Source organism: Pelobates fuscus, chromosome 5 (assembly GCF_036172605.1).
Source record: "Pelobates fuscus isolate aPelFus1 chromosome 5, aPelFus1.pri, whole genome shotgun sequence".
In the NCBI taxonomy this organism is placed as follows: Eukaryota; Metazoa; Chordata; class Amphibia; order Anura; family Pelobatidae; genus Pelobates; species Pelobates fuscus.
In genome coordinates this window covers 56,697,651-56,841,829 of record NC_086321.1, presented here as the reverse complement: position 1 = coordinate 56,841,829, position 144,179 = coordinate 56,697,651, and the positions used below count along the sequence as shown (strand labels likewise).

At 38.9% G+C, this 144,179-nt stretch overlaps 1 protein-coding gene across 1 annotated transcript; it reads right to left on the bottom strand.

The window, feature by feature from the left end:
* Positions 1–57,323: 57,323 nt before the first annotated feature.
* Positions 57,324–102,364, bottom strand: SKOR2 (SKI family transcriptional corepressor 2). The gene is made up of 9 exons (XM_063456807.1): positions 101,787–102,364; positions 83,640–85,439; positions 81,531–81,588; positions 79,155–79,229; positions 72,041–72,106; positions 69,556–69,654; positions 64,497–64,564; positions 60,000–60,065; positions 57,324–57,811 (listed from the first exon to the last, which is right to left on the bottom strand). Exons 2-8 carry the CDS (start codon positions 85,392–85,394, stop codon positions 60,003–60,005), a joined length of 2,184 nt encoding a protein of 727 aa, XP_063312877.1. The 5' UTR covers positions 85,395–85,439; positions 101,787–102,364; the 3' UTR covers positions 57,324–57,811; positions 60,000–60,002.
* Between the last annotated feature and the right edge of the window lie 41,815 nt (positions 102,365–144,179).

Below are 144,179 nucleotides of genomic sequence, written 5' to 3'. Positions count from 1 at the left end.
CTGTTACTAAACCAATGATTTCCTTTGTAATCCAACAACGTCTGTACTGCATGTGGGACTCGTACATAAAGTTCTTGACCCAGAGTGAGTTTATCGGCTTCAGCTACTAGCAGGGCGGCTGCAGCTACGGCTCTTAGACAAGGTGGAAGTCCGCTGGCCACTGCATCCAGTTGCTTAGACATGTAGGCAACAGGTCTTTGCCATGATCCCAAGTACTGTGTCAATACTCCCACAGCCATTCTTCTTTGCTCGTGTACATATAAGTAGAATGGTCGTGTGTGATCAGGTAGACCTAATGCTGGGGCACTCATCAAAGCCTTCTTCACATCTTCAAATGCCGTTTGCTGTTCTTGGGTCCATAAGAAGGGGTCGTGCTCTGTACCTTTGATGGCTGCGTACAGAGGTTTTGCCAGTATCGCATAGCTGGGAATCCATATCCTACAGAAGCCTGCTGCCCCCAAGAATTCTCGCACTTGTCTTCTATTCTTGGGTATTGGTATTTGGCAGACAGCTTCTTTTCTCTCTGGCCCCATAATCCTTTGACCTTCAGAGATATGGAATCCCAGATACTTGACAGTTGGCAAACACAACTGAGCCTTCTTCCTGGACACCTTGTATCCTGCCTTCCAGAGAATATGTAGTAGATCGTGCGTTGCTTGCTGACATTTTTCTTTTGTAACTGCTGCTATCAACAAGTCATCTACATATTGTAACAATACACATTCTCCTGGGATAGACTCGAAATCCAGTAGATCTTGACTTAGAGCTGAACCAAATAGGGTAGGTGAATTTTTAAACCCTTGGGGCAGTCTTGTCCAAGTCATTTGGCGTTTTGAGCCCGTTACAGCGTTCTCCCATTGGAAAGCGAAAATACATTGGCTTTCTGTGGCAATTCGGAGGCAAAAGAAGGCATCTTTGAGATCTAAGACTGTGAAGTAAGTAGCCCCGCCCGGAATTAAAGCAAGCAGGTTATATGGATTGGGTACAACTGGATGTATGCTAACAACCGCATCATTGACTGCTCTTAAGTCCTGTACAGGTCGATACTCATCTGTACCGGGCTTTTGAACAGGCAGCAATGGGGTGTTCCAGGGGGAAGTACAGAATTTTAGGATACCATACCGTATGAACTTATCCAGATAGGATTGGATGTTCTTCTTAGCCTTCTGCGGAATGTGATATTGTCTTAGGCTCACTGGATAAACCCCATGTTTCAGTTCAATTTTTATTGGTGGAATATTGCGGGCCAGTCCTGGTGGGTTGTTCTCTGCCCAAACTCCTGGTATGTTAAACAATGTCTCATCACTCCTAGGGTTTTGGCTAGTCAACACTGTATAAAGTCGCCACTCTTCTTCCTTTGGTACGGATAAAGTCATAATACCTGAAGGTCCATTAAACTTTAAGGATGTTGTTCCATTTGGTAGGAACGTAATCTGCGCTTGTAATTTTGATAGCATATCACGTCCCAGCAATTGGACTGGACATTCAGGCATATAAAGGAATTGGTGTTTTACTACGTGGCCTCCCAATGTACAGAGCCGACTTTTAAGAACCGGTTTTTTCAGCACTTCTTCCAGTTGCTCCTATCACAGTAATAGTCCTTCCAGATGGAGGAGCAACTAGATTAGTCACCACTGAATGTTCAGCACCAGTGTCGATCATGAACGCACTCCTTTTCCCCCCTATTGATACATCGACCATAGGCTCCGCTCGACCAAGGGGGATGGAGCCCGGTCGGTATCAATAGTCCTCCATAACAGTGTCAGCCAATCCTACAAAGTCCCTACCTTCTCTATCGCGGGACCTTTGCGCTGCTGGAATATACCTGTCTTCCCTAACACTTCCTCTGTTCCCATTACTCCCTCTATAACCATTACTCCCTCCGGGGCCTCCTCTACCTCTCGCTCTACCTCTAAAGTTTCCGTAGCCTGCCCTGGGTTGGTCTCTCTCGTACTGCTCTCTTTGCGGACATTCGTTCCTCCAATGCCCTTCTTCCTTGCAATACGCGCATTGATCCCTACTCAAAGGCTCCCTACTCCATCTATTATTGCCTCTATCTGGGCCCCGTTTATCTACGCCTGCGATCGCTACCGCTAGCATATCAGCCTTTTTACGCATCTTGCGCTCTTCCTCTTTCTTACTTTCTGTATCCCTGTTCATATAGACCTTATTTGCTACCTCCATTAGTTGGGTGATGGACATACCTGCAAACCCTTCTAACTTTTGTAGCTTGCGCTTAATATCTCCGTATGCTTGGCTGACAAAGGCGGAGTTAACCATTCGGGAATTGTCTGCGTCTTCCGGATTAAAGGGGGTATACAAGCGGTATGCCTCCAATAATCGGTCATAAAAGACACTGGGCGCTTCATCGCTTTTCTGGATCACCTCAACTGTCTTCGACATGTTAATGGCTTTCTTTCCTCCGGCTTTCATGCCAGCAATTATAGCGTCTCTATAGGCTCTGAGTTGAACCATATCAGCACCATTTACGTTCCAATCGGGATCGGTGTTGGGATAGTGTGTCGCGGCCCATGCTGCTGGATTGGCTTGGTTCAAAGCACGGGCTCTATCCTCTAATGCTTTAATGGCTGCTTGATTTATTCTTGTCCTTTCCTCATTGTTAAATAAAGTCATTAGTAACTGCTGGCAATCAGCCCATGTCGGATTATGCGTCTGTACTATTGAGGTGAACAGATCAGTCATAGCTTGTGGTTTCTCAGTATACGAGGAATTATGGGTCTTCCAGTTTAAAAGATCGGTTGTGGTAAATGGGACATATACGAAGACTGGGTCAGCGTGTGCCATTTGACCTGCGGCATCGATATAAGCTGACCCGGGATTCAGACGAAGAGGCATCTGATAGTGCTTTAATTGTTGGGCACCAGTCAACTGTCGGGTTTGGATGGGGCTACGTAGAGAGGCGTCAGTCATGGGTTCCGGTCGGGGAGAGATAGGGTATGGGGATGTGGGAGGTCGGTTTTGGGAAAAGGTCGTAAATAAAACACTTCGAGCCGAGCTAGATGAAGCTTGACCGGAAGTCTGAAGTGGCGCCAAATCAGGATATTCGTTTCTAATGGGGGTGGATTCTGGTTCCGGAAGGGGAGATTTAGTACGAGGGGGGGTGGATCCTGTACTGGAGGAGGAAGCGGAAGTGGATGAGGGTAATGAGGGGAGGGGTGCAGGACTTCCTGCGTTTGCGTCACTTCTTCTTAACGGAAAGTAAGGGGGCGGCAAAGGGATCTCGGACTCAGGGGGCGTGTCCAAAATGGGCCTAACACCAGTCCTAGTGGACGAGCAAGTCCTAGCTACCATGAGGCGACACTGCTCCTCGTGGCATGTCTGGAGCCATTTTGGCGAGTCATTTACGGCCTGTCTCCAACAGTCAATATAAGGAAACTGGCCGTAAAGTTCAGGCCTACCCGATACAGCCACGTGTAAGCGCTGTACCAGAGTTGGATCCAAACTGCCACGTGGCGGCCATGCCGCAACCAAAGTAGGCCACTCCCTAGTACACAAAGTGACCAAACGTACAGGAGACATCTTTACCCCAAAATCACAAACTTTGAATCCCTTTTTAAAATTCTTAACCATACATCCTAAGGGATCCGGAATCGTTGACTGCGACGCACCCATACTTAACAATGGAACGTCGTCGACAACGAATACTATACACGCGTACTATTCAACAGTCACACCCGTTTCCTCTGGCAACAGCACCACGTGGTACGGTTACCAAGTGAAACGTACACAATAACAATAAACACTCAGGGAATTCCCGTACACACACAGCTGTTACACCAGTCACTATATAATCAATATTATGCCCTTTGGCGTAACTATACAGTCACCCACGCTATAATTCTCTATATACGAATTACCCGTCTATAACACACCCCAGTAACATCGTCTTTTACAAATAGCGGTTACAGTACGGTTAGCATAGGTCAAAGCACAAGTTAAGGTCACAATACAATTATTAGTGGTTATGGTGTTAAACATGCAATGGACGACAATGATTAGTACTTATTATATAATGTCAGTAAATATACAGGGTTATGGTACCGTGCACTATAATACAGCAACACACTATTAACACTCTCGCTAGACGGCTGAGCTCGCGCTATCTAACAAGATATACACTTTACTAAAACAATCGTTAACACATTTACAATTCCCAACTAAACTATTGGCCAGTACCTTGAATGGACTACCTAAAACTATATACACCCGTTTTGGTTAGCCACACTGCCCAATCACCACATATATAGCGAGCTAGAGAACCGAATTTACACAGGCGCCTCTTAGTCGCACTATCAAAAGTCTAGTGGGTTCCAAATTTACACGCCTTCCCACTTAGCCCAGATAGGATGAGAACTAGCGAACCGAATTTACACAGGCGCCGCTTAGTCTCCCGGTCCCTCCGACCTAGCGAACGTAATATACACCCTAGAACGCTAGTCTAGACAAGACACCGGTGTCCGGCTAGGGCTATTTACACCAGGACCCCGCCTGACTAACCAAATCAAACGGTCTGACTAAAGAGCGTTCGATCGAGCGGTGCGCCTTCGCTCCTTCCCTCCGACAGAGGGGGCAGATACACAGATTCAAAACCCCTTTGGGCCTACCGCACAATCGGTATACCCCTAGTGGGTCCTGCCGTCTAAAACAGCAGTTGTCTTACCTCCTCGTTCCTGAACCTGAGTTCACACTCATCGACGGGGACACCCCAGCACTTCTCACGTAGAGGCCGATGATCTCCTGGACAACAGACCAGTGGCGCCGAGACGAAGGGAGGTCCACGCAGAAGTTCAGGGGTGCAGCCGTAGAGAACGTGGGCAAAGATAGACCGTCTCACGCCTCTGCCTCTCAGCTACCGTTGAACGATGAGCTTCCCGGCCAATGCACCAAATGATACCGGAGAAACTGACGGAAGCCAAGCACAGAGAGATGGACACAGGTTTCTTCAGGAAGGAAGAGATTCTTTATTGGATCACCGATCGGGACTCAGAGGGACTAGCGTCACCAAAATACAGCAAAGTCTGAGTACTGAATACATAGAGTACATTCCTTATATAGCACTGTAGCTCCTCCCACAATTAACTACACCCACACATACCCTTAACCTATTTAATAAATAGAGTCTAAACTCATCCATCCGGTCTAACCACGTGGCTCATCTGATACAAAGGAGAGGGACGCGTAATTCCAGTTCTTACATTCCTGCACCTGGTCAGTACAGTGATAACAGTATCTTAGCTACGTGTAATTAACTAACTGATACTACAAACACATATACATACATATGCCTTGTGGCAATCTTAGCCTGCTAAACTTGTATTTTACTGGAATTACATCACACTTCTATACCCCCATGAGTCGATAGTTGCAGGGCATGAATAAAATTTTGGATAGATCGTGAGGAAGTGAACTTCTTCATTAGGATATCCTAGATAGAGCAGTCTGACTTTGTGTAAATCCCGTGAAACGTTTGTTTTTTTATGTCAGTCCACTAAACAATGATTTGGCAGAAACAAGAGAGATGGCTTCCAGAGCCTCCAAGTAATGGTACTTGGAGTGCCCCTGTAATTTAAGATAACGTCCTCTATGCATTTATAAGCAATATATCCTGCCCAATGTGTGGTTGAAATTGTATCCTTTATAGAGGCCATTCTGATTTTCCTTGAATCCTATGCTAAATGAACCTATTAATAATTGTATTCTAACTGATCACTAATCTAAATAAATTAGGCCTCTAGCAAGCCTACGAAAGTCTCCCACATGTGTTTAAACAGAAAATATTTTACTCCAGTGGGATCTTACCTCACATCTATTGTTGATTTCCAGCAATATTTTTTTTTTAAAGAATCTGGAGTTAATGTGTTTGCACTCCTAACAATATAGATCTATTCCATACAATTTCTTAAAGGACCACTCTAGGCACCCAGACCACTTCAGCTCAATGAGGTGGTCTGGGTGCCAGGTCCTTCTAGGGTTAACCCATTTTTTCATAAACATAGCAGTTTCAGAGAAACTGCTATGTTTTTGAATGGGTTAAGCCTTCCCCTATTTCCTCTAGTGGCTGTCTCATTGACAGCCGCTAGAGGCGCTTGCGTGCTTCTCACTGTGATTTTCACAGTGAGAGCACGCCAGCGTCCATAGGAAAGCATTATGAATGCTTTCCTATGTGACCGGCTGAATGCGCGCGCAGCTCTTGCCGCGCGTGCGCATTCAGCCGACGGGGAGGAGAAGAGGCGGATCGGAGGAGGAGAGCAGGAGGAGAGCTCTCCGCCCAGCGCTGGAAAAAGGTAAGATTTAACCCCTTTCCCCTTTCCAGAGCCGGGCGGGAGGGGGTCCCTGAGGGTGGGGGCACCCTCAGGGCACTCTAGTGCCAGGAAAACGAGTATGCTTTCCTGGCACTAGAGTGGTCCTTTAACCCCTTAAGGACACATGACGTGTGTGACACGTCATTATTCCATTTTATTCCAGAAGTTTGGTCCTTAAGGGGTTAAACATGTGAACCTGTCTATCATTACGATAATTTTTTTTTTTTTTTTTAAATACACTTTTCTGTCCTTTATTTATTCCATTGTAATGTTTATAAATGAGAAAATGTCACTGAGGTTGGGGTGTGCTTTGAGGCCACGGAACATATTGTCAATAAACATTTTCATGCAAGAGCAATAAAGTACATGCAGTGTATCTCAGGTTTCTAAACCTCCTGGGAAGTTTACCCTTTAGAACATAAAAAATAGATATACAGAAGCAGTTTCTTTTTACATTATTTCCTTTTTATATGCTCTCTTATGTGCAGTACGGAATGGACCTAACACAAAAGTGTAAATAACTGCCTTGGGTATAAATGCATATAGTCAAAATTACCCAGAATTCCCTACGGTATAGCTGCAATATTTCCCGTGAGCAAAGAGATCCATTAATGAATTTGAGCATTTTTTTTTGTTTCATTTATAAAGTGCAAAGTTTTGCCTGTGTTACAAGGTCATTTGCTAATATCTACTTTCATTTACAATTTCTCTGAGAATTGAGGTTCGCCATTTCCATTGTTTAATATAGTTTTTCATTTTACTTTAGCACAAAGACAATATATTTAAATGCACGTGAGACTTGGGAACTCTGACATATCTAGATGAATATAAGGCATGTTTCCCCAGAAGCTGGGACTGCGCTATATATATACATAGGGAGATAATTGGTTTTATTTATAAAGAGCAGTTCTAAAAAGAGATGCAATAAACAGAAACATTCCATTATATTCCAAACCGATTGCTCCACTTCTAGAACTTTGGCCTAGAATTGCTCCACTGCATCCCAGGTACATATCAGACAATTATGTTTTTGATTGAACACATGCTATCATATTGATTGCTGCTGAGTGAAAAACAACACATGCAGGGTGATGTAGGAAATATGTGTCCTTTTTTACTGTCTATCTGTCTATCTATGTATGTACATGTCTAAGTCTATCCAATATCTGTGGGATTGGTACTCCTTGGTGACAGCTTGTATCTGCATCAATACTATGGAAGAGGGGCTGAGGAGATAGAAAGCAACACAATTCTGCCCTAACAGCTCTTCTGCGGATATGTCACTGTCAGGAGAGCACCTAAATTAATGAAGTGTAACTCTTATCCATCTCAGACAGAACAAGACATATATGTCCCAATGCTGCCCTAAGATTGAATGAACCCTAATGCTAGCTCTAATCTTAAAAACCCCCAAAGTAATATAAAAGACAAATGACTGTTAAAGGACCACTATAGTGCCAGGAAAACAAACTTGTTTTCCGGGCTCTATAGGGTCTTTAGGTCCCCCCCCCCCCCCACTCCTACCCTTTCTCTTACACCGTTATGGGTCTGGTGAGTTTCCCCTCCCACTGCTCCCTCTTTTCACATCATCCTATAAGGTGGGCCCTCTTTTATACAGGCCTACTGCATTTGTCGGTTCCGGCACACATACTTTACTATTTGTATTCTCAACTATGTTATGTTTTACTATTTATCCTACGGCATTATTGCCCTAAACACAACTATCTTATTTTGAAGGAAATCTAGGCACTATAACCTCTTAATCTCATTGCAGCGGTTATGGCGACTGGAGTCTCCTGGCGCTGTTTTTTCATCCAGTTTTAAACCATTTTTAAGTGGCTTAACCCTTTAAGGATGGCGGGTGTGCTATGCCATCCTTAGGGAACCGTCTCTAAACGCCGGTGGGCGGCATAGCACGTCCCCGCCGTCCAGGGTACTTACCCGGTCGCCGGCGATCCCACGCCGGTAATAGCTGTGTGGGGACTTACCTGGGAGCCCAGGGAGACCCCTCCGTCAGTTTCCTTGCGAGGACCTCGCGATCACATGGATGGCATAGCCGTCCATAGCAATGCCAGCATGGGTTAACAGGTACTCCCCCTGCTGCCTGAAAAAAAATGACACTTTAAAACAGTGTAAAATAACATTATATATACTTAGATCATATATATATATATATATTGATTATATGATCTAAGTATATATATATATACACATATACATAGATACACATACATACGCATACACTGTCTAAGTGTATTTTTTATATTAATATATATATAATTATATATAAATATTAATATCAAAATACACATAGAATGATATTGATTAAATATATATACAATCATAATTATATATATATATATATTTATATATAATATAAAATAAATAAATATGTAAATACGTAAAAAAACGCAAATAAAAAATAATACAAAATAAATAAATAAATATACCGTATTTTTCGCTCCATAAGGCGCACTTTTTCCCCCCTCAAAAGTGAGGGGAAATGTCTATGCGTCTTATGGAGCGAATGTGAAGCTTTACTTACCTGTCTTGTAGCGTGGGCCGGCTTAACAGAGTGCACCGCGGTACAGGAACTTCAATTTCAGGTTCCGGTTTCCGGCGGGACTGAAAGGAAGTGCGCACTCAGTGTGCACACTTCCTTTCAGTCCCGCCGGAAACCGGAACCTGAAATTGAAGTTCCAGTACGGCGGTGCGCGCTGTTAAGCCGGCCCACGCTACAAGACAGGTAAGTAATTATGGGACAAGGGGAGGGGAGAGGGGGTGGACAAGGGGAAGGGGAGAGGGGGTGCACTATGGGACAAGGGGAGGGGAGAGGGGAACACTATGGAAGGAGGGGGGGAACACTGTGGGAGGAGGGGAGGGGGGACACTAGGGGAGGAGGAGAGGGGGAACACGAGGGGAGGGGGGAACACTAGGGGAGGAGGGGAGGGGGGACACTAGGGGAGGAGGAGAGGGGGAACACGAGGGGAGGGGGGAACACTAGGGGAGGAGGGGAGGGGGGAACACTATGGGATGAGGGGGGGAGAACACTATGGGAGGGGGGAACACTGTGAGAGGAGGGGAGGGGGAGAACACTATGGGATGAGGGGGAAGAACACTATTGGAGGCGAGGGGGGAATACTATGGGAGGGGGGGAGAACACTATTGGAGAGGGAGAACACTATGGAGGGGAGGGGGAACACTATGGGAGGGTGGGAGAACACTATGGGAGGAGGGGAGGGGGGAGAACACTATGGAGGGGAGGGGGGAACACTATGGGAGGGGGGAGAACACTATGGGAGGAGAGGAGGGGGGAACACTATGGGATGAGGGGGAAGAACACTATTGGAGGGGAGGGGGGAACACTATGGGAGGGGGGAGAACACTATTGGAGAGGGAGAACACTATGGAGGGGAGGGGGGAACACTATGGGAGGGGGGGAGAACACTATGGAAGGAGGGGAGGGGGGAACACTATGGTGATGAGGGGGAGAACACTATGGGAGGAGGGGAGGGGGGAACACTATGGGATGAGGGGGAGAACACTATGGGAGGAGGGGAGGGGGGAACACTATGGGAGGAGGGAAGGGGAGGGGGGAACACTATGGGATGAGAACACTATTGGACAAGGGGAGGAGGGGTTAAAGAACACTTGGACAAGGGGATGGGGGTTAAAGAACACTATGGGACAGGGGAGGGGGGGGGTTAAAAATCACTATGGGACAGAGGAAGGGGGGGGTTAAAAATCATTATGGGATAGGGGAGGGGGGTTAAAGATCATTATGGGACAGGAGAGGGGAGTGGGTGGTAAGGAACACTATTGGACAGGGGACGAAAAAAAAAATATTCTGAACAAACTTTCCCATAGTAACAAACACTATGGGATAGTTTGTTCAAAATATTTTTTTTCTGGGTTTCCTCCTCTAAAAACTAGGTGCGTCTTATGGTGTGGTGCGTCTTATGGAGCGAAAAATATGGTATATGTGTAATTTCGTTCTAACTGTATTTTAAAATGAATATATATATATATTGATATCAAAATACACTTGGAACGAAACAATATATATATATCTATATACATAAGTATATACGTATTGTCACGGCTAGTAATGTGGTCCAGCACGCAGAAACTATGTAAACATATACATAAGTAAGAAAAGGAAAATAACAGGATAGAGCATAAACCGGACCTTAGAATGGCCGGACTAATACGCTAGAGACAGAGAATGGTCAAAGGGAAAGCCGAGGTCAAGGAAGCCAGAAAATACTCAATACCGATTAAACAAGCCAAGTCAGGGAAACCAGAGATCAGAATAACCAGGGGAACGCCAAGGATCAGGATACCAGGAAATAAGAAACACGAAAATAGCACTCTCAGGAAACCAGGAAACTGAAACCACGACAGGGCAAAGTACTGGGAAAAGCTAGGGGTTAAATACCCCTCTCTAGGCTATGATTGGTCAGAGGGCGACCTCTGACCCCAAAACGTGCGTGTGCGTTGACGTCGTGACGTCACGCACACGTTGGTATAATTCTCGGGGGCGGAGCTACTCTTAGGCGTGACCACGTGGTCGGCGCCATGTTTGATTCGGGCGTGATGCCCGGAAGAACGGAAGGAGCGGTTCCCGGCTCGCCGACGAGCAGGTATGCTCGTGTTGTCGGCGCGGATTAATACGTTGGGTAACTCGAAAGGGACCTATGTACCGAGGGGCAAATTTCATGGACGGGACCTTAAGCTTGATATGTTTTGTGGAGAGCCACACCCTGTCACCTGGAAGATAGACAGGATTAGCGCCCCGTTTTTTGTCAGCTTGGACCTTTGCTCGTAATGAAGCTTTTTGCAGAGCTGAATGGACGGAATCCCAGGTATCATGAATTGATTCTAAACGGGTGTTCAAAGCAGGAATTTCTGTGTCTGAGAATTCAGAAGGGAAAACAGCGGGGTGATAACCCTGATTTACAAAGAATGGACTATGATTAGAAGATTCATGAGTGGCGTTGTTCCTGGCGAACTCAGCCATGGGTAAGAGCTCATACCAGTTAGACTGATTGGCATTTATAAAGCAACGTAAATAGGCTTCTAAAGACTGATTCGCCCTCTCTGCTGCTCCATTTGTTTGAGGGTGATACGCTGATGAAAAGGAGAGTTCGATGCCCAATTGTTTACAAAAGGAACGCCAAAACCTAGAAACAAACTGGGTACCTCTGTCAGATACTATGCTTTAGGGTACACCGTGCAACCGAAAGATCTCTCTCAAGAATATTTGAACTAGATCTTGAGCAGATGGTAATTTTTTAAGTGTGCCATCTTTGTGAATCTATCGATAACCATAAGGACTGTATTAAACCCGTTTGAACTGGGTAGATCCACAATGAAATCCATGGCTAAGCGGGTCCATGGAGCACTAGGTATGGGCAGTGGTTGTAACAGTCCAGGGGGCGATCTAGGAACTTTAGAAACGGCACATATTTGACATGCCCCAACATAATCTTTGATATCGTTTCTAAGAGCAGGCCACCAAAACCTCCTGGAGATGGCAGAGAGAGTTTTATGGACTCCAGGATGGCCCGCTGTGAGGTTGTCATGGAACATATCTAGTACCTTTTATCGGAACTGAGGTGACACATACAGTTTGTCCAGAGGTTTTCCCACAGGTGCCTGAGTTTGGTCTGCTATTATGGCACAGAAGAGTGGAGAAGATACTTCGGAAACTGTAGTGGCAATGAGGCATTCAGGAGGTATAATAGGATATATCTCCTGTTCCGGAACTTCCTCTGTCTCAAACTGCCTAGAAAGTGCATCTGCCTTTGTGTTTTTAGTACCAGGCCTATACGTAATTACGAAACTGAATCGGGAGAGGAACAATGACCATCTAGCCTGACGAGAGGACAGTCTCTTAGCGTCCCCAATATAAGCCAAATTCTTATGATCAGTAAAGATCAGAAGTGGCTCTTTGGAACCTTCCAAGAGATGCCTCCATTCTTTAAGGGCAAGTACAATGGCCAAAAGTTCCCTATTCCCTATGTCATAATTTTTCTCTGCGGGTGTGAGTTTGCGAGAGTAAAATCCACAGGGATGTAAAGGCGTATCAGGACTTTCTCTCTGAGACAGAATGGCTCCGACTCCTGTCTCTGACGCATCTACCTCTAGGATAAAGGGTTTGGTTGGATCAGGATGGGTCAGGACAGGTGCTGAGGAAAATAAAGATTTTAACCGTTCAAATGCCTCTCTTGCTTCTTTGGGCCAAGATATACAATTTTCTCCTTTTTTGGTTAAATTGGTCATAGGGGAAATAACGGAGGAAAATCCCTTTATGAATTTGCGGTAGTAATTCGCAAAACCTATAAAGCGTTGAGTAGCTTTAAGGCCCTTGGGCAAAGGCCACTGTAAGACAGCCTCCAGTTTGCGGGGATCCATCTGGAAACCAGACAGAGATATAACGTATCCAAGGAATTGTATCTCTGTTTGGTCAAACTGGCATTTCTCCAGTTTACAGTAAAGACCGTTCTGTAACAGGGTTTTCAGTACATGTTCGTGATGTGTCTCTAGGTCTGGGGAATAGATGAGAATGTCGTCCAGGTACACTAGAACGAACATGTGAAGGTACTCTCTTAGGACATCGTTAATAAAATCCTGGAATACCGCTGGAGCGTTACATAATCCAAACGGCATAACCAGGTATTCGTAATGTCCCATTCTGGTGTTAAATGCGGTCATCCATTCGTGACCGTCCTTAATCCTGACTAGATTGTATGCACTTCGGAGATCGAGCTTAGTAAAGACTCGAGCTCCCTTCAATCTGTCAAACAGCTCTGATATAAGGGGAATAGGGTAGGCATTTTTTATGGTAATTCTATTCAAACCCCTATAATCGATACAGGGGCGTAGGTCTCCTTCTTTTTTAGAGACAAAGAAGAACCCAGCCCCGGCTGGTGAGGATGATCTACGGATATGACCCTTTCTGAGAGCATCCTTTATATATTCTTCCAAACAAAGATTTTCCTGGGGGGACAAGGCATAAACTCCTCCCTTGGGAGGCATAGTCCCTGGTAATAAGTTTATAGTACAGTCATAAGGTCTATGAGGAGGTAACCCTTCTGACTGGACCTTGTTAAATACCTCTTTTAAATCCATATACTGCGGCGGAATTTGTGTGGTCAAGGGAGGTGCAATAGGAATGGTACCAATAGGTTGTGGGATTTGCTTAAAGCAAACACCTTTGCATCTCTCACCCCAACTCACAATCTCTCCTTCAATCCAATCCAAACGTGGATTGTGTTTCAGGAGCCAAGGGAAACCGAGTATTATCGGACATGTAGGTGAAGATATGATTTGAAAGGTCATTTCTTCAGAGTGGAGAATACCCACTGAGACAGTGATTGGCAGAGTTTCGTGTGTGATGAAAGGCTGGGTAAGAGGCCTTCCATCAATGGCCTCGACTGCTATAGGTTTCTCTTTTTGTCTTAAGGGCAGGAGATATTTTGCAGAGAATTCTTTGTCTAGGAAATTCTCCGCTGCCCCAGAGTCAATCATAGCCTCACACTGAACAGTAGTCTTCTTAAAAGACAAGGTTACTTTGACAAGGAAACGGTTCTTAGTCAATTTAGGGGACATATACATCACACCTAAGGTCGGTCCCCGTACGTGCCTTAGGTGTGTAAGTTTTCCGGCCGAACCGGGCATGACGATCTTAGATGTCCCTTCTTGCCACAATACATACATAGCCCCTCGTTACGTCTGTGTTGTCTCTCTGCCTCAGTGAGTTTAGCGCTACCCAATTGCATGGGTTCAGGTTCTGGAAGAGGCGCTTGGCTACTCACCACTGGGTTAGAGAAACGAGGAGCTATGGACAAATTAGAACGTCTGTTACATTGTTTGTTTTTCTCTCTCTCTCTGAGCCGGTTATCAATGTCTATCATGTAGGCAATAAACTCATTAAGATTAACCGGAAGGTCTCTAGCTGCGGTCTCATCTTGTATACTCTCAGCTAGACCTTCAGAGAAAGCAGCCACCAGACCACTATTGGTCCAATTAACCTCAGACGCCAATCTCCGGAACTCTATGGCATAATCGGCTACAGAACGACTGCCTTGCTTGATTCTCATAAGGGCTTTGGCAGCGTTCTTCTCCCTGACTTTAGGTTCAAACGTAGCCTTAAAAGCTGTAAGAAAGGCACTGTAATCACGGGCTACTGCGTCACCACTTTCCCATAAGGGGTTAGCCCAGGTCAAGGCTTTTCCAGTTAATTGGTTCATCAGATAGCCTATTTTTGATCTATCTGTTGGGAATGAACCTGGGGAGGCCTCAAAGTGGTATTCAATCTGGTTTAAAAAACCTCTGAATTCCTTAGAATCACCTCCATAACGAGGGGGCTATGGACGGTGGTTTATGTGGTACGGGAACCACTACAGGTGGCGGAACCACAGGTGGTACAGGAGGGACCTCTAAATAGGCAGTCCTCTGGAGCAAGGTCTGAAATGCCTGGGCAAATTGGTCTAACCTGTGGTCCATATCCTCCACCCTATTTTCACAGGCGATCATATGTTTGCATAGTTCTGCAGGATCCATGGCCCTGTCGTAATGTCACGGCTAGTAATGTGGTCCAGCACGCAGAAACTATGTAAACATATACATAAGTAAGAAAAGGAAAATAACAGGGTAGAGCATAAACCGGACCTTAGAATGGCCGGACTAATACGCTAGAGACAGAGAATGGTCAAAGGGAAAGCCGAGGTCAAGGAAGCCAGAAAATACTCAATACCGATTAAACAAGCCAAGTCAGGGAAACCAGAGATCAGAATAACCAGGGGAACGCCAAGGATCAGGATACCAGGAAATCAGAAACACGAAAATAGCACTCTCAGGAAACCAGGAAACTGAAACCACGACAGGGCAAAGTACTGGGAAAAGCTAGGGGTTTAAATACCCCTCTCTAGGCTATGATTGGTCAGAGGGCGACCTCTGACCCCAAAACGTGCGTGTGCGTTGACGTCGTGACGTCACGCACACGTTGGTATAATTCTCGAGGGCGGAGCTACCCTTAGGCGCGACCACGTGGTCGGCGCCATGTTTGATTCGGGCGTGATGCCCGGAAGAACGGAAGGAGCGGTTCCCGGCTCGCCGACAATGAGGTAAGCTCGTGTTGTCGGCCCGGCCGTGCCAGTCGGGCACGGCCGTGAGGCTCGGCGGGCCGGTGACCGCAACACGTATATTTCACTATATATGTACCTATATATAAATAAAAATAATAATAAAAAAAAATATTTATATATATATATACACACATATATATATATATATATACACACGTATATATATAATTATTCTACATATATATTTATGTAATAATTTTACATAATTAGGCTATTTTATTAATTACAATTTGCGGGACCTGCCTGACAACCCAGGATGAAAGTCCAGGTAGTTTAATTTGTTAGCACTATATTTAACCCTGTAACATTCCAAGACACCATAAAACCTGCACATGGGGGGTACTGGAAGATTTCTCTGAACACAAATATTAGTGTTTCAAAACAGTAAAATGCATTACAACGATGCTATCATCAATGATAGTGACATTTTTTGCATTTTTCACACACAAATGGCACCTACACGGACGATATAATTGTTGTGATACATTTTACTGTTTTGAAACACTAATATTTGTATAGTGAGTAAGAAAGAAATGAGTGCGATTCCCAGCAAGGGGAAAAGACTTCATGTGTGTCCGGGGGCGACCAGAACAGGGGGTAACCCTTACACAATTGTATGAAAATGGAGAAGCAGACCTGGTGGGTCAGAATAAATTGGGCGCCCCCTAGTGGAAATCCATGCATATATACAGAGGGTAAAACATAACCTTTAATGAATGCTGTATAAAAAGGTATATTGACCTATAGTAGGATCGCAGATAAGCGATAAACAAAAAAGAAAAAAACGAAACAAATATATAGGAGGTTATAATAGAGAGAACACGTTGGATGGGGTGAAGTGTCCTAAAATAAGTTCCCTGGAGGATACTTCAAATGTCCCCCCAATGTGTAAAAATAGCTCTCAAGTGCACTGGTTACTCGATGCAGTTATACTATATAGAACCCTCCAGTCAATACCCAGAAAAATGAACCCAACAAACCGGGATCAGTGAGGGTGGACAGAGTAGCAGAAACCTGCATACTCAGGAGAGAACTGTGGCAACAAGAGATAACAAACTGAGGTATGTATACTAATGTGATAACTCACTGTCCAGGATATTTACAATGTAGCTGAGACAGTGATCTGGTTATTGGAGCCTAGCCTCCAGTGGCCAGGGGAACAGGACTGTGGGAGAGAGAGAATCAACTGTGCTAAACAAAGTACCCCTCCCCAACCCCATATGTCCCTTCCCTCTTTCTGCCTCTGAGGTGGCTATCTCACAATCCAGATTGCTAGTATCACTCGTGAATAAACCTTAGTTGTCCAATAAATATGCCACCAGATAACTGCCTGCCTACATAGAACCCTCCAGTCAGTGCCCAAAAAACGAATCCAACAAACCGGGATTAGTGAGGGTAGACAAAGTAGCGAAAACCTGCATACTCAGGAGAGAACTGTGGCAACTGGAAATAACAAAACAAGGTATGTATAATCTGTGATAATACACTGTCCAGGATATATACAATGTAGCTGAGACAGCGATCTGGTTGTTGGAGCCTAGCCTCCAGTGGCCAGGGGAACCAGACTGTGGGAGAGAGAGAATCAACTGTGCTGAACAGAGTTCCCCACCCCAACCCCACACGTCCCTTCCCTCTTTCTGCCTCTAAGGTGACTATCTCACAATCCAGATTTCTATAATCACACGTTGAGTAACCTTGATTGCTAACTAAATCTTAGTCGAGAGTAATGGCACTGGATAACCTCCCTGCCTGCCTGACACGTGTTTCGGCGCCACTATCTGCGCCTTCTTCGGAGGCTTAGCCAAAAAGGTATGCAAGCTCAGGGTGCTCCTTAAATAGCCCATAACATGTGGGCGTGTACTGTAGTGTCCGCGCCAAAATGGCCGGATTCAGACAAACCCCTCCCCCTCATGACGTGCTGAGATAGAATTGGGTTATGCTAATGAGATAACCGGGGCCTGATTAACCCCTCGAGTGCCAACACCATATCATGGAAGAATTAGTCCGTGATGTGGGAAATCATAGGACCAGACAACGGTGGCACACATATCTGGGTAACCCCAAGATCCAGCACGGCTATAAGTAAGTGGCTCCTGTGACTGCAATATATCATAGTATTACAGCGTTGAGAGAGGAAAAAGTAGATGTAACACAAACGTTTAGCCCAATCAATTAGTGGCTAACACGAGCAAAAATAAGTGTTAGCATTGGGACCAGAACAGTGGTACCCAAATAGCGCTTCCGCTGGAGTAGACCGCCGGGTAGAATTACTGATGATGGTCTACTGAGTTCGTGGATGTCCTTCTCTCTGCTATTACGAATATAGGGTAAACTAACACATGTGGGTGGGGGGGTGCTTGTCCTGTATAAGTGTATGTAAGCTGGACCCCTGATGTTAAGGAGAAGGATGAGCATACCAAATGGAAAAACAAAAAATAACGATAACAAAAGTATATACAGTCATAATAAAGAAAAACGAAAATATATGTACATATATGGTAATAAAATGATTATCCTGGTGTGGTTTATTTATCAATAAAGGGAGTGAATGTGAATCCCTCATTCAATCCGTTGGGGGCCAAGGTTTTGAATCTGTAGATCCAAAAACACTCTCTTTTGAGCAACATGTGATCCAGGTCACCCCCTCTATGGCCTACAGTCACCTTTTCAATACCTGCAAACCTAACTCCCTTAGGGTCACCAGAGTGTTGGTTTCTTATGTGTCTTGCCACAGGAGTATCCCTCAGACTTCTCACGGAGTGTATATGCTCCATAATGCGTCTTTTGAAGGGGCGGATTGTTTTGCCCACGTATCTGAGGCCGCATGTGCATATCAGGAGGTACACTATACCTTTGGTGCAGCAATTAAAAAATTGCTTAACACTGCAGGCTACTTGATCGCACGAGTCCTTAAGATGTTTGGAGTCTCTGCAAATGTAGCTACATGCCACACATTTGCCACATTTATACGTGCCCTGTAAAGATAGCCAGTTGCACCCGGCTTTTTTAGAGGATAAATGGCTTGGCACTAGTGTCTCCTTTAGGTTTTTCCCACGCCTTGCTGTGAGGGATACATTGGGGGTGACTGCTCCTTTGAAGTGGGGATCTTGTGATATGAGTGGCCAGAACCTCCCTAGTATCTTTTTTGCCTGATCCCAGCCTGAGTCGAAATTCGCAATACAGCGGATCGGCGCTTGCTCATTGGGAGTTGATTTGTCTTGGAGGAGGTCCAATCTATCACTATGTAGGGCCCTCTGGTACGCCTGCTTCAGGCAGCGATTAGGATAGCCCCTTTCCTTGAACCGATGCCCACATGTTATGGGCTATTTAAGGAGCACCCTGAGCTTGCATACCTTTTTGGCTAAGCCTCCGAAGAAGGCGCAGATAGTGGCGCCGAAACACGTGTCAGGCAGGCAGGGAGGTTATCCAGTGCCATTACTCTCGACTAAGATTTAGTTAGCAATCAAGGTTACTCAACGTGTGATTATAGAAATCTGGATTGTGAGATAGTCACCTTAGAGGCAGAAAGAGGGAAGGGACGTGTGGGGTTGGGGTGGGGAACTCTGTTCAGCACAGTTGATTCTCTCTCTCCCACAGTCTGGTTCCCCTGGCCACTGGAGGCTAGGCTCCAACAACCAGATCGCTGTCTCAGCTACATTGTATATATCCTGGACAGTGTATTATCACAGATTATACATACCTTGTTTTGTTATTTCCAGTTGCCACAGTTCTCTCCTGAGTATGCAGGTTTTCGCTACTTTGTCTACCCTCACTAATCCCGGTTTGTTGGATTCGTTTTTTGGGCACTGACTGGAGGGTTCTATGTAGGCAGGCAGTTATCTGGTGGCATATTTATTGGACAACTAAGGTTTATTCACGAGTGATACTAGCAATCTGGATTGTGAGATAGCCACCTCAGAGGCAGAAAGAGGGAAGGGACATATGGGGTTGGGGAGGGGTACTTTGTTTAGCACAGTTGATTCTCTCTCTCCCACAGTCCTGTTCCCCTGGCCACTGGAGGCTAGGCTCCAATAACCAGATCACTGTCTCAGCTACATTGTAAATATCCTGGACAGTGAGTTATCACATTAGTATACATACCTCAGTTTGTTATCTCTTGTTGCCACAGTTCTCTCCTGAGTATGCAGGTTTCTGCTACTCTGTCCACCCTCACTGATCCCGGTTTGTTGGGTTCATTTTTCTGGGTATTGACTGGAGGGTTCTATATAGTATAACTGCATCGAGTAACCAGTGCACTTGAGAGCTATTTTTACACATTGGGGGGACATTTGAAGTATCCTCCAGGGAACTTATTTTAGGACACTTCACCCCATCCAACGTGTTCTCTCTATTATAACCTCCTATATATTTGTTTCGTTTTTTTCTTTTTTGTTTATCGCTTATCTGCGATCCTACTATAGGTCAATATACCTTTTTATACAGCATTCATTAAAGGTTATGTTTTACCCTCTGTATATATGCATGGATTTCCACTAGGGGGCGCCCAATTTATTCTGACCCACCAGGTCTGCTTCTCCATTTTCATACAATTGTGTAAGGGTTACCCCCTGTTCTGGTCGCCCCCGGACACACATGAAGTCTTTTCCCCTTGCTGGGAATCGCACTCATTTCTTTCTTACTCACTTCTCAATATAAGGTTTCAGTACCTATTTGTGTCCACTAAATATATATCGTTGTGTGTGGTTTTTTCATAATTATGGCCAACTTTTTGAATCAACTTAAAGATCCGAACCAATGGTGTTTAGATGCCGAAAATGTGTTCACTGATAAAGAGAGTGTTTTTATTTCCCAAGACACCAGCATTGAGACTAAATTTAGACTGGTATCTAACGCCTGCAAACAGCAAATTAGGCTAGGATGGGAAATTTCGTCCATTCAAAATTATCTTAACAAATCCATGATCCCCAGGGGACTTAGAATACAGGTTATGCCCAGCATGCAGATGGAGGATACTACACTCCTAAAAGAATGGGAGGAAGCGGCTAATTTATGCTCCCGTACCTTTATGAACATCATCTGTAAATTTGAGAGTCAAAGATTAGAACAGATTAACACCAATGTTAAAGAAGCAGTTGAGGCTGTACAAAATCACAAGGATGATCCATCCTTTGACTCACAAGAATTGAAACTCCAGCATAACCTAAACAAATATAAGGATACCATTAAAAATCGTAAACACAAGAAATTCATCAGGGACAACTTGGACTATAAAAATGGGAGGGTGTACAGGAAGTTTAATAGAAAAACTGTACGCACAGACTCAGACCAATACTCGACATCGGAGTACGAAACCTCCGACACGGATACCGATAGTTCAAATACAAGTTCAGTACCCCCCAATATCACCCAAACGAGAGGCATTTTGAAAAAAGGGGTGGCTTTTTTAGGTCAAAACCCCCGAGAGGGGGAACCCCAGTCACAATACAGGCAAACACGTTACAGGGGGAGGGCACGCAAACGATATTAAACTTTAATAACAAAGTCATCAATCTCTCTGATAAGGTACTCACTGAATCCCAGATCCAGGTTCTCGCAAGAGGGTTATCCTTCGTCCCTGTCCCCACATTCAACAAATTTGAATGGATAAAGGACATTCACCTCTTTGGGCGACGTTTGGCCCTTCACAAATTCTTTCTTATAGAGAAAGAAAAACGAGCTAAGGATCTGGGCTTCAGTATGAGAGAATACCAGTGCCTGAACGATCTGGTGTCCCTATTAGATGAGAATGATGGCCCTGAGTTGCTCCCCTACACCGATTTACGAACCAAAAGCAGGTTTACCCCTAATATCAAAGAGTACAGGAACATTGACATGTTCGTGGACTCCACCTGTAAGATGATACAAGACCTCAGGATGGACTCCCTTGAACCTCGACCACACAGTAACCTCTCAAGGACTGAATGGCAGGCCCTTAGTGAGTTACAGGGTGATGAAGATATCATCATCAAGCCAGCAGACAAGGGGGGGAATATCGTGGTACAAAACAAAATACAGTATATACAAATGACTCAAAACATACTGAAAGACAGTACCACGTACAAAAAACTACCAATAGACCCCTCAGCCAAATTTCAATCACTGTTGAAAAGTCTGTTGGATAAGGCCTTCGATGAGGGGGTCCTGGGGAAGGATGAATACTCATTTATCTATATAAAATGCCCTACTGTGTCAACCTTCTACTGTCTACCGAAGGTTCACAAACAGTACGAGAACCTGACAGGTAGACCCATTGTGTCCGGTTCCAATAACCTAACATGTAAAGCAAGCATTTATATTGACAAGATCCTTCGCCCCTATGTAGAGAAACTACCATCCTACCTTAGGGATACCAAAGATACCCTCAAATATCTAGCAGCTACTACCCTTCCCAAGGACGCCATCCTGTGCAGTTTGGATGTAGAGGCCCTGTACTCTTCCATTCCACACTCCCTTGGAATAAGACACACTAAGCATTATTTGGAGACTCGTGGCTCCAGACATCAAGGTCACACATCTTTTGTACTGGACTTGTTACAATTTGTCCTGACCCACAACTTCTTCTTGTTTGATCGCCAGTACTACCACCAGGTGCAGGGAACAGCTATGGGTACGTCTTGTGCTCCATCATACGCTAACCTGCACCTGGGATGGTGGGAGGAAAATGTGGTCTTTAGTGACTCTAACAGTGGTTACACCAAGTTTATCTTTATGTGGAAGAGATACATAGATGACGTCCTAGTGGTCTGGACTGGCACAAGGGATCTCTTCATATTATTTGTGGAGAGCCTGAACTCCAATGATCTCAATTTGAAGTTCACAATGGAGATAGGGGGCTCTTCTCTGAACTTCCTTGACTGCACGTTCAGTACTACCCCTGAGCACACAATTGAAACAACCCTATTCAGGAAACCCACATCCACCAACACTATGCTGAGATGGGAAAGTCATCACCCGACCACACTTAAGAGAGGCATTCCTGTAGGGCAGTATCTCCGGCTCAGGAGGAACTGTTCAAACTTGGAGGAGTTCATTATTCAAGCCAAAGTCCTTAGACTTAGGTTCAAGGAAAGGGGCTATCCTAATCGCTGCCTGAAGCAGGCGTACCAGAGGGCCCTACATAGTGATAGATTGGACCTCCTCCAAGACAAATCAACTCCCAATGAGCAAGCGCCGATCCGCTGTATTGCGAATTTCGACTCAGGCTGGGATCAGGCAAAAAAGATACTAGGGAGGTTCTGGCCACTCATATCACAAGATCCCCACTTCAAAGGAGCAGTCACCCCCAATGTATCCCTCACAGCAAGGCGTGGGAAAAACCTAAAGGAGACACTAGTGCCAAGCCATTTATCCTCTAAAAAAGCCGGGTGCAACTGGCTATCTTTACAGGGCACGTATAAATGTGGCAAATGTGTGGCATGTAGCTACATTTGCAGAGACTCCAAACATCTTAAGGACTCGTGCGATCAAGTAGCCTGCAGTGTTAAGCAATTTTTTAATTGCTGCACCAAAGGTATAGTGTACCTCCTGATATGCACATGCGGCCTCAGATACGTGGGCAAAACAATCCGCCCCTTCAAAAGACGCATTATGGAGCATATACACTCCGTGAGAAGTCTGAGGGATACTCCTGTGGCAAGACACATAAGAAACCAACACTCTGGTGACCCTAAGGGAGTAAGGTTTGCAGGTATTGAAAAGGTGACTGTAGGCCATAGAGGGGGTGACCTGGATCACATGTTGCTCAAAAGAGAGTGTTTTTGGATCTACAGATTCAAAACCTTGGCCCCCAACGGATTGAATGAGGGATTCACATTCACTCCCTTTATTGATAAATAAACCACACCAGGATAATCATTTTATTACCATATATGTACATATATTTTCGTTTTTCTTTATTATGACTGTATATACTTTTGTTATCGTTATTTTTTGTTTTTCCATTTGGTATGCTCATCCTTCTCCTTAACATCAGGGGTCCAGCTTACATACACTTATACAGGACAAGCACCCCCCCACCCACATGTGTTAGTTTACCCTATATTCGTAATAGCAGAGAGAAGGACATCCACGAACTCAGTAGACCATCATCAGTAATTCTACCCGGCGGTCTACTCCAGCGGAAGCGCTATTTGGGTACCACTGTTCTGGTCCCAATGCTAACACTTATTTTTGCTCGTGTTAGCCACTAATTGATTGGGCTAAACGTTTGTGTTACATCTACTTTTTCCTCTCTCAACGCTGTAATACTATGATATATTGCAGTCACAGGAGCCACTTACTTATAGCCGTGCTGGATCTTGGGGTTACCCAGATATGTGTGCCACCGTTGTCTGGTCCTATGATTTCCCACATCACGGACTAATTCTTCCATGATATGGTGTTGGCACTCGAGGGGTTAATCAGGCCCCGGTTATCTCATTAGCATAACCCAATTCTATCTCAGCACGTCATGAGGGGGAGGGGTTTGTCTGAATCCGGCCATTTTGGCGCGGACACTACAGTACACGCCCACATGTTATGGGCTATTTAAGGAGCACCCTGAGCTTGCATACCTTTTTGGCTAAGCCTCCGAAGAAGGCGCAGATAGTGGCGCCGAAACACGTGTCAGGCAGGCAGGGAGGTTATCCAGTGCCATTACTCTCGACTAAGATTTAGTTAGCAATCAAGGTTACTCAACGTGTGATTATAGAAATCTGGATTGTGAGATAGTCACCTTAGAGGCAGAAAGAGGGAAGGGACGTGTGGGGTTGGGGTGGGGAACTCTGTTCAGCACAGTTGATTCTCTCTCTCCCACAGTCTGGTTCCCCTGGCCACTGGAGGCTAGGCTCCAACAACCAGATCGCTGTCTCAGCTACATTGTATATATCCTGGACAGTGTATTATCACAGATTATACATACCTTGTTTTGTTATTTCCAGTTGCCACAGTTCTCTCCTGAGTATGCAGGTTTTCGCTACTTTGTCTACCCTCACTAATCCCGGTTTGTTGGATTCGTTTTTTGGGCACTGACTGGAGGGTTCTATGTAGGCAGGCAGTTATCTGGTGGCATATTTATTGGACAACTAAGGTTTATTCACGAGTGATACTAGCAATCTGGATTGTGAGATAGCCACCTCAGAGGCAGAAAGAGGGAAGGGACATATGGGGTTGGGGAGGGGTACTTTGTTTAGCACAGTTGATTCTCTCTCTCCCACAGTCCTGTTCCCCTGGCCACTGGAGGCTAGGCTCCAATAACCAGATCACTGTCTCAGCTACATTGTAAATATCCTGGACAGTGAGTTATCACATTAGTATACATACCTCAGTTTGTTATCTCTTGTTGCCACAGTTCTCTCCTGAGTATGCAGGTTTCTGCTACTCTGTCCACCCTCACTGATCCCGGTTTGTTGGGTTCATTTTTCTGGGTATTGACTGGAGGGTTCTATATAGTATAACTGCATCGAGTAACCAGTGCACTTGAGAGCTATTTTTACACATTGGGGGGACATTTGAAGTATCCTCCAGGGAACTTATTTTAGGACACTTCACCCCATCCAACGTGTTCTCTCTATTATAACCTCCTATATATTTGTTTCGTTTTTTTCTTTTTTGTTTATCGCTTATCTGCGATCCTACTATAGGTCAATATACCTTTTTATACAGCATTCATTAAAGGTTATGTTTTACCCTCTGTATATATGCATGGATTTCCACTAGGGGGCGCCCAATTTATTCTGACCCACCAGGTCTGCTTCTCCACTAATATTTGTATTCAGCGAAGTCTCCCGAGTATAACAGTACCCCTTGTGTACAGGTTTTATGGTGTTTTCAAAAGTTACAGAGTCAAATATAAGGCTTGTGTTTCAGTTTTTTCACATTGAAATCCGCCAGGATAGTTATGTTGCCTTTGAGACCATATGGTAGCCCAGGAATGAGAATTACCCCCATGATGGCGTACCATTTGCAATCTTAGACAACCCAAGGTATTGCAAATGGGGTATGTCCAGTTTTTTCTTAGTAGCCCTTAGTCAGAAACACTGGCTAAAATTGGCGTTCAAATTTGTTTTTTGCATTTTTCACACACAAACAAATATTAACACTAACTTTGGCCACTGTTAATGTAATTAACATTTTAATATACTTAAATTTTTTTCCACTGCTCCTCCTTTTTCCCTCTACTGGTTAATTTCCACTTGGTTTGTGAATAAAATAAACATTTAGTGGCTCGTCCATTGCATATGTTGTTTGTTTGGTTACACACCCATATGGTGCTTTGGAGTTACAATCAGTCTAAATTCGGCTGAATTGAAATTCGGTCAAAAACAACTGCATTAGTCTAAAAATGATAAAACAAATGCTTTCCTAAAAATCCAAAGCATTCAATTATTTGTGTGGTCATGTTCTTTAAGTGACAATCCACATTATGTTTTGAGTAAAAAATAGTGTCAATAATTAATTTATATGACAGGAAGTAAGTTTTGGTATTGATGAAATGATAAAGGGTAGAATTAGGATGGAGTATTGGTGTTTGGTCAATTGCACAATCTACATGACATTTCCAAGGAAACTTGGTGACGGATGGTAGAGTAAATAAAATAAAAGGGAGAGGGATTTGATGAAATCAAGATAGGAGATGTTTATCTAGCATGCAATCTGCTAATTGTCTGCAATCAACGTTAGATAATCAAATAGATAAAATGGGAAACACATTCTTGAGGAGTGGACAAACATACTACGCAATAATAAAACTTGTTTAGCAACAATATCTTATGTAATACATGGTCATATTTTTTCAAACTAAACCTCTATCATTTGTTCTACAGCAGATGTTTTTATAAGGGTTATAGGATTTAAAGCTAGTTTTGAATGGATTACGCACTGAATTTTGAATTGCACTGTATAAAATAATGGCAGAAGCTCTGTTATGACATATGCATGTTCTGGTGAATGCTGCTTTTCTGTTCTGCACATTATATTAGAGATCTGACCAAAAAGCTACGTTTCAGAGCACTCTCTCATTGTAGGGTCCTATTAATATGGCTGTCCCATTGGGTGGGCTTATATATATATATATATATATATATATATATATATATAGCCAGGGGGGCTGCACTCACCTGACCATGCATAAATGGGGTGCTGCTGGGGCCATTTTATACAATACACAAGATCCAGGGCACTCACTCATCCACTAAACAGCAACTTCAAAGCTCATAGGTTGTATTAGTTTTTTTTTTTTTTTTTTTAAACACCTAAAACATCTAGGCAAAAATAATGGGGGTTTAGTTACATTATATGATCATACATTGCATAAGCCTGCCACAACGTCAATGTACCTCATCTTTGGAAGGTCCTACTCTAACAGCCTAATGTCTGCTCTTATGAGATTAACCCACTTACTTGGGGAAAAGAATTCCATCTGGGGCTCTCTGCAGTACAAGGCTGAATAGGGCCCTGGTATGAGGCACCTGTGGCAGGGAGGGTGCAAAACCAAGGAGTTAGCCTGACTCCCAAATATATATATGAAACTAGGCGGCTGCATTCACCTGAACATGCATAAATGGGGTGCTGCTGGGGGCTAATTTATTAAATACACGAGATCCAGCGAACCCATTTATGCATGTTCAGGTGAGTGCAGCCCCCTGGTTTCATATATATATATATATATATATATATATATATATATATATATATATATATATATATTTGGGAGTCAGGCCACCTCCTTGGTTTTGCACCCCTCCCTTTCACAGGTGCCTCCTGGCTATATATATATATATATATATATATATAAGCCCACCCAATGGGACAGGCATATTAATAGGACCCTACACTGAGAGAGTGCTCTGAACCGTAGCTTTTTGGTCAGATCTCTAATATAACACGCAGAACAGAAAAGCAGAATTCACCAGAACACGAATATGTCATAACAGAGCTTCTTCCATTATTTTATACAATGCACATGGTATTGGTACATTGATGTTGTGGCAGGCTTATGCAATGTATGTAACTAAACCCCTATTATGTTTGGGTGGATTAGGTGTTTTTTCAAAAAACTAATCAAATCTGTCAGCTTTGAAGTTGCTTTTTAGTGAATGAGTGAGTGCGCTGGATCTTGTGTGTGTGTGTGCGCGTATGTGTGTGCGCGTGTGTGTGTACATATATATATATATATTTCTGTGGAAAAGCAAGTGGCTTGACTGGTGTGCAGATTTTTGTTTAACCTTGTATTATATCTATATAATTTCTCTGTAGAAATATTCCATTTAAATGTATCCAGGATCCCCATATTTTAAGAAAGTTTTGAATCCCATTTTATTCGTCAAAAAATATAAATTGGCTCCAAAATTTCAAAGTTATCATCTAGTTTCCATGTCCAAAAAATATGAGCTTCTATTATCCACAGACTGTTTGAAATTAATTGGAATTGCAGTAACTGGTTGCCTCTCCCTAGATAAAATATCTTGCAGTACATTCCATTCTTGTGTTTCATTGATATGCAAGTTCTATATTGCAAAACTCATAATATTGTGTTGCGTACATAAACTGCCTTTAATGTCATGTGATTGCATACATAACCATGGACAGAAAGTACTTTTTCTCATCTCGTGTGATTTTAAAATAGTTTCAGCCTGGGTAAATAATGTTTTAAATGGAGACTCAACATTAAATATATAAAACATATTCTGCATTGTTGTCTTATCCAGGGAAACATTCTAAAACCTTAAACATAAATTGCTACTTTGTGGGACCATACCTTGCAGGGATCACCAAATAATATGAGTTAGATGATGTAAGTTGATGTAACTCTACTGATGCTGCCTTGATTGGTGGTGTATCTCCGATGACAGGAGTGGTTAAAATGCATATCCATCGCCCCTGATCCTGCTACGATATATGCAGGTGAAGCACTTTTACGATACCATACGCAATAAGGAACGACTGCACAGGGACCTCACGTGGTTCGAAACAAGATGCGACAGAGGCTCCTCGCTGGACAGAAGGGTATCCACCCTCTACCAATACCTATTGGTGGGATTTCTGACGGAGAATGATACCTTCTGCAGACAATGGGAGTCATAACTGGACACCACCTTCACACCCCAATAATGGGAGGGTGCTTTGTTATGGCAACATAAAAGCTCCATAAGCACCCAGTACCAAGAAACAAATTACAAATTAATCGCACTCTGGTATAGGACCCCGAAACTGCTCCATAGAATCTTCCCAGCCACGCCCCCAACATGCTGGAGATGCCTCGAGGAGAGGGGCACGATAATACATATATGGTGGGAATGTCACCTTATAGTCCCGTATTAGGAGATGATCAGGGAAAAGATAACCGATATCATGGGAGAAACGATGGAATGGACAGCGGCTTTGCCCCTTCTACACATCTTGAAGCTGTCAATTGCCATGTACAAAAAATCGATCTTACGTCATTTACTCAATGCGGCCAAAGCCCTGATTCCGCTATATTGGAAGAAGACGGAGGCGCCCAGAGTGGAGGAGTGGATTCGTAGGGTGGAGGACAGGGAGCGGAGGCGTACAGGCCACATTGCTTGGTAGGGAGGACAGGCATGCGGAACTGTGGCAACCGTGGTTCTCGTTCGTGTCCCGTGACCGATAGGACACAGTGGAGTGAGCGGGGGGGGCATATGGGGGGGCGGCGGGCCCTGCGGGGCGTGACCATGACTGCCTGCTTAGGAAAATTAGTTTACGAACTGGTTTGGGGAATGTCTTAGGCATTATATGAAGCAAGTAAGTTATTATGGAGGTGGAAAATGGGTACCTGTGCATTCTATAATTACCTCTTCTACTATTACCCAGAGGTGAAGGGTGTTCCCACATCTGTCCGGCATCTTCAGCATTTATTGTCAGGTAGATGGTGCATTTTGGCCACTTTATCTGGCATCAAATACCATCTGTACAGTATTTTCCTTGACATTTCCAAGTGGGATGCACATGAAGACATTCATTTGAAAGACAGAAATGTTTGTTCCCACGTTTTTGGTGATAGCTCTTTCCCTATATCTTTATGCCACTCCCGTTGGAAAGTCCATACGGGGAATTGGGGTGGTGACATAAGGGAGGAGTAGCAAAATGACATAATTTTCTTCTGTTTGAGTTTATTCAGGCATATATTTTCGAATTGGGACATGGTCATTTGTTGACCTAAGTGATCTATCTGGGGTGACCTTGTTTTTAACGTTTGCTGAGGTTGGAGATAGGAAAAGTGGGCTGATGTTGGTAGGTGAAATTCGGATTGTAGGGTCTGAAAACTTTTAATCGTCCCTTTGTCTGTCACCTGGTGGATATGTGTTACTGTATGTTTAGCCCATGTTTTGAAGTAAAATGTACGGTTCAGGGCATGTATCGCTTTTAGCGGTGCCGCTGCTGATCAGTGATCGTTGGATCATACCTTGTGTTTGTTTGTATCCCAAATTGACAATAATAGTTTGGTTGTAGGTAATAATGATATTGTTGCGGGTCGAAGCTCTTTAGGTATCCATATGTAGTTTGCCAGGTGTGTCCCCCTTAGTTTCTGCGATTCAAGGTCTACCCACTGTGGTGTGTATGATGAAGAATGCCAAGTAAGTATGTTGGCCATATGTGTAACTCTATAGTATTCTCTCGTGTTATGGAAGCCTAAACCCCCTTCTTTAGCCTTATGGGTCAAGAGTCTCCATGGAACTTTAGGTTTCTTGTTATTCCATCCAATTTTAACCAGTGTGGTCTGTAGGGCTTTGAGAAATTTCATAGGTACATGTATTTGTAAAGTACGAAAGAGGTACAGAATTTTTGGCAAGATAACAATTTTGAGTGCCGCACACCTACCCACCCACAAGATAAATTTTCCTTTCCATTGCTTTAGTGTGTCTTCTATATCTGTTTTAAGTTTGTGGTAGTTTGTTTTGAATAGTGTTTGTGGGGATTTCGTCAGTTTGATTCCATGAAATGTGAGGTAGTCTTGTCGCCAATCAAAGTTAAACGCTTGTTTGAGTCTAGAGTCTGATCAGCTATTCATATTGCCATGGCTTGGGTTTTCGACATATTAAGCTTATAGTACGATTGGGCGCTATATCGTCTTAGTTCTTTCTGTAGGTTTGGTAGGGATATTATAGGCTGCGATAGGGTTAGTAGGACGTCATAGGCGAATAAGTTTAATTTGTCTTCCTTGCCTTTAACTTGAGAAAACTAGACAGATCAGTAGATCCAGTCTATGGATCTTATATGGGAGATGTCAGTCCCAGTACGTTACCCTCATCTGGATCCGAGGCCTGCCTGAATGAGTCGGTGAAGTCCATTGTGAGACTTATATTACATGTTCTAATTTTTTCATCCATACTGGGGGAGTCTAGGTGAACTTAGGGGTATCTCCATTAATTGAGTCCTCGTCTTTCGGGGGCAAATGCGTTCCTGGATACTGACTCTCGTCTCACTCCTCTATGTTGTTTTCTTAGGCATTTTTGGGTGTCAGATGGTGTGCCACTCTTGGGGGATTAGTTTTGAGCTGTCTCCCGGAGCTATTGTAAGGAAGCTTAGCCGTTGCCCCATCCAAGACAGCTTGTATCTTGCCGTCTCTGTTGATTAGATGTTTTGCAGGGAATCCCCAGCGGTATTGGATTCTTCTGTTCCTCAGTTCGTTCATTACTTCCTGTAAGACTCGCCGTCTGTGGAGAGTTTCTGCCGACAGGCCTGTGTACACTTGTATGGTTCTGGAAAGTCTTGCTGCATCCTGTTCGATCTCAGGATGGTTTCCTTTACATGGAAGTAGTGCATTTTGGGGAGCACATCTCTTGGGGTGGTAGTTGGTAGGTGCTTCGGCCTTGCGACCCCGTATGCTCTATCCATAAGGAGCATGGGCATTTGTATGTCCGGGGGTAGGGCCTGGAATAGCCCGGTTAGGAATGTCATAAGGTCTGCGGGAGGTATCTCTTCCGGGATCCCCCTAATGCACAGGTTTTTTTCTAGGTCCATTGAATTCAATTCCTGCCTCTCCTGCCTGGCTTCTTATTCTTCCACTTTGTCTGCATAGCTGTTATGTGCATCAGTATATTCCGCCATTTTATTCTCAATTTAGGACGTGTAGTTTTCCAGGTCTGAGATCGCTGTTTATACAGTGGCCTGTATTTTAATTGCCATCTTGTCTAACATTTTTTGGAATAAGTCACCGTGTATGTGCATGGTGTCCTGTGGCCTTGAGGCATCTCTGTAATCTCCACTTCCGTCTCCATCTTGGGCTTGAAGCATGGTGGTTCTGGTATTCGCCGATTTCGCCAGAAAGAGGATTGTTTTGACTCTGCAGATTTCCATTCCCCCCTTCGTGACATGGCAGGTACACCAAATCTTCTAGTAGGATATGGTGTTTTTATGTCATTTTATGTCGCTGTGGTAGCCGGTGGCCCAGGAGCTCAGACTCTATGCGGCCATGCAGCTCGAGCATAGCTCGAGCAGCTCGAGCACAGGCCTCACGTTTTAGTATTTTTAAAAATATATATATGTATGAGTACTGTATGTTGTCTTTTTTTTTTTTGTAAATCTTTCTTTTATTATGGCATATGCGTCATGGGGTACAGAAGAGAAAGAGGAGGCATTGTGGGGTAACATGAAGTAACAACATCAAGATGGTGTGCAATGCACCTCAAAGAAAGATTGCCATGGTTTTTTTTTTTTTTATATGAGACAATCATGTAAACAGAGTTATACAAGCTTGGTTGAGAAACAAAAGTAATAGAAGTAGTAAAGATAGGCTTCATATACAGGTCTGGTGTTCATAGCTAAACAAGATATAACAAATTGGTCTTAGGTGTGATAATGCGTATGCCTATATTGTAAATTGAAGACTAGGTAGACAAGGCTATGGCATATTATCAATAAGAGACATTTGCTTCGGTCACCGTGCAGTATTTAAGCTAAATATGCATGTTAGAGTTGCAAATATGCTTAATCTTTAAGAGGTACGATTAATATGACAGGTCACGTTTAGTGTATTGAGTCTATCATACCAAATACGCCCTTATGCTTGTGTGTGTAAGTAGTTCGATTAGCCACATCTATACCATTGGTGTGGGACTTGAGTCGGGATGTCAAAATGGCCACCCTACCCCCACATGACATTCTCGTTTTTGAAAAACACGGAGGCAGACACTCCGAAGGAGATAAATTGTTGGTTGGCGAAAGGCTCCCATTGCAAGGCCATCAGTGTTTTAATACCTATGCTATGCTATGTGCGTGTATGACGTGACTAATTACGCTTAGGTTTTATGGCATTGCGTTTCTGTCAGAGAGGTATGCTGTGAAGCTTAGCTCGGTAGTAGCGCGTTCTTTAGTTAAGCGAGTGAGCCAGCGTGTGTTGCTGCATTATTTCGTACTGACAAGTGATCGGACTAAGGCAAAAACTTTGTAGAAATTACAGTAAAGTAAAATAAAATAACAGCAGGTTAAGGGCTACAATTATACTTGTAACTAGCATGTAAAATGCAGGTGTTGTGTGTTAAAGCATGGTAAGGAAGTCCCGTTGTAGCGAGATATATGCCTTGTTCATCCATTCTCCCCTGAGTACCTATTATAGTCCCTGGGATCTGTTGTCTCAGTGGGCGTTACTTGAAGGGTCCTCCCGGCCCGCTGCCTCGGCGTTGCCGTCCAGGAGTGTCTCATTGCCAGGTTCAGGGGCTCGGAGGGGTCCGCGGGTTCAGTGTGGAAATAGAGCAGGCATAGTGAGGCTTGTCGGGACTGCCTGGGTGGTCTTGAGGCCCGTGCTGTGCTGTAAAGCGGTTGTTTTGCGCCAACCGAGTCCGGGTGTGCCTTGTGGCTGATGGCAGGATTAGTTCCTGTCGACTGGATGAGCCTGCGTAGGGGCTTCTCCATGATGCCTTGGGTGGTCTGGTTCTGTGCCGTTTCTGTCGGTCGGCTGTCCTCTTGTGTGCTTCTCCTCACATGGGCTCGGGCATCGCCGCGGTTGTGAGCTGGCGAGCACCGGAGTAGTGTGCCATGAGGATTCCACCCGGCAGGCTGCTTTGTGCAGTTACTTGATAACTGCCCTGTGTGTGCCAGAGCCTTAGTCTTCGAGTGGGGGTAAGTGGCGTGCTGTTCGTTGCAGGCTGGGGTGTCCGCTTTTGCCGCCATTTTGGTGGAGCCGCGGTGTTTGGGTAGTGCGGTATCTGGTGTGGTACGGGTTGCAGGATGCGGGCCGGGATAACCCCCGCCGGCCCAGGGGGGGGGAACGGAGCCCTGTTTGCACATCCATGGGGGTCCAGCGTGACTCCGTCGGGCAGGATAGCGGGGCGGCGGCCGTCCACCCCGCTCACCGCCTGAGTAGGCCTCATCCCGTAGGGACAACTGGATCGTCTTCGAGGGACTAAAACAACGAGTTGCAAGCCTCTCCTCTCTGCTAGTGCACCCCTGTGCATCGGACCACGGCTGTTGGTCGTCGCTCGGGTGTGGAAATTGCTTTTTTAGAGGCTTAAAGTTCGAGTAATGCAGGAGCTGTTGGTGAATGCGACCGTTCAGTTAGGTGGTCAGGCCCCGCCCCCATGTTGTCTTTTTTTAAGTATATGTTTATATCTGTATATATACTGTAATGTTTTTTCTACTAAAATTGTATAATCTGCATGTATTTTCCATTTTTATGGTAATATATAAGATTAAAGGTCCTGTAACATTTTGTCTATTTACGTATAAGTGATGGAAACGTATTATTTTTTGTCCTTCCCCTGCTTTTTCTATTTTTACATGGAAGGACTTAGTAACATTTAGCAGACATGCCCCTATTAATATGTTTTAGTTATTATTTTTTAACTCATCAGGTTATTTTTCTCTTTCCTTTTCCTCTTTTCCTTTTTCAGCTTTTTTTTATATTTGAGGCAGATATGCTAAATACATATGTTTTTCTAATATCTTTTCATGTTTTTTGATTTTTTTAAATTCATCTTTTTGTTGTTTTAGGTATATCTACCTTAATAAATATCACTCTTAAGAATTTTATATACAAAAAAAAAAATCCTCTTGGGATTGTTATATTTTATGTTGTTAGAAAGGTATTGAAAGAATGCATTGATTTATAACTATTAGTGTAATTAGCAGCGTGATTGATATAAATGCATAGTTCGGTATAAATATGGAGGAGTGAAAAGAGGGACTTTACATAAGCTTAAAGAAGCTTCAAGAGGCAGAGCGAAATGCGTTTGCGTCTCACTCCAGGGCAGTATCCAGAAGCAGGAGATCATTCGATATGGTGGTCCAAAAGACCTGTGAACTTGGGGTAATTTCTGTGTGTGTTAGTGTATGCAGTGTGAGTGTTGTATTAGTGTATGCAGTGTGTGTGTTGTGTTAGTGTATGCAGTTTGTGTGTTAGTGTATGCAGTTTGTGTGTTAGTGTATGCAGTGTGTTTTGTATTAGTGTATGCAGTGTGTGTTGTGTCAGTGTATGCAGAGTGTGTGTTGTGTTAGTGTATGCAGAGTGTGTGTTGTGTTAGTGTATGCAGTGTGTGTGTGTTGTGTCAGTGTATGCAGAGTGTGTGTTGTGTTAGTGTATGCAGTGTGTGTTGTGTCAGTGTATGCAGTGTGTGGTGTCAGTGTATGTAGTGTGTGTGTTGTGTTAGTGTATGCAGTGTGTGTGTGTTGTGTTAGTGTATGTAGTGTGTGTGTGTTGTGTTAGTGTATATAGTGTGTGTGTTGTGTCAGTGTATGCAGTGTGTGTGTTGTGTTAGTGTATGTAGTGTGTGTGTGTTGTGTTAGTGTATATAGTGTGTGTGTGTTGTGTCAGTGTATGCAGTGTGTGTGTTGTGTCAGTGTATGTAGTGTGTGTGTGTGTGTGTGTTGTGTCAGTGTATGCAGTGTGTGTGTTGTGTCAGTGTATGTAGTGTGTGTGTTGTGTCAGTGTATGCAGTGTGTGTTGTTAGTGTGTGTAGTGTGTGTGTTGTGTTAGTATATGCAGTGTGTGTGTGTGTTGTGTCAGTGGATGTAGTGTGTGTGTGTTGTGTCAGTGTGTATGTAGTGTGTGTGTGTGTGTGTTGTGTCAGTGTATGTAGTGTGTGTTGTGTCAGTGTATGCAGTGTGTGTGTTAGTGTGTGTGTGTCAGTGCATGTAATGTGTGTGTTGTGTCAGTGTGTATGTAGTGTGTGTGTGTGTGTTGTGTCAGTGTATGTAGTGTGTGTGTGTGTTGTGTCAGTATATGTAGTGTGTGTGTAAATGTGCAATCTGGGGGGGGAGGGGGAGGAAGGGGAATTTTAACATAATTAAAAAAAAAAATTAATTCAATTGTTTCTCCCCCCTCCCTGCTTACCTTTGTCCAGGGAGGGGGGAGATTCCATCCCTGGTGGTCCGGTGGGGGGCCCCCTGGCTTCCCTGTTACCGCAGAGGGGGCCCAGGCAGCACACAGCCTCTTCTCTTCTCTCCTCCAATAACTCTCGCGAGACCCGCAGAGCGTTGCCATGGCAACCGGGTCTCGCGAGAGTTAGTAGCAGAGAGGAGAAGAGAAGAGGCTGTGTGCTGCCTGGACCCCCTCTGCGGTAACAGGGAGCCGGGGGCCCGCGGCTGCACACATAGATCGCGATATTCACTATCTGTGTGTGCAGAGAGGGAAAGTGGGGCCCAGGACTACCAGTGCAGTCCGGGCCCCCCAGGGCCGCCGGGCCCGTGACAACCGTCATGGTTGTCACCCCCTGATAGCGGCCCTGAATGCAGGTATGGCGGCAAACCATTGCAAAACAGTTTGCCCCAATAAAGGGGAACAGGTTCAGGGCACTCGTCACGTCATAACCAGTACAATGGGGTGTAGTGGTTATAATGTGTGGAGTAACTTTAATATGACACCTATTTGAATTAGGGATTAAGCAGGCCCTGCAATATTACATTCATCTCAGGAAGTGTTTAATCGCATTGCTGGTTAAGATTGTTTTTAGGTTTGGTAATCCCCTATGTATAATACATGGGTTCTTGGATAATATTTATTTTGAAGCCAGGTCAGTAATAAGAAGGTGCCAATTCTTTTTAATTATATTGCAATCCTTATTATTATAATTTTCTTGTGCATATCTGCAGATAGAGTGCAACAGTACAAAAAAATCAAGTAAAAAAATGGCGCTGTACAATTAATAAAAATAATTAGAATATCACAACAAAGGCTAGCAAGCACTAATAAAAGTGAAAAAAAAAAAGTGACTTTCTTCTGCTCTACCATTGTGAGTAGCCAATCTATCTGTTATTTCGATTTGTATTCATCATATGGATTTACACTATATTGTCTTTTTATTCCCTTTATTTATATGTGGAGCGTTTTAAAAATTACTCCTTCATCTGCAGCTGTTTCTATATTGTGAGGAGTAAGTTGACCCTTTGGTTATATTTCACTAAAAGCACAAATTCACTTTATATATATACGTTGGAACTAATATATTTGCACCTTGAGTATATAACCTATTATATTTGCACCTTATTTATTATCCTTTTTTTTAAATTTATGTACAAACTGATTTAAAATTGTTTAATTAACACTTAAAGGCACAGCGCACTTTTTTTCTGCACATATCTGCAGATAGGAATATCTTCATTATTCTCCCTACAACATTTATTGTTATACTCTAAGAAAACAGACTTCTCTACCTCCTGAAATCCCTCCATTACTTCATTTCAAACCTCCTAACAATAAATTGACTGACTCATATATGAGGTATGGTCAGTGGATAGGTCCGTTTTGTTTTTATTATTTTTTCTAAAAAAAAAACTGACACCTTTTTTTTTTTTTTTTTAATGACCCTGTTTCAAAAGAAATATTAGCCTAGTAACCATGTATTGTACACAGAGGATTACCAATCCTAGCAATAACTTTAACCAGTAATGGGATTTAAAGTTTCAAGTTCCAAAAGTTGGTCACTACTATCAGTACAGCTCTCATACTAATTCTGGACTATTGTTTACCCAATGAGGTGGGTGATAGTGGGAGGAGGGTCCGGAGAGTTGGGGTGCAGATTTTACAAAATCTCTAGACCGATAATTGAACCATATTCAATTTTTTTTAAATTCTAAAATGAGGGACCATGCGTTGTGCATTTAATATCAATGGGGGGGAAAAGTCATGCTATTGCAAAATACTAAGAAGAGGTCTCTACTAATATGGAAGAAATGGGGCAGGTAGGCAATTAGGCATTGGCCATTTTTGTCAATTTTAAGGCTGAAGAGCCATGTCCTGGCTGCTATACTTTCATTACCTTTCACACTGCTGCCCACGGGGTGAAGGAAGGGGTAGGGTACACCTGTCAGGCACCTACAAGATATAAATGGGATCCAGTTTGCCCACTTTTTAAGCCACAAAGTTAAGCATTTTTGGAGCTTTTCTGATGTTTTTCCCCCCAAATGTTCTATTTGACATAAAGGTTTAAAATGTAGTTTCTATTGCTGGTGAAAAAGATCCTGTATCTGGGCTGTTTCCTCTTAGATGAGGTCGTGGAAGACTGATGAGAAAGACTCCTGATTGTTACTGGACTCCAGCTTAACTCAACAGAGATGCAGCTTGATCTAATTAGATCATATGATCCTTGGAATACCAATAGACCTCCTATCCTATTTGAAGACTGAAATAAACCAACAAACATATTGAATATACTGCATGTCTGTGTGTATTTGAGTTTATTTTTCTGTTATTAATGTGCCTATTTTAATATTTTCATGTAGGGCCTTTTAAAACCGTGAACCACTCTCGGTATCTATAATTAAGATTCATAGTTACAAAACTGAATTATCTTCAAATATGTAAAATGTCATAAAATTGAACACAATAAAATGTATGTGAGAGTGGAAATGTTCAAATTTATCACTAAGGATCACGGTTTGGAGATTTATAGACCTGATAATATTGATAATCAGTGTAGAGAGCTGGAGACCTTTGGCAGCCAGTATAATTTATGCTTACTTGTATAAAATCTCTCAAAAGATTTACCATTGTAAACGAAGAAACACAATTGATCTATCCGAGTATTAATATAGTTTCCAATTTCAAATATTAACATTGGAAATCAGAATTAATAATTAACTCTCATGTTGATGATAAAATGATTAGGACTGACATGCAAAAATGCAAAAGCTCTGATTACTATATGTTTCAATACATTTTGTTTTGCTTGCAGAGGAACATTACACGTAGAGATACAGACTAATTTGCATTGTTTTACAGTGAGTCTACCTGCCTTATGCTGCACCATGTCCCAAAAACGTTTGTCACTTTCCCCATTCCTGTTTTTATTTTATTTTTTGCCATAACACCTTTTCTGTGTTTCCCTCAATATGTACCATTTTTGCCCTAACAGCCACCTTATGTGCCCTCTTGTCCCTCTTGTGTCTCTCCATCCCACCACCCCCATTTCCTGTGTATCTCCCCATATTCCGTCCTTGTACCTGGATTATAGATCAGGGCAAGGAATATGCCTTACCCTACGTGGCTGGTGCTGCCTGAAGTTCTTATCCCAGCTGTCACTCTGAGAGGAATGCCCCTGAATGCCCTGCTTGCTTAGTGTGCCTTGGACCCAATTTTGAAATTTTAGATAATTGTAGTTAATTTTTTTTCTTTTTCTGATTGGCATAAGGTAAGAGGTTTTGGATTTAGTTAAGAACAGGACTGCTATATTTTGAATGAAAGAATTCCCATAAAAGAAAACTCAATTTAGCTCAAGTAGATATCACAGTATAAAAAAGAAATCATCTATAAGACAATACAAGTGTCCTATTAGAAATTACATTCTTCTTCTTATCCTATCTCTTGAAAGCCCTAGATCCCCTGATATATGGTTTCCCTGCTCAGTAGTCCCTCTGGACCTGCTTTGATTTGATGCAGTGTTTGATATTGAATTGTTGAACAGTTTCCTGGAATAGATATTGCTCGCTTTGTAGCATGTGTCTGTGTAAATCTTTCCCTTTTCTGAGATAACACGCATTCATACATGTCAATCCTTGAGCATGTGCAGAGCTGTCTGGATGTGTCTATGGTCTATATTAAATGATTTGGTAAAAAAAAAAATCACTGTATTGACTACAGCCTTCTTCTGAGTTTTTCTCAATTTTTTTTTCCCGAGACAAATAAAAGCAAAGAAGTACAAACTGGCCCACAATATTACACCAAGAGGGTACCTTGATGGTGTCACTGTTAGCCTGATAATGTGTTCCTTATACTGACTGATTTCCTGGTGTTGGTTTTGGCTTATTTACCTGTGGTGGTTGATGGTCTCCTGTGTTCTGATTTGGGTTTGTTATACCGTTTTTGTATTTTCTGTTGTCTTGACCTCAGCTGGTCTCTCTTTTATCCTTGTGGGCTAAGAGCAACCATTTTAATGATCGTTATACACATCTTTTCTTTATAATCCTACTTTGACCTATTCTCTGCAGGTAAGGGATAGGTTGTTCCTAACATTTATCAACTTCAAACTTGCATATTGTGACAGCAACTGCCCTGGGCTGGAAACAACAGGTTCCGGATTGAGTGTTTTTGTGACAAAACCCCTATTTTTTACTTCATTTTGCCTTCACAGGAGCTGTTCTCCTCCTCAGTTTGGGAATCCATTTTAACTCTGTTTTTTGCATACATCAAATTCGGTATTATAAAGTACCGAACACCGACCACCCCCCTTGTTCATTAAGTACAAAGAAACCACAAGAATTAAGTGCTCTCTCTGTGTGGCCGCCGTTTATATAACCAAATGCCATATGGTGGAGAAAACGCCATCTTCTCACATGAATGCAGGCAGCGGTACTTGGTCGTCTAGTGTCTGGAAGTATAAGTCGGACACTCAACATCGCGAAAACCAGTGAAACTATGCGAACGCCTGCTTCCTTTCGCTACAAGGCAGGAGAGCGCTGTTCGGTTGGTTTGTTCGTATGGAACCCATGAACAAACACTGCCAATGAGCCTGGGGAACTGTTCACCTTTTCGTGCATTTTGGAACTCCTGAATGTGATCGACTGATTCCTCTAAAACTATGGAACTATTTTGGGCAGGAGTCTTGTGAGCAATCGGTCAAAACTTCACACCAGTGGCGATTCGGCTGTGTTTATGGGATCTGAGCACTTTTCCGGATATGTTGGGTGCTCAGATCCAGGCTGTCCGGGGATGTATAAACTATGGGGGTTCTTTCATGTGAAATATAAAAATATTTTGTCTTTTTAAGCTTAGTCATGGTGACATGGTATTTTGGGGACATTTTGTGGGTGTGTTTATGGGAGTGTCATGGGCGTGTTTACTGTGTCCCTGTAGTGTATAAAAGCAGGCCATTGAGCCGGGATTAAACAGATCATTTTACCCCTTCATTCAGTCTAGGCTAATGTTTCCGGGATTGGGAGTTATATTCACTATTGTATCACTACTTCGCTGGGACTTGGGAGCTTCTTCACGGATATACTCAGTCTGGAGTATTATACCCTTCATCAAGTCTCGACTGATGTTTGAGTATGCAAATTGCGAACCGATTGATTTTTCCCACGACCTTACGATTTCGGGAGAGTACGAATCAGTGTACTATGCGAATGGGCTATAATCACTAAAGCCTCTACTATTTCAGGAGTATACGAACGAATGGAGTATACGAAATACAAGGAGTTTGTTACATATGCCAAATCAGTTTAAACCCTTTAACGTCACTGGCAACCAATTCATTTTCAAGAATTTAACTGTTTTCACTATTAAATACTGGGAACTTAGTGTTGTTCATTTCAACAAGTCTGACTGTGTGCATTTATATATGTTCATTGTGTGAATTTTATTGTTTGACACCTTACGTGTAATAAGGGATTTTTGATATATCGCCAGCTACGCAGCTTTTTATAATGATATACTTTTTATTCGTTTTTAAAAGGCACATTTTTCAACAGTTTATTTCCAGAGTATGAAAAAATTGAAAGTCAAGTCTCTAAACTGCTCATATAATACATGCAGATATTAGATAAATTATACTGGGCATATATATGTTTTCTTCTTACCAGTGACGTTCTGCATTTGCTAATTCTCCCCTAAAGCAGTGTACCCGTGCTTTAATGGGAATCCCTTACAAATTAACCATTTCGTTCTTCTATTTCAGCTAAATGATGTGCCCCCTGTGTTTGCCGAATAAACGGCCACCTGTGACTTTTCATTAATATATCTATTATTCTGACTGCATTTTCCATTCATTTGTAGGTTTATATTTATGTACATGCCACAATTCATGCATATCTGTATATAAAATTTGATTTAATAAAAGATAATGAATTGTTTTGAACAGTTTGAACGTTGTGCAAAGTTTCCTATTTAAAAAAAGCAAAACATTTTTTCTTGTGGAATTGGACAAATTATTGTCCCTTTCCAATACACCAACAGCAGAGAAAATATTCACCTGAGATTGTAGAAAGACATTCAGATCCCTATCTCGTTCAGATTTCACAGAATACTGTACTTCCCACTGAAAGCATTGGAGTCTCATTACTTGATAACGTAAAGTTTTATTTCAAATATAATTTTATTTTTAAATATAATATACTTAATATATACATGCCTGTACAATGCATGCCTGTACAATGGTATTGACAAAATGTAAATATTCTTTAAAAAAAAACAAAAAAACATTCCTGCTTCATCTGTTTTGTTGGCCCATAGACCACAATGGCCAAACAGTTTGAGATATGTTTGGAGATCAATTTGCGAAGTTATAAGTAAAATTACATATTTACAACAAGGAGTATGAAATGTAAACTAACATAGTTATTCACTAAAGGGAAAATTCAAAGTGAATTCAAAGTAAATTTTAAATGTAAGGCCAAAATGCCGAAACTGGAAGCATTGCTATATTAGAATATGTTTCTGGTTTGATGTATTTTGACCTTAAATTTGAAATTCCCTTTAAATTCGAACTTTACTGAATTACTCTGTAAATACAATGCTAACCATTTGAAGGCTTAGAGGTACATTGAGCAAGAAGACACGAAGGAACGCATTTTCATTTAGACTATTTTAGCGCTTATAACGCATTCTTATATCCTTCCCATGTGTTCTTAAAGGCGTATTAATGTAGCTTACAGGAAAAAGGCTCTGCAATGCTTTACAATGTCTTTTCAAAGGCAGAGAATTCATGTGTTGGATTCCATATTTCAAAACAGAACACTGGATTTTAGAGACGTTTACTGGTAACTGGGAATATCTCAACAGTTCTCTGGCATATAGAAATGAGATTTGGGTATAAATGTGAGATATTCAATCTCCATCTTCAAAAACCATGTTTATAGTTATTGATTTTGTTTCCATTTGCACTATAACCCCAATAACAGCACAGACCCTAGACTGTGCTGTTGGTCTCCTGGTCACTTTGAAGCATATCACTAGATCTGGCATTAATAGAATTAAATATAGTTATATACAGCTCTGCCTTCTCTAAAGGTGATTAAGTTTTAATCAGAATTGTTCATATAGTATGGCTGGTTAATAACAATCATATTCTATATATCAATATAATCTGTTCCTGGTGATACCAACCAAATTAATATTTTCCATTGATAGAAATATATAATATTTTTCTTTTTCTTTTTAAAATAGTTATTATCACTCATTATGGTGAGTTGGGCTTGACAAAGATATATATATATATATATATATATATATATATATATATATATATATATATTGTCTTTTACCTGTTATTATTTCAGCCTAGATAGACCATATTGTTTTAAGAATGCAGAATAAGACATTTTATGTCAGTTGGTCAAGCACACAGAATTCCAAGAGTCTATGGACACAGTCTCCGTTTTATTGTCAGATTGTTTGGGAGTGATTTGACAAAAATGGGAAAGCAAATAATATCCCCTTCCAGATTAACTCTATTATATTTAATTAAAATTTCCGTCCTACTTATGTTTTCTGACTTGGATGACAATGACAGACGGAGAGTGTTGGACATGGGTTAACCCTGAACCCTAAGCCGAAAGCTACCAGCCATGTTGGATGTCGTTGATATTGATAATGTGGAAGGGTAAATTCTACATTATCATATTTGCTGAATAGGGGTCATTCTCTAGGTACTAGACAAAGACCCAATTTTTGTCAGCACTACCAAACAGTTTGACAAAAGAAGAAGGAACGTTGGACACATGGCCCATGCTGATCCTTGTTGATAATGGCTTTACTAGATGTTTGACCTGTTCAGATCATGATTGTTAGACCAATATTGATACAATGTCACTGGGAAGTGCCGAGCCTCAAAGATTTTCCTCAGATTCTATGTCATCTGGAAGGTTAATACAGGTTATCAGGGAAATGTAGAGAAGAGCATCTCTGGATAGCTTCACTGTTCTGATTGGAATCTCTGAAGCTGTTTTCTCCTTCTCAGTAACGTACGTTATGTGCACAGGTCCTGTGATGTCTATTGTGGAGATGTTATCACGTGAGTCCCGACTGACTTGGATATTCGAAACTGGTGCTTCTTCCACATACTGATCATAAGACCCACCACAGATGTCCCATCGCCTTTATTACAATAAAAAACACTTTTAGACAAGCGGCAACAAATGAAAACATCAACATCTTAATATATTCTAGATTTTTTGTAAACTGTGTAAAGTCACCATCAGTAATATATGTATTCCACAATTCATATGCAGTTATCCTTCAAATCTTATACATTCCAAATATCATTATAATTTCCTCTATATCATTATTCAACTTCTAGTGTACCCTTGGAATTTAGCCATGCCATGCTGCAAAATTAACCCATACAGATACACACAGACAGGAAGGGATTGTCAGAATTTTAACATGGAATGAATCCAGTTCCCCAAACAAGCACAGCATTTCGATTAGAACTGCTATTGACACATCTTAATCGAAACAATGTGTGTATGTGTGTTACAACATACCATTAATATCCACCATTGATCACAAATAGCGATAGTTTCATGAACCTTACATTCAGTGGTGTATCCTGGTTTTGTGCTGCCCTAGGCAGGACAAAACTCAGGCGCCCCCCTCCCGCCCGCGCCACCCCCATCCAACCCTTCCCCGGGCCCCCACCACCCCCTTCCCGCCCCGCCTTCTAAATACACACACACACATTCACTTACAGATACGCATACACTAGCTAACAGAAACACACACTCGCTAACAGAAACACACACACACTTACAGACACACTCACTAACAGACACACACTCACTAGCAGATACACACACACTCACACTAATAGACACACACACACGCACTAACAGACATACACACTAACAGACATACATACACACACACACACACTAACAGACACACACTAACAGACATACACAGACACACTAACAGACATACACAGACACACTAACAGACATACACAGACACACTAACAGACATACACACACACACTATCAGACATACACACACACACTAACAGACATACACACACACACACACTAACAGACATACACACACACACACTAACAGACATACACACACACACTAACAGACATACACACACACACACTAACAGACATACACAGACACACTAACAGACAGACACACACACACAACAGACATACACACACTAACAGACATACACAGACACACTAACAGACATACACAGACACACTAACAGACAGACACACACACACACTAACAGACATACACAGACACACTAACAGACAGACACACACACACTAACAGACAGACACACACTAACAGACAGACACACACACACACTAACAGACATACACAGACACACAGACAGACAGACACACACACACTAACAGACATACACAGACACACTAACAGACATACACAGACACACTAACAGACAGACACACACACACACACTAACAGACATACACAGACACACTAACAGACACACACACACACACACACTAACAGACAGACACACACACTAACAGACATTCACACACACACTAACAGACATACACAGACACACTAACAGACAGACACACACACACACACTAACAGACATACACAGACACACTAACAGACATACACAGACACACTAACAGACAGACACACACACACTAACAGACATACACAGACACACTAACAGACACACACACACACACACACACTAACAGACAGACACACACACTAACAGTCATTCACACACACACTAACAGACATTTAACACATTTTTATTTTTATTTTAAATTTACCCCCCCCCCCGCCTCCTTACCTTTGGGAATGCTGGGGGGGGGGGTCCTATTTCTCCCTGGTGGTCCAGTGGCATTGAGGCTGGGAGGCGGAGCCGGAATATGACGTCATATTCCGGCTCCCAGCCTCACTGTGCGGCGCGCGAGGGAGATGAGCAGACAGCTCAGAGGAAGTGCTCCCTCGCCGGCCGCCCGCCTGCACGCACGCACTGCCCAGCAGACTGCCCAGACGGCATGTCAGTTAGCCGCAAGGCTAACAAGGCATTTGCCCTGGGCGTTTGGGGGCGGCTTTTTTTGCCGCCCCATGGAAAATGCCGCCCAAGGCAAATGCCTTGTTTGCCTCGCGGCTAATACGCCCCTGCCTACATTCATTCACCTTAGAATGCTCACATAGCCAATGCTTAACATCACAAATATGTGGAGTTTAGAGCTAGTGTTTAGTAAAAAAACAAAACAAAAAAAAACTAGTTCGATGCTAAGTTAATTTGGTTAAAGAAAACAACAATATATTTGTTTAAATATGCTTGTGATCGATAAATATCTCATCTTCCTATAATGTGGGATAGCTACAAAGGGTATAAAACCATTTGACCTAACCAGCAATCTAACTCATTTAAATGCATTCCTAATCCATCCATAACAATACAGTCATTCAGGCTCCTTTCGTCTATACAGAAGAAAGATAGTCTGGTTCTTCTGCACAAGCACTGTAGGCAAGGGCCAAAGATGGCATGTCATCATGGCGTTCATACATTTATGTACACCTGTAGAAGGGTTTCCAGATTATCCACTGTCCATGCATCTGTACTATATGCTGATAGGTATACTAATACTAAGAGTCTAAGTTGACATATGGCCACAAGGAGAAGAACTTCCTGATTTCCTAATTCTTGTTTTTTGGCATGTTCACATGAAAAGATCTCTGATCACATTTGCTCGAGGCATTCCTAACTTGTATGTGGTGGTAGTTACCTTATGCAACATGAGGTGGCAACCAGACAAAGTAGGCTGTAACCTTTTTAGACTGTGATAGCCTAAACAAGCCCTTATTGTCCAACCTATTCGCATAATCTTGCTTTTGACTATACCAGACCTTCTGTTTGGGCTTATCCTCCCTTTTGAGTTCGACATCTCTCCCTTCGGCATACCAAGATCCCATATAGTAACTTAGTTAGGGAAAACCCAATGGCTAACTGCACCTTTCTGTATGCAAATATCATTCACAGAGATGTTTTTCTTTGTGGACAGTACAGTATTTACCAGATGGTGCATACACAACAAAGCTTTCAGATGTGCCAAATCAAGCTTGACATAAAGTTGTCTGATAAGACCTCACTCAGAAAACTCACCATAATAAATATTGGAATAAGGCCTTGGCTATTAATCCAGTGGGGATGTTGGATAGTTCCACATCATGGGTTCACTATATAATTATGACCACAAAATAAAAGAGTTTGAAGACTATGGGGAAATGCTGGAGAGATGCTAGAGAGTGATCCACTATTCTGGTATGTGTCCAAAATGCAGAAAAAAAAATCCTTCAACCTAAGTTGATAATAATCCCAAAAGTGGGTAGCTTGCTTGACCATGGCCCAGGTAGTACAGATTCTGTCTATATTGCTGGCCTACTCTAGATAGATGGCCCTCTTTGAACCCTTGGAAGTTCCACCAGTAGGTCTCAAAGATTATAGTGTACCATGAGAGCAGGACATTCTTTATTGTTGTGTTCTTATAGAACTTGGGATAGTTTGATAGAGTTCCACTTCCCTCTCCTTGAGCTTACTGGCTAGGATAGACAGATTGTCTGCTCCGTCTAACTCTTAAAGTATACACAGTCTCTCAAAGACTCTTAAGTAACCATTACTTTTTCATTAAACAAGGTGAAAGCGAGGTGGGGCAATTTGACCCTACACCAGGAGGGCCAATCTCACTGACAATGATGCAGGTGACTCAGTGTGTTGCTCTACTTCGTTGCTCTCCACTTGTGCCCTCCAAGCTTGTATATAGAGGCTGATGCTTGCTGGCTGATTAGGATCCTCCATCACTGATGGCATTCACAGTTTTTTCTTTTCAGTCTTGTTTTCCATTTGCTTGTCCCAGCTTTAGGCTTTGTTGGCTCCTAGTTTCTATTCTCCCATGTTACAAGCTACATTTTACTTGTACATTGGATGTGTGTACACTACAAGTCACTTGCTATCAGGACCTCACAATAACCAGGGCTGACTTTCATATTTCTGTGATCTTTAGCCTCATGAGCCCTTGTAGAGCAATGACTATCAGATAACTGTCAGTACAGCTGCTAATTTAAGCCTCATGTTTGTCCTGATTTCTGTATCAAGATAACAAATTCCCTTTTGAATAAACTCAACAGTAAATTTCCCCCATAGGGTACCCAGTAGCTTTGATGAATGCTTTTTGTATAATGAGATATTTCTAATTAACACAATATATCCAATAATCTTCTACTAAAAGAAATACTGCCTTATGTAGCTATCCCAAAAATCTCATTGCATTACATTTTCATAAACAAAATATGATGGGAACTAAATGGAAGGCTATCTTAGAGCCATGAAAAGTTCAAAGTTAAGGAGGTAACCCCCACCCCTCTGAATAGACTGTATCTTAATCTAGATGCCCCCCTGTGGACACATAATATTGTAAGTTAAAAACTGCTACTGATGCCAAAGTCTTCTAATCTGATCCAAGAGTGAGACACTAGCCAGTTTACCTTCTCATCGCTTTGAGTATTAGCAGAATTCCTGACACCAACATGATGCTCCCAGCGATTGACACCATGACAACCTCATAGGTTCTATTGGTATAATCTAGAACAAGACAGATACAATGAACACATTAAATACTGCTCCCTGCATCATACCTCGTGTCCTATGTTTTGTGATGACATTCTCCCACTAACTAATTTTTCCATTTTTAAATTTTTTTTTACAGTGGTATCCAGTTTAGGATTTTTCTATTATCCTCTACCACACCTATGTTAGCGGTGCTTTTTTGAGCCTGATGCTTTAGGCTAATTTAGCTAATAACCATACAATCTGTGTTGTGCTGTAATCCTTTTTTTGATGTGCACTTGTGCAATCTTCTCATAGAGGCCGTCCATATGTGTATCAAAATGAAATCAGCAGACTACATGTCAAGAGAAGCAATTTATTTCTATTTGTTATGCAATTGACATTTTATTAGTTTGAGATCTGAGAGTTAAAAAATGTTATTGAGATATGTGTAGCGTACGTTGTACAATGTGAGCAAAATTACCTTCATATTTATTTTAAACAAAAATATTTTTTGGGACTATATTGTTTATGGGATACGTTTTACATATACAATTCAATAATAGTAATGATCTACTGGTTTGTTTGCTACCATCCAGGCAAAGTAATCACAATTATTTCCATTATGGAGTTCTGCTTAAAAAGCATGGCACTAAAATACATTTATTGTGATTCTTAGTATTTATCTATAAAAAGAACAACCAAAGTTAAGGTTTGTTGATTCAAAATTAATTTAATTTTTTTTTTTCTAGAAAATATCTCAAATGTTATTATTTAGATTTGCATAACATGTATACAGTGCAAATTCCAAACTGTCCCATTATTCCATGCGCATAGTGAGTGCATAATTATACATGCGCAGGTCATCATGGGAAAATCTTGCCTGCTATACATGTATGCCCAAAGCATCTTAGAAAAATTGTGATGTTGTGTACCCAGTATTGCTATGGAGGGGGAGCATCACGTCCTATATGTACTATTCACCCCAGTAAACGATTCAATGGTATTTACATGGCTGAATAAAAATGGAACTGTTACCAAAGGAAATCTGATAAATCAAGGCAGAGAATAATTGTGTGTTTTGTGAAGGAAATTTTATTTTTCTTTATGAAATGCTTTTAATTTTCTACATATGTTTTAAAGCGCACACTGGCAAGGTATTATTACAGTTTTCTTTATCAAAAACAGAATTTATTGCTCTATGAAATGCATATTCTAATGATTGTGTCACAGTTTGCAATAACACAAATGTTTCAGTACCTTTTACGGGGGTTTCATTGGAAGACATTTCGTATCCACTTCTCGCTATTGTCATTCTGCAAATTAATGAAGCAAAATAAATAACTATATAGCTGCTCGTTGATGGATGCTGCCAAGGGCCCACTGCTGTGAACGGCAGCACGTGGGTTTATTAAATAAACAGTGATATGTCCTGACATAAAGAAAAGGTAATTTGAAAATGTTAACAACAGAAAGCAGAACCTGGAAAATTTCACAGTTTTATCAACTTGGATGTTTTCGCATAAATTCGCACTTTGACGAATGGGCACTGAAATAGATAAAACCAGTAACATTGTGTATTTAATGTGAAGACGAGACAAGCAGTGCTTTGAATTAGTCATTCTTCATGGCAGGTGAAGTGCCAGCATAGTCATTATGTCATATAATTTGATTAGCCTCTTGTTCTGAAGAAGTTAAGAACTAATTAGGGTTAATAATTAACTGTGCCAACTTTCCTCCCAATACACTTCAAAATGAATGATGCTCTAGGCAAGTGGTTCCCAACCCAGTCCTCAAGTACCCCCTACCCGTCCAGGATTTAGGAATTACCCAGTTGTGTCTAAGATGTTTTTAGAAAGGAAAAAAAAACACTTGAGACACAACAGGGTAATCTCTAAATCCTGGACTGGTAGTGGGTACTTGCGGACTGGGTTGGGAACCTCTGCCTAGACGAAAGTCTATTTAGTCATATTATAGATTTGGTCCTTTCTATAAGTAGGTATTGACAACAGGAGTGCAGTGCAACCTTTGGGCCCTGTGCTATAGGCATTGTGTAAAATGTATGCAATTTCAGCAGCTGAAGTAAAACATCACAAGAAAGAGATAAATTAAGCAATGCAATATGCAGAAATTAAGCCTTTCATTTCAGTGTATTATAAAAATCAGGCCTCAAAATGAAGTCCTTTTTACTTGTGACTGGAGGGTCTATGACACACTCAACAGTAGTGAATTTCTACTCACCAGTGGTGAATTTTTGAAGCCATGATATACATAATGCAGAAAAAAAACCAAAAACAAAAAAACAATAAAACAAAAAAACAAAAAAAAACAACTAAATAATAACTAAACAATGTTCCTAAAATATCCATGCCTGAACAGGCAAGTGCTGAAACTGGCAAGCCCCTCTAGACTTTGTCATGTCCCAGAAAACCCTGTCCTTCTATCCGACTGAGTTTAAGGGGAATGTACTTAGAGTGATGCTATAGTTTTAGGAATACAAATCTGTATGCGTAACACTATAGTGCCTTCTGGTCCCCCAGCCCTCCACCCCACCACCCAGCACATAAAGGGCTTAAAAAAACTTTAATTACTCACCTGATTGCAGTGCCAAAGTTCCTGGATGCTGGGTCAGCGCTCCAGCTCCTCCGACGTCATCCGATGGGTAAACCGAATACATACACACCTCGAGCACATTAGGCTCTCCCTATAGGAAAGCATTGCTTTCAAAAACTGCAATGTTTAGGGGGCGGGGCTGGGCGGCCATGCCGACAGGCTGCAGGTCACTGGAGCTCCTGAGGAATCAGGCTAATTCTGGGGAAAATACCCACCTTGTGCTACATGAGAACTCTGGAGGTTCGGGGTACAGAGTCCTGGATTGTCCCGGTGTAGCTGGAGCACCCGTTACCGGGTGAATCTAGGTCCTGGAGAAACATTCTGGGGACTGAGGCCTACACAGGAGGAGAGCGGGGCGGACGGACGCTGCCTCGCGTTCCAATCTGGCTATTACGATAACTTAGCTGGCGGCCTCCCGGTCTCATTTACCCACCCCCCCCCTCTGGGCCGGCGGGGGTTATCCCGGTCCCCACCAGGCAAGATGTTGCTAGCACACAGCTACGGGGCGACTAAACGTCGAAGATTAACAACTCCCATGCGGCCCCATTAAAATGGCCGACGGCAGGGCCATAACAACCCCACTAGCCTAAGCATGGAGATCCCACTATGGCACATGGAAGCAGAGTTGGGAAGACAATCCTGATCAATGACCGCAGACAGGTCAGAAAAACGGTACCTGCATTTCATCTCTCCACGCACACAGCAGAGGCAACCCTCAGACGAGGGCTCAATGACTGCTCCACCACAGCACGCCTAACCCACGCTCCCTATCACCGGGGCCAGAGACAAACCAAGGGGGAGCACCCAGAGACGGCATAGCCAAGCATCAACCCTAATACACCGCAGCCCGCACTCGAACACTGCGGCTTGAATGGCACGGCGCTCACACACACCAGACGCCAGGGAGACCAGGCAATCCACAACCACGGTGCCCTCTGGTGGGACTTTGGAACTCAGAGGACCTTCTCATTGGGACTGTAAAGCCATCCATGTCATAACCACCAATATAGGAAATGCCAGTTGGTATTTATGCCTGATGCTGTCGATAACATAGCATGCTCTGCTTTGCCTGGTGGTATATTATATTACTTTAAACACTTGATTCAGTTAAGCTTGTTACCTTACTATTTTATCATATGTCAGTAAGCCAATCTGTATATACACCTGCATTTGTAACCTGACACATCAGACTAAAGCTTAGAAAAGCATAACTCAGCATACAAACTACTTATAAGCGACACCCTTGAGAGTAGCATTCAGTACTGTGTATTGTTTAGACAGACTGATATTGTATGGAATGCATATCCCTCATTCAAGCCAAGCTAAGCATAACCATAATAATGTTTGACACTAAAGCGATGACATGCAATAGAAACGTTAACCCTAAACTACTGTTACCAAACGAAGACTAATGCAACTAACCAACGTGTACCTAGCCTGCCTTATTAACATAAAAAATGTGTCCGATCCATCTAAATGCTATATAACAGTTAACAAATCTGTATGTTCAAAATGTTGGAGAATACTGTTGTGGCATTGCTGACACGCGGATGTTATTCATGCACAGCAAAAATAAAGAATAAAAAAAAAAACTGCAATGTTTAACATTGCTGGACTAAAGGGTTCAGGCACACTGCACCCAGGCCACTTCAATGAATAATGTCCTTTTAATGTCCATAATGTCCTTTTAAGACATCTTCTCAGTAAGCCATACTGCAGCTAATGTCAGTTCATTCACAGACTGTTCAAAGTGTTAACCTGTGTGCAAGAATTCCCATAGCTCTATCTAGAGAGGAAAAAGATGCCCATGCAAGCTGTGAGTGAAGTATACATCACTGTACAAATAAGTTGAAAGGAGTTTGGATGACAAAGGAGAAAGTAAAATGTCTCTTTTGATTTCAATGCTCTAATAGGCGATTTAAGTTTACAACAAATTTTACTAATTGCTTTACTTATAAACTGTTTTGTACAATGAGAAAGGAAGCTGAGTACTCTACGTACCATATTCCTTGCAATGGTAAATAATATTTTGTGTGCTTAGAGAGCCCCTTTAATATAGGAAAAATATCCCTTGTGTAGAAATGTATACCTGGCAAATTTTTCAAACTTTTAGAAGCACTGTAGTGGTCACCTTTGCCTTTGTAATGGCCAAAGATAAGAAAACTTATAAAGAACGGTACATGCAGGGATAACACCACAAAATAATAAATAAGTAAATAAAAAAGGGGGGTAGCAGCTCCACACCCACTCTAGCGACTTGATGAGTTATACACTCAGAAATGGAAAATAGGGTGTGTGCGCTTAAAGATATAAAACTAAATAAATGATATAAGAATTATCAGAAACCATTTATTAATTAGGTAAAAAATAAATAAGCAGGGGGCTGATCCCAATCACCACTGTTATATCTTAACCGGACAAATAAATACAATTGTATCACAAAACAAAATAACAGAAAATAAGTGACACAAAGATAAGACATATAGGGATATTGCAGAATGCATTGTTACAAACAGAAAGATTAGTTTCATCTACTACACTAATTTCCATTATTAGATGCAAATTTTCTTTTTTACACATTTAATGCTAGGCGTGGAATGGATAATATCGGACATCAATACAATTGAATTCTTTGTTCTTCAAAGATAGATGTAATTATCGTTAATTAGTAACATATAATGTCCTATAAATGTAGCACACAACGGGTTGCGAAATAGCCAGTTATACAGTGAATTAATTTAATATATTGTTCTTTGAAACACTTAGCTAAAAGCAATAGAAGATTTCAACTTGTGTATTTATTAAAAAAATAACATTATTTAAAAAAAACAACACTTTTTTATTTAATGTTTTATTTTTATTTTAAATGTTTCATGAATCTGTATCCTCCACTTTTCTCATAAAATCAGTTAGCTTGATATTTAATTATTTCAATTAATATTTAGATTGAAAGAGTTCAGAAAAAAAAAATATTCTCTCCACTGTAACTACATTAGGTTTACTCTAAAAATATTCTTATTTGGATCATTAATTAACTTAAAATAATAATAATAATAATCTTTGTGTCGTTAATTCATCTACAATAGATCTAATAAGAAAAAAAAATGTTGTATCTTTATTTTACCTTAATTATCATACCTGTAATATGTAAAATATACAGTGCATTTACCTTGGAAAGAGATCCTGTAACGTCTGCGGCATGCCAGAGTCTGATCTATTTTATGGTTGTCCTTTTTATCTAGGCAAGTTTACAGTAGGTTTTATGGCATATTGCCAGCACCTTGTAAAATTTCATAATGCTCTTTTTTTTCCATGAATTTTTTTCAGAGCTAAATTTTCACGTGGATAAATTAACAAAGATTAAGCTCCACCTACAGCTAGTAATAGGTACTACTGGGATTGCCGTCAACCACAAAACACAGAGGTAAAGGGATCATTTACCTAGCACACAGAATGTATAGCAGTTATATGACTCACCTGTACTCTGCCCATGGACTCTTCCAATCCCATGATTACACTAATTCAAATATAAGACAAGGGAACTGTGGATCGCACAAGTGTCAAGCATTGAAAAAATGACACATTGTAGGTAATTCAATATGTTTTTTTAAATATTTAGCCCAGGCTCAAACAACTGTATTTGGGCCTCTTTGGTAATTTGGTGTTTGGAGCCCATATTAGAGGATAGAACCCCTCACCAGAGGGTGCGGACTGTTCATCCCCACTCTCTTGTCTGGATGATGGCTCGGAATTGGAGATATGACACACTTGTTTATGACATGTATGTTTTGCGTTGTACAGTGACTGCTTTCTCAACTGTAAGTGATAAAACTCTTTTGTTTGGTTTTGTTTGTAGGTATTTTATGAAGATATTTAACCCCTTAAGGACCAAACTTCTGGAATAAAAGGGAATCATGACATGTCACACATGTCATGTGTCCTTAAGGGGTTAAAAAAAATATTGACCAATTTGTCTTCTGTTTTCTGAAATGAGCAAACACATATTGATCCAAATGAGCTCTGAATTAAAGAACATATGTATGAATCATTTTTTTTCCCCCAAAACAGCCTCTTCTACCCAAAGATGAGTGGTCATCTACTTCTGAAATTGACTGAAAGTCCTGAACATTTTTCCAATGTATCCCGAATTGAACAAATAAGTGGGGTAACTGCTCGTACAAGAACTGAATTGTTGTTTTATCTTGTTCAAAGAGATCAGCCCATAAAACCCCTAAACACTTTTATTTTTAAAATATTTATGTTGATCATGTTTGTCACATTTACTTTCCTAGGATTAGGAAAGTAATTAAAGGATTCATATTAATATTACTTTAGAAGGCTCCAAATGTTAGCCTGCTCATTATGGATCTAAACACTGGTGAGACCTCACTTGGAGTATTGTACGCAGCACTGGAGACCGTATCTTCAGAAAGATATTGATACCTTAGAGAGAGTTCAGAGAAGGGCTACTAAACTGGTTCATGGATTGCAGGATAAAACTTACAATGAAAGGTTAAAGGATCTTAAGACGTATAGCTTGGAGGAAAGACGAGACAGGGGGAATATGATAGAAACATTTAAATACATAAAGGGAATCGACACAGTAAAGGAGGATACTATATTTAAAAGAAGAAAAACTACCACAACAAGAGGACATAGTCTTAAATTAGAAGGGCAAAGGTTTAAAAATAATATCAGGAAGTATTACTTTACTGAGAGGGTAGTGGATGCATGGAATAGCCTTCCAGCTGAAGTGGTAGAGGTTAACACAGTGAGGGAGTTTAAGCATGCGTGGGATAGGAATAAGGCTACCCTAGACTCAGGATAAGGCCAGGGACTAATTAAAAGTATTTTGAAATATTGTGCAGACTAGATGGGCCGAATGGTTCTTATCTGCCGTCACATTGTATGTTTCTATGTTTCTATGTGCTCCATTAAAGGGACACTATAGGTACCAAAACAACTTTAGCTTAATGAAGCCGTTTTTGTGTATATTTTATGCCTCTGACATTTCACTGTTCAATTCTCTGCCATTTAGGATTTAAATAACTTTTGTTTCCGTTTATGCAGCCCTAGCCACAACTTCCCTGGTTGTGACTCACACTGCCTATGTGAAAACAAATGGTTTAATTTTCAATCAGATGTAACTTACTTTAAAAGCTTTTATCTCCTGCTCTGTAAATTGAACTTTAACCCCTGAAGGACACATGACATGTGTGACATGCCATGATTCCCTTTTATTCCAGAGGTTTGGTCCTTAAGGGGTTAATCACACACAGGAGTCTTCTGCATGGTCTAGCAAGCTATTCGCAGAGCAGGAGATAAGAAATCCTATATTAAACAGAATTTTGTATTAAGTTAGTGTAACATTACATGACTCTTTACAGGAAGTGTTTAGGAAGACTTTGAAGTCACATGCAGGGAGGTGTGACTAGGGCTGCAAAAACAAAGGGATTTAACTCCTAAATGGCAGATAATTTAGCAGTGAGACTGTGGAGGCATAAACTAAACACCAAAACTGCTTCATTAAGATAAAGTTGTTTTGATGACTATAGTGTCCCTTTAACCAATTAGAAGAACTGCACATCCAATCAATGCTGCTGCTCGATGATGGCTAACTTGTTACCCCAGTTTTTTTAAAAATTTCCCATGATGTTCAGTCAGCCTTTAATCAACTGTTCCCAATTACTTATTTACCTTTACATTTCCTAGAAACACTCTTCCTGTGTTTGCCCAATAATGTTTAACAAATGCAACAATTCTGATATTTTTAATAGACAGACAGATGAATAGAAAGACAGAATGATACATTTACTGATCTACCGTATGATTTGTTGCAATATCTATCTGTCTGTCTGTATGTCGGTCTCATAATTAGTTTCTCAGCTGTATATTTAATATAAACAGAATAGAGTACAATAGAGAATATATATATATACTGAAGTAGGAGAAGCAGTGCATTCTATGTGCTCTCAGCTTCATTTATTTGTTGAAGTAAGAACATTATTAAGATCTACAACCAATGTGTGACCATCAGAGGGGAACATTCCCATTCCTACCTGAAAGGGTAGACGATGGCTAGATCTTTGGAATATTTCTGTTTGTTTGGTTATGGAACAAAATCCTGTGACCCAATCTGCATGTTTTAAAAAAGACTCTTATAGTCATGAAGACCCAAACTATCACTTGATAGTTTTTATTATAGATTTTTTTTTATCCACATAAATGTTAAAGAAACTACAAGAACAGAGATAAATACATTTCTGAACAGAGAGTATATTCATAATTACACTTATATTAAACTGCAAAATATACCCAGGGGGGTTACAGTTTAATCCATACAGCAGGCAGAATATAATATCGGCAGGGCCAACGTCACACTTTGTCCAGTCCAGAAATGACAACATGTCCTTAACTTGTCCCACACCATATAGTGGACACCACTAAACATAGAAAGGAACTCTATTCCATAAGAAGTTCTGAGATACATCTTTTGAGTTTCCAGCTCTATGAGTAGAGCAAATATGGGTTGAACGTGTCATCTTTTTCCAAGTCCTGTCTGTAGGAAGCCTAGTGCATGGTCAATGGTTGCATATACTTTGGTACTGACGGTAGGTCCATACAGATATGGTTTTCTGTTGTCTACTAATAGTTTTTATATGGTATGATACACATGGGTCCTGATTGCTCCAGGCCATCTTTTGCTTCTGAACCATTTTCCCCCGAAAGATCTTTCAAATTTCAGTCTTTATACAGTTTGAAATATTTGTTCATTTTATAACCGATTGTGTAGTCACAGGTTCTGCTGGCCAAGCTGAAGAAAAAAAAAAAAACATACCATTACTCAACAAGGTAACAAAAGATGAAAAAAGTGTTTAGTGATATGTTTCATTCTTTAATACAATAATTGGTGTTCTATTTTAGTGCTCATAGGAAATTGATGAAAATGTATTTAAACAAAAGTAAAGAGTGACTACAGACCTCAAGATTACTTATAGATATAATCTATGTTTTCTTATTGGTATGTAGTGTACATACCTACACCTATGAGGATTATTTAATATACACAATATTAATATACACAAAATTGTAGTGAATTACATATGAATGGTAAAATTGAGTCTAAAAACGGTCATCCAATTTCTTTGGGCTATTTTGGCCTCAGTTCAGCTATGTTAGCTTCAATGTTGTAATTCAAATTTAGGCATTGATTTAAGTAAGCTTTTCAAATGATTTAATGTTTAAAAATATGTTATTATCTTTTATATATTTTTTTTTTATACCGGTATATCTATATATTTTTATGTATGATAAATGTTTCGATATTCTAATATTTTGAAAATACAATTTTAAAATTGGATCCAAAAATATTAAATGATTTGAAAAAGCTTATATAAATATATTAAATGTATGCCTTAATTCGCAACAATTCAATGTTCAATAAAAACACCTGTTGTGTTAGCAGTGCATTGTGGACTCCTAAAATGGGCCATAGAGAGTAAAATGAATTCAAGTAAGTATTTGGTTTTCAGTTTTTATAGTGCCGTTATAAAAATATTACATTTTTGTTTTCATGTGTTTATTTATCTGACTTTTCTGATACTTTAAACAAATTTTGAGTTCCAAGGATTTTATTTCATTTTATTTTAACTAACAGTGTTGTCCTTCGCATTTATCGTTTATAACCTGAAGACACAGTAACCTGTGTAAATGACAGCAGCCTAGAAAATGTGTCTTCTGTTACCGCTCATTTTGATTGCTGAATATGTTAATAAAATCCACATCTTGTGTTTTACATTTACACCTTGTCTCTATCAACAGTCAGGGAAACAAATGCTTAAGCTAAACAGATAACAAACAATGCTCCTGAATACTGCAATCTAGAGGACCTGAGGCCAGCGGTGAGAATAAACTAGATCTATAAAGGAGATGTGGTATTTATTGAAACATCATTGCCTGGAGCATCAATCTAACAATAGCTTTCTGTTCTTGGCTTATCACTCACAGATACAAACACACATTCCATTCTCATTTATACAATGCATTAAAGGGACACTCCAGGCACCCAGAACACTTCTGCCCATTGGAGTGGTCTGGGTGCCAACTCCCATCACCCTTAACCCTGCAAGTGCAATTATGGCAGTTTTTATAAACTGTCTATCAGACAGCCACTAGATGGACTTTCAGCTTCTTAAAACATGAAAAGTGTTTTAAACGACGCTGGACGTCTGCATGCTCTGCATGAGTACCTCCAGCATCGCCAGAATCCCCATAGGAAAGCATTGACTAGTGCTTTCCTATAGTGAGATCTAATGCGTGCGCGCGGCATGCCGTGCATGCGCATTAGGTGTCCCCCGCCGGCTGACGTCCCCGGGGGATGAGCCTGGGCGGAGACTGACCCAGCATGGAGGGACATGGATGCTGGATTCAGGTAAGTCACTGAAGGTGTTTTAACCCCTTCAGCAACATGGGATGGGGGATGGCAGGGAGGGAGGGGGGGCACTGAAGGATTCTGCAGTGCCAGGAAAACGGATTTGTTTACCTGGCACTGGAGAGTCCCTTTGAATAGTGCAGGGTAGGGTAGGGTTTAGAGATGCTCTAATTCAATTACAGACCAAGATGAGATAATCCGCATTTCTATTTAATATTTTAACAAACATACCCCACAGACTGATCATTTCTGAATAAGTTATTACATTTTGAACGTGCCACCGTTTAATTTAAAAATATACATAGTCACTCATTGGCATTGATGCTAATGTACTTTTAAAGGTAACTGTAGACGAATTGCCTTCTTGTTCTGACACAGGTCATGATTTAATAAGCTTTCCAAATGATTCAATAATGTTAAAAAAAAAACTTTCAAATTATTAATCTACAAAAATTCACAAAGACTTTAATTGTGAGTTCGATAGGTTACAGAAAGGATTTGCTAATTGACTGTGATCATTTGAATAGCATGACTGATCATTGATGAAGGTACATGTTCTCACTTTATTTACCTTTTAACTCTTGCTCAGATGTGTGCCAATCTTTTCTTTCCTTATTAAACTTGCTGTGTATGGAATCTGCAAAAGTCAATAACAAATGCCTTGGTCAGATCAGAGTTTCACGACTAACCACACACAGATGCAATATTGTGCCAATCATATCATAGATACTTACTGTTTCCCCATAAACTATATTCAATGTAGATGTCTCTCTATTTTGTCATTCCAGTAGCTAATCTTGAACCCCCATGAACCCACTCTTTGTAGGATGGTTCAACTTACTGAAAGGTTTGCTACCGTGGAAGGGTGGTCAGCAATTCAATAAGCAGTAACCAAACAGAATGTATTTATTTAGAATTAAAAAATATTTGGAAATTCTCAGCAGCAATAGACTTACATAACACTTGCCATTGAATATATGTCAGCCTATTAGCAGCCGCAGTTAGAATTTAAAGAGACATTGGTAGTACATACATATTTTGCTGAGATGGGGAAGATTTTGTTTAAGATTGTAGCATGCAAAAATGGAAAGGAACATGATGCACCAAAGCGCTATCACTTAGAATCATTTCTTAATTGAAAAAAATACAAGTATTGAAGTGTTCTGAAAGTGAGGCAAGGCAATCATTACTACCTTGAACATGCCATTGGTAATTGCTCAACTTTTGAAAAATTGCAACACTTTTCTGATAACTGTTTCACAAATCTCCTCCAGAGTTTGCTATTGCACTTTTCTGGAATGTTTTCAAGAAAACATTTAACTTGATAAAAACGTAGTAGCCACACATTCATTCTTCCCTTGACCCTGCACTTAAAGCGACACTGTCACGCCGAACGTATCTTTCTACCATTGTTTCCTCTTGTCTTCCACTCTCAGAGTATGTTCTTCTTTTCTTCCTGTCTGCTCTAGTTTTCTTTAAAACATAAGACATAGTAGGGACTACTTTGGCTTATGTATTTTTACGACGCCTGACTTTCTTTGACTAAAGAAGGAGCTTAAGTCTGCTCCATTTTCGGAGTCAAAGAAAGTACTCACACTTCTCCTTGACACAGGAAATGGAGCTGACTTAAACTCCTCCTTTGGTCAAAGAAAGTCAGGCGTAGTAAAAAAATACACAAGACAAAGTAGTTCCTATTTCAGAAATAAAGAAAAAAAAAGAACAGATTCTCATAGAGGAGGAGTAGAGGAGAAAGTTAAGTTCGGCGTGACAGTATCGCTTTAACAATGAGCAACAATGTATTTAGTGATCTTGAATCAGAAGCTGCAAGAACATGAATAAGCAGCAGGTGGCGACACAGCACTGCGTGAATTGTAGCTGCTCTGTAATATCGGTGAAACAGAAATTAGATTAGCAACTTTCCCAGGGCTGCAACATTTTTTTATCAGTCTTCTCGTAAAGTAATCCAGCATTGTCCTTTGGTAAGGAATGCAAAAAAAAAAAATAAAAAAAAAATGGGCATCACATTATAGAGACATTTTTAAATCTATCATTGCTCCTAAAATAAATTAGTGTAAAGGTAATTTTATATGTTTACATATTTCAATGTTCTTTCTTTCTATTTTATCTTTGTCCTACTAAAGGAGAAGGTATTTTTCTGGTTTCTGGTTTTAAAAGTTGTACTTCTTTCTTTGTTATTGATCACCAACCCGCCATTTTGTAGTCGGCATCCATTTTCTGGTTTATTGCTAAAAGCTGCATAAATAAACATTTATATAAATGCAGTATTAAAATGTTTTCTCATTCCGAACTTGTTTGCGCAAATGAATTCACTCCAAACAGATGCCTTCCGTTCAGTAAATGCGTTCGGGAACGAACATAAATAAACGAAACCTCGACTTGAAAATATCTTTGATAAAATGCGTCCTTTGTATTAATGCCAAGTTAAGTGTAATGTTTGTCTTGTGAAGATGAGTAATTTTTGACAAATGGCCAACATATTAGCTTTTTCTGTATAATGTGATGTCATGCTATGTGATAAGATACCTATATAACCTGACATGTTGACATGTTATACCAATAAACTCAGAATTGATTTGAAACCTCTCTATTTTATTGTGTGTGTGTCGGTTAATTCTCCAAGCTTGTAGGTGTGATGTGCTGATTGGATTGCCAAGAACGGACTATAGCTGTTAAGATTCCCCAGGGAAGAAATGTATCCCTAGCAGTTACGACTTATGGTTAGAATATATTGAATGGAGCTTGTCTTTCCTTAGGCAAGGTGGGCACACAACATCATCAGAGAGTTAAAGAAACATTTTGGTGTTTCTTTAGTATAGTCCAAATGGACAGAATCTGGTGAAAATGTCTGGATTCCAATTGGAATGACAATTATATCTAATTTAATAATTTACTAAAGCCAACACCCATCACAAGTTGGTCAAACCCACCAAATTTACAACCGGGTGCAGCCAAGCTGGTTAAAAAAACCTCATACAAAATATAGGATATGGAACATTTACAATGCACCGTTTTAAAAGTAAATTGGGACTAAATGTATTGAACAGGATGCAGATTAGCAAATTTTTGTTCAGTTGCTTTTGTACAAGTGAATAATAATTTGTTGTACTATTTGCCCACTTTTTTCCTTTATGCAAAATCAGTCAATTTATGTTTTTTTGAAGTCCTTTTGTGAAGGGACTCCTACAATGAATTAATAAATGCACGTGATTGCTGTCCCTTTAATTATCTGGTAGTGTTTAAGCTAGCATTTATCTATCACTGCTTCCTTATTTCTTTCAATAACGTGCAGCTTGGTATGTTGAAGCATTATGAATTTAAATTGCATGTAGTCCCAGTTAGCAGCTATTGTGTACAAGACTTGTGACAGCTGTTTAGCTAGCTCGTCTAGTGTCTGCTAGAGCCGGCAGGAACAACCGTGTAACCCTGTGTTTTGTATATTGCATTGTCGGTGTCTGTGTGGCTGCATGTCAGCTTTGAAAGTACATTTAAATGAGCAGTGATGTAGAGATCCATCTGCTGGCTGTGTTCCTGGGTAAGTCTCACAGTAATTAGACACTTAGCCAGCTGAGAAAATCAGTAAAGGCCAAATAACATACTTCACAGAAAAGATCACAGGCACAGGATGTATCTAAGATATAACAGCATTCTGCACGGGTTCTGTATGTTTTTGTATGTAGGCACATATTCCTGTATGTAGGTATAAAGTACTGTTCTGCTCAACAACAAAAATATTTGCACATTTTTGGTATATAAACGACTGGAAAATAGTTGAAAATGTTTTTTAAAAGCTATTTTGCCTGAAAATTTCGGATTCCTTTGTTGCATCTCGACAGTTTCCAGTTTAGTGAATTATTAGCCGCACATTGGATAAAAAAAATATATTTATTTATAATGTGTGTTAGAGAGCAAGCCCTAAGATCGCTTTTTAACGTTAACACACGCATTCATGGGCCGCAGATCATATTGTCAAACCCCATTAGATCAAAGAAACGATGTTACACGTGTGATAGTGTGTAGAATCCTATCAGCAATTGCTCTCTTACCCCACTGTGTCTTGGTAACTACACGAGTCCAGCCAAATCCTGCTTCTCTTCGCTCTACGATTCTGTCTGGCTGTGGCAGATAATGTACTATCCTAGACTATCCTTAACAATACAAACTTCCTTTTCTCATTGAAAACAAACTCATTTTCCTGACACTATAGCATGCTTAGGACCCCCTCACCGTCAGGGCCCCCTCCCTTGGTGATGAAGGGGTTAAAATCCCTTCAGTTACTTAGCTTAATCCAGCGCCAGGCTCCCTCGGCGCTGGTGACCTCTCCTCCCCCGCCGACGTCAGCTCCCGAGTGGAGCGGAATGCGCATGCGCGGCAAGAGTCGCGCACTCATTCAATCAGTCCATAGGAAAGCATTTATCCATGCTTTCCAATGGACGTTCTGCATGCTGGAAGACAGCCCCTAGAGGCTGGATTAACCCTGCAATGTAAACATAGCAGTTTCTCTGAAACTGCTATGTTTACAGCTGAAGGGTTAAAACCTGGGGGACCTGGCACCCAGACCACTTCATTGAGCTGAAGTGGTCTGGGTGACTATAGTGTCCCTTTAAAATCTATGGGCTTGGATCTGTTACTGTGTCAATGTGTTTAACCCCTTAAGGACCAAACTTCTGGAATAAAAGGGAATCATGACATGTCACACATGTCATGTGTCCTTAAGGGGTTAAGTCAATCCACTTATGTTATACCTTTAAATCAACGTATCTTCTGGAATCCTGATTTTTTTTGTAAAAATACTGGCTTGTATAGCACTGCCTGCTCTATTTTAAAATCCAAGTATTATTTTGATAACATATTTAATTTATTGCACAAAATAGTTATTACAGGAGTCACAGTTCAATTTTGCTTTTAGAATTATTAATATTTGCGTTTTACAAAGCTCCAACATACTTCACATTGCTTTACAATTATAGAAAGGGAATATCTGAAGAAAGCCTTGTTCCAACAAGCTAACAATCTATGAGATACGATAATTAATCGTCTATTAACTTACAATTTGTATCTGTTGAACCATCTCTTCTCTGTATGCCAGTTCACGTTTCATTTGATCGTGAAAGTTATCTGGAAGAAAAAAAAAATGTGAACAATTAGTTTTGCAAAGAATAAATAGGTGATATGTAAAGCAGTAAATAGTTTGTGAGCAATTTTTGGAACTTCAGGAACTAATAATTATTGCTATAATAGTAGAAATGTGAAATATTTATATATATAATTAAAATTACATTTTTTTTTGTTTTTCTTTCAGGCAAAGAATCATCACTAGACAGCAATGTATGCGCAATAGTACCTTGGGAATTTTTTATTCCAAAAAATGTTGATCAATGCCAATATTTTCTTTCAATTTATAATTCCACAAATTGCATTGCCACACGCTTTCAAAACAATGATACCCAATGTTAAAATGTCCGCTTTATTTATTTAGCTAGATTAAGATCCACTGCCAAAAAAATCCTTTTGTTCCTCATCTGACCTGTTTTAGAAGGTTATACAGGTCTTACAATATCACGGTTGTTCATATGTGTATCCAAAAGGAATTTCAAATTGTAGGCCCAAATAGCCAAGTCTTTTAAAAAAAAAAAAAAAAAAAATTGTGAATTTTCCAATCCTGCTATTCTGGACAATTCACAGTTTAATGAATAAAAACCCTACGTTTGTTTTATTTTTCTAAGCGTTAATCCTCCCTTTTGAATTAGTGGATTGCATTTATGAAATGGAAAACATAAACGCAACCACTCACTCGACCATTAGAACAAAATAGAAAATACAATAAAATGCAAACAGTCGTCAAGGCCAATAAACACAAATAATTTAACAAGGAAGACACTGCTCAATGCTATCTTGTCTTAGAGAGTATAGTAAATTTTCCTCCAGGTCTCTCTCGCTCTGTCTCATAATGGAGTTGGAGAGAGCTGAGAGCAATACAGCTGCAGTTATAACCATTAAACAACTACTCTATGATTTTAACCAACCTCATAGGGAGTTATTGAAGAAAACAGGAAGTAGCCAAAGGAGCCAAATTTTCTCAAGTGAGGAAGCCATTAGAGGTCCCTCCAGGGGAAACGTAGATGGATATAAAATAATATATTGGTCCTGATGGGTTTGTTTTCCAAACAACTTAAAGAGATGTTTATTGTATTGTTTAACCCATATTAAGCAATCGGATGCGGACTGAATGTTAAATTACTACGCTTTGGTCTAGAAAATCACCAGTGAGCCTTTGTTCTTTATAAACTGTGTAAGGGATTCTATGGTAAGGTTTTAGCCGAGGTTAAATTTGTAAATCATTTTATATTTCAAAAACTTTTTAAAAATATAACCTTTTGATGATCTTCTAAAAATGTGTTCAGGGTATGCAGAGAAACCTGAGGGCTTCCTAAATATCTCGTAAGAAAATTATTTTGTGTAAAATGTCATGCTTTAAATTTTCCTTTATTTTTAGAAAGCAAAAACCACAGATTTCTACTATTCGCCTGAGTTTTGATGTGATGTGTCAAAGCAGAAACAGGTACCTAAGCTGTCCGTTACATTAAAGTCTAAATGCCATGGTTTAACTAAAATTGTTACAATGAAACATTTAATAATTTCATCTATACGTTATGCAATCAGAATTGCTCACAAATTAATAGATCATTCAATAAATGCAACAAAGGATGCGTTCAATTTATTCACCTGTCATTCAATTCCATGAATAGAGGTCTATGCTGACGTCACAGTATCTATACCAAGAACTGAGTGACACGAGAGAGCAGGAGATACCCTCTTTTAGATGATTCTCCTGCTGTTCATCACAGCATCATTTTACGTTGCCTTTAATTCAGCCATACATCTTTGAGAAACTAACTGTACAAAATGTCACGATAATTTCCCATTTTATTGTGGGTCCAATTGCTGTTTGTGTATGCTATGTAGAGCATTGGTGTTCTGTTACTTCAGGCAGTAGTTAACCACTTTTTTTTTTCCTTAATGTCCAACACTGAATATGCGTGGTTCTATGTTATCCTTCCTTTTAGCTTTCTGTTTCTATAAGAAACCATTGAAATGTAGCAGATATGTATACATACCATAGAGCCCACAGTGCATGCGCAGGCTGTCCTCAAACAAATGTGTGGGTGACAACATGCTGTCTGGGAATGCTCATCCATTTCATTGTTGCTGTTCAGGAGCATTTGTTCTAAGTATTTGTGTGTGTTTAATTAGAGTTCAAGTTGCATTATTTGTAGGACTCTTTCAATGGTGCATTTGGAGGTACTTAACGATTGTAAGGGAATTTATTTATAGACTTTGTAGAAGCAAGGGTGGTCAAGTTATACAAGGTTTCTGAATGACAGACACTGAAACTATCAATGCTAAAATAGCCCCTTGTTTTCTGAAGCACCAATATAATTAAACAAAGTGGACTACAGTGCATTCATTAAGTATGGTTAGTTATATTCAATTAAAGAGCATTTGATTAAGGCAACTTTCATCAAAAATATTACATTTTTATACAGCAATAAAAAAAAAATAGTCAGCAATAAAAAAATATTTTTTTCTTTCCATACAGACTAAGTTCCATAATATAATACTATGGAAGAGCACAATCTATTGTCATATATAGTATATTTAAATAAAAAAATCTCAGCTGCACACATCCTGCTTTTGGAAGCAATCACCAGCAATGATACAACACGTAGATGACATTTTTAGTAACGTAAGCTGAGGTTGATAAAGACATACGTCCATCAAGCTCGACCTGCAGAGTATTTCTTGTGACCCTCATCCTATATTTATATTGATCCTGATAATGAGCAACCGTAAACATTTAGACCTATCATGGACGATATGGACATGCTATTACAGATTCCCAAGGACATTGGTACTGAGTGTCATGTAGCAAGGAGTGAAGGAGAACAAATAATGGAAATATGAATTATGGAACTAAATATAAAGTGACTCTGAAAAAAATAAATAGAAAACAAAAAGGAAACAAAAAAAAATGAGTTCTTACAAGAATATTTGTGTTCACGTTAAGGTCCGATATCTACTTAATAACCAATCCATTTGATAAAAAATCCAATTCCAGATGTTGATTTGGTAGGACTTTGAAATGGAAATTGGAAAATGATGCTATTACTAATATTAAGGAGTGATAAAAGCATAGACCGCAATGAGAAAAAAGTGACATTGTGACGGATTCAGGATGCAATGTATGGGCAGAGGTTACCCAAGTCATAGGTAACAGCTGAATGAACACAGACAATATCACAAAAAAACGTGTCATGTGCGCTGTGTCAGTGCATTGTGTTTCCTTACTGGCAGTTGCCATCATTATGCAACTCAAGGTTTACAAGCTATGAATTTATTTTCAATTTTTTTTTTTATGCTAAGATAATTTTGCATTACGAATTTAAAAGACACATATGGACTTACGTATCTTTAGTATTATTTTATTTTATACGTGTCTAAGGCACGTGTATGAAATTTGTGTCCTTACAGAAACAGACACAGAATGATGTTCATCATGGAGTACCGGTCTTTGGGTGTTACAATGTTGCACTCAGAATCTACCTATTAAAACAAGGAAAGTAAGGTGTCTTCTTTAATCTATGCTATTTTTGCATATAAAGCTTTGCATATGGTCAGTTTTAAAAGTTCCATTTTTTTCTATAGCGAATCCTATTTCTGTGCACTTCTTAGTGCTCAGTGGTAGTGCTTAGTGATAGCTGAAAAGCAATCCACAACACTCATGTTTAATATACTTCTAAATGACTGACAAATACAGTAATTATTTGAACCTGTGTACCTACACTATAAATGATATATAGCTTTATGGACATTAGTAATGAATATACTCCAAATATGTCATCTTCTACAACTAAACTCTATAAATAGTATATTGTATAGCATGGTCTAATAAATAATGTTTGCTTATTTTGTGATATTTGTCTATCAATAACTGATCATCTCTTGGTTTATAACCACATCTCTAGAACATTCCCACAATTCCTGGTAAGTATGATCAGTCCTGCATTTTCCTACCCCATGTCCTCTGACCCTTACTTTCCATCACTACAAAAAGATAGCTCTGAAAATCTGGAATGACCTGCCAGAAAATAAAAATCAAACCTTCCACCAGACTGAAGTCCATGGAGACCTCTGTGTCTATCTAGATTCAATCAAGAAGCAGGTGCACTCATTGTATAATTTACTGTATGGATCTCAGGGAATGTGTAGCATTGTATATTGTGTAGGTTCTCCAGGTCATACTTGAAAATGAGAGAAATTTCAATGTATTCTTTCAAAACATTTTAAAAGAAAATCATAACCTAGATTTTTAAAGTTAGACTAATGAATAATCCCACAACTGATCTGCTGGTGAAATAAATCTATTTACACTCAACATTATGTATTTGATTATTATTTTTTTCGGATTCCTCTTTGGATATTAATGTGAACAATGGGAATAGTTGACGCAGTCTTTTAAGCCGGGTTATGGTAATTCACTAGAACAGGACCTGATAAGTAAATTGCAAAATTTAGGCCCAAGTAGCCAAGATTAAAAAAACAAAATGTGTAAAGTTTTTCCAAATCTGTCTATGTTGGCCTAGAATTTATAATTCTCTTCTACAATTTTGAAAAATATTTGGTTTAATATATAATATCCTGAGTGTGTGAGGTCCAAAGCTACATCCTTAACATATAGATAAATCTTACCAGTAAGTAGCTAATTATGAAGTTTGGATATTATAACAATATATCTGTCAATTATATCAGGACGCTGCCATGTGACATTAAAACGGATTCAGAAAACAAAACTAAATCACAAATGATCTAACCAATTCTCTTTAACCCCTTAAGGACCAAACTTCTGGAATAAAAGGGAATCATGACATGTCACACATGTCATGTGTCCTTAAGGGGTTAAAAAGGAGCCTGTTGGCTAAAATATATTAAAAACCTAAATTCTTTTAAAATACAATCAGTAGACATACATAATGATTGTTCTTTATGTATGGGTTATTGTAAAGCATTTTTGTTGGAGTGCAAATTAGAATTGAATAAATAAAACTTACTGAAAACCGGAAAGGATGGCGTCCCTTTTAAAACTTGAAACTCCTGCTCGAGCCTCCGCCGAAGATCTATTTGTTCAAACAAGACTTTCTGAAGTTCTTCTGGAAAAGTCAAAAACAAAAAAAATACACTTTGTTAAAACCGCTTTACAAATATGCAGGTACAGGAAATGACTCCATGTGATCATCAAAGAAAATATATAAAAAGAAACGATAAAAAAAAAAAAGAATTATTTTTTCCAGCTTAAATGGTTCCTTTGGCATGCGATAGATTTGATGCAAATTTCCATGAATACAAATGAATGCAATATATTATTTTAAAGTATTATATTACGGTGTCATGTATTGATTGATACGCATGCATTAATCTCAATTATATCCGCCAAGGGTCCATATATTATTCATATGATGCCTGTCAAATGTAAAATATGTTTTAAAAGACTGTTATCCACCAGGCTTATTCACTAACTCTTTCACAGATATATTGGGGGAAGGCCTGTATTAAGTACCCCGTCAGTTGATTGATGTGTTCAGTGCCTCAGGCAATGAAGGAGTTAATCTAAAATTGTAAAAGCTTTTTATAAGGATAGGTAATGAGTGACCTCTCGTGTGTTCACTAAAAAGGATCTATTATCTGTCATACATTTATTAATCAATACATTACTTTATCGCCAACCCCTCCATCCATGTATTATAATTTAGAGGAGAAACTAACATTAAGGGGTGTTTATAAACCGGCTGAGATGTTTTTAATTCATACATCGCAAAGTATAATTGGATATATTCTCAAACTTGCAGTCAATAAAATATCCAAACTAGATTTTCTAAAATTCCTAAATATTCAAGCTGTGACTATTGCGGAGTTTCAGTATATTTCCAATTCAGTTATTGTTGCCTAAATGATGCATTGCAGTTTTAAGTCTACCGCAATTCAGTGCATTTGAGTAAACTTTGGTATTTTCTAAAGATTGTTTGCACATCAGGGATCGCAGTTTATTATGTTGCTGATCATTTTGTTCCCCATTCAATGTTCACTAGACTGACTTTCAAAAATATCAGTCATTTATTTGCTAAATAAATAAGTACTTCTTAATTGAGTTTTGACTTTTTATTAAAATCCTGCAACTAACCGGATTTAGGAGAAATAAAGCACCATTTATTTTTAGTTATGGTAGCTATAAGCTCTACGTCATTTGTTACATTGGGTTTCTGTTGGCTACGTAATCTGAAAATGATAATTTAAATTGTTTTACTATGGATTTATCACTTAGGATGTTTTGTTCCCACCTTAATAAGATGCCTTACTTACTGTAAAAAATTTAAAATCTTCATTTTTTTTTTCTTAAGCTATTAATTTAAAGACATGTTGGAATCATTTACTAAATGTCAGAATAAGCTGTAATGTCTCAAATAATAAATAAAACTTCTTTTAAAAAAAAATAAAAATTGGCATCTGTATATCTAAAGACAGTGCAGGCTACTATTAGTCTCTGTCTATAGGCTTCGATATGTACCTTGACCTAATTCTACTGCCGCGTAAAAGGAGTTTGTCTGCATTACAGCACCGTAACAGTGAGGCCAACAGGCTCTCGTACAGTATGGAAGGGGAAATGATAGGTAGTAAGGTAGACTTGCATTATAGATTGACTCTAGAGCACGGGTTCCCAACCCAGTCCTCAAGAACCCCCTACCAATTCAGGGTTGACTCTAGAGCTAGGAGAGTTTTGTTTACCAGTTTCTAGAGCTAGGAGAGTTTTGTTTACCAGTTTCTAGAGCTAGGAGAGTTTTGTTTACCAGTTTGGAGGGGAGAAAAGGGATTTGCTTACATTTTGTTTTGCTAAGTTAAATGAAGCCAACTCAATTTATACACACGATTGGTAGGAAAGGTTTTTAGGTCATATGAACAATGAGCGGTTCTAAAAGTGGAACACTCAGCAGGGATATTCCGCTAGCTTTCATGGTGAAAAAAGTTTTCCCCAGACTTCACTGTCATCTTCCAACTTTACTGTCATCTTGTTTTTATACAATTTAGTAAGTATTATAAACCAGATATCTCTTTTTTTAAAGTGTAAAAATGTATTTTTAATGCTTAGGTTTTTCTTTTGGTTGGATTCCAACTTATAAAAAATATGATATCTACATTAAAAAAAAGAACACAATCTTGTATGTGTATGTATATATGTGTGTATATTTGTGTATATTTCATTTTGTACTTCATCCCATTTACACAGTATATCTGATTTTTTTTTTTCAATGGAACACTTGCTTCTGTAATAATTGAATTATCTTTAAAATAGAACATCTTATAAGTTATAAGACACCAACATATTCCATAGTGCAGTACAATGGGTACAGGCATATAAGTAAATGCAACAAGCCAAGTTTGATATACAGCGACAGCATTATCTAGTGTCACTGTAACGCTCTGTCTTTTGCCATCGCTCCCCTAGAAAAAAAAATCGCCAAGTAAGTTAAATTATATCTATACCTTTTCCCATGCTGCCGACATCTTTCTTCAGTGAATGAGATGTACTGTTTTCTTGGCTGGCTTCTCCTAAAGGGAGAAAACAAAACCATGTAATTTAATGACTTTTGCTGTTACAATTTTAGTTTTTTTTTTTTTTATCCTCCCTATATCCTTTTTTTTTTACGGCTGCCAAGTAATTGACTTTTCTAAGATTAAAACAGTTTCATGGGTAGTGGAATGACTGCATAAATTTCAGATTAAGGGCCTTTTCAGTACAGAATATTGCCATAGGCATACGAGAGGTTACAGCGCTGGCTTGGTAGATTAACCATTATCTTATATGGCGTACAAATAGAGTTTTGCATGTTTTAAAAGGATTGAAAGAGACAGATATTGACATCTTTTTTGTGTGTGTGTGTGTGTGGATAAAAGTCTATTGTTAATCTATTGTATTTCAAAGTCCATCTGTAATTTTAAAGCTTCAATGAGTTTTTAACCCTTTAGGTACCTTTGCTAACACAATTAAAACGAGGGTGCATCAGGTAACAATCAAAAAAGCGAAATATAAATATAGAGCCAATTATCGATTAGTATAGACCCAATCAATAAGTGTTGGACTGATGAATAACTCCCATGTTCTAAACAGAATTAAAAGTAGAATTCATTTTTTTTTTCGTTAATCTTATTAACCCCTTCAGTTTTACTTGCATTGTATATTAGTTTTTACAAAATTAATTCAAAACAGCCGAACGCTGGAATAGCCTTCCCGCAAGAGTGACAAAGGACGCCATGTTGCAGGAATTTACAATTACGGGATGTACTTCCAAAGTGTAAATAGATTAAGACTGAGGTTTAATAATGGGAGACTATATATATTGTTGGTTCGTATTTAGTATCACAAACGGAGAGTTCTGTAAGAGTGACATTTGCAATGAAGGAATATTTGCAGACAGACAGTCATGTCCCTAATACATTCATTATCAGATGATTTACTGGGTTGACATGAGGCTGCGAAGCATGTCAATAATCCTCTTGCATTTTTGTGGTTACTCTTCCCCACTCGGAGAAAATCCTGCAGTCAAGGCTTTTATATGTGTCTGGATCTGATAAGTAGCGAAGATGTCCACTGATGACATCATTATGTCATGTCACTAATGGAAATTCTAGGAACCAACTCAGAAGAGCAAGCTAATGGGGGCCTTCAGTTTTAACCTTATCAGTACATTGTTTTTATGTCCTGCACACAAGTGATAGAGCCTGTGTGAAAACTGTTAAAGGAACCTTGGCAGAATGTCAGCCATTTTGAACCTGCCCAGCAAGTAACATGCACATGACAACATGGTGGCTATCTCTCATTGACTAGTACTCAACAAAAACACAGTTAGTGTTTTGCAGTATGTATTTTAGAGAGTGCCATTGCATTAGCCATGAGTTATTCATTAATTATCGCTTTATATTATATAGTTCTTTTACATTTATTTATAGCTTTGAATTCAAGTGTGCTAATAATGCAAAATATAGACTTCAGTTAACATTACCCAGTAGTTGCCATGCCAAGCTGGAAGTGTGTGATCTCTGCTCTAGCCATATCTCCAGTGGGGGTGGAGCTATGGGAAGCCACAGCCTCATTTAGTGTTAAATTGCTCAAAACATTTTAACATTAAATGGAGGAACAGTGCCAGAAACTCCAGGCACTATGATCATTTCAATTAAATGAAATGCTTATCATGCCTACATAGTCCCTTTAAGTGTTGTGAACTAAAAAAAAATGTGTAGGTCTGAGTGGGCACTAAATAATTAACCAAATGACAAGCTATTCTCATTGTTCTTATACATTATGTTTTGGAAATGTTGTCAACCAGCAATTGGAGGTCCAAGATTGGACAACCATGAAAGTAATATAATATTTATTGAATAACAAAGTGGTTAATACAGCAATCATTAAAGTGGGATCAAGTTGGGTCTTTAACTCAAGGTTACGCGTGGCCTCCACGTAGTTCAACACTATCACAATGAGTTTTGTCTGCTATGAGTTCATGATATGAGTCCCTACTTTGAAAAACGTTGGAAGCCTGACATTACCTACTGAATACTAAGTAGTTTTATGATAGTACAGTCTCACAATAACTTATACACCTCAACAGGTACCTTAGAGGAACACTCTAAGCTTCATAAACACTATAGTGCACTGCAGTAGTTATGGAGCCAGAAGTGCCCTGGTGCTCGACCATTGTAAGTAGTCAAACATACCTTTTTAGAATGATTTGGCTTTTTACCTGGGGTCCTCCGAGCACCACTTCTGGCTCTCTGTCTGAAGTAGTGGAGTCATGGAGGGGCTCCCAGCAGACCCTTGGTAAGATGTCAAACCTTTCTAAATGGTTTCACATCTTACAATGAGTGCACACAAAGGCACTCCTGGCACAATAACCACTACTATGCTGTTTTGGTTATGATGCTTAGAGTATTCCTTTAAATATATAAGTACCAGGAACTAGTTATCCTGACGTAATAGCAAAACACTATTTTATTGACATCAGGTCAGCTTAAAGTATCACTATAGGGTCAGGAACACAAACACGTACATGAGAGAGGCTGCAGGGAGCTATAGTTCTCACCTGAACAACCTCATTAAGCTGAAGATGTTCAGGTGACTATAGTGCCCCTTTAATCTAAATAATCAGGATATTCCATGTCCATATAGCTGTGCGTGAGTCAGGTGGTGATGATTGTGAGGAATAGCATTTTTCAAAGTATTAAATTTCCCCAGACTTAGTCACATACGTAACCGGTTTTGCTATTTTGTTAGTTTACCTTGCCTCGGAAGCCTAGATGTTTCTGAACTAAATATCTTGTGATGCTCAGTCATACTTCACTGTACCAGACTAACTCTTATATAATGCATAGGACATTATTTATGAATACACAATATAACTTGTTTGCCTTCCTGTGGCATATTTGGCAAATGTCCCAGGTTATATTCAGGCCAAGACAACAATCATTCCAAATATAAGGATTTTGGGCACTAGGTTTAAAGAAGTAAATTTCAAAATTAGAAAAAGAGGCGAGCTACAAAATTCGTAATGGGGTGGAAAACATTCATTTGTTTTCTTTAGAAAAAAAATACATCTCAGAGGGGATATAATAGCACTAAATAAATATATACTGGACCAATGCAAACTACTGTGTGATAACCTGTTCATTAGCAGGAATATACAACAGGTAACATTCAATGAGACTGGAAGAAAGGCGTTTTCACTTACAGCAAAAGAAGGGCTTCTTTACAATAAGAACAATCAAGATGTTGAATTATCTACCTAAATAGACTGTCTGATGTGATTCTATAGATATTGTTTAAGAAAAGTCTATATGTTGTTTTTTTTTAAACTAGACTATTGAAGTATATAATGTATATAAATGGAATCGAGAAGGATTTTCCCACTTTTTGTAGCATAATTGGAGTTTGCTTCAAATTAGTTTTTTTAGCCTTCCTTTGGATCGACAGTATAAAAATATGTGTTTTAAAGGTTGATCTTGATGGACCTGAGTCTTTTTTTAACCTTATAACTACTATAAAACTCTTAAAGGGACACTTCATGCACCATAAGTAATATACGCATTGTAGAGATTATGATGCTAGTAAGCTATAGGTGAAATCCCATCAGTTTTTACTATGTGTGGTTTAACCTCCTTTGCTGTGGCCATCAAAATTAGAAAGTTCTCTTTTCTTTATTATCTGCCCAACATATTGAAGCAGTGGGAAGGTACAAGTACTAAAAGTTAAGGGATTTGGCTGTGTCTCTCATTGCATGGTATAAGTATTCACTGAATTCTCATATTGAACACATATTTTAAGTGGATAATAAGTAATTTAATACTATGTATCATTTATCACTGAAAATAACTCTTTTACACTAATAGCTTACTGAATCTCTCCCCCTTGTGCTTTTGAGATTATTGTCACATTACATACTGTAATCATGTATCCGTTTATCTTGAAGTAAATCCAAATCCATACATGGTCTAAGTTTTTCATTATTTCATGAGATGTAGAACCTTTCGTATATTGAGTTCATAGAGCTTGATGACTAGCCCAATCTAGCAGTTTTGACCCAGAATAGTTTTCTATAACTGTGTGTGTCACACAACTTTTACTATGTAATCGGTTTTAAAATGTTAATGCCATAAACCTGTAGGTATAACCTCCAGCTGGGACAGGGAACAAATGATGTCCTTGCAAGCGGTGGCTTTATATAATTTATTTTTTAAATATATGTGTTTAGTAAAGAGTCCACTTTAGTTAAAATAATATTAATATTCATTTTTCTACCACAGACTTTCTAGAATCCACTTCCACAATTATTTAATGTGCTGCCTCAGTTGGTGCATTTATAGACTTTAAAAAAATATATTTATTCATTATATAACAATATTGCATGAGATATGGCTTTCATATCCCTTTGTCCTCCAATGTAAGCCTATGTTGGGAGTCTATCTATGTGCTCATTATTTCTTATATCGTGGCTTATACTTGATGCTTTAGAAAATGTTGTAATTATATGATGAAATGTAAAGATAAAAAAAAGGAACTGACAAATCATAAAATCAATAGAATAAACATCATTTAGAAAAAGGGAAATCAAATGATGGAATTGAAGATCAGGCGATAGAATTATACTCTACTGGTGGAAAGAAAGGAAACGATAAAATATTAAGCGAAGACAAATAGGTTCAACTGGAACCGGATGGTGAAAATTGAGATGTAAGAAGGTTAAAGAATGGGATTCTGAATGCCTTTGGTGTTCTTTATTGGCAGTTTAATAACCATTTATATACATTTATAGCCATATGTGAAACTTGCTCCCAATTGGCACATATGGCCTGGCGCCTTATTAATAAAAAAAATATATTACCTATATAGACAAGCATGACCTTCTAGTGAGAAAGGTCACATTTTCTTTGTCAAGTGTAGGAATGAATACACAGTTTGCTTCACAGCAAAATATATCATCTATCTATCATCTATCTATCATCTATCTATCTATCTATCTGTCTGCCTGTCTGTCTGTCTGTCTGTCTGTCTATTATATCATTCTATCTATCTATCCATATTTCCACTCCTCTATTATCTACCAATCTGTTGATCTGTCGATCCATCATTTTTGTGACATGGCAAGAGCAATGAAAGTTACATTTAATGCACTGATGTAACCATTATCCTTATATACTGTACTATCTGAAAACATTAAACATTTAAACTTTATTGAAAACAATTGCTTGCATGTATTGAAGTATTTTGTAATGCATGCAAATAAGAAAATAACTTTTTTCAGTGCATCTCTTCCCCATAACCTGGCTTTATGTTAGCAAAAGCAACCATCTTTAAGTCATCTTTGGTCAAGAGTATCACTTATACAACCAACGACAGTTTACTTTGAGCTGGTGCTCATTTACAAATCCTCTTGTTGTGAGCAAGTACTTGACATCTCTTAATGTATCCTGGACCTTTTTCGGTCATTCAACTTATATAATGTATTGGCAGATATGTGTTGCTTCTGACCAAAGAGGACTTAAATATGGTGGGCACCATTGATCAAGAGCAATGAAACACATAGCTATTTGTATGAATGCATTACAAAATAATAAGAAGCTATCGTATACGTATCGTATATTGTTAATAATACTTTTATGACAGTTTTCTCTTAAAGTACATATTAGTACTGCAAAACAGTAAAATAACTGTGCAGAAATGCAAACATAATTATTGAGTTTAAGCATGGGTGCCTGTCTATGAATTATGATAATTTTGAGAATTACTATAAAAAAAATCTAGTATTTGTAATATCATACCTCTTAAATATCATTAACCAATAGTAAATTTGTGTTGAATACACGGCAAACCAAAGTAGAGCACTAAAAATTACTTTAAATATCTTAAATATCACGTCTGTCTCTTTCTTAGAAATAAATAAAATGCCAGACACTTCAACTGATATCTAAAAAAAAATATTCCAAATCGCTATTAGCATGTACAAATCCAACGTTGTGGCCTATTGCGCACGGGTCTTCACCAAGACAAATACACATTTGAATTATAAACGGAGAAAAAAAACTCAACGTGCTGGATTATATCTGTCTAATAAAGACGGAATATTAGGAGTGACGAATATACATTCATGCTTATTGAGAAATAAAATAATGTTGAACGGAGCATATGACCTTTTTTATTTTGCATTTAAGATACAGATATAAAGAAGAGTCTGTTTATATCTGATGAGCACTTACAGCCTTTTTAAAGTATACACCAGGGGCAGTAAGTGTTGGGGCCCAGTTGCGCCCCTATGTCTTGAATTTGCAGAATTCACTGAGGCCAGGCCAACCACATCTCCTCTCCCTGCTCCTCTCAGCCCCTCTCTGCAGCCTGCTCTCTCTGTCTCATTTGACAGGCAAATTTGCAGACATTGCCTCGGGATAACAACCTCGTTTGACAGTCAATTAACCGTGAATAGTCAAAGCCAAGGCAGTTTGCATTACATAAATGGAAAATTAGATTCCTTTTTCCCAAGAAAGCAAACCTCTCTTTAAGACACTGCATTAGACAACTTAGTATCAAAAGTTCTAATCACGTATTTCCCAAACCCCTCGGAGACATTTAGCAATCAGTAAAAGGTGGTTTCATTTAATTTGTATAATGTAATTTTTGTAAATGTATTATACATTTTGTGTAGAGATCATTATCATGGAGATAATATAAATGTTGGCAGTGAAGCCATAAAACACCTTTAATGTCTTTCTGACAGATATAAAAAGCAATAAACTGTGATCCTTTTTAATGGAAGGTTTGTAAGAGAACATTTCAATTATTATCATTTCATGCTTTTGCAGATTCTCTCATTGTATATGTTTCTAAAATCCCCTTTTGATGCATCCTCTGCAATTAATAATCCTGTTGCTATTAATGTGTTTCTTTCTCTCTATTTTTTTTTTTTGCTTGCAATATGTTTATTCTCAGTGTAATAATCTGCTTTGAGTGGTTTTCATTCTAACCCTTGCTAAACAACTTTGGTTATACGTTTATTAAGGAGGGGTGTTATCATGGACGAAATTATATCAGCAATGTCTTTACAAATCTTACTACCTCCTATCTGTCTCCAAAATTCACCTCCAGATGGCTCTGAATCTGTGATGTAGAAGTGCATTTCTTTGCTTTTATCTGCAAATACAAAAAAAAAAATTAAAACCAACATAAACAGAATGGGAAAGACTCGGTACGGATATCCATCAGCATTACTGATAAGATGAAGGTATACCATGGGGTGTTACATTAAGTAGGATAAAATCAATGATCTAGGGGGCTAAATCGATAAATTGTGACCAATGCTATTTTTATAAAATTATTTGCAAAATTGAAATCAAAAGTTTTTGTTTATATTTAATTTTTAAACATTTTTTGTTTTCTGCAGGTTTCCCTAAATCTTGCAAATTGTATACCAACTAACAAGTAGCTGTAATATAAAAGTATTTAAGTAGATGTGGTACATTAGTCTTTCACTTCCATCCCAGAGTCTTCGTGAAATGGTTTCCAAATTTAATGGTACTCATTCTACTGACCTCAGTAATTCAAAACAGTGCTCCTCAATCCTCTCCTCAAGGCACATCTAACAGTCCGGGATTTAGAGATAGCCCGGGTGTGTCTAAGGTGTTTAGAAGAAGGAAAAAAATAACACCTTACCTTAGACAAGGCATAGGCAACCTTCGGCACTCCAGATGTTTTGGACTACACCTCCCATGATGCTTTGCCAGCATGATGGGTGTAAGAGCATTATGGAGAATGTAGTCCACAACATCTGGAATGCCGATGCTGAAGGTTGCCTATCCCTTGTCTAAGGTAAGGTGTGTTTTTTTTTCTTCTTCTAAACACTTTAGACAGACCCGGGCTATCCCTAAATCCTGGACTGTTAGGTGTGCATTGAGGAGAGGGTTTAGGAGCACTGATATAAAAGAATGGGTAGAATGTAATAAATCAAACCTGTGATTCTGAAACTACGGCTCTAAAACATCCTCTGTTCAAGGACACCAGCTTAGTTTGCAAAATATAGCCCAAGGTAGCTGAATTGGAAATACTCTACAGTTCAACATAACTGGATATTTTTCCAACTCATCTGTTTTGGTCATTATTTTGGAAGTAAATATTCAGCTCACCGCAGTGCTTGTATTTAGTGAATCGGCCCCCATGTTTATCAGACACAACCTTTTTTAATATGAAAGCAACTGGATTTTTCTGTCCACAACCCTGGTATGGCATTTTTTTTTACCCATACTCTTCTTGGACTACATCTGAGATTCCTTAATTTGATGTCATCCTTTTAGAGTGCTCTTACCTCTATTTCACACTGCATTATTACTAACTGACAGTGCCTCTCAGAGATTTAGAGACATCCCAAGACTAAATTTTTAAGAGGAAACCACCAGTTTTTAAATAGGAAACCTCCAGTTATTTAAATGAGCACAGGGATTTTGGGATAGAGCACAAGTTAGTTTTTTATTGTATGTATTGGGGCTGATGTGTATTATAGTCACTGCTGCCTCGCAGGAGTAGTGGGAGTCTGAGCGCAGGGCTTAATTTTTTTTTTATGTTTGAATTTGCGTTTGCTTTGCACAGCCATGCTACAGTACTGACACCAATCCCATGTGCTCCCTATTAAGGGTTAATAAGTGAGAATGGGCTTTAGAAAAATACCCCACCCTGTCTCATTAGAGATTTTCCCTTTTAGCTGTGGACAGCAAAGTGAATTGTTAGCGTAGGAATCACCTGAATGGCTTTGCTTTGACGTGGCAGGTGAGCTTACACTTTAATGGCCATTGGACTGATACTAAAAAGCATCCAGTTATTTAAATGTGCACAAGGATCTGGGATAGTGCAAACGTACGTTTGTCCTTGTTTTTTGTTGTATGTATTGGGGCTGATGTGCACTGTAGTCATTGCTGCCACCCAGGAGTAGTGGCGGTTTGAGCGCAGGGCTTAATTTTGTATGTTTAATTTTTTGATGCCCTTGATATGTTGGAAAAGTGAAGAAATGTATTATATTTTTACAAAAACTGTGTTATTTTTTAAACTCGTTCATGACAATGGGTTAAAATCCTGGCAAGTAATCTGCAGTGAATTGGTGAAAGCAGCAAGCCTACTTGTTTCATTCTTGTCTCTGTAGCTCTGTCTATATTTCTAATTAAATTTGCCTGAAAATGTTAAAAAGTACTACAGCGAGGACCTCCGTGAAGGTGAATCCCTTGGCCCAATAATTCCACTGCTCTCCTCTGCCTGCCCCTTATATGACCTAGAAATAAATCATATCCTTTCGTTAACCCTTTTACAAGGATGGCAATATATGTTCTTTCAAAAACAGAGACACATTTTTTAAATGTAGAACATCAGCATTCCGACACTTGCCAGGACAACGTTACAACGCTATGGTACGATTTCACCGTTGATAGACAGATATTGCAAATGTCATACCTTGGAATGAGTCTTCTTTGGAAGATAAGCTCGGACTGTCCTCTTTGCTTTTCTGCGTCTATAATAAATAAACAAAGTACACACGTGCATTTTATATAAAATATAACACAGCCCAATGACATTTCCTTTTCAGTATTCAATGCAACTTCATTTCAATAAGGGAAAACAGAGGCACAATTTAGTAAATAAAATGCTGCCGTTTCTCTAGAGCAGGTGTAGGCAACCGTTGGCATTCCAGATGTTGTGGACTTCATCCCCCATAATGCTCTAACAGCCATAACGCTGGAAAAGTATCATGTGAGATGTGGCTCACAAGGTCTGGAGTGTGGAAGGTTGCCAACCCCTATTCTAGATAAAAAGCCATGGATTGCACTGCATACGGTTCTCAATCTCTGAACTAATCAATATTTATTTATTTATTTATCAAATATTTTACCAGGATGGATACATTGAGATTTCTCTCGTTTCTAAGTATGTATTAATGTTTCCCATTTTTATTTAATTTATTCCCATGAAAAGCACTGATATTGTAACACAACTGCTATTTGCACATTGATATAAATTCATTAAAGGCAGGAAAAAGTAGAATTGCTGAAGCTGCTTCAAACTATGATGCTCTTGTTTAAAATTATTGACTCGTAAGGGAGAATTATCAAAGTGTCATGATCAGAAAAGAGGAGAAATGTTGTAAAAGAGATACAGTCACAGATGGAATGTTACTGCTGTCTTCATTGGTTTCCATAGTGATTGCACCAGTTTTACAACTTTCATTCATTTTGATAAATCTCCTGTGTTTTGTATAGGAAAAGATGCAACATCAAGACGTTTTCTATTTCTTTATATCACAATTTTTTTGCCATTCTATTCTAGTGTTATCAGAATTTTACTGTGAAAATAAAATAAAAATAAAAAATAAAAAAAATCCTGTTCACATATACATGGGCCTATTCCGATATATTTACATGTACCATGCAAGTTGGGATCAAAAACAAAACTAAATTGCCCTTAAAATCTAACTTTAGTGACCCCTAGTGTTAGAAATACAATATTTATTTACATATCTCCCCATCACCTGGAACAAATTTCACAAACATGCTACACTGCTTTTCACTTACATTTTTGTCATTTATATACTGCAGATGGTATATTTTGTGCAACTAACAACTTTGTACATATTTGTAGATGTTGATTGTTCGGTGTAAATGCACAGACAAAAAATATTTAAAATATGAATGGTCATCTTTAGAAAATTAAAACCAGAGCAACCTTGAAGCTAAATTATCTATATTCTTTATATATATATATATATGCAGTCATCATAGAAACCAAAGTAACAATTCTGCTAATTGCACAAGCCTTAATATATTGCCCTAGTATTGAGAAAACAGAGTGGGCTGTATAGGACATGTATAGGGCAATTCAAACAACCAGCATTTACAGCATAATTTCTTAGGTTTCTATGGGGACTGGTTCAATTTTAGAAAGGTGCAATTTTAGAAATGCCCGAATAATTGTAACAGTCATTTGTTTTTTATTAAACATAAAAGTATATGTAACTATATAGAACAAAAATTATTTGCTGTATTCTATTTTTATTATAGAATTCATTTTGTATTTAAGTTATTCCTTTAAGTTTCTTAGGGGCAATGATGCACGCAAATGTTTGCAAAGGGTTCATTTCTATATAACCGACCACAATACACTTAGTTTCCAACCTCACTCTATATTATTATTATTTATAATGATGATAATCATAATAAGATAATTTTATAGGCATTTTGTTTTCCGTTCGTATTAGACCCTGAATTATTAAATATGTTATTTTTAACTGGGATCCCCTCTGTATACAGTGGAGTACACAGAATATTAACTCTGTCTCCCTTTCTTTATGAGGTGTATTCACAAGTGCGTACATCTCATGAAGAGAGGGGTTGATTTGCATGTTGAACATTTTTGATCTTTGGGGCATTGTGTTAAAAAGCTAAACACATTGAAGGCTTCGTTCCTGTAGGGCATGATGTTATCTTATTATGCGTACATAAATGATTTAGCCCACAGCTGCATTTAAATAATAATAATTAGCTCTGGAACCTAGAGGACGATATTTACATCTTTGTAGCAAATTTCCTCCAGTGATGTATGACAGGAGCTGGAGTCTTTTGGGGTAGCAGGATGGTTTTCGGTGCTTTCTATTTTCTCCCCATGTGTATCATTTCTGGAGAAGGGAGATCTTGCTTTGCAAGTTTTGTCAGAGTTGTCTGCCAGGCCTCTGCTTTGGAGAAATTTACTGCTAAGTGTCTCCTCTTCTTCATCATCTTGTTGTTTGTTAGACTCCACATCCACCTCTTGCTCCTCGTCTGTGTCTGAGGATTCACTTTGGTAACTACAACTTGTACCAGGTGAAACATGTCTTTCGGAAGAGAAGTCCTCCACGCTACCATGGAGCTTTGCAATGCTTTCTGAATCTTTAACCACTGGCCTGAAGGCGGAGTGATAGTTCTGTTTCCTGATCGGGAATGGGGGTACATCCAATGTGTTGGACCTGGCTTCAGATGAGGGTCTAATGTCACTGGCCACTGGAGAACTGGAGCATTCGGCCTCATACAAGTTATCACCTGTGTTACTGACAGTGCTCCCATCACTTTGGTCAGACAGCTCCAGAAAGGCCTGTCTCAGTGTAGGGTTCTCTGTGATGGAAGTGAGGGCACTGGGTTGAGGTTGGAGATAGGTTGGGACTGGTAGACCACCAGGAGTTCTTGGAGGCCAGAACATACAAAAAGGGGGGTAAAATGCATCTTTCCTTCCTGGCCAAAATAATCCAGATAATGCACTTGTTTTCTGGCTATTTACAGACTCATTGTCATCTTTCTTTTGGCAGAGACCAAATGCAGGGAAGGAATATGGGCTTGGGAATAGGGTACTTGCAGGGAATTTTTGCAGCATGCCAAACCCTTTGCTGGGGACTGGGATGACAGGGTAGCTACGTTGGGTTTTGTTTGTGATGTTGGAAGGCTCAATCTCTTCCTCCTCTTCAAACCGTGGCCTCTTCTGGTTGAGATCCTGACCGATGATGTGTGGCAAGACCCCACTTGAGGCCTTCACAGAAGACAGCGAGTGACAGTGTCCATGAGACAAGGCTCTTTTACGACTCCCTCCATTAAACATGGCTTTCACGTCTTCCCATGCAAATACCATCTCATCCGGAGGACTCTTATCAGTCAACTTCAAGTGTCTTCTCCACGAGTTGAAGTTGGCAGCATCTGGCTGTGTGTATTTTGCCTCTGGGGTACGATGTGAATGGAAGATGAATTTATTCGGAGAAAAGTACATGTTGCAGTAGGTACACTTAATACACTTTGCCCTGGAGCTGTTATACCTGGCTGGGATGAAGCTTCCTCTACAGCCCCAAGCACACTCATGGGTAACATCAAAGGCAAAATTGTCTGGAAGTTTAGGAGGCCTGTTCTCCCCCAGAAATGATTTGCACAGTCTTTCAGCCTCCCTCTTTGTTATCATCCCACACCTTCTTGAAGATATGGGCATAGCCCCGGCCCTCCTTAAGATTTCCAACTGTACAGGAGTACACTGCACACAGGTGATGCCTAGTGCCACTCTTCTATTGTGAATCTCATTGTAGCTGTAGTTCTTAAGAAGGGTGTTGGAGATCTGAGCAAGGCACAGCCTCTCCTGTCCATCGATGACAAGAGAGACGATGGGGATGCCATAAAGAATGACCTGGCTGACTTGATTGGGTTTCATACTGGAGTGGTTGGACCTAGACTGTCCTAGAGAGTCCTGCTGGTAGGAGCTGGGGGGAGATGCAAGCAGTAAGTCGTTTGATACTGGCAGGGGGCTAGAAGCCATTTCTAAAGACGCAGACACAAAGCACTTCTTTTGTCTTTCTCACTACTGAAAAAAAGAAAAGATAAATAAAATGAGTTACAGTTTTGTAAGCATTATTCTGCACTTGGCAAACAGTAAAATGTTTTAAGGAAAAATATGGTTATCACAGCTACCTCAAGAATTCAGTATTGGAATTTTATTTTTAATATAACCAATACGTTTTTAATTGGTCGACAATTAAAAAAACATTTGGTGAAGAGGAAGGGAGGGGGGGGGGGGGGGAGGAAAAGCTTATGACTTAAAATAATGTTCTAAAAGTAGAGCTTTTAGCAATAGTACTTAATGGGATGCCAAAGTGTTTGCTCCATTTTTTAAAACTTTGCATCACAATTGTTATTTTTACATAGCCCTATCTAATAATGTCATAGTTACACAATCCATGACAAAAAAACGAAGAACATGTAAACAGCACTGGCCAAAAATATATTTGAAATATAGCAAATGACTATATAATATATAATGATATGATTTTCAAACACACACACACACACACACACACACACACACACACACAGACACAGACTCACACAGACACAGACACAGACACACACACACACACACACACACACAGACACACACAGACACAGACACAGACACACACAGACACAGACACAGACACACACACACACACACACAGACACACACAGACACAGACACAGACACACACAGACACAGACACACACACACACACACACACACACAGACACACACAGACACAGACACAGACACACACACACACACACACACACACACAGACACACACACACACACTTATGTTTGCAAAGGGTTATTTCTATATACCAGTTCACAATTTACCTAGCTTCCATTTATAAATAAATCCTGTTTTTATTTAATTTCTAATTTTTTTTTTTAAATGCCGTAATGAAAGGTGACTAAATTATTGTATAATTACTAATCACAAAACATATTTCAGATATAAACAGTTGGTGATCTATGGTTTGCTATTGGGTGTTTTTAAAAAAAAAAAAAAAAAGTAAAGATTCCTAGTTAATGTAACTATTAATTAAAATGCAATTAACCTCCTTAAGCTTGAAGACTGCATGTGTAGCCCATAAATGTTTTTATTACCAGAGGATTAGGACATCCTAGACATGGACGATTAAAGCGGTGTTTGAATCCTGATTGCAGAGATTACAGGACATTGGGGTTTGGGGGAGAGGGCGCTCATCTCCTAAGTACCCGCAGTCCCTCATTATGGTAAAGAATTGGATGTAATACTGTCTCAAAACATTAACCTTTTAACCCTGGAAGTGCCATAGGGGTCTACAGAGCTTAGTGCTACCTCATCCCATCCAAAGGGTCTGCCTTTAGAAGATCCGAGCATAATGAATAATATTTAGTTATAAAATTATTTGAGGCCATTGATTATTAATTAGATCATTAGCATCACAACCTAAATTAGATCATTAGCTTAGCAAAATATAAATCGTTATTTTTTTGCAGGGTGAGAAAAAAATATGTGTTTTTTGTTTTTTTGTTTTTTTTTAAGAAAGAAAATATTTCTAATACGAATTTATTATTGCATATATAATATAAACGTGCATAACATAAATTATTTAATATTAATATTAAGTTTACAGTTAGGAAACACCTTTTTTTAATGTTCTGCAAATCAGTTAAACAAAAGAAAATTAGAGATAGCACGATATTTTTTTTTTAAGCTCTATTTTTAAAAAATGAATGGAACAATATAGTCAATTATTTGCAATTTTATTTAAAGAAATTAAATGCGTTAAGAGTCTTCCATAAAAAAAAAAATAATAAAATGTGTAAATCGTTGGGACTTGTGAGATATTTGATACTTTCAAAATAATTGTCTGCTCTATAGAATGAATGTATATGTAATAGTATTTACTGAATTGCAATATGGAGACAGTTTCATCTCTTTAGAAAAAGTAAAAAAAAATACCTGTCGAAAATTCTTTCATTAAATATTTTAGAATCTAATAACACATGGAAAGCCCTTTGAAATTTTACCTTTTGAAAAAAAATAAATTTTCAATATCTCAGTTCAGATTTGTATTTTTTTTTTATTTTTTATTTTTTTAAATATGTAAGACTCAAGATAGGTGTAAATGTTGATATAAAAACAACGTGTTTATTTAGCACCAGAGCAGATATCCGCAAATTATTCTGATACAAAATAATCGTCGTTCTGACTTTCTTTCTTGTTTTTTTTTTTTTTAATATTCAAATAAATTCGAAATTTAAAATAACATTGTTTTTTTTTAAATCTTTTTTATCCTTCTAAAAAATCTCAAGTCAGTTATTCCTCACTGTAAATACATCTATATAAAAATCTTAGTATATTTAAAGTTTTAAGTGCGATGTACCAAAAACCGTGGTACAGTTCAACAATCCCCAAATCTCTCTACAAGCCGAATAGTTAATTGCATTATTGTATTCTCCTTACTGGTGCATTAGACACAATGTATAGTTAAATTATTGCACTTGTTACACATATATTGCCTGGAAACAGAATCTCTGAGCCATATTACTGGGCAGCAGCCATTGATAATAAACTTGTCCCAAGAGAAGCTGTGGAACTCTTTCCAATAATGCTCAGCCAGCCTTTAGAATATTGGCTGTCTAAGCATCATGGGAATTGTAGTTGACAGCTATCACCTCTCCAGTGTCAATATTAGAAAGTTAACCATTCCTACTGTCAGAATGCTAAAATCATCAAATTCACCAACTTTGTCCAAATGTTCTTTAGCGTTTGGACCCATCCAATCACCCATGCACCCTCCTGGTACCCCAATTTGTATTCACAAAACGTGCTAAGCATTGTACACATAGGGGGACTGCACATTGCAAGACAATGAAAGAGTTAAATATCAAACACAGCACCAAACAAGGAATTCTAAAACAGGGGAAGCTGCAAGCTTCAGGTAGATACAATGTGTTCTAGAATGAGTTTGTCCCAGCAAGTTGTAAATGCCAAACAGACAGGATGAGAAATAACAGCAAATTGAAGTGGGTTCAGAAAATGACTAGTCACAGATTCTATTTCATTCCCAGTGTTTTTTTGGGAAGGGAAAACAAGGCATAGGGAGACACCTACTAGTAAGGAAGGATGATGTCTCTCACGGTGACAGTCTGCTCATGGTGGGGATGGAGAAGTGGAGAGATCACTTGCTTAGTCTCATCCTGAGAGATTTAGGGTGGGTTATCTCACATCCAGGATTTCCTCAGTATTAAGGAGTGAAAGCAGGCCAGGGTGTTGCATGCAGAGAGCTGATCGGTTTTCAGATATCCCAGGTGAAAGTGTGCATTCAGCATCACATCCACTGCAGACTCCCTACTCCTTCCAAGTGCTGCCTATCATCTACCGCTGGACCATCAGCTGACGTCATCCCCTCCCAATTAACCCCTTCCACTCAGGGAGTCCCCTTGGGGGCAATGCGTTCATGACATTACTGGGCTTCCAGGAGCTTTTTCAAATGTCAGAACTGTCCAAGAGAGGGAAAATAAATCGTTTTAAAGATCAAATAATCCTAAAAGAGTGAAAGATTATCTGCTTGATATCTAAGACATTTAACCAGCTCGCAACACCCAGGGATTATATAGGATGGCACAGGGATACGTAGGGATGCTGAGAATGTATTATAGGATTCGGAATTATTCAAATTATTACAAAATATAGCATGCTGCAAACGTTATATTTTATAATCTATTTCGGAGTAAATGTACTCACTGCTAGTATTCAAGCTGGCAGACAACTTGTAACTATAATAATTTAATTGTTATTATTATTATTATTATTATTATTATTATTGTTATTATTATTATTATTATTATTATTATTATTATTATTGTTATTATTATTATTATTATTATTATTATTATTATTTAGAATGTAAAAGGCTAAAATAAGTGTTGAATTTTCTAAATTGTGATGAACTACTTAATGGGATGAATATATAAATATATATGTGTATATATAGACACACACACACACACACACACACACACACCGATAATAATAATGTCTGTCTGTAAATCTATCTATCTATCTATCTATCTATCTATCTCTCTGTCTGTCTGTCTGTCTGTCTGTATATCTGCCTGCCTGCCTGTCTGTCTATCTATCTATCTATCTATCTATCTATCTATCTATCTATCTATCTATCTATCTATCTATCTATATATATATCTGTCTGTCTGTCTATCTATCTATCTGTCTGTCTGTCTGTCTGTCTGTCTGTCTATCTATCTGTCTGCCTGTATGTCTGCCTGTATGTCTGTCTATCTTTTTTTTTTTTCTTGCACCGATTGTTTTCCAATACAATGACATTAAGGCATATAATATAATTTAGCATATATATAGCTGGTTATCATTTCACTATGGGGGTTGAATGACACAATTACAAGCATTACGTACAAACCTTTTTAGCACATTAAGGATTCACCTCCCCCTAATAATATTGTCTCCCCCCGATCCTGTGCGTTTTACATGGAATCCTGTGAATACATTGAGAGTACTGTGTGCTCTGGCTGCAAAGGCCTTACATTCTGATGAATGTATCAGACAGGGTATTGAGAGGACTTTACCAAGAAAATCACAGTGGCTGCTCCAGTGAGCCAGGGTCCCTCTGCTTAGGGACACTTTGTACCCACTGAGCACGTGACATGGATGTCACCAAATAGAAATGGATACAAGTACAGGTCACTTACTGCTAACCTGGCACTGCTCAAACTAACCTCAAAATCTGTTTCTACTTAGTATTTGCTCTTATAGCAGCCCATAGCAGTCTCACCGCAGGATGTATCAAGTGGAGATTGTTATTGTGAAAAATCATATTCCTAGACTAACAGATTAGATAAATCCACATTAAAATGTGTAAATAAAATGACAATCTCCCCCCACCGCCCCCCCCCACACACACACTCAGAGTAACACACATACACACACAAACACACTCATAGTCACACACATACACGCACACACACACACACACACACACACACACACACTCATAGTCACATATACACATATACACACCCAGGCATGCTATCATTAAAATCACTGCACACATGTACTGATTATCCCACAGGTGTATGCAATATCACATGTGTATAAATGAAATGACCAATAAATGCACACACACATACTCACACTCATGTAAGTAAACCCCACAGAAAAAAATGCTCACACAAATGTCCCCTGTATCACTCTGGTAGAAATGTAATGATCAGGTTTTAATAAATACAAACAAGTGTACACAAATTGACCCATATTCATACACATATTACATATTACACACATACACACAGACACATATTCCTGCTTGCACATCCACATGCAGAATATGCAAATACGCCACGTTGTACTCTCTTGGGACTTATATAATGTTCAAAATTGAGAGCCCCATGTTGAATAAAAATAAAACTAACGATAAACATAAAAACTATGATGCTGTGATTGTAAAAAGCATTAATTCAGCCTCATTCACCCACTGCTATATTAATTCTACATATGATGACATAGTCACATCTTTGCACCAGAGGAATTCGAGATGAAACAAATCCTGAAAATGTGATATTCTGGATACATATTAGGATACATATTAACCAGCCTAAGGTGACCTCACATAAAAACAGATATTAACTTTATTCAAATAAATGGCATTTCAAAAGAACTAAATCTACTGCTGTTTGCTGGTTCCTGGTGCAGTGTGATATTGAATATATAACACAGGTATACTATGTAATGTGTACACATATCTAGATGGAATCTGTGTGTTTTATGATAAAGATCCTGGACCCAAAACTTATCTCATCACCCCACCAAATAGTGATCTGTCATGATCTACATATTCATTGGATACCATTAGATCCATACTTGGCGTGAACACTCGCTAATGCACTATACTCATCTGAAAGGCCTTTCCACATATCGCTGTTTAGTGAATACACTTCTAATTATTTGGAACAAGAGTTTATAATAACGTGTGAATTGTCGGGGATTCACAGAGAATGCAATGCCTATTTCATTATTTTAAGGTTTAAAGGTTTAAAATGCGAAATTTATTTTGAAGTCCTGACAAATTCACATTTTAATAAATAAGGCTGTACGAAAAAAAAAATCAGGAGCGTATTTACTAAGCAGCGAGACGTGGCGAAGTGACAACCAAAATAAAAAATTCGATTTAGCTAAACTCGGCTAGATTTATCTATATTCTGCAAATAATCTGTCAGCACATCATCTAATATTAATAATAAAATTCGCCTTCGTTTCAAGATATGAATATATTTTAAACACAAAAATGTACTTTTAAAAATGTGTAAAAAAATAAAATAAAAAAATGAATAAATAAAATGAAATGATGAATTGGAAAAAAAATGTTTAATTAGCAATGTTTGCAGTTTCGATATTTTGGTATTTAATGTTATATAATATTTGGCGAATAACACTGACAATTTCGCAGATCAATTAAACCGGGAACAAGCAGAAATTAGACTCTTTGGCCGAAGTGGAACGAATAACAGTAAATATCGAATCGCAAACTGTAGTTTAAAATAGCAAAGTTGCAAACATTCTTAAATCCAGTAATTTTGTAATTCAGACTATATATTGCCAGGTCTTCAGAATGCCTGGCTTAGTAATTAACACTATTTAGGTGATCGCTTGTCACTGAACACAGAGTTACAGAGTAATTAGGAGGAGAAAATCAACTGATCAGCTTTGGCGCAAAGTTTCGGGAGTGGGTCAGTTGCCATGGAAACCAAGAGAATGTTGCTTCTGATTGCGCCACATTTTGAATTTAGCGCCTAAATTGTTCTTTATCTAGAATGTCCACAATCAATTGAATTAAACTTATTTATCTATATTTGTTCCGGTTAGAACGTATTAAAATATGTTAAAAATATGTTGTCATTCCACCTAATGGGAAAGGAGACGCAAATCTATAATCCATCCATTGAGATAATTTGGGACAGGGTTTGGAGGTTAGAAATACATTGTATGTAGAAGTGTGCCTCATGCAATCCTAAAATTGCAATAAAACAATATGAGAATACAGTAACTCTTTCACAGCCAGAAACCTGCTGTTTTACTTCAATATTAATTAGAATTAGCTCAAAACTACAAGGGCTTAATAAATTCTCCTGGCACTGAGCAGGTTAAGTGACCCTGTAATAGTGACAATTAAAACCACATTAACTGTCATAGGTTTATTTAAATTGTATTCTGACCCTACCAATAATACTCCCCACCTTTTTGCTAAGTGTGTGTGTGTTGGGGGGGGGGGGGGATGGAAATGGTCCCATCTGGAGAAAGATGCAACTCATTTGATCTATCACTTCAGGCTTTGTCTATCCTCTGGAATAACCCAACCTACATAACAAAAGGAGCGATTCGTATAGTTAGTGCACACAGAGCCACAAGGCCTGGCTTCCAAAATGATCCGTTTAACCCTTTGCATCAACAGAGAGGATGTTCTGCAATTCTGCAATCAGCTACATCCATGCCGGCGTGTAAACGGTTAATCCCAGTGCTGCTGCAGAAAAAAAAAAGCTCACTTTTACTCTAGAAACTAGAATACATGTTCTAGATTCTAGAACGCTGGCTTCTTATAATAACATTCACGACGAATGAGCAAAAAGTACATTTAACACAATGAATGTCATAGGTGCCAGGAACTATTTACTATTTTACAAATATGTATTTGTATTATAATTAAATATAATAACACTCTAGTTTTTTTTTTATTAACAATTTACTTATGTTTTGAATGTATTTTAGAATTATTTTGCAATTTGAAAGTTACCTGGAAATAACAGACAAGCAGAGATGTTATTACATTTTGAATTATTAAAACAAATATTTTTTTCTATTTCCTTGATAATGGAGAACACATTGACACAAACACATTGATATGTACACATAATGATCACTATGCTCTTTCTAAAAAATATTATTTTTTAACTAATGTTCTTATTGACCTTACAGCAAAATAAGAGTGGTGTAGGTATATATATATATATTAATATATAATTGTTTTTATTAATCATATGAATACACACACACACACACACACTATTAATAAAACATAATAACAATAATAATAATAATAATTTAAATAAAGAGCATGGTGTTCATTATTACAGCAATAAAAGTATAACTCTTATAATAGATTTTGGAAATCACGCTCATAAATTGAAATTCGCCAGTGATACTTAATTAAAAAAATACCAAAAATTAGAAACGATAAAGTTGTTTTTTTTTGGTTTAGAATCTGCAGCCAACACTTCGGTACAAAGTAACAATTAAGAAGATAAATGAATATTACTGCAGTGCAGTCCAACAATACAATGTTAATTACTAACCTGAATGAGAAATGTAATATTCACAGAGTAAATTTATTTCTCCCCTAACCTAGGGATGAGATCAGGGAGGCTGTTTAGATAAATTACCACCATGTACAGCCCTTCAAAGTGTGAATCACCATTCAAAGGCAGCTTCCCAGACTCATATTATAAAGCTACATTTATCATTACTGATGACCACCCACTGGGATATCATTGTTTTACAGCTACCATCACAATCAAGAGATTTCTTTATTTACTGTTAACATTCACTTAAAGCTGACTGCTAATGACTGCTCTGAATTCACAGTACAGTCTCCAAGTGTATCTAAAAAGTACTTACATATCCCTCTAAGAGAAACAGAATGCATCTTATTTTCTCTTACTCTGCTTTAAAAATTCTCTGTACCCAGATCCCCATTCCAGAATGGCTCAGAGACAAGCAAACACACAGGGTCCCTCTGTTTAAGTATATATTACAGCACACCCATCTATTATTAATACTTGCTTATAGAATTCCCTCCATACAGGGGCTACCCTATATCATAAATTAAACAAAGCAGGTAAGTGACTCCTGGCAAGATGCTCTATATTGCAGCCCCCCATTCACCCCCACTTTCCAGATCTCTAGATTACTAAATGACTTACCTAAAACACCATAGGAAAATAATAAAAAGTCAATGTATGTTCTCTATGTTTTCAGTACTCATTGCTAGCTCCAGGAAAAAAATAATAATCACATTTTAAGAGATTAATAAATAGGTATTTTCACTATAGTTTCGTATCTGTTGATTTAGGGATTTTGCATAATGAGTCATTTACTTAACTTTATTTTGGAGTTCTATAATTTTTCTGTCATACGGCTTTCTATAGACTAGTCCCTGCACAATATATAATGATACATAGTATGCATTTCTTTTTTTATGAAAATATAAAGCAATTCACTAGTAGTTGAAGAGAGGGACCGTATAGCTAAAAATTAATGTTCATTTTCCATGAAAGTAGCACAATATTCAGGCACATTTAGTTTGGCTCATGATATAAATCCCATGAGATTATCACAACTCTGGCCACAAGTTTGCAACCAGAACGGTTTAATCAGAGTTCAGGAAATAGTTACCTGTATTAGACATTGTTACAAAATGTTCGCAGGTGAGACAGTGAGGGTAAAGGTGAATTTCGTATATAATTATTGGGTGATTTTTATGGGGCTTTTGGACAAAATGAGATAACTAACCTTAAAACGATACAGGGATTTGGGGAGCAATTAATGTAATGATGCCTAGAGTTGCAGGATTACTGTCATGGCACAGCACAGGCTAATGATGCTGATGGGTGGACTTACAGTGACTCTGGGGGTTCTGAAAGCACAGGCCACATTGTGATATATTAATAACTATGTGGGGTGCTGAATGGACAGCACAAGATGCAATGTAATCGTGAATATAATATGTGGGGTGCTGAATGGACAGCGCACATTGTAATGTACTGAGTTTGCAGTGCTGAATGGACAGCGCACATTGTAATGTACTGAGTCTGCAGTGCTGAATGGACAGCGCACAATATGAAGTATTAATGTGTGAATGGTGGGGTCAATCGACAGAGCACAGTATGATGTATTATTTGTGGGGGGTGAGGAGGGGGAGGTTAGTGGACAAAGCACAGTATAATGTATTAATGTGGGGGAGCTAAATGGACAGAGTATTGTGAAGTATTAATGTGGGGGTGCTGAATGGCCAGAGTATTGTGAAGTATTATTGAGGGGTGCTGAATGGCCAGAGTATTGTGAATTATTAATGTGGGGGTGCTGAATGGCCAGAGTATTGTGAATTATTAATGCGGGGGTGCTGAATGGCCAGAGTATTGTGAAGTATTAATGTGGGTGTGCTAAATGGACAGAGCACCGTGAAGTATTAATGAGGGGGGGCTGAATGGACAGAGTATTGTGAAGAATTAATGTGGGGGTGCTGAATGGAAAGAGTATTGTGAAGTATTAATGAGTGGTGCTGAATGGACAGAGTATCGTGAAGTATTAATGAGGGGGTGCTGAATGGACAGAGTATCGTGAAGTATTAATGAGGGGGTGCTGAATGGACAGAGTATCGTGAAGTATTAATGCGGGGGTGCTGAATGGCCAGAGTATTGTGAATTATTAATGTGGGGGTGCTGAATGGCCAGAGTATTGTGAATTATTAATGTGGGGTTGCTGAATGGCCAGAGTATTGTGAAGTATTAATGTGGGGGAGCTAAATGGACAGAGTATTGTGAAGTATTAATGTGGGGGTGCTGAATGGCCAGAGTATTGTGAAGTATTAATGTGGGGGAGCTAAATGGACAGAGTATTGTGAAGTATTAATGAGTGGTGCTGAATGGACAGAGTATTGTGATGTATTAATGTGGGGGAGCTGAATGGACAGAGTATTGTGAATTATTAATGTGGGGGTGCTGAATGGCCAGAGTATTGTGAAGTATTAATGTGGGGGAGCTGAATGGCCAGAGTATTGTGAAGTATTAATGAGTGGTGCTGAATGGACAGAGTATTGTGATGTATTAATGTGGGGGTGCTGAATGGACAGAGTATTGTGCAGTATTAATGAGTGGTGCTGAATGGACAGAGTATTGTGAAGTATTAATGTGGGGGGGCTGAATGGCCAGAGTATTGTGAAGTATTATTGAGGGGGTGCTGAATGGCCAGAGTATTGTGAATTATTAATGTGGGGGTGCTGAATGGGCAGAGTATTGTGAAGTATTAATGTGGGGGTGCTGAATGGGCAGAGTATTGTGAATTATTAATGGGGGGGGAGAGGGTGCTGAATGGACAGAGTATTGTGAAGTATTAATGAGGGGGTGCTGAATGGACAAAGTATTGTAAAGTATTAATGTGGGGGAGCTGAATGGCCAGAGTATTGTGAAGTATTATTGAGGGGGTGCTGAATGCACAGAGTATTGTGAAGTATTAATGAGTGGTGCTGAATGGACAGAGTATTGTGAAGTATTAATGTGGGGGAGCTGAATGGACATAGTATTGTGAAGTATTAATGAGGGGGTGCTGAATGCACATAGTATTGTTAAGTATTAATGTGGGGGTGCTGAATGGACAGAGTATTGTGAAGTATTAATGAGGGGTGCTGAATGGACAGAGTATTGTGAAGTATTAATGTGGGGGAGCTGAATGGCATGAGTATTGTGAAGTATTAATGAGGGGTGCTGAATGGACAGAGTATTGTGAAGTATTAATGTGGGGGAGCTGAATGGCATGAGTATTGTGAAGTATTAATGAGGGGGTGCTGAATAAACAGATTATTGTGAAGTATTAATGTGGGTGTGCTAAATGGACAAAGCATTGTGAAGTATTAATGAGGGGGAGCTGAATGGTCAGAGTATTGTGAAGTATTAATGTGGGGGCGAGCTGAATGGACAGAGTATTGTGAAGTATTAATGTGGGTGTGCTAAATGGACAGAGCACCGTGAAGTATTAATGAGGGGGGGCTGAATGGACAGAGTATTGTGAAGAATTAATGTGGGGGTGCTGAATGCACAGAGTATTGTTAAGTATTAATGTGGGGGAGCTGAATGGCCAGAGTATTGTGAAGTATTAATGAGGGGTGCTGAATGGAAAGAGTATTGTGAAGTATTAATGAGTGGTGCTGAATAGACAGAGTATCATGAAGTATTAATGAGTGGTGCTGAATGGACAGAGTATCGTGAAGTATTAATGAGGGGGTGCTGAATGGACAGAGTATTGTGAAGTATTAATGTGGGGGTGCTGAATGCACAGAGTATTGTTAAGTATTAATGTGGGGGAGCTGAATGGCCAGAGTATTGTGAAGTATTAATGAGGGGGTGCTGAATGGACAGAGTATTGTGAAGTATTAATGTGGGTGTGCTAAATGGACAAAGCATTGTGAAGTATTAATGAGGGGGAGCTGAATGGACAGAGTATTGTGAAGTATTAATGAGTGGTGCTGAATGGACAGAGTATTGTGAAGTATTAATGAGTGGTGCTGAATGGACAGAGTATCATGAAGTATTAATGAGTGGTGCTGAATGGACAGAGTATCGTGAAGTATTAATGAGGGGGTGCTGAATGGACAGAGTATCGTGAAGTATTAATGAGGGGGTGCTGAATGGACAGAGTATTGTGAAGTATTAATGTGGGGGTGCTGAATGGACAGAGTATTGTGAATTATTAATGTGGGGGTGCTGAATGGACAGAGTATTGTGAAGTATTAATGTGGGGGAACTGAATGGCCAGAGTATTTTAAAGTATTAATGAGGGGGTGCTGAATGGACAGAGTATTGTAAAGTAGTAATGTGGGGGTGTTGAATGGGCAGAGTATTGTGAAGTATTAATGAGGGGGAGCTGAATGGCCAGAGTATTGTGAAGTATTATTGAGGGGGTGCTGAATGGCCAGAGTATTATGAAGTATTAATGAGGGGGTGCTGAATTTATTGTGGGGGTTCTAAATTCCGGAATTGACAAAGTATTATGAAGTATTAATGAGGGGGAGCTGAATTTAATGTGGGGGTTCTGAGTTCCTGAATGGACAGAGTATTATGAAGTATTAATGAGGGGGAGCTGAATTTAATGTGGGGGTTCTGAGTTCCTGAATGGACAGAGTATTATGAAGTATTAATGAGGGGGAGCTGAATTCAATGTGGGGGTTCTGAGTTCCTGAATGGACAGAGTATTATGAAGTATTAATGAGGGGGAGCTGAATTTAATGTGGGGGTTCTGAGTTCCTGAATTGACAGAGTATCGTGAAGTATTAATCAGGGGGAGCTGAATTTAATGTGGGGGTTCTGAGTTCCTGAATGGACAGAGTATCGTGAAGTATTAATGAGCTGGAGCTGAATTTAATGTGGGGGTTCTGAGTTCCTGAATGGACAGAGTATCGTGAAGTATTAATGAGAGGGAGCTGAATTTAATGTGGGGGTTCTGAGTTCCTGAATGGACAGAGTATTATGAATTATTAATGAGGGGGAGCTGAATTTAATGTGGGGGTTCTGAGTTCCTGAATTGACAGAGTATTATGAAGTATTAATGAGGGGGAGCTGAATTTAATGTGGGGGTTCTGAGTTCCTGAATGGACAGAGTATTATGAAGTATTAATGAGGGGGAGCTGAATTTAATGTGGGGGTTCTGAGTTCCTGAATTGACAGAGTATTATGAAGTATTAATGAGGGGGAGCTGAATTTAATGTGGGGGTTCTGAGTTCCTGAATGGACAGAGTATTATGAAGTATTAATGAGGGGGAGCTGCATTTAATGTGGGGGTTCTGAGTTCCTGAATGGACAGAGTATTATGAAGTATTAATGAGGGGGAGCTGAATTTAATGTGGGGGTTCTGAGTTCCTGAATGGACAGAGTATTATGAAGTATTAATGAGGGGGGGCTGAATTTAATGTGGGGGTTCTGAGTTCCTGAATGGACAGAGTATTATGAAGTATTAATGATGGGGAGCAGAATTTAATGTGGGGGTTCTGAGTTCCTGAATGGACAGAGTATTATGAAGTATTAATGAGGGGGGGGCTGAATTTAATGTGGGGGTTCTGAGTTCCTGAATGGACAGAGTATTATGAAGTATTAATGATGGGGAGCAGAATTTAATGTGGGGGTTCTGAGTTCCTGAATGGACAGAGTATTACGAAGTATTAATGAGGGGCAGCTGAATTTAATGTGGGGGTTCTGAGTTCCTGAATGGACAGCGTATTACGAAGTATTAATGAGGGGGAGCTGAATTTAATGTGGGGGTTCTGAGTTCCTGAATGGACAGCGTATTACGAAGTATTAATGAGGGGGAGCTGAATTTAATGTGGGGGTTCTGAGTTCCTGATGGACAGCTCAAGACCTATAACTTCTCATTCCATTCCAAGCGTGAAATCTCGGGGTTACAGAATTGTATGATATAAAATGCTTTAATAAGTGAGATGATTTAATTGCCGAAATTTATCATACATTCCTGTTATTTTGAGTTATGTTTCTGTACTGAACACTGTAAACGTTATAGTAATAAATCAATCTATATCTCTCATCCACTGTTATCCTATATAAATAATGTTGGACTCATTGTACCATTCACAGTCACATAACTATACAGGGCAGAGTACATCTATTAGCTCTATAATTACATGGACACGTACGATGTAACTATTGCACTATATGCACCTACCTTCTTCTGTAATGTAACTTACTAATAATATTATATACGTTAAATAACCACCTACTGCATTTACACACCTACCTTCTAACGTACTGTAACTTAGTAATAATAACAATATATACCTTAACTAACTAACTACTGCATTTATACACCTACCTTCTAACGTACTGTAACTTAGTAATAATAACAATATATACCTTAACTAACTAACTACTGCATTTACACACCTACCTTCTTCTGTAATGTAACTTACTAATAATATATACGTTAAATAACCACCTACTGCATTTATACACCTACCTTCTTCTGTAATGTAACTTACTAATAATATATACGTTAAATAACCACCTATTGCATTTATACACCTACCTTCTTCTGTAATGTAACTTACTAATAATATATAAGTTAAATAACCACCTACTGCATTTACACACCTACCTTCTAACGTAATGTTACTTTCAATAATATATATACATTAAATAACTATCTATTGCACTTATAAACCGATTTAAATAAAAAAATATATCTATACTTTGTACAACTTCACCACCAATACATCTCTGCTCAACTGCAAAGTGCTAATAATACACCTGTTAGTGCAATTTCATTAGAAATACATATTTACCTCGTAAAACGACACCACCCTTCTAGCACAATATAAGTCCACCTATTAGTATATAAATGAAATCTACCCAGACTGTATGATAGCTGCCCTTTCTGCCCCTGGGCATTGCCCACCTTACTGTAATGTAACATCACTTAATGTATCTCTTCACTAAAGCAATATGCCAGCATACCAGGTGCTGCTGCCACACATACACTATATTAAATACATCAAGCGATTAAATAAATGGCAAACAAATTGCCGATTGTAATTAAAATGATGATTATTAGAAAAAGGGGGTACGCTTTGAAATTGAAGTGAGGGAGACTGACAAGTGATAGTACTTTAGTGAAGGAGTAGTAGTTGCCGTGACTGGTGTTCCAGTGGGAATGGTACAGTGACACACAAAATAATAATAATAATAATAATAATAATAATAATAATAATAATAACTAAAAAGAATAACTGGGTTGTGCAAAATACTATCCTCATTCCTGTGTGAGATTGTATATTATCCAGCCGGATTCAGTCTGCCTATACTGCGTTTGCATCATTCTTATACAGAAAGTTTATTAAACTTTTAATTGATGTAGGTATGACCGAGATTGTTTACTGTTTGTTTAGAAAGAAATGTGTTTAAAAAGAGTCTTCCACTCTATATACTGCATGTGGGTCCATGCTCACAAAATACATCAAATACGTGCTGTTATGGTTAAACATACAAACAGAACATTGATACATTCAGTTTCTAATCTGTTCCTTAAAACATTTATCTCCCAGAACCAGCCATGACATAGTTATCTGATTGAATGCTTTGTTTTGTGAGAAAACAAACAAAATGTAAATAGAACGTTGTAGACATAAATACAATATAGAACGTTGCATAGCTTAGTGACAAACCAGAAAGCTACATTGTGTTTAAATCTGGTCCACAGCCAGGTTCCTCTACTCTAACCAATCGCTACCATCTCAGATGGTCTGTTTTGGCAAGTGACACTGGAACACTGTAATCAGAGATTAATTGACTTAATCAAATCGGCCCAGCCCCAGCAATTAATCTTTTGGCAAAAGCAAATTACACACAATTACCTCAATCTGCCTGGTCAGGGGGGGCGGGAGGGTGAAGTGCTCTAACACAATTAAAATCACACATTTAAATACCAGAAATCAATCTTGGCAATTAGATGGGGTGACATGGCAATCACAGCCAGTAGTCCGGCTAGTGGTCCTGGAACTATTAATTAATGTACAGTACCTGGGAGGGGCAGGATCAATGCTGTGTTCCCAACAAGTCTTCCACACATACAGTTGTGGTTCCTATCAGATCCTCAGGCTGGCTGTACCAGGCTATGGGTCCCCTGTCCCATTGATGTCAGTCTTTGTCTGTCTTCCTTCTTGTCTACAGGAGCTAATGGCTGGGGTATTTTCCCAAAGTGATCTCTGTGTCTCCTGTGTAAGACAGTGATCTTGAACGCCTACTATCAGTCAGCCAGAGAGATGCTGTACTTCACCCTATCACATCCAATCTCCTACTTTCAGAGGGGGACACAGATCAGCCTGTCAGGGACCAGCAGGAGACTCAAAGCAATCCCACCCACTGCTGGACTGGAAGTTCATTTACTGCACTCTGTTAATAGGGTCCTTTCTGCTGTGTACCCTCTGGGTGCCGCTCATAAAACCTTAAAAAAGCTCAGGTCCCTCAGCTCCAGCCAAGTCCAAGATAAAGGGAGAGCTTAGTAACACTGCCTCCCCTTTTTGGGCAAGGTTCCCTTCGGTTTCAGCTTTCTCCTATTATCCTTCAGCAGAGTGGAAGAGAGGGCACTTTGTAGGGACCTCGGCTTCTATTGCAGGGAATCATTAAATCATTTGCTATCTGCATAACTACACTGAGCCGTATTAAATATCTCAGAGCATCACACAGGGGGCATGGGTGTGTGTGTGTGTGTGTGGGGGGGAGGGGGGGGGGGCACTCATACTCACATATCACATGGCACTCCATGTTATAAAATAATACAATGAATGACATGATATGGATAATAATATTATATCTATTCATTTTACAGGTAAATAGCAGTAATGTACAATATATTATATACAGTACTACATTATAAATATAGCCAGGTATCATATATCATTTATTTATATATGTGAGTGTAATATATATATATATATATATATATATTAATTTGTGTGTGTGTAGTCACTACAGGGTACCCTGTATACTACTTGCACATTTTATTAGATTATTAAACCGAGTTCAGAATGTTATTGGAGAGTTTATTCCAGAGCAGATTATTAAGCAGAGCCCTGTTAATAGATCCCACCTATCAGTAGATCACAGAGTAGATCCCCACTCTCAGTAGATCACCGAAAAGATTACCATTCCCTAGCAGATATTTGAATAGATCCCAACATTCGGTAGATTTTCACAGATTATAAAATCACCATTTTTTTTTTTTTTTAGGATCACAAGAAACCCGAATATCATTGGCTGTAAATGGCCATTTGTTGTGTATCTCCATGTAAATGAACTGACTCTCTCTCTGTGAAAGGAAGGAGGAATGTCCTTATGTAAGTCCATTGATTAGTAATATTTCCTTTGTTAATACACATCCAGCAGCTAATTTGATCCGGAAAGAGAGAGAGGGAGGGAATGTGAAACAAAAGCTCAGCCCTAATGAGTTCAATTACAATGTGGTAAACACTGTGCCACTGCGCTTTAATTAAGCCTGCTGTCCAATTTCAGCTCATTAGTAATTCATTAACACAACGGTCTTTAGCTGGCTAGTGAGGAAGGCATCGCGGAGTGCAGTTACTTTATACACACTGTAATCACACTACAATCACACTGCAATCACACTGTAATCACACTGCAATCACACTGTCTGTAATCACACTGTAATCACACTACAATCACACTACAATCACACTGTAATCACACTGTAATCACACTACAATCACACTGTAATCACACTACAATCACACTACAATCACACTGTAATCACACTGTAATCACACTACAATCACACTACAATCACACTGTAATCACACTGTAATCACACTGTTATCACACTGTAATGGCACTACAATAAAACTGTAATGGCACTACAATCACACTGTAATCACACTACAACTCCCACTGCAATCACACTATAGCTCACACTACAATCACACTGTAATCCCACTACAATCACACAACGAATCACACTGTAATCACACTGTAATGGCACTACAATAAAACTGTAATGGCACTACAATCACACTGCAATCACACTACAATCGCACTGTAATCACACTGTAATCACACTACAATCATACTGCAATCACACTGCAATGGCACTACAATCACACTACAATCACACTACAATCACACTGCAATCACACTGTAATCACACTACAGTCACACTGTAATCACACTGTAATCACACTGCAACTCACACTGCAATCACACTGCAATCACACTGTAATCACACTACAATCACACTGTAATCACACTGCAATCACACTGTAATGGTACTACAATCACACTGCAATCACACTGTAATGGCACTACAATCACACTGCAATCACACTACAATCACACTGTAATCACACTGTAATCACACTACAATCACATTGTAATCACACTACAATCACACTGTAATCACACTGCAACTCACACTGCAATCACACTATAGCTCACACTGCAATTACACTGTAATCACACTACAATCACACTGTAATCACACTACAATCACACTACAATCACACTATAGCTCATTCACCACGACTTCACACTATAGCTCACACTACAACTCACTCTAGAGCTCACATTACAATAACACTGCAGATTCACACTATGGCTTCATAACTTCACTATATAGTGCACACTACAACTCTAGAGCTCACACTATTACTCACACATCACAACTCACACTGCAGCTTTATACTAGAGCTCACACTAGAGCCTTACTCTCAGCTCATTCACACATCTTCACACTACAGCTACACTGACGTTCACACACCACAGGTCACAAAACATCTTTACACAGGAGCTCACACTACAGCACACACATCACAACTCACACTACAGCACACACACCGCAGCTCACACTACTCACACTACTGCTGGCATACATCTCACATACTACGACACACACACCGCAGTTCACACCACAGTGCACACACTCAACTCACACAATAGCTGGCATACTACATCTCACACACTTAGCTCAAACTACAGCACACACACTTAACTCACACTACTGCTGGCATGCATCTCACACACTGCAGCTCACACAATGCAATTCTCACAGTAGACTCACACACTACAACTCACACAATGTAATTCACACAGAAAGCTCACACATTACAACTCACACAATGAAATTCACACAGTAAGCTCACACAATGCAATTCCCACAATTCAATTCACACATTAAGCTCACACGCTACAACTCACACAATGCAATTCACACATTAAGCTCACACACTACAACTCACACAATGCAATTCACACATTAAGCTCACACACTACAACTCACACAATGTAATTCACACATTAAGCTCACACACTGCAACTCACAATGCAATTCACACAGTAAGCTCACACAGTAAATTTACACAGTAAGCTCATACAATGCAATTCACACAGTAAGCTCACACATTAAGCTCACACAATGCCATTCACACATTAAGCTCACACAGTAAATTCACACATTAAGCTCACACAGTAAATTTACACAATAAGCTCACACAATGCAATTCACACAGTAAGCTCACACATTAAGCTCACACAATGCCATTCACAAATTAAGCTCACACAATGCAATTCACACATTAAGCTCACACAGTAAATTCACACATTAAGCTCACACAGTACATGTACACAGTAAGCTCACACAATGCAATTCACACATTAAGCTCACACAGTAAATTCACACATTAAGCTCACACAATAAATGTACACAGTAAGCTCACACAATGCAATTCACACATTAAGCTCACACAGTAAATTCACACATTAAGCTCACACAGTAAATTCACACATTAAGCTCACACAGTAAATTCACACATTAAGCTCACACAGTAAAGGTACACAGTAAGCTCACACAATGCAATTCACACATTAAGCTCACACAGTAAATTCACACATTAAGCTCACACAGTAAATTCACACATTAAGCTCACACAGTAAATGTACACAGTAAGCTCACACAATGCAATTCACACAGTCAGCTCACACAGTAAGCTCACACAATGCCATTCACACATTAAGCTCACACAGTAAATGTACACAGTAAGCTCACACAATGCAATTCACACATTAAGCTCACACAGTAAATTCACACATTAAGCTCACACAGAGCAATTCACACATTAAACTCACACAGTAAAGGTACACAGTAAGCTCACACAATGCAATTCACACATTAAGCTCACACAGTAAAGGTACACAGTAAGCTCACACAATGCAATTCACACATTAAGCTCACACAGTAAATTCACACATTAAGCTCACACAGAGCAATTCACACATTAAACTCACACAGTAAAGGTACACAGTAAGCTCACACAATGCAATTCACACATTAAGCTCACACAGAGCAATTCACACATTAAGCTCACACAGTAAAGGTACACATTAAGCTCACACAGTAAATGTACACAGTAAGCTCACACAGTAAAGGTACACAGTAAGCTCACACAATGCAATTCACACATTAAGCTCACACAGTAAATTCGCACATTAAGCTCACACAGTAAATGTACACAGTAAGCTCACACAGAGCAATTCACACAATGCAGCTCACCCATATGCAGGGCGTTTGTTTTGGTGACAGGGTTAAAGTTAGTATATACAGTAGGGGTAGGTGGACTTTATAGATAGCTTCAATTACTCACAGAAAAACTCTACAAACTCGACATAAGATAAAATGATTTAATAGACCAAGTAATCTACACAAAACAACTGTTTAGTCTAAATGAAAATCCTCTATATTCTAAATAGAAATGGACTGGATAGAATGTCTGCAGAGACTGGGCTGATGGTCAATATATGGACTGGCTGGGACCATAATATAGGGACCAATCCAAGTGCATATAAACTATATTGTCCTCACAGGTTTATACTGGATGTAAGGAAGCATCACATAGAGGGACATCAGATATAAGGAATGTTAGGATTTAATTTAACTCGTGTATATACAGCAACTCTCTCTACACACACGTATGTACTAATAAATACAATATATATATTTTTAACCTATATATATATTTATGCACACACACATCAATATTTTCTGCCAAGCTATTACTATGACTCATTTACTTGCTGTTTGTAAAGGGTTAATGTGAAGCAGTATTCTGTACACAGACTAGTGACCGCAAAAACAGGCAATCTATAGGGCTCATTCTATTTCCTATAATTCTGATTAATTCGATTATTTATGATGAAATATTTCATATTTTATATAACACATTATACAGTTGCAGGTCTTTCCTCATTGTGATCACATTAAAGTGCATTGTTATATACGCAGCCGGCAGACTGAACGAACCTGTGTCATTTTAATATAATATTAATATTTAGTATCAAGGCTTTTTTTAAGCATTCGGAGATTAAAATCTGCTGCTTTTTAATCAGTTAACAAATTACTTAACAATTAATTCGAGATATATTTTGTGAATAATTATAACTCCATCTGTCTATCATACATTTAATATTATTTTATATATATATATATATATATATATATATATATATATATATATATATATATATATACAATATTTACATCTGATAAATACAAAACATAAATGTATTATGTAGCATACAAATGGAGTGTTTAATTACACATTTCAGTAATTAGAATTCAATTCTGATGTTTATTAGTATCTGTGGATGAAGGGGAGACACAGACAGTAGCACTCATTGAAACCAGCATGAAAATTAACCCTGGCATCCTTGGTACTTACCGTATAAAAGCTAATATGGTGAACATCAGGCTTTCTCTCTCTGCCACCAACGTCTATGTGGCATTGTCCGAAGAGCTTGCACTCTGTCAGTGACAGAATTCGTACGGTCATAATTAAACATAGCTAGAACCACAGTGTCCATCTAAGCTTCCTTAAATACATAGAGCCTTAATAAATACTGTACGATATTTAGAAAACGTTTATGAAGCAAATCGTTCACATTTTCGAATCGGTTTATAGAGGAAGAATGCAATGTATCCATTTCATCTATAATAAAGGATTCATTCATTTCTATATTTTCCGAGTGACAGTAATATCGATTAGTAAATGCTGTGGGTGTGTGTTTTTTTTTGGGAAGAGGTGTAAAGTAAATGTTCAAACATTTATTCAAGCATATGCTATAATTAAAACATACAGATTTTTTATGAGGATATTACAATTATATACACACATGATAATTTATTTAACCTCTATATTATATGTACATGAATGGTTTTACAGTAGAAATAAGTATTTTTTAACTTTAATTTCTGAACTTGTGTGCTATGTAGTTAGCTATCTGTGTCTATCTATCTATCTATCTATCTATCTATCTATCTATCTATCTATCTATCTATCTACCTACCTACCTATCTATCTATCTATCTATCTATCTATCTATCTATCTATCTATCTATCTATCTATCTATCTATCTATCTATCTATCTATCTATCTGTCTGTCTGTCTGTCTGTCTATCTATCTATCTATCTATCTATCTATCTATCTATCTATCTATCTATCTATATCTATCTATCTATCTATCTATCTATCTATCTATCTATCTATCTATCTATCTATATCTATCTATCTATCTATCTATCTATCTATCTATCTATCTATCTATCTATCTATCTATCTATCTATCTATCTATCTATCTATCTATCTATCTATCTATCTATGTATGTGTGTCTGTCTGTCTGTCTGTATCTGTCCATCTTCAGGATTTGCTTTAGATCTACCCAATTACTTTAACAGTCCTTGGGAATTAAGTGGTATGCCTGTCAGCCAAGTCCATCATCTTATGATTTATCATCCATTTAAGTTTCAAGTAAAGATTTCCTGGAAACAATGAATTGCTGAAACACTGCAAAGGCTACTGGTTCTGAGACAGGAACACTCCACAGGGAGCACTGGAGGTGTGGGAGGACTTGCATTCACCCCAGTCGGTGCTTCAGTCCCCTTCACTACTACTACTACTTTGCCATTGTCTGCTCTTCTTATCCATCCACTGTCCCTCTCATGGCTTTTCTCAGTTCTACCCATCATGCCCTCACTATTAGTTATTTTATTATTCCACTATATTCACTTCAGCAGTAAAAAAAAAAGGATATCCACACAATTCACAAGGATAACATATATTCACCTTTCTGATCATTTATAGGGTGGGACTGCATGATAATATATCATTTCAATAATTCTGTTTCTAAAAAAAAAAGGTCAGTGAATCCTAGAATAGAAGAGGCACAATCCATTGAAGAAAGCTAAGTTTAAGAGGAACAGTCACTACAATAACAGTACAGCAACTGAATAGCATTCTTTTTAAAATTCTGTATAGATAGTTTTCATGTTAAGTTACATCCAAAAAAAAGGCACTGATAGTGAAAATGTTGAACAAGCACTTTATTCCTTGCCCCTACCTGCATGTTTTTTTTTCCTCGTCTATATTTGGAGTTCTGTGCAGGTAACTCATTAGAAATAATAAAAAAAAAAGGATGATTGTGTAAATTTAAATTCGATGAGAGCCTCTACAAGCAGGTAATGCAGTAAGTTTTACAGCTAGCATGGTCATTTTGGGGTTTTGACACAGTGGTGGGTTTAGAGATATGACCAGATTATGTAACCAAATCCACATATTTTTTGAGGCAGGCAAGATTTTAAATTGTAAATATATTTTTGTGCACATTTACCTTTTTACATAACTTTTTGTACTTACCATTTTACTGTGAGTGCTATTATTAAAGTATTATCACTGATGCTGATTCCAAAACTGGACTACAAAGGGAAAAAGAAAAGAAAGCATACACACAATTCAGGAACTGTTGCAGATGCCCAGATGTTCCAGATGTTCTGTATTTGGCAGTCCAGTGTTGTTATGGAACTTTTCCAAATACATTTTCTCTTTTGTTCCAAAAGACAGCAAAGAAAAGTCCCCCATCTCCCCCCAAAAACTGAACAAATAAATCATTGCACACAAGTCTATAGGGTAACAGAGAGAATGTCACCTACACAGTGTTGTGGTCATGGGCAACCTTGTCTGGTTGGCATTCATGGCTGCTTGTCAAATTAGTATACCTGTGTGGCCAAAACACTCCCTTTATGAAAACAGTGTATCTCTGATATGCACCCATTCTGGCCATGCCACCTTCCTATGTTTTTTATTGTCTCCCAATGTTAGGAGGTACAGGGGACAAAATAATGTAAACCCCTGGGAAATAGGCTATGTTTTTTTTTTTATTAATAAGGTGTTGGACCACCATTTGTTTTTCATGGAACTTCCAACCTTTTATGAATAGATTCATACAATTTTGAATAGACTCCAACAGAATGTTGTACCATTAGTCTATCAGAACATCTAAAAACTGCTTCAGAGATGTTAGAGGAGGGAATCTGCTTCATACTCTATTATGGCACTAGAAAGAGTGCAGAGGTGACCTCTTTAGTTTAGAAAAACTTTCCTTTAGAAAGGACATGATAACTTTATACAAATATATCTGAGGCCAATACAAACCATTGTGTGGAAATCTATTCACAAACAGGACTTTACATAGGACACAAGGTCATATGTTTAGACTGGAAGAAAGAAGATTTAGTCTAAGGGAAAGGAAATACATTTTTTTGTACCACAAGAACAATAAGGATGTGGAATTCTCTGCCTGAAGAAGTGGTTTTATCAGAGTCCGTACAGATGTTAAAAAAGCAACTAGATGCATACTTGCAAAAACAGAATATTCAAGGATAGAATTTTTCAATGTAGAGTAATAGCTTCTTGATCCAAGGATTAATCTGGCTGCCATTCTGGGGTCAGGAGGAATTTTTTTTCCTAGTTTGTTACAAAATTGGAAGTGGTTCAAACTGTTTTTCTTTGTCTTCTGTTGGATCAACAGCAAAAAACAAATGCGAGGAAGGCTGGACTTAATGGACAATGTAACTATATGTAACTAACCATATGTAACTCTTCTCTCCAAAACTGCCTAGTGCCCACAGTACTTTGACGATATTCAACTCATCTTACTGCTACCCAGACCAAGTCTAAAACTGTTTATGCTGTGTGTATGGGTGCATTATGATTTTGACAAATAGCATCATTACAGAGGAACAACATTTGGAATATAGGATGCACCTGATCATCTCGAATGTCCAAACATATGCTGGCAGTAATTTGACCATGTAGGGCCAGCTATGGCCTCCCAAATCCTCATACATCCACCCCAATGGTTGACAGTTGGAACCAGACAGTTTGAGTTTTGCACTTCCTTGGTATGTATATACTCAACTTGCTTTAAAATAATGTAAATTATAACTTATTGAACTATATCATTCATTTCCAGTCTTCAGCTGTCCAGGTCTTATGATCATGGCACCATTTTGATCACATTTTAAAATTTGTGTCGGTGAATAAAAGTTTAGCAATTGCTGCTCTTCCTTGGATGTTGGATGTGTAATTTTCTTTGCAGACTTTTGTTGATGTTGGAACAGGGGTTTTCAAAGTGGATGTTAAGTTACTTTTCCTACATTTTTTTCTGTGTTTTTTGGACACAATCCTTATTAATGTTTGATGGACATACAACCTGAAGCAGTGGTTCCCAATCCAGTCCTCAAGTACCCCTTACAAGTTCAGGATTTAGGGATTACCCAGTTTTGTCTAAGGTGTTTCTAGAAAAAACAAAAAACACTTTAGATACAACAGTGTAAACCCTAAATCCTGGACTGGTTAGGGGGTACTTGAGGACTGGGTTGGGAGCCCCTGACCTAAAGGATATTGTATAAGAAAAGATAAACAAAAGACAATCACATCATTTTTTACTGTAGCCTACAGAAATGATATTAACCTCTGTAAAAATGATCACTTAATTGTTTTACCCAACTCCTGTATGTTATATATTATACTGTGTGTGAAACTGATAAATACATGTACACAAATGGTGAGTTGTGTTCATGTGTTCAAAGAGCCTACTTCCAAATTTAGGTGTGTAACTAAATTTTAGTAAAAACCAAAGAAAAACTAGTTGCCTGCGCTCTCTCCTTTATCCCTATGTATTTTTTAAAACAAATGGAGGTCTTTTAGTTACCTCCAATGGCCATGAGAGGATGAGCCTACCTGCCAAAATCAAGGCAGACCCCCCTAGGTGGGTCCTAACTCTAACCATTCACCTTGCTTCTTTGAGCCTCTGGCAAAAATCTCTAATGAGACAGAAAGGGGTATTTTTTATTATTAACCCTTAATAGGGAACACATGGGATGGGTGGCTGCATTGCAACAAGGCTGAGTAATACAAAAATGGATACAAATGCAGAAAGAAAAGTCCTGCACTCAACTCCCATCACTACTGGGTGGCTGCAATGACTACAGTACACATCAGCCCCAAATTATAGTAAAAACCAAAGAAAAACTAGTTGCCTGCGCTCTCTCCTTTATCCCTATGTATTTTTAAAACAAATTGAGGTCTTTTAGTTACCTCCAATGGCCATGAGAGGATGAGCCCACCTGCCAACATCAAGGCAGACCCCCCTAGGTGGGTCCTAACTCTAACCATTCACCTTGCTTCCTTGAGCCTCTGGCAAAAATCTCTAATGAGACAGAAAGGGGTATTTTTTATACACCCCTATACATTATTAACCCTTAATAGGGAATACATGGGATGGGTGGTTGCATTGCAACAAGGCTGAGTAATACAAAAAATGGATACAAATGCAGAAAGAAAAGTCCTGCGCTCAACTCCCATCACTACTGGGCGGCTGCAATGACTACAGTACACATCAGCCCCAAATTATAGTAAAAACCAAAGAAAAACTAGTTGCCTGCGCTCTCTCCTTTATCCCTATGTATTTTTAAAACAAATGGAGGTCTTTTAGTTACCTCCAATGGCCATGAGAGGATGAGCCCACCTGCCAACATCAAGGCAGACCCCTCTAGGTGGGTCCTAACTCTGACCATTCACCTTGCTTCCTTGAGCCTCTGGCAAAAATCTCTAATGAGACGGAAAGGGGCATTTTTTATATACACCCCTATACATTATTAACCCTTAATAGGGAACACATGGGATGGGTGGCTGCATTGCAACAAGGCTGAGTAATACAAAAAATGGATACAAATGCAGAAAGAAAAGTCCTGCGCTCAACTCCCATCACTACTGGGCGGCTGCAATGACTACAGTACACATCAGCCCCAAATTATAGTAAAAACCAAAGAAAAACTAGTTGCCTGCGCTCTCTCCTTTATCCCTATGTATTTTTAAAACAAATGGAGGTCTTTTAGTTACCTCCAATGGCCATGAGAGGATGAGCCCACCTGCCAACATCAAGGCAGACCCCCCTAGGTGGGTCCTAACTCTAACCATTCACCTTGCTTCCTTGAGCCTCTGGCAAAAATCTCTAATGAGACAGAAAGGGGTATTTTTTATACACCCCTATACATTATTAACCCTTAATAGGGAACACATGGGATGGGTGGCTGCATTGCAACAAGGCTGAGTAATACAAAAAATGGATACAAATGCAGAAAGAAAAGTCCTGCGCTCAACTCCCATCACTACTGGGCGGCTGCAATGACTACAGTACACATCAGCCCCAAATTATAGTAAAAACCAAAGAAAAACTAGTTGCCTGCACTCTCTCCTTTATCCCTATGTATTTTTAAAACAAATGGAGGTCTTTTAGTTACCTCCAATGGTCATGAGAGGATGAGCTCACCTGCCAACATCAAGGCAGACCCCCCTAGGTGGGTCCTAACTCTAACCATTCACCTTGCTTCCTTGAGCCTCTGGCAAAAATCTCTAATTAATACAAATGCAGAAAGAAAAGTCCTGCGCTCAACTCCCATCACTACTGGGCGGCTGCAATGACTACAGTACACATCAGCCCCAAATTATAGTAAAAACCAAAGAAAAACGAGTTGCCTGCGCTCTCTCCTTTATCCCTATGTATTTTTAAAACAAATGGAGGTCTTTTAGTTACCTCCAATGGCCATGAGAGGATGAGCCCACCTGCCAACATCAAGGCAGACCCCCCTAGGTGGGTCCTAACTCTAACCTAACCTAAAATACCCCTTTCTGTCTCATTAGAGATTTTTGCCAGAGGCTCAAGGAAGCAAGGTTAATGGTTAGAGTTAGGACCCACCTACGGGGGTCTGCCTTGATGTTGGCAGGTGGGATCATCCTCTCATGGCCATTGGAGGTAACTAAAAGACCTCCATTTGTTTAAAAATACATAGGGATAAAGGAGAGAGCGCAGGGAACTAGTTTTTCTTTGGTTTTTACTATAATTTAGGGCTGATGTGTACTGTAGTCATTGCAGCCGCCCAGTAGTGATGGGAGTTGAGCGCAGGACTTTTCTTTCTGCATGTGTAACTAAATTTGCAACTAAAATGTCCAAAATTTTGCCAGTCAGTTATCAAGTGACCACATGTTATTAAGTGAACATTTTCACATTTCTTCTCTGTGCATGTATATTTTTACCTACAATATTTTGATCTCCCTTAAACGAAAATGTAATTTGACATTGTTAGCATGCATTCACTTGCTTTAAACTAGGAGAACCATTTGAGGAACTGAGACTCTAAATGCTCCCCGATAAAAAAAAAAAAAAATCTAAATACATATCTAGATAAAAAAAAAAATGTAAAAAAAAATGCAGTATTGTGTTCATCTCTTTCCATTATACATAAAAGAAAATCTGAATAAAGAACAGCATGAAGAAAATACACAGATTTGAGCAAGGAGCGAAATAAAAGGTTTTTTGGAGAAACATTTTTGGCATATACAGTAGACGTGCCGCTGTGATGGATGCCTATAATTAGGTAATAAAAGAAAGATATCCATCAAAAAAAGGTTGGACATCTAACATAATATGCATATTAATACAGGTTGCAGCAGCAAACAAACTCTGTTATTACATGGGAGCACAGCTGGAGGTATTGGAGTGTTATAAAATATGAATAACTTTAATTTTAAAGGATTACTGTACATAATTTATTCTAAATGTAACCCTTTGATGGGAAGTGGGTTCAGGGGGAGTGGAGGGGGTAAACAGTAGTGAGAGTCTAATAGGCTAATTTTACATACATACTGTAGACAAACAAGATACAGGTCATTTCTCTGTTTCTGCTCCCTTGCAATGTAAGGTTCTGTTTAACGCACCCACTTTTGGCAGTGACTTTGACCAGTGTCTGTGAATAGGGAAATCAACAATCAGACTGTTACAGATGCTTTTCTGGAAGTTGCAGCCATTACACATATGATCTGTCAAGGTGGCGACACAGTACCTCATTCTCAGTGTATGCCCAAGGTCAGTGGTAGACAGCCTTCAGCACTCCAGATGTTGTGGACTACATCTCCCATAATACTCAAACAGCCATAATGCTAAAAAATCATCATCGGAGATTTGGCCAGAACATCCAGAGTGACGAAGGTTGCCCAAGCCAGACCTAGGCAATCAATGCATACAGGACACATATCCCACAGGCCGACCTTGGCAGTACCTTTGCAGTACCAAAGAGCCAAGTACAAAAATATTGTCAATTGACTCCTAAATCGTCTTGTCTTGTCAACCTGGTGGATGATTATGTCTTTTTCCCAGCCAGGGCTGCCATTGTTTTAGCTAGTGGTCCGATTACCCTTCATCTAACATACAAACATAGAAACATAGAATGTGACGGCAGATAAGAACCATTCGGCCATCTAATCTGCCCAATTTTCTAAATACTTTCATTAGTCCCTGGCCTTATCTTATAGTTAGGATAGCCTTATGTCTATCCCACGCATGCTTAAACTCATTTACTGTGTTAACCTCTACCACTTCAGCTGGAAGGCTATTCCATGCATCCACTACCCTCTCAGTAAAGTAATACTTCCTGATATTATTTTTAAACCTTTGCCCCTCTAATTTAAGACTATGTCCTCTTGTTGTGGTAGTTTTTCTTCTTTTAAATATAGTCTCCTCCTTTACTGTGTTGATTCCGTTTATGTATTTAAATGTTTCTATCATATCCCCCATGTCTCGTCTTTCCTCCAAGCTATACATACTAAGACCCATTAACCTTTCCTGGTAAGTTTTATCCTGCAATCCATGAACCAGTTTAGTAGCCCTTCTCTGAACTCTCTCTAAGGTATCAATATCCTTCTGAAGATACGGTCTCCAGTACTGCATACAGTACTCCAAGTGAGGTCTCACCAGTGTTCTGTACAATGGCATGAGCACTTGCCTCTTTCTACTGCTAATACCTCTCCCTATACAATCAAGCATTCTGCTAGCATTTCCTGCTGCTCTATTACATTGTCTGCCTACCTTTAAGTGATCAGAAATAATCACCATTTTGTGTTCTTTAGAAGAAGAGGCCCTTTGAAAATCTTCTAGTGAGTATTAGCCTACAGGGATAGCAGCAGCAACTTAAACCATGTTCCTGCGTTCCTGATTGGGTTACCCCGAGGAAACCTACTACAAATGGAGCTCTCCAGGCTGTCCCAACACTGGACTGACTGAGCATCATGGTAGTTGTAGTTGTAGTTCCCACAGTTGGAGGGTTACCTGCTCGCTACCCCGTGTGCCATGCTAGTATTGAAGTAAAAGTACATATTGTGTAACATTTGTGTATAGCCGTAATAGAAAGTGATACATGTCTATGTTATGTGTGTTTATATACTGAAGTGTCAAACGTCAGGTGCCACATAGTTTGTGCTTCTTCTGAAAATGCAATCCTTTTCATATTTGATGTAGTAGCTGCTTTTTATTTATAGTAAGTAAAATGGTCAATATGGCTCTTGTTGCATTCAGCTCTATTCTTGTCCTTCCTTGTGTAGTCAGTTCCCCATACCGGCTATTTTATGTCCCATCGTCTATGTAATTTTCCTTTGTTTTGTTTGTGTTTGTGGGTGCCCCATCATCTTATTACCACACATGACTGGCTCTCACCTTAGCTACCATGTATCCCTCTCAGTATCTTCTCTCCATCTTCCATACTAGACCTCATTCCACATTTAACAACAAAACCTTTCTGTTTGCGTTCATCCCCATCATCCTTTTGCTCCTTCTTCAATCTATCATCATCTCTCCTCCAAGTACCACTCAATCCCAATTAAATTCAGACCCAGCCTCCCTCCCATGAATAATCAACACACTCTGTAGGTCAATAAAAATATAGATGTATTTCTGAATAGGTGCATATGTTGTGTGTAAAATATACTACGGAAAATATATTGCAAACATTTTCCTTATATACTGTATCCTTCTCCCTTCTTAATTTGTAAAACGATTCTGAAACTCCACACGGTGAGTTCCAGAATCTTAGCTAAAATTGCCATCCGGGTTTTTACCAAAGGGAATATGGAGTGACATTCAAGATTACAACTTGTAGTCTGCTAAAAATATAATCACCCAAACAGGATACATTTCCTGGAATTCTGACTTTTATCAAATACAAAATCATCCCATTCAGCAGCAAATTCAAAGATGATAGCTCCCCTGCAGCTCTGCAGTCAAAATGCATACAATAGAATTGGGTCCTCTGGCAGATAAGCATCCATCCATCTATCTATCTATCTATCTATCTATCTGTCTGTCTATCTATCTATCTATCTATCTATCTATCTATCTATCTGTCTATCTGTCTATCTGTCTATCTATCTATCTGTCTATCTGTCTATCTATCTATCTATCTATCTATCTATCTATCTATCTATCTATCTATCTATCTATCTATCTGTCTATCTGTCTGTCTATCTGTCTATCTGTCTATCTGTCTATCTATCTATCTATCTATCTATCTATCTATCTATTCTATCTGTCTGTCTGTCTGTCTGTCTATCCATGTGTTGACATTGTTAGAAACAAAACTACAAAATAAAGTGGTTTAATTATCGCTCCATAATATATGAGTATATAATATAATATTAGGTCTCAAAAATATAAGAATAAGAGATCTGCCAAGCAGAATACATTATGTGGCTGATTGGTTCAATAAACCTGCTATTATTTCTATCTGTCACTTTCAGTGACCCCAGTCTGTTTGTCCATTTATCACATTATATTCTTCCAGTTTCTATTCTGAGACTGAATTACGCTCCTCATAAGTCATCTGTGTGTTCACATAAGATCCGTTCTCTGAAAGGGTCAAAGAGATGTAGGTATCAAGGAAAAAAGTGGGGTAACTGCTTTGTGCCTGTGTAGGATCAAATTTTCCAAAAGAGTCTGTAGGACAGGTGTAAAAACACGGGTGGTGAGATGTGCATTTGTGACTTAAGACCCTAGTTGCCAGTTGACTTGGTGTCCTGCATCACCTAAAACCGTAATTTTGTACTTAATCGTATAGTCATAGTGGGGGGAGATGGGCCTAGAGGAGATCTATGTTCTTTTTTTTCTTGAATTGTAGAGTCATTCAAAGAATAAGAAAATGCAACATAGTGTGTACAAGCAAATAGGCTTTAATATAAATTGCAATTACAAAGTAAGTAAGTGGTATGTAGACAATCTCACAGACTCCTCGGATGATGCTGGTTACCAGGGTGTTAAAAATACACCAACCATAAGGAATATATAAAAACAATGAAAAACAAATACAATTAATAAAATCCAATAGAGTGTTTTAGCTTCCCAATGATTTCTGTCTGCACTGCGTTAACTTCTTGAGGGAAAAAATTAGCGCAATGACGTCCTCCAACATCTAACCAAGGCATCAGTTTTGTTCATTCTATCACTTCTGCGTGTTTGGATTACAGGCTTGTGACTTCATTTTAGGTGACTTAAGGTGCCTATTTAATCTAAAATAAAAAGGAACGCTCCAAAAGTATATGGGTTTCTTACTGGGAGACAAGTGTTTCATTAATGAAACACTTGTAGTGTGTTTCATTAAGGGAACACTTTCTTAGTGGGCTGAATATAATAAGGCGTGTTGAAGACTGTTCCATACGAACTCCTGATAACACAACGCTGGGTCAACTTTCCTGGATATGAAGGTAAAAAACCACAGATATAAAAAAAAAGTCATAATAGCTTTGGGCAACAAGGCTACTAGACAATATTGAATCTGGAACTAGAATATCAACTCTGCTGCAACAATTGCATTTTGTTAATTACACATTCACAGTAACCCGCTTGGAATATTGCTGCGCTACAATGTTGGGACCTCTTAAGTAAAAGATAAAAATAATAGTATGTCTGTGAGAGTCATAGTACTGTAAACAAAACAAGACTTTATTATAGATCTATATCTGTCTTCAGACAAACAATATAATTCATTATTTAATATAATACAGTAATTAGGTTTTAGGAAAGAAATTCAATACTTCTGTACTGACAAGGCTTCAGTTGGCACCCCTGTTATCTGAATTATATCAAAGACGTTCATATTTGTTTGATTGCAATGTCTTGGCGTAGCCAGGGTCCACTTGTTTTATTGAATTTACCAAGGTTCTTGCTGTATTAAATAATTCTAGTCTAATTGCTCAATACTATTGATCAACGACTCTTTTCTTCTCTCTCTTGTACTATACAAAACAATGTTACTGAGTTTATATCGCAGGCGCCGTTAGGCAAAGGATTCCCAGAGGCCCCTCCCCTAAGATTCAAGTATTCTGTCACTTATTCTATGATTTAATGGATGGACAAGGGATCACATTAATAAAAAAAGAAACTGTATATATATTTTCAAATACCATAAACCAACATTTTGATAAAAAATAAATAAATCAAGATCAATTGAATGAGGGAAGGTGACTATAATGTGCTATGCTATCCTGTTATTAATTCAATAATGGTCCAGCTCAGGCTTCACCTAAATTATTTTCTTTTATTACCTCCTGTGTTGTTTCTATCTCTTTTCTTTCTCTTATTTTCTACTAATCATTCCAGGCCTTCATATTTCAAGATCTTTTTTTTTTTTTTTTGGCCCCAAAAGGTATTAAGCAAATAATTTGAAGAGACAGAAAAGAGAAAAGAAGCCCTGATATCATAGCGTAAAATGATAAACTGAACTAAATATGAAATAGAAAGATGGCAACCTACAATATGTGTATATATATAAAACTCTAGAACCCTGTTATGCATGGTGTGAATTAACTTTGCGGAGCCTGACCGGGGAGCTGACCAGACGCAAAATCTGTGAGCTCCCGAGCCCGGTCCCGATTTAAAGCGAAAAACGTGGGTAAAATACCTGACCCTGAACCTCAACTCTCCTCACCCGGCGATACTAAAGTTGGGGAGCAGAATGATACCCCACACGCTCAGAAGGACCGCTGGATCATTTGATCAGAGGCTTGGGGCCTACACGAAGCAGAGCAGGGTAGAGGCGGCCGCTCTCCCAGCTCCTCAAAGCATGCGGCACCCAAAGTATAGGGCTTCCCCTCCCCCTTCAGGACCGGTGGGGGTTTACCCAGTCCAAACACTCGCAACCTGTGAGCCCACACAGATAACAAGCGACAGCCCAAACTACATACCGAGCAAGCAGGCCGCTAGCTATCTTAAGATAGTGGACACGTAGCCTAACAAGGGCCATGAGACATCTGAGCCACAAAGCAACCCTTATGATCCTCTAGACACTCGCTTGAACATGCTGCTGGCAAACTTCTGGGCAAAGGTGGAAGCTAGACACGCAGCTACACAGCAGCAGCCGCGGGCGAGCGGGAACACACCGAGGTCCCAGGTGAGCAACAGCCGGAGTGGAGCAAGGAAGCCCTCAGGCATAAACCCGACAACACAACCCACAACCCATCACATGAGCCCATCCGGGGTGAGGGCCCCAAGGGGCAAAGCCCGGACGCATCCCCCACATAGGCAGAGGCGGAGGCCTGCGCATTGCAGGCGTCGAAACACCACCACAGCCTTTAGACCTACCCCAACAGGGAAGGACCCGGTCTCTTCAATCCCCCGAGTCCGTGGTGAAACGATGCTGGCCTTACAACAAGCCCGGAGCGAGAGGGTGACACCCTGGCTGACAGCCGACACCAAGAACTACCCGATGCCATCAGTGCAAGTTCCACCTAGAGGAATCGGCTGATCCCTTAGCAGACGGGCAGCATGACCTTCCCCGCAACCACAAAGGACGCTGTGCAGTTATGCAGGGACACTGGTCAGGAACTCACATCACCGAGACTTTGGCACCATTCCTCTCTACCATGCACACACATGTACCTACCCCGAAGCCTGATATACTAATCCAGCTAAACTTCATAGTCTTACCTGCAAGTTATTCTAATTCCATTGTATTACTTTGACATGCAATTAGCATATAACTGTTTTCACCATGATATGTCTGCCTAGCATAACTGTTTTAAGTGGGAAAGGTCTGCCTGGCATATAACTGTTTTCAACACGACATGTTTACCTAGCATATAGTTGCTTCTAGTAACAGTATACGACCAACTCAAGTTAAATTGCTTTCAGCAGCATGTATAGCCTGACTGTTACTCTTCTTTGCTACACCTGACTATGCTTACTCTTGTATTTATTTAAAAAAAAAAAAGAAAAGTGCAACAAAGCTTGAATCTGTCACCAAGGCGTAACCGATTACCAACTAATGTAACACCCATTGACAGCAATGAAACTTGTAATTATCTCTGCACTTTCAAAAATAAAGAATAAAAAAAAAAAAGAAGACTGATTTTTTTTTATTGTTTTATCATATCATATCAACAAGACAGATAAATATATACATTCAAAGTTTCTTCTTAAAAAATTATTATACAAAAATACAATACAATACAAACATTGTTCGCTGAGATTAACCCTGATAATTTCTTAGTCGTTCTAGAGGAGTAATTCAAGTTTGGAACCTATAGAATTACCTACTGTACACTAAATCTCCTCTTACAAATACAACATATTACCCAGCGAACCACATAACAATTCCCATGCCGGCGGGATTACTGGGATAGCCCATTCTTTATACTCAAATTTGAAGACTGATGTTCTTAAAAAGGGGGTCCGTATACTTCCCCTGCTCCCCATCCTCAGGCATTTGTGTGTTGTTGGACTGTCGCAGCAAGTCATCTGGTCCTGGTACCTACAAGATAACGGATTAGCAGGCACCTTCTGTGCTCGTGGGACACAAAATATCATGTGTCATGCCTGTGGATTTTCTAGGCACAATGCTTCTACTCAGAGTCCCCAGTGCTGTTCCAATCAACGTCCTGCTAATTCTTAACCCCACGTACAACTTCTTTGAGCCCCCAATGCTCGTTCTAGTTGTCCCCTCTTTCTTCCCTGCTGCCAAAAAGTTTATCACAGACCCCAGTTCCTTCTTGCAGATGCCGGTGTTTTTTCTCACAGTCCTCTGTCATACTCCCTGCTTTAATGCATCTTCTCACAGCCCTAAGTACTCTTTGTTTCCCTCTTCTCCTTCTTAAAGCCCCCAATGCTCCTCATAATAACCCCCTGTTCATTCTCACAGACCCTCTATTCCTTCTCAGTGCCCCCAAAGCTCCTTCTCATTGACCCGTGCTTCTTCCCACTGACCTCCTTCTCTTGCTCAGCACCACAACGCACCTCACCACTCCCTTCTTGTTCTTGTTGCCCCTTTGTTTCACTGCACCATATTATCACCAATAATTTATATTTAGAATTTGGAAAGGACTGTGATAACATGCAGGGAGCAACTGAAACATGAAGGAGTATTATTATTAGCAACATCCAGTATCTTGAAATGAGAGTGAGGATTTTTAGGTAAGTTGACCATGTGGAGATAAAATGACTTACTTTGATGATAGTTAGACCTGGAATTCTTCACGTCTCAAGCAGCTTTGGTGGTGTTCCTTCTCTTAGGCTTAGTTTCCCGGTACCTTCCTTAGTGTATAACACATTTCAATGACATTGGGAAAAATTAATGTGGTTTTAGAATTAATGCTTTTATACATTAGTCAAAGAATATCCCACTGTGGTCATTTTACAATTAAAGAATGGGTTGCCTAGCTAATGCCATATGGATTAACGGTATTTAAGTTCCTGTGAAAATGGATTAAGAACCCCTCGACTATGTAGATATTTCCCAAATCTTTCAGTTAATATCTAATAGATGTCAGGGGCCTACATACAAGCATTGTTATTTACTTGAGTAAGTTCGTCAGGACGATTTTGTAAAATATATTACTATTTAAACGTCTTTACACATGTCAAGTTGTTCTTGACAACAACTGACCCGAATTGCCAGCACCATAAATGTAAAAAGAGTCAGTGAAGGGAGCATGTTTGGGCGACAGCCATATAACTCACTAAACCATGCAAAAACCATTAATCATCGTAACAGAAGAAATTCCCACTTGATAATGGCTTTGGCTGGCAATGGCACTGACATTCTTACACACAGTTAAAGTGTATTTAAATAGATCAATCATCTAAAACAAGTTCAGAGTAATTAGCGGACATAAAACATATTTATTATTTTTTTTACTCGCTATTTTTTAAAATTTAATTTTAATAACGGAATCGAACCTTCCTGCCTGAAACTTATTGAATTGTAGATGAAGGGACAGACTGTCAGGATATGTATGAAACTGGACTCCTTGAAGGACGATATGTATGCATTAATCAAATGTTACATATAATTTATTTGTAACTGTGTGTGCAGATTGTTTAGTCAGGTGTATGAATACGCTTTTTTACTTTGTGTCTAGAATCATTTTGATTTCACGTGTGCATTTATGTGGATTTCCAGAGTGAATACATGTATGTAATGCTAGTGTGAATGCATGTGTGTATTTTGTATGTTAGAGTGAATCTTCATGTGTTTGGTTATATTCACATGTTTATTAATGACAATTCTTCATCTTTTCTTGATACAACCATCATAAAATAAAATAAAAAAAAAAACATCCAGCGCTGTGAAGAACAGCTCTTCTTTGCTGATTGAAGAGCTGTTCGTTTTCTAGGATCTGATTAATTTTTCATATGTTTTTGCAGCATTTAGTTTTTTACTTTTTTTTCATAGAGATCATTTTTTTTATCTTGGCCAAGTCATTTTGGTCAATACCGATTATCGTCAAGTGCTATTTTAATACATTTCATATGTCTTTTTGATTATACCATTCTACTATGCTAATTATAGAGGAGGTGGTAAGCAGATGACTGTTTCATTTTGGGGGTGGGGATAGAATTTGTGGGAGAAGGAGGACTAAAGTATTTCTCATTCATCTTGTTTTATTGGGGTGTGGATTGTGGGGGTTAATTTTTTTTTTCATTATATTTTTATTGGGGCCAGGAGGGTTAGCAGCATTTGTCAAGGCATCCACTTGTTCAGTTATTAATATTGGGCTAGAGGGATTAAAGAGATAATCTAGGCATCAAAATAAATTTAGCTTAAGAAAGCAGTTTTGGTGTATAAATCATGCCCTTGAAGGTCTCTGCCATTTAATAGTCAAATCACTTTTGTTTCTGTTAATGCAGCCCTAGCCACACATCCCCTGGCTATGACTAACACAGCCTGCATGAAAAAATGGTTTCATTTTCAATTTGATGTTAACTTACATTAGACGTTTTTATATCCTGCTCTGTAAATTAAACTTTCATCACACACAGGAAATTCCTGCAAGATCTAGCAAGCTATTAATGAAGCAAGAGAAAAATAAAGTCTAAATTAAACAGACTGTGCAATCAAAGAAGTTTAAATATTAGATGTCTCTTTACAGGAAGTGTTTAGGAAGGCTGTGCAAGTCACATGTAGAAAAGTGTGGCTGCATAAACAAAGTGATTTAACTCCTAAATGGCAGAGATTTGCGTAGTGAGACTGCATACACCAAAACTGCTTAATTACGCTACAGTTATTTTAGTGCCTATATTGTCCATTTAAGTTTGTTGTTTTGTTCCCCTCCACTGCATCGGCTAGATTGATTGCCTATCTAGACATTAAACTATTGCCTGCTTCGAACTCAGAACCTTCTGACTATGTCTTTGACTCACCCTTGTTGATGCAACACTTAGGGAACCCTGTTGTTGCTATTCACAGTCGAGGAAGACTGTTACAACTCTCAGCTATTTTAGGCAGCATTATGAGTATACATTTCACTTCTCTCCAATTACCAAACTCCTTTTTACATCATCCCAAATGGAGATCTTCGAATGCTACATCATTTGGAACCAGAGCAAAAAAATATACCTGTAAATACACAACCCATTGTTTTGAGACTATTATCTGAACTACGGCTGGATAAAGTAATTCAGTAAGGTGTATCTTCATTGTCTTGCTGATACATCATACATCTGGAAGGAATGCAGGGATCTAAAAATACCCCGGAAAACCTGGGAGGCACACAGCACTCTGCAGTGTAACACATATGTTAAACACAAAACACAATATAAACACGTCTCTGGCTGTAATCCAAGCCTGCGTGGAATGCCAACTTTCCAATCAATAGTTTGTTAAACAATGTCATTATCTGACTGCTTTTAGTCTTTTACAAGGTAATAGGAAGCGATATTGTGAATTATCCTGAATATTGCACGAAGCATGCCAGGTACCCTGAATTTTGTTCATTGTTAATTAACAAGTTGGGATGCAGCCAGCAGTTCGAGTCTGCTCTATGGATGTTTGCGTTGGTTTAAGGCAGACAGTCTTACTTTAAGAGATCCATCGATCAGATGCCTTTCTCACATGCCCAAAGTGCTCCTCTTGGGGGATCCTCTCTCCATTTTTAAGTGCACACTGTTACTCTCGCTGCTGGCTTGTAAACAAGTTTTAATGGGGCTATTAGTACAAAAGGACAGGAAACTTTCAAAAACAGCCTTTTAAATATTAATATCGATGTTTAATCTGGTGCTTAATCACCACGGTTTGCACATAGCTAACTGGGAGGGGAACTGGTAGCATGGTGATTCAGTTAACCATTGACAGGACATTAATAAACAGCTTGTAATTAATATGACAACATAACTGGTTTGTTGCTTGATTATTATTTTTTTTTAAATAAAAAAATCATATATACTCATCGGTTACAACAATTATTTACTATAATTTATCTTATCTTAACCTTCTGACAAAATCACATCCTGTAATGAAAAAATGTAAGTGCATGTGTGTGTGTGGTAAGTGTATGTGTCTGTATGTGTGTTGGGGGGGGGGGGGGGGCACGTGGAATGGTTTATAGATTTTTCCATGGAACAAATGTCCGCTGTATTACACATCAAAACTTGTGAGGCCTTCTAATTCTATAAATCACTGTAACCAGGAAACTCGGCTGTAAGTATATTCAGTATTTATTAATACTATATTGCATTATTTTGTTAACTCTATGCAGCTCAAAAGTTAGATTTTTTTTTATCCATCCAAATCCAGCTGTTTTCCATTCAGCTGCCAGAATTCATGGTTTCCCAATCACTAGAATTCAGTAGTACTTTCAAACGACGTGGCATCGCTTATCTTTAAGTTAAGAACACGTCAATTTTAGTTTTCTTTGCCTCAAATTGGAAATTAGAGAGCTCTTAATGTTGCCTATCTGGAAAAAGATTGAATGCATCAGTGTTAAATAAAATTAGATCTTAGTCTAACTAAGGGGGTTTTACACTAAATAGAACCCAACAGTATCTATTTTAATGCACTAAACTAGACCACAGCGGTTTAAAAAAAATAAAAATTATATTTTTACGCTTAATGGAACACATCATTGTGTATTTTTAAACTCACCAGAACAGAGGAGACTTAACCCCTTAAGGACCAAACTTCTGGAATAAAAGGGAATCATGACATGTCACACATGTCATGTGTCCTTAAGGGGTTAAACTCAGCAACTCAGTAACTCAGTAACTCAGCAAGTTTATCTTTCGCATTTTGGAACAAAGCAGGTTTTTTTTTTTTGTACTTGACTAAAAAGAGCAGTGTTACGCTTACGTTCAACTTTATTTCACTCTATAGAACTCAGCAGTACTCATTTCCAAGCCCCAATACTAGGCAGTTTTATTTTTCTTGTAATAGTCAGCAGTGATTTCCACTCACAACAACTTGGCACCTATTCCCCACTTGGCAGAAACATAAAGCAGTTATTTTCCACCAGGTAGAACGCAGCAGTTTTAATTTCAGCCTCATAGCACTCAGCAGTTTTTACACTTACCATAACCCAGCGGCTTTTCCTACTTAAACTATCTGATTTCCTCTTTCCAGAGCTCCACGCTTCTTCCCATATTGGAGAACTCGGCAATAATCATTTTCCATTCCATAGAAAGCTCAGTAGAACTCTGCAGTTTTCCCCTCGACATAACATAACGTTTTGTTTATTTTTTGTACCTTGTTTGAACTCACCAGTTTTACTTTAATCTTCGAATAAATCAGCAGTATTTTAAAACCAACAGTCACAGCACTTGCTTGGTTGTGTTAGCCTACCTAACATGTTCTTGTAGACAATAAATAAGCTGAATTTGAAAAACTCGCAGGACTTTAACAGAGCAGTGTAAATCCTTTTTTTTCTAATGGGTTAATAAAACAAACAATGCAAAGTGCATATTTTATCTGTTCGTGTATTAATGTATCCCATCGTAGGCACATGCATTAACAACTCTTAAGTTCATGTATTAAGCATTATGTCTCATCTTTAAAGTCAGATTAATGGGGATTAGTAGAACCACTTAACAGTTTAAACATCGCCCTGACCCACATTGCACACCCAGCCTCACGGATACAATGAGATGATTCTTAGAGCTCCATGGAAAATACATATATCTAAGTAGGAGTGCACTTAATACAGATTATTAAAAAAAAAAAAGATTCCCCATACTGATAATTAATTATAATATAAATGTATTTATCAGTCCGACAAGTATGTACTTTGTTAAAGATTCTAGTTACACTTTTGCACATAATTATTGTTACTCTGGGTTAAATGTGAAACCAAAATAATGCTATATATATATATATATATATATATATATATATATATAAGAGAAACCAAGAGGGCACTCACCTGAACATGCATACATTATAGGGTGCTGCTGGGGCCAAAACATACAAAATACAGAATCCAGCGCACTCGCTTATTCACTAAACAATGATTTCAAATCTTCGAGATTGTATTAGTTTTATTTATAAACACCTCACCTAGGCAAAAAATAAAATAATTACATTATATGATCATACATTGCATAAGCCTGCCACAACGTCAATGTACCCCATTCTTGGCAGGTCCTACTCTAGCAGCCTAATGCTTGCTCTGTACAAAATTATAAACGCAACACTTTTGTTTTTGCCCCCATTTTTCATGAGCTGAACTCAAAGATCTAAGACTTTTTTCTATGTACACTGTATACACCTGGTCATCAGTAAAACAAAAATGTGTATTTTATATCTAATTTCTAAATTATTTTGAAGTGAAGATTAGATATTAATTTTCTTTGTGCAAAAGAGAGGTGTCAATGCCTATATTTGGGCATGTAGGAGACATTCTTATTTGATGTGATCCATCACTACATTTTTATCATATCCTGTACGGTTAAATATTGTTGATAAAAAGTCTGTTTAGGCTACTGTGATACAAATTAGATGTGTGAGTTAATTAGATTTGATTGTCTCCCCAGGATTGAACACACAGCACCTGGGAAAAATATTTCTGTTCCAAAAAGGGTATATTTGAGGGACACTCTAAGCACCAAAACAACTTTAGCTTACTGAACTGGTTTCATGCATTGATCATGCCTCTGCAACCTTGCATGGAGTTCTCTGCCATTTAAGAGTTAAATCACTTTGTTTATGCAGCCCTAGGCACAATTCCTCACACATCCTTCCCTTAATGCACAGTGTGTTTAATTTAGAATTTCCTATCCTCTGCTCTGTTAGTAGTCTGCTAGAGCCTGCTGTGTATGATTAAAGTTCAATTAACAGCAGAAGACAGCTTCTAAAGTAAACACACTGTACTTTAAAATATAATTGAAAATAAAACCAATTTTTCATGGAGGCTGTGTAAGATTTAGATGGAGGCTTACCTAAAGGCTTTATACAGAAACACAAATGAATTAAAAGTTTACTCCAACCAAAAAACTGATTTCAGTAAACACTGTTTTTGGTTAATATAACCCTTTCTTTGCTGGTCACCACCCAGTGCCACCCAACCCGATTCTCTTTTGGTGATGTCACTCCAATTTAGATATCAAATAGAGTGGGCAGAGGGTAAGACATGGACAGCACGGAAGATGGGATGTGCCATCATTGGATGACTGTCGCTAGTATGCTGTGCGTGCTGACGTCAGGCATCCGATGTGCACAGAATTTATAATAGTCACCAAAAACTCTTCTACTCAGCTGGCTAATGACACCCCATTGATGCTGATAAGGTAGAATTACCCTTGCGGCAGCAGCAGAGAAGTTAACATTTGTAAGTGCAGCGTTTCGTAGTTAAATTATGCAAATACAGGCTGCTGGAACCATGACCACTTTAATTTACAGAAGTGGTCATGGTGCTTGGAGTAACTCTTTAACTCCTAAATGGCAGAGAAATGAGCGGTGAGATTGTAGGGACATGATCTATACATCAAAACAGCTTCACTAAGCTACAGTTGTTTTGGTGCTTAAACTGACCCTTTAAAATTGAAATAGTTCTGTTTCTGATTGCTAGGGTACTGTATAGAATACTGACAGGCTAAACCCCAAAACAGGACTTAGAAAAAACAAACCACACAAAGTGATTACCACATTTCCTTCATTTTGATCCTCCTGATGACCAAATATTAACGCTGTTATATAACTTTGCTTGATTCTATACTATTTTTATTTCTCAATGGACTGCTAAATACTCCATCATTCCCAGATTACACTCCTACATCCCTTACCTGGACAGGCTCCATATTAAGGACAACTCTCTTGGAGATCATTCTCCATTTTCATATGAGCCTTAACTTTAATTAACAGTTACTTATTTACTCATCCTTGAAATGTTATTCTAGATACTAGTAACAAATACAATTTATTCTAAAAAAAAAAAAAAAGATTATGATTAGTTACATTAATTAATTAATGCCAGGTAGGCTGGCTACCTGGCAATGTGTACAATTTGTAATGTTTGAGTTGGTTAGATCACTGTAGGATAATTTGCTGTTCAGGCATTATATGTGCCATGGGAAAACCGGATGGCTTTTCACATAGTTTTTTAGGTGATTGAACCCTGAAGACCAGTTTCCTTTTGAATTTGTGCTTAGGAATTAGAATTGGCAAAAGCTTGCGCAACTTTGAAATTTGCAATATTGGTAAAATTTAGCAGACGATTGAAAGTGACTTATCTGTATGGTCCTCTTATAAAATTGAGGGCATTGCCTATATCCAGTATTATTCAGAGTAACGTCATGTGTCAAGCAGTACTCCAGAGTGGCAGCATTCTCATTACAAAAGTTATGGTTGGATAGGTAATCTTGGGGGGGCACCTGAACGCTATTCATGGGTATAGAATATTTATAGAGAATGCCTTTTTATCTTCGTACTACCACAAGCAACTGATTTGCTTGCTGCCAACTAAAAATACTAGCCTGCTCATGGCACTGCAAAGCTCTGTTCAAAAATCTTAATCTAAAGTATTAGTTCCAAAACAATTTATAACATTGTGGCTTCATTGCCACCCCTTGAATAAGTAAAACTGTATATCCCAACTTGTTCATAGAACTCTGAGTTATCAAATGGCTAAATCAAGAAGAAGAAGTTACCCAATGTAACACGCATATTGAAACAGAAGAAGAAGTTACCCAATGTAACACGCATATTGAAACAGAAGAAGTTACCCAATGTAACACGCATATTGAAACAGAAGAAGTTACCCAATGTAACACGCATATTGAAACAGAAGAAGTTACCCAATGTAACACGCATACTGAAACAGAAGAAGTTACCCAATGTAACACGCATATTGAAACAGAAGAAGTTACCCAATGTAACACGCATATTGAAACAGAAGAAGAAGTTACCCAATGTAACACGCATATTGAAACAGAAGAAGAAGTTACCCAATGTAACACGCATATTGAAACAGAAGAAGTTACCCAATGTAACACGCATATTGAAACAGAAGAAGAAGTTACCCAATGTAACACGCATATTGAAACAGAAGAAGAAGTTACCCAATGTAACACGCATATTGAAACAGAAGAAGAAGTTACCCAATGTAACACGCATATTGAAACAGAAGAAGAAGTTACCCAATGTAACACGCATATTGAAACAGAAGAAGAAGTTACCCAATGTAACACGCATACTGAAACAGAAGAAGAAGTTACCCAATGTAACACGCATATTGAAACAGAAGAAGAAGTTACCCAATGTAACACGCATATTGAAACAGAAGAAGTTACCCAATGTAACACGCATACTGAAACAGAAGAAGAAGTTACCCAATGTAACACGCATACTGAAACAGAAGAAGAAGTTACCCAATGTAACACGCATATTGAAACAGAAGAAGTTACCCAATGTAACACGCATATTGAAACAGAAGAAGAAGTTACCCAATGTAACACGCATATTGAAACAGAAGAAGAAGTTACCCAATGTAACACGCATATTGAAACAGAAGAAGAAGTTACCCAATGTAACACGCATATTGAAACAGAAGAAGTTACCCAATGTAACACGCATATTGAAACAGAAGAAGAAGTTACCCAATGTAACACGCATATTGAAACAGAAGAAGAAGTTACCCAATGTAACACGCATATTGAAACAGAAGAAGAAGTTACCCAATGTAACACGCATATTGAAACAGAAGAAGAAGTTACCCAATGTAACACGCATACTGAAACAGAAGAAGAAGTTACCCAATGTAACACGCATATTGAAACAGAAGAAGTTACCCAATGTAACACGCATATTGAAACAGAAGAAGAAGTTACCCAATGTAACACGCATACTGAAACAGAAGAAGAAGTTACCCAATGTAACACGCATATTGAAACAGAAGAAGAAGTTACCCAATGTAACACGCATATTGAAACAGAAGAAGAAGTTACCCAATGTAACACGCATATTGAAACAGAAGAAGAAGTTACCCAATGTAACACGCATACTGAAACAGAAGAAGAAGTTACCCAATGTAACACGCATATTGAAACAGAAGAAGAAGTTACCCAATGTAACACGCATATTGAAACAGAAGAAGTTACCCAATGTAACACGCATACTGAAACAGAAGAAGAAGTTACCCAATGTAACACGCATACTGAAACAGAAGAAGAAGTTACCCAATGTAACACGCATATTGAAACAGAAGAAGTTACCCAATGTAACACGCATATTGAAACAGAAGAAGAAGTTACCCAATGTAACACGCATATTGAAACAGAAGAAGAAGTTACCCAATGTAACACGCATATTGAAACAGAAGAAGAAGTTACCCAATGTAACACGCATATTGAAACAGAAGAAGTTACCCAATGTAACACGCATATTGAAACACAAGAAGAAGTTACCCAATGTAACACGCATATTGAAACAGAAGAAGAAGTTACCCAATGTAACACGCATATTGAAACAGAAGAAGTTACCCAATGTAACACGCATATTGAAACAGAAGAAGAAGTTACCCAATGTAACACGCATATTGAAACAGAAGAAGAAGTTACCCAATGTAACACGCATATTGAAACAGAAGAAGTTACCCAATGTAACACGCATACTGAAACAGAAGAAGAAGTTACCCAATGTAACACGCATATTGAAACAGAAGAAGTTACCCAATGTAACACGCATATTGAAACAGAAGAAGAAGTTACCCAATGTAACACGCATACTGAAACAGAAGAAGAAGTTACCCAATGTAACACGCATATTGAAACAGAAGAAGTTACCCAATGTAACACGCATATTGAAACAGAAGAAGAAGTTACCCAATGTAACACGCATATTGAAACAGAAGAAGTTACCCAATGTAACACGCATATTGAAACAGAAGAAGAAGTTACGCAATGTAACACGCATATTGAAACAGAAGAAGAAGTTACGCAATGTAACACGCATATTGAAACAGAAGAAGAAGTTACGCAATGTAACACGCATACTGAAACAGAAGAAGAAGTTACCCAATGTAACACGCATATTGAAACAGAAGAAGTTACCCAATGTAACACGCATATTGAAACAGAAGAAGAAGTTACCCAATGTAACACGCATACTGAAACAGAAGAAGAAGTTACCCAATGTAACACGCATATTGAAACAGAAGAAGTTACCCAATGTAACACGCATATTGAAACAGAAGAAGAAGTTACCCAATGTAACACGCATACTGAAACAGAAGAAGAAGTTACCCAATGTAACACGCATATTGAAACAGAAGAAGAAGTTACCCAATGTAACACGCATACTGAAACAGAAGAAGAAGTTACCCAATGTAACACGCATACTGAAACAGAAGAAGAAGTTACCCAATGTAACACGCATATTGAAACAGAAGAAGAAGTTACCCAATGTAACACGCATATTGAAACAGAAGAAGAAGTTACCCAATGTAACACGCATATTGAAACAGAAGAAGAAGTTACCCAATGTAACACGCATATTGAAACAGAAGAAGAAGTTACCCAATGTAACACGCATATTGAAACAGAAGAAGAAGTTACCCAATGTAACACGCATATTGAAACAGAAGAAGAAGTTACGCAATGTAACACGCATATTGAAACAGAAGAAGAAGTTACGCAATGTAACACGCATATTGAAACAGAAGAAGAAGTTACCCAATGTAACACGCATATTGAAACAGAAGAAGAAGTTACCCAATGTAACACGCATATTGAAACAGAAGAAGAAGTTACCCAATGTAACACGCATATTGAAACAGAAGAAGAAGTTACGCAATGTAACACGCATATTGAAACAGAAGAAGAAGTTACGCAATGTAACACGCATATTGAAACAGAAGAAGAAGTTACCCAATGTAACACGCATGTTGAAACAGAAGAAGCAGTTACCCAATGTAACACGCATATTGAAACAGAAGAAGAAGTTACCCAATGTAACACGCATGTTGAAACAGAAGAAGAAGTTACCCAATGTAACACGCATATTGAAACAGAAGAAGAAGTTACCCAATGTAACACGCATACTGAAACAGAAGAAGAAGTTACCCAATGTAACACGCATATTGAAACAGAAGAAGAAGTTACCCAATGTAACACGCATATTGAAACAGAAGAAGAAGTTACCCAATGTAACACGCATATTGAAACAGAAGAAGTTACCCAATGTAACACGCATATTGAAACAGAAGAAGTTTCCCAATGTAACACGCATATTGAAACAGAAGAAGAAGTTACGCAATGCAACACGCATATTGAAACAGAAGAAGAAGTTACCCAATGTAACACGCATACTGAAACAGAAGAAGAAGTTACCCAATGTAACACGCATACTGAAACAGAAGAAGTTACCCAATGTAACACGCATATTGAAACAGAAGAAGAAGTTACGCAATGCAACACGCATATTGAAACAGAAGAAGAAGTTACCCAATGTAACACGCATACTGAAACAGAAGAAGAAGTTACCCAATGTAACACGCATCTTGAAACAGAAGAGGAAGTTACCCAATGTAACACGCATACTGAAACAGAAGAAGAAGTTACCCAATGTAACACGCATATTGAAACAGAAGAAGTTACGCAATGTAACACGCATTTGGAAACAGAAGAAGAAGTTACCCAATGTAACACGCATATTGAAACAGAAGAAGAAGTTACCCAATGTAACACGCATATTGAAACAGAAGAAGAAGTTACGCAATGCAACACGCATACTGAAACAGAAGAAGAAGTTACGCAATGTAACACGCATACTGAAACAGAAGAGGAAGTTACCCAATGTAACACGCATACTAAAACAGAAGAGGAAGTTACCCAATGTAACACGCATACTAAAACAGAAGAAGAAGTTACCCAATGTAACACGCATATTGAAACAGAAGAAGAAGTTACGCAATGTAACACGCATACTGAAACAGAAGAGGAAGTTACCCAATGTAACACGCATACTAAAACAGAAGAAGAAGTTACCCAATGTAACACGCATATTGAAACAGAAGAAGAAGTTACGCAATGTAACACGCATATTGAAACAGAAGAAGAAGTTACCCAATGTAACACGCATATTGAAACAGAAGAAGTTACCCAATGTAACACGCATATTGAAACAGAAGAAGAAGTTACCCAATGTAACACGCATACTGAAACAGAAGAAGAAGTTACCCAATGTAACACGCATATTGAAACAGAAGAAGAAGTTACGCAATGTAACACGCATATTGAAACAAGAAAAAACATGTTTTCATTGATATTTTGTTCTAGACAGTGAAAATATCTAAAGGTGCAAATTCTCTATGCCAGATGAGATGCAATGATAAAGGTATATTTAAACACATTTGTTATAATTTAGGCTGAAGTAGATGCACTAGACAAACATTTAAATTCTGATGCTTTTTTTTTTTTTTTTTTACAAAATCTGTCATGTTTTGTTATTAGTTTTTTCAATACATGTCAATTCACTGTTTAATGATAAAACTATTTTCTCACTATTTTTCTCACTACAGCTTACTGCAATGTCAATAAATACATATTATTCCAAGTATAAGGAATTATAATATCACTTTAGATTAACAACTGATTTGCTGAATATAAAGCTTACTAAAAAATAAATTTCAAGTACATCAATAAATGTCAAAATTAAAACAAGGTGGCATTTTAGGACTAGTAGTTTGTATTGGAATAGACAGAAGTTATATTTATATTTTGCATTTCTGTTATATGATTTTTTAAAAAAAAACAATCTTACAGAACATTGTAGATACCTGTCATTGACTATAAGAATATCTGTTATATTAAAAAAAGCAAAAAAACATTTTGTAGATAACTAAAGTTAGTATATTCTATGAGTTAAAATGTTTTTTAGAAACTTTATTAGATGTGAAACAAAGAATTTTGCTGCACATCATCAAATTTTGTATATGTGCACTAAAAGTCTTAGAATTCTTAATAAAATTTCATTATTAACATATAACTTATAAAAATATATATAAAACAGTATGGCTTTCAGACATCCTGTGAATAAAGTAAAGTTTATCAGGATATTTCACTACAGGGAGTGCCGAATTATTAGGCAAATGATATTTTGACCACATCATCCTCTTTATGCATGTTGTCTTACTCCAAGCTGTATAGACTCAAAAGCCTACTACCAATTAAGCATATTAGGTGATGTGCATCTCTGTAATGAGAAGGGGTGTGGTCTAGTGACATCAACACCCTATATCAGGTGTGCATAATTATTAGGCAACTTCCTTTCCTTTGGCAAAATGGGTCAAAAGAAGGACTTGACAGGCTCAGAAAAGTCAAAAATAGTGAGATATCTTGCAGAGGGATGCAGCACTCTTAAAATTGCAAAGCTTCTGAAGCGTGATCATCGAACAATCAAGCGTTTCATTCAAAATAGTCAACAGGGTCGCAAGAAGCGTGTGGAAAAACCAAGGCGCAAAATAACTGCCCATGAACTGAGAAAAGTCAAGCGTGCAGCTGCCAAGATGCCACTTGCCACCAGTTTGGTCATATTTCAGAGCTGCAACATCACTGGAGTGCCCAAAAGCACAAGGTGTGCAATACTCAGAGACATGGCCAAGGTAAGAAAGGCTGAAAGACGACCACCACTGAACAAGACACACAAGCTGAAATGTCAAGACTGGGCCAAGAAATATCTCAAGACTGATTTTTCTAAGGTTTTATGGACTGATGAAATGAGAGTGAGTCTTGATGGGCCAGATGGATGGGCCCGTGGCTGGATTGGTAAATGGCAGAGAGCTCCAGTCCGACTCAGACGCCAGCAAGGTGGAGGTGGAGTACTGGTTTGGGCTGGTATCATCAAAGATGAGCTTGTGGGGCCTTTTCGGGTTGAGGATGGAGTCAAGCTCAACTCCCAGTCCTACTGCCAGTTTCTGGAAGACAACTTCTTCAAGCAGTGGTGCAGGAAGAAGTCTGCATCCTTCAAGAAAAACATGATTTTCATGCAGGACAATGCTCCATCACACGCATCCAAGTACTCCACAGCGTGGCTGGCAAGAAAGGGTATAAAAGAAGAAAATCTAATGACATGGACACCTTGTTCACCTGATCTGAACCCCATTGAGAACCTGTGGTCCATCATCAAATGTGAGATTTACAAGGAGGGAAAACAGTACACCTCTCTGAACAGTGTCTGGGAGGCTGTGGTTGCTGCTGCACGCAATGTTGATGGTGAACAGATCAAAACACTGACAGAATCCATGGATGGCAGGCTTTTGAGTGTCCTTGCAAAGAAAGGTGGCTATATTGGTCACTGATTTGTTTTTGTTTTTGAATGTCAGAAATGTATATTTGTGAATGTTGAGATGTTATATTGGTTTCACTGGTAAAAATAAATAATTGAAATGGGTATATATTTGTTTTTTGTTAAGTTGCCTAATAATTATGCACAGTAATAGTCATCTGCACACACAGATATCCCCCTAAAATAGCTATAACTAAAAACAAACTAAAAACTACTTCCAAAAATATTCAGCTTTGATATTAATGAGTTTTTTGGGTTCATTGAGAACATGGTTGTTGTTCAATAATAAAATTAATCCTCAAAAATACAACTTGCCTAATAATTCTGCACTCCCTGTAAACATGATATTTTGTCTGGAGGCATAAAATCAGGTGAAAATCACTGAATTCACTGAAATCACTGAATTCTGACCGCAATAGCAATTCTAATATTTCTAAAGTCAAATACAGTCAGAATTTAGTTGGGCTGAACGAATCTGCAGCATATTATTGTAATAAAAAAGGAAAAATTGGGAAAATTTTTGAATTTTTCCAAAGCAGCTAAATACTTCCCCCCCCTAAATTTATTAATAAATTCCTCTTAATCACTCAGCCAGTAAGACCTATAGACTCAAGTCCTTCTGTGAGTCCCCCTTCAGTTCTCAAGTTGGTTTAAGCTTATCATGGGCCAACCAATACAGATAGAAACTAAACTATTTGCATATCAGACTTACCCCATCCAAAAGGGCAGTCTAGATTCCAAATGCAGCCAAAGTAAAACAGCTTGATAAAGACCTCATAGAAGGTTGAAACTTTGCTCTGCCACTTTGATCCAATAAATCTGCCTGTGGCTTGAACACTGTGAGTGCCTGGAGATCTTTTATTTTCTATTGTTATACAGATCTAAAAATACCCTGAAGAAGGTGCCGTTGTTAGAACCAAAACGCGCGTAGGGTGTTATCTCTCCCACAATTTTCAGCACTACAAGCACTATGCACTCATCACTTGTTTAATCATGTTTATTTTTACTATTTAGTCTTGGTAGGATGGAGTAGAAGACAGCTTATTTTGCTCGGGTTAGCTACGAGATTAGAACACCCATCAAGGTGTTTCTTAGGAGATTCAGGGCTTAGGTGAAGTGATCCGGTGTACAGGAGACTTGGTTTATTTTAGTGAAAGCTATCCCTCTCTAGCGGAGGGAGACTGAGACTATACTACTGTCTTTAAAAGGCATTAATATGTGGTTTGTCCTCTCCCTAAAGCCTTTGTTTCATGCATTTCCAAGTCTCCCTTCCAAGTGCATTCCACCTATTAGCCTGTCTCTACACCATCTCTTCACTAAATAGTGATCTTACTCTAATCTTTCCTCTACCTCTTTTTATTGTAGTCCTCATATTGTAGATGTTATTATAATTCACTGTTCAGTGAATGCCTCCCCCCTGTTACCCTGCTCCTCCATCTCTGCAATAATCATATTATTTGACCGATTTGAGCTATACTAGCATCTACAGAGACTTGAGGTTAAGGATTAATACATGGGCATTCATCTTCACTATTAGAGGCTACCCTTTCCCCAGCTCTTACACTTTGTATCTTATTGGATCTTATCTTATTGGATCCTCTCATGTTTAATAAAGTCTTACCATTTTTGGGTACATTTTAAGTGATTTAGCTGTAGGAATTGTACTTTTATCCTACCAAGTTTTGAAACTACATTAGTAAGCTACTTATCACCTCATTCCTTCTTTCCATACCAGATAGGAATCTATACCCTACTTTTTTTACTGGGATTCTTTTCATTTCTATATATGACAGATCTAAAAAGCCTCTGCACAAGAGGTACAGCAACCCCAGATGTTCGTTTCAGCCTTGCTAGACCTCGTCAGTGAGGTATAATAAGCCCCACAATACATTACCTACTGTTTAATATATCTGAAATACATCTAGTTTCTTTTTGTTGGTATTAACCAAAGCATTTAGAGTATTCAGAAGAGGTTGCCAGTGTGTCTTTGAGTGAATCAAAAGTACATTTCTTCACAAATTGACAATATATTGAAAGATCCTCCATGTGTTAAATCACGTAATGGAAACTGGAGAATGGGTTTATTTACTATATGGATCAGAGAAGGCTATAGAGGGTATAAGACAGAATGATGTGCAGTGTACAGAGGTCAGAACATTACAAAATGATTCTCTTTAATTATTTACAGCTCTCCTTTTACCAAATGATTGTCTGGGTGCAGTGGATGAAATTTCTAGGTCTCCTTTACTAAAACGAACAAACTTGTTAAAGAAACCTCGTATGCAGTAATTCTATAGCTTGAATCTAATTTACTTTGCATCTCAAACCACTCTTTCAATAGATGAACTTCCACGTTGATAATTACCTGAAAGATTCTGTACCTAGCGGAACTATAACCACTGTGTCAGTACTGAAAGCATTGTAGGGCTGCACTGTTTTCATCCTATAAATACAGCGTTTATAAATCAGAATTTGCTTGAGTTAACCCTTTCATTTTTGGGGGAAGAGCTATATTTTACAACTTTCAGACATTGTCGAAGTAATTCACTAACGTCCGAATGGCTCCCGTACTGAATGGTTCATATGGGGACAATCAGACTGCAAATTCCCGATTTTGTCCACACTATTTAACAAGGTTTAGACTTTGAAATTCTGGATCAAAAGAGGCCTAGATTTGGTCTGGATTCATATCGGTACCATTTGCTGTGGGCAAATAGTTAAAAACCATTGGCGGTGTGAGGGTTAATTAAGTGGTGGCTTGGCAAACCTTGCTAGACCCCAATATTATCATAAGAGAGGTTTAAAATCTCCCTATGCTCCCATCTGCATGTCTACTAAACTTGTAAAGCAAGCAACTGGACAGCCATTGCTGCCCAATCTTTAGAGATGCCCCAACACATGAGAATGGAGTCTGTTAACTAATAGAGGTCTTAGGTTGAAGGACTTTAAAATAAGTAAGGGGGTGGACAGAAATCATAACGGAAAAGAGGTACATTCTAGTGTCCCGCACTGACCCCACTTGTGGTCACACATGAGCTGTGTGTGGGAGCTCCATAAAATGATACAATTGGGGTGGATATACCATTGTGCAACTCGCCAATTAGTGGAATGGCCAACCCTATCTCAGTGGCTACCTAACCCTTGTCTCCCTAATTATAATAAGATAAGCCAGTAAAAATGACACCTGGAAAAAAAAAATGTGATCTGAAGTCTGTTTTGCTTATAATTCTTCTTTTCTTCAGCTTCAAAAAGGGCAAATTAAAATCCATAATTTGCGATGCAACTAATGAAAATGAAAAGAAACTGATTTGCAAAAAAAACTATGAAAAAAATTAATAAAAAATGCGACAAAAATAATTTGTCTTCACCCCGCAATGGCTCATGGCAGACTGAGCTCTCAGAGTGGAAAAAGTCATAAAGATTTTCCAATGGTATGTAAGCTATTATGTTGCATGGTAAAGCTAGCCTCCCAGTGGGGGTATGAGGTGGCCATGCCATGAATTGGGGGGTGAACAATGGCATGTATACCTTCCCATTGTATAATTATTTAGAGCCTCCACTGATGGGTTGGGGCTAGTATGTGATACTAGGTCTCCCGCTTGAATATTATATTTAGGGTCCTCACTGCCACAAAACCCACCACACTTGTCCTCTCCCCTTGAATATTATAATTTTGCCCTCAGCTGCCCATGGGTGGATGCTAGGGGGTGACACAAGGTCCACCCTCGAATATGATGATTTGGGCACTGAGCTGCCAAAAAGCCAAACTGACCGCAATGGCAATCTGGACACTGGATTGCATCTGGGCGATTGCTGCAAAGTCAGTCAGAAAACTGGCTTTAGTAAATATGAGAATTGCCATTCAGGGCAGAATTTGATCATTTTCAGTTTTATTTTGTTTAGTGAAAGTAATATTTACTGATTAACCCTGTGTGAGTTTGGCAGGTTTAAAATTGTGAGAGGGTGGTGCTGGGCATGGGAGTGGCCTGGCAGGCTGGTATGTCCAGGACACATTTAGCACACGGGATGATGTGTCTACCCACATAAGGGACATGTCATCTGGCATCTATGCTCGACAGGCTGCAAAGCCAGGCAGTCAATCGGTTTTTCCCAATCAGCACTGCTGATGAGGTCACCTATGGGCTGAAATGTCATGTATTTCACTACAAGCACAATGTGAGCAATGTTAATGTTCATGCTGCACTTTACTATAGCCTCACTATCGTTCGATCAGAGGACTGTGTGCAACGGGAGTGCTTCATGACCAAATTGTACAAGATGATCAGTTTTTATTACATTGCTGCTTTCTTTGTGCGCCCCATTAAATAGTTAATACACTAGAGGGCAAATTTACAAGGTTTTAATTACTCTATCACATTAAAGACCAGCTGTCAGGGTACCTGTTGTCTCTACCTCAGAGGAGGTGAGATACTTAGACGTTCATCCTCTCAGAGGGGTTGACTCACTCGTTCCTCGCAGTTCTCTCGGCCGTTTACACGCCGGCCGCGAGGGACCCGCTTCCTTTTATGACGCGGCGCTCAGTAGCCGACGTCATGACGACAATCCGTTCCGACCTGTCAATCAAGTCCCGACCACGAATCAGGACTCGTCGGGGGCGTGATTACCTATCTAGAACCAGGGTATAAAGTAGGGCTTTATGCATTTGCTCATTGCCCTGTCGTGGTTCTAGCTTGTCTAGTCACTCAGTGCTCTTGTTATCTATTTGTCTCTTTGGTTTTGACCCGGCTTGTTTGTTCTACCCTGCTTACCTCTATTACCCTTTGACTCGGATTGTCTCTCGCTTATCTGCTCTCTCGTTCCCTCGACCTCGGCTTGTCTCTAGACCATTCTTTGCTTACTCCTTACGTTAGTCCGGCCATTCTAAGGTCCGGTATACGTACCTACCTCCTGTTTGTACTTTGCGTGTTGGATCCCTGTCCCGATCCTGACACCAGCTTACCTTATGAGTGTTTGCTTTGGTGTGTAGCTATCGGATGAGAACCATGCTCTCAAGAAAGGAATACAAGACTTTCCTGCAATGATTGCCGCCATTCATTTTTATATTAGTCAATAGTCACATTCATTGAGGTGAAGTCATTTTCCAACCATGCACTAGTCTAGTGATTACAGTAATAATGAAATTTGTCCCTATAGATTGTACTCCGACATGGAGTGACCTGGTCATTTAGCGTATTCAATCTCTTCAGTACCGCTTGTATTAATAATGCCATTTTGGCAGTTTTTTTAATCATGGTTTTTGTTAATCATAATTCTGTCATGGTTTAGAGTCTAAACCATGATACTGGCAGAGCAGTCATTGGTCCTTAGGAGCTTAAAGATGTTATCATTAAAGGGACACTATAGGCACCCACACCACTTAATTGAAGTGGTCTTGGTACAGTGTCCCTATTGCTCTTTGTTTTAGAGGAACTGTAATGTTTACATTGCAGCGCTTACACAGCCATAAGAAGCATGAGGACATACAGCATCAGTGAAAACCCCATAAGAAAGCATTGATTCAATGCTTTGTTATGGGAAGGGCCTAATATACTTTAAGCGCTCGCCGCACATGAATATTAGACCTCCGTCAGATAACGTCTGTGGAGGCAGAGCACTGACCCAGCATTGAAGGAAATCGACACTGGAGTTGGGTACATGTTACAAGGGTTTTTTAAACACTTGCAGCGCTGGGAAGGGGGGTAGAGGGGTTGAGGAATGGAAGGGGGAATCGAGGGAGGGAGGAGGCCAGAGGGAACTATAGTGTTCGAATTCAGATTTGTATTCCTAGGACTATAATATCCCTTTAAGTTTTTTTTTAACAGTATCTCTTTTAGCTGTTTTGCTCCTTGTGCACATTTAACAACGGAAAACATTTGTTTACCTTCCTTGGGTTCTCTAATCTTCAAATTGGTCAGGAAACCCGAGGGAAGTGAATGTGTACTGCGAACATGTAAGTAATGATATTCACAGAGGGAAACCTTTATCAGAAGCAACCACAACAAGAAAATACTTCCTACAATCAAAACTAAAGCCAGTAAGTGCATTATCTCCAAGTGATTTGTAACCTCGAATGCTATATGCCTCATTGTAATGTTTGTTTTATAAGTACACATTTTCTTCATTGGCATTTTCAAAGTAATATTAACAGCACTGCATGCATATAAAGATCATTCATTGTTAAAATTAAAGAATTCTTGTTATCTTCGTCTTATCTAATTGCTAATTTAATTTCATAAATTAAAAAAATGCAATGCAAAAACTATTGGGGTTATTCACATAATGGGAATTGTTGAGAGCAGGCAAGACATGATAAATATTTTAGGCCAAATAGCGAAATTGAAACAAAAAATTCTAACCCACCTAATATCCCAGCTTGACCATTTTGACTATTTTGGCCCTTGCTAATTATCTAAAATTTCTGGATTTTGCAAATAAAACTGTATGTGTTTTAAGATGAGAGGTTTGCCTCACTCCATCCAAATTATTTATATTCAAATACATTGGGTCGGGATTTAGCCCTTTTATTTTTATTCCGCAACAGATTAAAATTCTTTAAGGGAACCTGTAGTTCCAAAAAATAGCAATTAGCAGTTATTAATTTACTCTAGATTCCCTTATAACTTTGTAAACACTGTTCCCTGCTTTTTGCTCAGTAAAATATTATTAAATTAGTTTATTCACCAGCTTTCCAGCAACAAGAATTTTCCACAGCAGCCTCCAGGTCCTCCTTTGGTGATATCAGCATCCAAACTACATCACCAGTGATATCCTCCAATCCATCGCTTCTCATAAAGACATATGCGGCCAGATGCCCTGCTCCTCCAATCAAATGCTGTCATCAGTAACATTTTATTCTAGGACTGAGTTTTACTCAGTCTGGAGGAGGAGGAGAAACCTCTAGTGGATGTTAGGAAGACAGACACTTGAAGTGCATTTAATTCTGCAATATAAACATTGTAGTTTCAACAAAACGGCAATGTTTTACATTACAGGGTTATAATGACAGGACCACTACACCCAGATTAATTCATTGAGAAGCAGTGGTCTGAGTGACTTTAGTCGTCCTTTAATAAATATGAATTAGAGATCCCTTGAACACCTTCTCACTAAATAACAGGCCGGGACAATATCTTTTCTGGCACATTATGATTTGTAGAACACAGCATGCAAATGTGTGTGCTCTAAGCTGCGAGTTAAAACCAATACC

Bases quoted from the DNA above. Each gene is read 5' to 3' on its own strand.
- SKOR2 (XM_063456807.1), bottom strand. From the start codon at position 85,394: ATGGCTTCTAGCCCCCTGCCAGTATCAAACGACTTACTGCTTGCATCT. The intron at 79,230-81,530 runs GTATGACATTTG...TTGTATTTGCAG, and splicing joins CAAAGAAGACTCATTCCAAG to ATAAAAGCAAAGAAATGCAC. The intron at 60,066-64,496 runs GTAAGTTAATAG...TGACTTTTGCAG, and splicing joins TGGTTCAACAGATACAAATT to ATTCCATACACAGCAAGTTT.